The sequence below is a fragment of the Lissotriton helveticus genome (genome assembly GCF_964261635.1).
Source record: "Lissotriton helveticus chromosome 1_1 unlocalized genomic scaffold, aLisHel1.1 SUPER_1_unloc_7, whole genome shotgun sequence".
Lineage (NCBI taxonomy): Eukaryota > Metazoa > Chordata > Amphibia > Caudata > Salamandridae > Lissotriton > Lissotriton helveticus.
This window is the reverse complement of record NW_027611714.1, coordinates 4,267,153-4,389,048: the sequence shown is the minus strand read 5'-3', so window position 1 is coordinate 4,389,048 and position 121,896 is coordinate 4,267,153. Positions and strand designations below refer to the sequence as shown.

The window sequence follows — 121,896 nt, the reverse complement described above, 5'->3', positions numbered from 1 at the left end:
ATCAGCCTCTGCATTACATGGTTTTGCGAAGAAATTGGGAGCTAGGCCAATAGCAGCTTTGATAAAAATCTACAAAGCAAAATGTCTTGCTGTGGCCACCTATGGGAGCCCAATCTGGGGATATTGCTCTCCTGTCAATATCCAGATTACGGAGAACAAATTCCTAAGAGCTGTTCTCTCAGTCCCTCAGTCCACTCCGACATATACAGTTCATAACGAAATAGGAGTGGGACACATCACGGATCAGATAAAAATGGCAACCGTCTTGACTTGGCTAAAAACTTGGCTGAATCAAGAAATTACTCTAAACCACAGTATTTTAAAAGACTGCCTGCAGTTAGACAGAGTTAACAAAATTCCTTGGTTAACCTACATAAAAGACAGCTTCGTAAAGCTGGGGCGTCCAGAGCTCTTTTCTTCACCGGACTCCATAACCACTAGGGACATTGGGTTGCTAAAGGGTATGATGGGTGACCAGTTAAGATTGGAGAGGGAACAAATGGAACTTGAGAAACCTACGGTGAGGGCAAGCATTATTTTGTGCACACAGGCCGGCCCAGAGTTGTATTTAACAACGGTAAACAATTCTTATCACCGATTTCTTTTAACGCGTTTTCGCCTTAATTTAATCCATTTGACCCTTGGTCACTTTCCAACCTGGAGCACCCCAGATAACGCAGGGCCATGTAGTTGTGATAATTTCTCGATCCAAAACACATTACATTTCTTAATGTTCTGTGAACACTACACTGCAGCAAGAAGAAAATATCTGATCCCTATTTTAAAGGAGGCAGGGTTCATTCAGGTTAAACCAGCACTTATGTTCCTACAGCTACTACAGACCCCAAGGACTATGTTCCACGTCGCTAATTTTTTAGTGGGTGCTGTTAGGAAAAAGAAGAGGTTTTTGTTAAATAACCCAACTGTCATAGCATCACAATGAATGACTAAAGGCACCAACCTTCTGCATTGAAAATCTTATTTAACGACTCACCTGATGTTTTTGTAAATATGAAAGGATTGTGACGACTGATCTAAAATAACCTCTTTTATGATATTTTATGAAATTTTTATCTTGAACCTTTTAACCATTTTTAACATATGAAATATTTTTGTACTTATTGTGTAAATATATTGGATTGTTGATGATATGTGATTTTTAACTTGTATATAACAATTATGTTAGTAAGCACACTCTACTTTTTGTAATGTTTTTGTGGTGATCTATGTTTTGTGCAATTGTCTTTACATGATATTAATTTATCGAATAAAGTATTTGACTGACTGACTGAACTCTGCCGCTTCAAAGCTGCACCTAACTTTGAAACGGAGGACCCTAAGTGTAACGAGGAGGCCACGACCCCAGATTCTCTGTTAAGAACGAGCCCAGGCCTGAATCTCTTGGAGGAGGTCCGCAGTCATCCATCAGTTACAGCCCAAGATGGATCACTAAAGGGACCATTACAAGACCAGTTTGTGTGAAGGAACTTGATTTACCACCCGAGGATTTGAACATACTTGCCCCGGTGACAGAACAAAGTATCTTGTTTTGAACATCATGGGGTTGTGACATGATTCTCCCTAATCCACTCACCTGAAAATCAGATCAAAAGTGTTGTCCTGATGAAGGTGGCAGCTACTTAATTCCACCAAAGCGTGCGTTGACCAACCTGCCAGGAACATTAACAAAACAACACCAAAGCGTTTGCAAATTGCAATTTACTCAGCCCGCTATCCCTGTGTCATTGGTGTATGTTAAAAAAATACTCCAGTTCCCCCACATTATTTTGATGTGTGAATCTTGAGATTGCTTTTCGTTGAATGATGAGGAGCAGATTCATGTGTCTACTGATGTATTTTATTTGTATTTTATTTGTAAATATCATTATTTGTAGATGTGTCCTACATATGATAACGAACGATTTTCTCAACATGTTTGTGCTGTTATTTGTACCAGCATATATGCTATAATGATTGTTAATTTTCAAAAAAAGATGATGAATAAAATAATATATTTTTGCACATATGACTATGATGAGATTGATTTGTGAGGACTGCCCATTTTGAGCCTTTAGCTGGCCACTAGTCAAATTAATATAGGTCTGACCAGAGCATATATTTATGTGATTTAACAAGGCTTTTCTCCCCCTGACTCCTGGACCTTAAAGTATGTTGAGGGGGTAATCTTTTTCGGATAATTCAGGATTGGGGCACTTGGCCACCCTCCCCAAGACACCGGGGACCCTATCCCTCCCCCGCCCAGCACATTTTAAGTAACCCTGGGCACATTTTTAGTAACCCTGGGCATAATACTACGCTACCCTAACGGAGCATTCAAAGTTTGTACTAACAAATTGCACGTAGTACAGTACCAAAACTGTGCTTAATCGCATAGCGTAGCAGGTAAATCAACAACATCCTCGGATGCTTTGAAAATCTGGCATGCTTAAAAGCATATAACCAATTCACAAAAGTTAACTTTTACAATAAAAACATTAGGCAATAAGAGAGCTGATGATTTTGGTGTCCCCCCTAACCTAGGGGAAGGACCAAGCAGATGCCTTGAACACAAAGAACATAAACAAAAAGCACATTTTGTTGAACTTCAGTGGTGGTCCCATCCTCTTAGGACCACCCTAAGCAGTTAAAAAAACAATTCCAACCAAAGGCCCTGCAAGCATTATGCGACAAGATTAGCAGTGGGCAGTGAATTTTATAGTATCCAATATCAAAATAATTCTACAAAGAGCTGCAGTTCACCTAGTCGTTACTAGATGTCCCTCACGAGTCAAATGCAAAGCATTGAAATTATTCTTGCATCAAGCTGCAGTTCCACTGGTCGTTACTAGATGTCCCTCACGAGTCAAATGCAAAACCATTGAAACCCTTTCATCAAGCATTTGCATTTGACTTGTGAGGGACATCTAGTAACCACCAGTTGAACTGCAGCTCTTTGTAGAATTATTTTGATATTGGATACTATATGATATTCACTGCCCACTGCTAATCTTATCCAATAATGCTTTGCAGGGCCTTTGGTTGGGAATGTTTTTTTGCCAATAACTGTGCTTGGGGTGGTCCTAAGAGGATGGTACCACCACCAAATCGTTCAATAAGATGTGCTTTTTTGTTTTCAAGGCATCTGTTTGATACTCCCCCTAGGTTAGGGAGGATCCCAAAATCATTACCTCTCTCACTGCTTGCTAATCAATGTAATTTTATCAGCGTGTTGCCCCTCCACCTAGTCAGCCTCTTCTTGAAGATAAAACTCATACATCGCTGGCGTGTTGATCATACCGTGGCATCTTCGAAGGCACTCCTTTCAGAAGCTTTCCATTGTTCTCTGTTGGTGGTCTTGCAGAGTTGAGCAGTAGACAAAGGATACATTTCTGCCCTGTCCAGCATGCCTCATGCAATCTACAATCATAGATGTTTGAAGGGACTGGCACATATATTTGCACCTAGTCCCTTTCTTATGCATCAATTGACTTGTTTTAACATTTCTGAGCCCCTCCACAATTACCAGCGATGGTTACTGATATTGTACACTGTTTTTGTTGTAATTATTTTGATGATATACAGCAAACAACAAAGAACTAAGACAGTTTACAAACCACAGGATGAAATTGAGTGTCCCCAGCTCCTGTAAGTCACTCGAGGAGTAGAGTCATACGTCTTCACTTTGTCTCGATGCACCCCTCACTTCTTTAATCACATGAGCACCTGTTCACTTCTTGAGCACTTAACATCATGATTATTGCTGATTTCATTTGCTAAATTCTGTGAATGGATTGAATCAAGTGTGATTGTTCTATTGTTGCTTTTCAACTGTATTTTCCACATTATCCAAGTCATGTCATCAAATGTTAAAACTGTACATTTCTGGTAAATGGACCGCTCGTGTAGAGCGGCGGCATCCACACAGTCATCGAGTTGGTATTTTTCAGAAATCCGTCTACAGCGAAGCAGTGTTGCTTGTTAGACGCTATTCACCCAGGTTCCTGGTCTAGCAGTTTGGGCATACCTTTGTTCTCTTTACAGTATTACTTTGTTGATCCGCATCAGGCCCTGAACGTGCGGCTGCCCTTCACATGCGTCTTCCTTGAGGAATTATTCCTCAGAACTACATCGCCTCTCCTTCCCAAGATGGTGACCTCTTTCCCTCTGAGGCGAATTGTCACCCTTCCCACCTTCTACCCCCAAAGGAGGTGAGATCACATCAGTAAGAGCCCCAAAACGAAGTCTATTTTTAGGTCTCACCGAGCGTTGCAGAGCATGCACTGCTCGCTTTGCAAGGCATGCAGTATACACTATAGTGTGGAAGCGTCATGGAGCCCGCCTACTCTCCACCCATCTTTTTGATTGGCTTAGATCCTAAATACTGCCTTCTGATTGGTTTTAGACTTGTTAGTCCCTCCTACTGACGACCATGTTGTTATATGTATCCTTCCCTGGCTATTGGCCCCTTTACTCCAATACTATTTTCTTTCCTGTGTACCCCCTAGCTCCCTTCCACAGTTCGTGACTTCTCACCCCCCTCATTCCCTCACTCCTGTCTGCATTCTTGGACACCCGCACCCTTGTTTTCAATGCAATAGGTCACACGTAAATAAAAGTCCTATTACATTGAAATGCTTGTTTGTTGTGGGAGTGGCTGGGTGAATTTGTACTCTTTTTTTGTCTCGCGCTGCTGATGGCTTATTTTACCTGACCAAATGATGGCAGTCTCCAGAACACATGGGCAATACAAGCATGCAATTTTTTCTGCTGCTGCCTGAAAGCAGCTATTAATATCGAAACCGTCTGTTACTGGCAATGAGTGCCGTATCCCTACCGCTTTCTCCACATCAAAGGCCGTTCTACCCAACCCAACCCGTGCTTTGCACCACCACTCCTCCCGATCATTTGCCAAAACTGTCATACCGAAAGGCAGAGCCACTCCTGGTATGTTTTCAGTGACGGACACATTAAAATAAAGGAATATGTTACTTTTTTTAGATTTGTACCAAGGGGAGAAGATAACGGGTAAAACCACCTATTTCATATAAAATCGTTCACACAAGAAATCATGTCTTGCCTAGCCATAACAGGATCGCTGGCTTTGACCCTGCCGGGAGAAGGTTGGCCACCTGGTTTTAAAAGCACAGGGAAGTCTAGTCTACCAGTGGTTGAAGCTCGTCCCTTTTCCCGTATCCTGTCAATCAAATGGATTCTTAATTTTGAACAGGGTGCCATACTGCTCTTTCACTTTCACAGTAGCTGGACGCAAGGCGGCACTTTGTATTTCCACTCCCTCCCCCTCGTCCTGGCGCCTCCCCGTGCCCTCCGAGGGAGGTGTGTTGCAGACTCTTTCCCTGCCTGACTGCCCAGAGAGTAAGAGGGGTCGCCAAGGTCACCATCACTGTGTTTATCAGGGTTCACATTCTCTACAGCTCCGGAGCAGAGCAGAGCAGTCAGCATCTTAGCGGCAGGAAGCCCTCTGCAGCAGTCATAAAGAGGTGTCGAAGGCCACTTGCCGGGCTCGTCAGTGACCAGCCTGGTGCCCCCCGTGGTTGGGTCACCAAGCCTGAACGGCTCAGGTTCTCCACTCTTAGGAAGCGGTCACAGATACAAGATCAGCCCTGTATCAGGAATCACAGGGAGCAAGTATGAGGTATATGTTGACATGTGATAATGTCTAGGCAGCAAAAGGTGAGAGTGCAGGGCCAGGCTTGTTTAAAGAATTGTGATCCCATCTGTACAAAGCGCCAGTCAGTGGTGGGGCGGTGAACCTGTCCGGCTCCGCTGCGGATGGTCAATGACCTCAGAAGCTGGTGCCCAGCTCCCCTTTATTACCTCTCCTACCAGCGCACAATATTCAGGCCAACTCGGCACTTGCAAAATGGCTTGCGCCTCCTCTCGGGCTACCTGCAGTGTTTACTCGGTGGTACAGGGGGTGGTCTCGGCAGCTGAGCCTGGGACTGACGGCGGCATGGATACAAATGTAAAAACCGTTCCTCTAATACAATAAGAAAATACCTCATCAATACTAGTTGTAAACCTCTCAACCTCTCACCCCCACCCTTAACCTAATTGTATTGCCAATACTTTCCCCATTCAACAGCTCATACCTTCAATAACCCATAGTTGTTCATTATTCATGCATCCATCCATACAAGTAATTTGAGCATCTTTTAACCTTTTACCACTGTGTTTTCAATATAGTAACACAGCAGCAGCTCACTAATATTACAGCAAATAATCTCTGTGACACCCCCCACGTTCTCCTATACAAAGTCCGGATTTGATCTAAAAGAAACTAATTTATAGAAGTTGCATGAAACATAAACAGAACATTTCTCTGCAGATGTGTGCAATACACTCTCGCTCATCCCCCACATTAGTTAAAAACGTATAAGGTCCCAAAGGCGAGACCGATTGCATTGCAAATGCTTGTTTTTCTATATTAACCCTAGGTGTGGACTATAGAGGCTGCAAGAAGGGCACCTCTGCCTAGAAAAGGACCATGTCTCATTTCATCATCTTGTGCATCACCAAGGAACTGACTGAGGGAATGTGCGCTCAGTCCCCGAGAGCAGAGTCCTCTGCATCAGCACTTGTCAGGGGTGTTCCTGTGGCTGAGATTTACTGTGCGGTGAAATGTGCTTTGCTCCACACCTTCGCGAAGCGTTATTGCATGGATTCAGAGGAGAGGAAGGATGGCCAGCTCAGATGTTCAGTGCTTCATGGTCTTTAACAGCGTTATTTAACACGCCGCTCGAGACTTAATTGCGGACACTAGTGAAAACCCTTCTTCGTGTGGAGTGGCTGGAGGTCCCTGTTCCCTTGGGATTCTGTTGCTGATTTGAGAGCCTGTGCTGCGTGGCTTGGGAGGAAAGAGGAGCGGAGACCGGGACTGCGAGGACCAGCATCCAGCAGAACACCCACAGCTGGTTCCTCTTCCCGGCCGTGCCGCGCCCCCTCTCAGTGCCACGCCCCCTCCCAGTGTCTTTTAACCTCTCGCGGCCCCCGTTTCGCGGGCGTCGCTCGAGACTTAATTGCGGACACTAGTGAAAACCCTTCTTCGTGTGGAGTGGCTGGAGATCCCTGTTCCCTTGGGATTCTGTTGCTGATTTGAGAGCCTGTGCTGCGTGGCTTGGGAGGAGAGAAGAGCGGAGACCGGGACTGCGAGGACCAGCATCCAGCAGAACACCCACAACTGGTTCCTCTTCCCGGCCGTGCCGCCCCCCCTCTCAGTGCCACGCCCCCTCCCAGTGCCTTTTAACCTCTCGCGGCTCCCGCTTCGCGGGCGCCGCTCGAGACTTAATTGGGGAAACTAGTGAAAACCCTTCTTTCTGTGGAGTGGCTGGAGGTCCCTGTTCCCTTGGGATTCTGTTGCTGATTTGAGAGCCTGTGCTGCGTGGCTTGGGAGGAGAGAGGAGCGGAGACCGGGACTGCGAGGACCAGCATCCAGCAGAACACCCACAGCTGGTTCCTCTTCCCGGCCTTGCCGCGCCCCCTCTCAGTGCCACGCCCCCTATTACGTATAAGTTTGACTGGCTTCCGCGTATCGCGGGACGCGCGCGGGACTCAGCCCGGGGCTAAGCCCGGGCAAAGGGCGGGCCGTTTGAGGCCGTTAGAGAACGGTAGAGACCGGACCGGGCCATTCCCCTTGGCTCTACCATTGTTTGCGCAATCCTCGTTTCTTGTTCGTATCATTCCTTGAGGAACCCAAGGTATAGACGCAATGTCCGTGCGCGAGTGTAGAAACAGGGCAGCTAAAGGGAAGAAGCTGAATGGGACTCTTGATGATTTTATAACTAGAACTAATACTGCCATTGATGTGGAAATCAATAAAATGCAGCAGAGAGTCTCTATGGACCTTGATGCAGCTAGAAGAATATCCCAGGAGCTGTCCCGAGCGAGGAAATCATCCTTAGGCCATCTTGCCACAGTCAAAACTCCCGAGCGCCGGGTAGGTACTGCTCCTATTCTGACGCAGGCAGTTGTTCACCAGATGCCGGTCTCCCCACTCCCAGCCCCTATGGGGGGGCTGCCCCTTCCACCAACTACCATTCATACCCCTTCTTTGGGTGGGGTGGAGCCGGCAAAGGGGGTCCCAATAGAGTCATCACCTAACCCCAAGGGGGAGGCCGGGAGGAATCCTTTCACATTCAAAGAGGGTACTATCCAAAAGCGCAAGCGTCACACGACATCTGCCTTCTCTAGGAAGAAGGGGAAGGTTGAAAAGGCCCAGATCCTCACGGGTCCTAATCCTCTAGTAGGGGGGTGTCCATTATACCGCCCCATTCTTCTCCCCAAGTATTACCACCTACGGGACATTCCAACACAATTACTGCAGAAACTAGTCGAGCAGCTTCAGAGGGGGAGCAGGATTTAGTAATAGAGGATGAGAATGGTGGGGTGCCAGTGTGTGTGATAGAGGGAAGAGATGTGGAATTCTTAACGATTGTCTGGGAAACACTTAAGAAACTTCTAACCCCCCTGGAAGTCAGACTATCCCGCATAGAAAATCAGCTGCTTGAGACAGAAAAGAGCATTCTAACCATAGCAACTCTTAGCATAGCTGATAACAAACTGAATAGCACACCTGGCCCAATCCACCCAACACCAACAACCACAGTCATCCCACCTGTGGCTCCTGTGACCAAACCTATTCCTAAACCTCGAAACAAGGCAGTAACAAGCAACACCATTAATGTGGCAACGGAGTTACCCAAGCAACCGCTTGCACAACCCGTCCCAGCCACGAAGGCCGTAGTAGCCACTAGGGCTAAAGTACAGAATTCCTACTACCCTAACACACAGGGGGTGAAACATAGGGAGAAACAACGCGGGGGATATATCGACCTCCCCCCGGATGTTAGGCCTTATGTAGTGGTGCTAACAGGAGTCCCGGAAATTGCATATCACCAGCAGGAAAACTTTGTGTCACTGAGAAACACGGTAACATACTGGCTAAATGAAAACAGGCCGCTACCCGTCCACCTGAGAAGTAAAATTCTCATGGTGCGAAGGGTACCATGGATAGGCACCTCGCACAAATCTATCCCAGGTGACTGTATAATTGTTTCTTTTGATGACCCCAATACAGCACATCACATATCCACATGGAACGATTACGGGGGGAACTCGACTATAGTAGCTAGACCCCTAACCTACTTTTATCCCCCGCTTTCACGTTCCAAAAACGGGGGGAATTGGCCTTTGTCTAGAAACCACGCATGGGGTGACCCGGTAGATAGTTGGCAGGGCACACAAGGGAGTTGGAATGGGGCACCTACCTATAATAGATTTGGTTGCCTTGAAGATGTTGATTGACTCACTGGCAAGGTGTTTTGCACAACCTATTCTGAGGACTTACCTTCACCCCCACCGCGCTCTGTCGATGTGCTATCTTCAAGTATGCCAGAAAACTATAACTTACCAGAAAATAGGGCCTTGCCCAACGAGGGTAGAGTTGTTAAATCTCGACTATCTGATATAGACCTTGAATCCCTTAATAATAAGGTAGGTCTGGTAGTCCCAGCTCATCATAATGTCAAGGGTAACTTCCTCCCTGGGGAGTCGTTTGGAGCAGGGAGGCTACAGATAGAGGGATTGATGCCTCAAGATCTACCCCTACCGAAGTGGCCGACAGATGTGGGGGAACTCAGGCCAGCTGCCATATTTCATCGCTCCCGTCGTTTAAGGGGGGGAGCTACCATGCCCCCTGGTGGTGGTGCCTGGAAATGAGATTGTTTCCCTGACCACGGTTGAGTCCCCTAGTATTATCCCCAGTACTATCCCTAGTATTGTCTTTGCCCATCCCACAAACGATCAGGTGCGGGGCCCAGAGGGAACTGGTGTGGAGGGTCTGAAGGTGCTCAGCTGGAACATAGCAGGTCTTGCGCTGAACATAGACATACCCGACTGGAATTCATTTATTGAACCATTCGGGTTGTGCCTATTCAAGGAAACCTGGTGCCTGGAACCATGTCATAAGGTGGGTTTCACCACCTACTTTGTTCCAGCGACACAAGCCCAGGGAGGGAAAGGCCGTCCTTCCGGTGGCCTACTTATTTGGGCAAGTATCTCGCTGGGTCTTACTATTAGGCACATTGTCAATAAATCACCGGACCTACAGAGAATTTCAGCTAGAGGGCCACATGGGGGGAATAGGTTTGAAATTTTTAACATCTATGTTAGAGGGGCGAGGGCCGGATCCTCCACACTGTCTCTTACGGGTATTGAGGAGGGTCTTAGTTCTTGTGCGCCCGACGCTCTAGTGATACTAGCAGGGGACTTCAACTGTACGTTTGAACCCCTGGCTGGTGAAGATATATTGGACACCTGGAAAGACGATGCCAGGAGAGGCATTCCACCCCTCTCACTGGCCCCTATTAGAAGCTGGTCCCAAAATGCCATCGACCTTAATGCCCTCTGCCTGGAACATGGCCTTAGGGCCACCAATGGCAGAACTAAATCGGACCAGTCAGGAGCTCACACGTTTAATAGAGTGGGTCACTCTTCGCGAATTGACTTCATTCTATTGAACTACAGTCTCTGGGCACATCTAATCGATATGGAGGTTGTCGAGTCTTCTGCTAGCGACCACAACCCCCTATTCCTGTCCTTGTCTTCCTTCATGAGGGGTTTGTCTCCAGCCCCAGCCCCTCATGCTTGGAAAGCAACACATGAAGTAATTCCATCTAATTGTGGCAGACGCTTAAAATGGAACACCTTCGCGGCAAAAGAGTTTAAGATCCGGGAGGACAAATCTATAATGACCAATATCGCGATGAGGTTAGACTCCTTAGGACCCAACGATTGAGATCATGAGGTTCCTAACTTGTTCCCTGAAGCTACTATTGCGCTGGAGAACTTTTTGTGGCTTGCCCTTTAGGCTCAAGAGGCAGCGGAAATGGTAGACCCATGCGCAATCCGGGTTGGTTCTCACACGCCTGCAGTGTCGCCAAAAAGGAGCTGATCAGGGCGGTAAAAGCCAAGGATGGGGCCCAGATTAGCTCCGCTAGGCGTAACTATAGAAAGACTTTAGCAAAGGCAAGGGCTGAGTATGAGAACTCGTTTTGGCAGGACCTACTGGCAGCTAGTCTCAGGAAGGACTCTAAAGGCTTCTGGGATCTAATAAGAACAAAGGACAAACCCACGGACTCGCTCATAACATGCAATATAACCGAGGGAGCATGGTTTGACCACTTCTCCAAGCTTTATGCAGCGACCGAGGGCCCCGTGTCCATCGAGGTGTGACAGCATGCCTTGGGTAAATTGGAGCCGAGTGAGGAATTCCAATTTACTTGCAAAGAAGTTGAAGGGGCGATTAAGTGCCAGGTCCCCAACAAGGCGGCGGGCCTGGACGGCCTCCCAGGGGATCTACTTCGTGTTAATTTAGCCGATTGGGGGAGACTTATTGCCTCCGTAATGAATGCTGGCTTGGCTGGTGTGGCCTTACCAGATTCATGGAGGGGTGCAGAGGTCGGCCCTATCTTTAAGAAAGGGAACCGGGACGACCCTGCAAATTACCGCCCTATAAGCCTCCTGGATTCTTCGCAGAAGGTGGCAGGCAAAGTCCTCTTAGGAAGAATCACGCAGTGGGTCGAAGAAAACAATATTCTGTCAGACTTCCAAGCCGGTTTCAGAACTGGCACGGGTACGATCGAGCAAGCATTTCGGTTGCTGATGCTCTACTGGAAAGTGGTTGTACTGGGCAAAGGCTGCCTGTATTTGGCATTTATAGATCTAAGGACAGCCTTTGACCTGGTCCCACGCAACCAGCTCTGGAGTGTTCTCGATGCACTAGGCATTCCCCCTTACCTTTTGGACATGCTGATAAGATTCCACGCAGACAACTTTGCACAGATCAGGTGGGGAGTTCAGGGACAAAAAACAGCGCGAATTCCTGTAAATAGAGGTGTCCGCCAGGGCTGTGTTTTGGCCCCCACTCTGTTCTCATTATATGTTAACGGAGTGGTGGAGCATCTGCTACAACATCCAGCAGACGCACCATCCCTGGCGGGCAAGAAAATACCTACACTCTTATTTGCAGACGACACCCTCCTGATCTCTAAGTCACCAGTGGGCCTGCAGAGTCTTTTAAACAGCTTTAAGACCTTCTGCGACTCAAGAGGCCTAGTCATAAACACGGGGAAAACGAAGTTCCTGGTCTTAAATGCCCCGAAGAAGTCTGTCAATTCACCTACACTTGACTTAGTCCCACTCGAGAGGGTTAGGGAGTTCGATTATCTTGGTATCCGCCTCTGCGACTCCATGAGTTGGAAATCCCATCTTCAAAAGATGTTGTTGTCCCACAAGAGATTGACAGGTGCCCTTCTTAAGAAACATCGTGGCTCCTCCTATAAACCAATTGCACCGGCCCTTGATATCTACAGGGCACGGGGTGTTAGTGCAGCTCTCTATGGGGCAGAATTATGGGGTGTGCAGAATGTGGACCAGCTGACCCGTTCTGAAAATAAATTTCTTAAAGATCTAATGGCCCTTCCTCATAGTACCCCAACCCTCCCTCTCCTTCTAGATACGGGCACTCGCCCTATTAGCGATCAAGCGAGGCTTCGTCCGCTCCTCCTATGGGCCTGTATCTGGAGAGCCCCTGAACTGTCCAGCTACGCAGATGGCCTTAAGGAGATTCTTGCATCGTCTGGCTGGGCTAAGATCCAATGGCTAAGGGAAGTTAAACACCTTCTAATAGACCTGGGTCTTGAGGATGATTGGGCCAATAGGTCGGCCCGCCTAAGTCAACTTAAAAGAAGCTATTTTGGTCCTGGGTGGCTGAGGGCAGAAATAGGGATGTTAATTTGTGAAGGTCATCGACAGAATTCCTTTTGGTAAAAGATGTGCATTTTTGTGAGCCATATATGGATTTCATTACAGCTCCTTGGGATAGGGCCCTCTACTTTAAGTTTAGGGTAGGTGTTCTTCCAGTGGGAACAGTGACTGCCAACTGGAAGGTCCCGGCACAGACCTCCCCCTTCTGTCCTTGTTGTACACACAGATTAGAGACAGTTCCCCATCTACTGTTTGAATGTCTGGCCTATGCAGTCCCCCGCAGCAGATGGCTGAAGCCACTCTGTAGAGAACTTGGGACTAGGTCACATAGGGAGGCCTTAGGAATTCTTAGATCAGACCCCGTCCCTTGTTCGCCACTGGAATGGCTAAATTTTTAGGCTGGGCATGGCGCATTAGATTTAACAGATTAGCCTACCTTGCTTGGGAGCACTTTATATTGTTTTATGAAGTCAAGTAAGTAAAGTGTTGTACAGAGGTTATGTTATTTAATGTCTGCTGTTTTTTAAAACTGTTTTTTAAATGTATATGTAATGCTTTTTATGATATTAATTATATATCGAAATAAAGCTAAACTTCAATTTAACACCGTAATGCCTCTTGGTGTGGTTCCAGAATCATGGAAGTCTTCCATAACTGTGGTGATTCACAAGAAAGGGGGAGAGAGATGACCCCTCCAACTATCGGCTAATTTCCCTACTAGACAACATCTGGAAAATCTTTGGGAAACACTTACAGTGACAACATAAGACCTGGACAGAGGAGAACAATATTCTCTCTAACCTTCAGGCAGGATCCTGAAAAGGCCAAAGCAGAATCGACCCGGCTCTGAGGTTGTACATGATCTGTATGAAGTACGTGTCCCTGGAAACTCCCCGCTCTACTTGGTCGTCTGAGACCTAAAAACAGCATTCGATTCTGTCGCCGCTCCGTCCTTCAGAGTCTTCTTGAGGCTGGAGGTTTCCAAGCAACTATTTGAGTATCCGAAAGGATCTGCACCGGAACAATCATTCCAGAGTAAGTTTAGTGTAAAAGGAGAATGCACGTTTGAAATAAACAGTGGCGTTGGGCAGGGTTGCGTACTTGCCCCAGCTCTATTCAACATTCACATCAATGGAACTGATTCTCTCAGGAATCTTCGTCTTGATGTTCCGATATTGGAGAAGGAGAATATTCCGATGCAGATGATACAGTATTATTAGCACCTACTGAAAAATCAATGCATCGACTTTTGGAGGGCTTCAAGCTATTCTGTAAGGAACGGAAGTTAATAATCAATAGAGAGGAAAATATATGATAATTAATCTTAAATCAAAGTTATTGTTGACAATCAGGATTTATGGTAAACCAACTAAGCAAGTTAAAACATGACTACCTAGGCATATGAATGGATGACCAATTACATTGGAAAGCTCATGTGGCAAATTCGGAAACAAACTTAATGCCACTATTCTAAATCTTGCTAACTCAAGCAGCAAGAGACCAATAAAACTAGCACTGATGCATTCAAGACAAATGCACGGGTGGCCTGCTCTTATGGTGCTAACTGTGGGATTTTACAAAAGTTCTGGCCCTTCATAAACTGTGAAACATCTTCTTGTGACATGTACTAAACCTGGGTCCTGGCACCCCAATGACAGTATTAACAGCTGAGCTGGGGTTCACCGGAGGATCTCATCCCGTAAGACACCTGGTGCGAGTGTGGTCGACTCCAGCTCTTCCCTCATATAGAATGGTCCTGAAGGAACTGCGACGATGCAGGATTACAATAGTTTACCCTTGTTCGAGCACGTAAAGAACATTCTAACATACACAAGTTGAGTAGAGCAATAGAATAATCTGGAACTAATGAATAAGGCAACCCTAGAACTGGTTAAAAATAAATATTGGGCATTCATGTGGCGCAAGCAAGAAGCAAGGAAAGGCATCCTTCCGACTAATTACCAGAAAGAAAAATGTGAACCGCGCTGGGAGCAGTTCATGGACTTGCTGTTCCCTGCTGAGAAAATGGCTTTATATCTCATGTTCAGATTAGGAACTCTTCAGGTGCCGACCTTAACTAAATCATGGGTAAAGCCCCTGGAGGTGGATCTGACACATGTCCCCGTACATAAGAGGGCCCAAATCATTTATGTGTGCTATGCTGCTGTGTGATATGTCGCTTAAAATCCAAAGGTACTACTTACGTCCACTTTTTCTAAAATGTAACCTGATATGCTGCAGGGAAGCACTTTTCTTATGTTATAGAACTGATCGTATGGAGATTTGCCAGGCAGTTGCTTCGTATATGCAGACCTGCCATAGACAGCAGCGAAGGAAGTGGGTTCAAACCATAAACCAACAGTAGTGATGGTTTTGAAATTTTCCGTTTACCTCTGGGGGCTTTGCTCGTCCTTTGACATATTTGCCCTCATAAATTGGAGCGTAGCTCGACTCCAACAGGAAAGGCACTGGAGAACCTTATGGACTGGACAGAGCATCGAGAGGTATTGTTGCACTTTTCTACTTGTACCTGCACTTTATAAAATGCTCGCTTAGGTGTTGGCCGTCTATTGGCCCATATCTGAGGGTTTAATTTCCGCCCGGCTGTCAGCAAAACTAACTATTTGGACAATCCTCGTTTTTTTAACACACTAGGTAACGTCTGCGCAGCAGGCTTGTGCTCTTCTTTTATTTCTGATGTTTATAAGACAGCTGTCAGGCTTGCTAGGGGTTTACTTGCTCTGAGTAGGCAACAAGCAGACGGAGACGCCGGTATCTGTACCTATGTACGTGCTTGTTAGCTGGTACGCTTTGTAAGATCTAATGACCGCTCTATCTAATTGATTGGTTTTAAAAGTGATGTACGTCATCTATTTGCACTAGCATTTTACGTCAGATCATGGATTATGCGCAAAGTGTAGTATTTGTATGAACTGTGCTTAAGTCGTTTTAAATCGACAAGAATTGTGATTGTTTTATTATCTGCTGTAAATAATGCTGACAATAAACCTTTGCTATCAAGTACCACACCTGCAGGAATGCTCAGTGGGTTGTGCGAAGCTAGATTTAACATGGTCATCTGTGGAAGTGTGTCCCTCCAAAAATCAGAGTAGATCATACGGTGGGGGTCAAGAAAGGTTTATCAGCACGGCACAAGTCGGGGGTAGCCACAGTTTGAAGGGGTCCCCCACTATTATCTAAAAACTTGACTCAGTTCCATCTAGCTCCTTAGCCTGCGACTGTTTGTTTGTGTGAGTGGCGCAAGAGAGGAACAGAGAACTTGACAAAATTAGCCCTTCTTTGCTTAATACACAGTAAATGTGAACCACTTTGGGGCTTAGGGGCTGGATAAAGAATAACATCAGGAAACAAACGCAAATTAAAAGCACATTTTATTTATTTGCTGAAAATTGTTTAAAAATGTAATTTCAAAGTTCCACATATCTGTTTAAAAATATTTACACTTTCAGTCATTTCCGAGTTTAGTTACAAACTAAAAGTGGGAAAAACATATGATGTATAAAAACTGAAACCAAAAACGTATTTTTACATTATTTTATGTTTCTTGTTTTTTGTTTTTAAAACAGGCCGTCAACCTTTCACATACAAATTATTATAAGGACCTGACATCACTTCTTGTGATGTCACTACATGTGACGTCACTGTAATTTGCATATGATAATGGGCTCCATACTATTTTCCTTACTTGTGCCCTGTTTATTGGCATGACATGGGTCTATAGGTATTAAAAATAAACATATAAATCCACAGGTGTTCAGCCCGTTTCTCTGGTGATGTCACTCATTGACATGTATTCGGCTGCTTCTTCTATTTTTAGGTGAGTACATATAACGTGCCGTTCCCCCTCCTTCCATTTCTCTCTATTTCTCGCCCCTTTCTTTGTCTCTCTCGCTCTCTTTATCTCTCACCCTCTCTATCTCCCACACACTCCTGTTAGCGTTAGCTTCATGAATGTCACTGCCACTTCTGGCATTCATACGACAAATCCTTTAGAACGTTTGAGGACAGGGGACAATCAAGTGTGGGAGACGAGTTGCTGGGAGTGCAACTGATTGTCCTGGCACATATATGCTTTTCATGTGGGATTTCGCTATTTCACCACATTCTTCAAACAGAGTCGGCTGCTTACAATGGCTCAATTCTGGTAAAAAGAAAGAGTTTGGCAAGTCACAAACTGAATAGGGAGAGCCATGTCGGAAGGAGCCACGGGTCACACTTAGTTATAAGGCCCGAGGCACGAGCTGATCCAGCAACCGATAACAGTGTGTAAAAGATGCAGCAAACATTACTTAAAAACAAGGTATGTGCTCTTTTATATCTAAAAACAGGTTATTTCTTGAACACCTGTGCTTCGTTTTAGTTCATTACATATACTGCAGTGGCATTTGTTAATAGCAATACATACATTTTACCAATGAAGCTTCCATCTCCAGAGCCCTGACAACATGTCCACTCTGGGTGTGTTTGGTTTATAGGTTTTATCACTAAGCCGACAAGTTATCTGAAAATACCACTGTTAGTCCCAGTATTGTTCAGTGTTGCTTTTAAAGGAAGTGTGGTCAGGTCACGGTGCGATTGAATGTTTTCCTTTGTATCTCTTCTTCACCAAATAAAAATCAACAATTTTTCTTTTCTTTTAGTCCACATTGTGCTAGCCTCCCACTGTGTATCCTGGTACATCATGCTGCTTTGCTATGTGTACGGAAGTGAACAATCACTGGAAACAAACACTTTTATAACTCTGCAAATACTGTTATCTGTTTTCCTTCTTTACTGCTAGTCCGGTCTTCTATCATCTGGCATTTCAATGTCCCACATAATTTGAATTTAATTTTTTTCCGTAATTCATTCCTCTCACAATAACTGCACTGTTCTGCTCTTGTCTTTGTCTCTAAGGGGTCAATATTATTTTTGATGTTCTTAAGTTCTTTCCAGAGTCTCTGTGTTCGCTGATGTGTTTGGAGGTTTGATAAGTTACTAAAGCTTTTCCTATATTCACTGCCGTTGAATAGTTTTTCCCAAGTGTGTTTTTGCTGATAACTTTGAAGGTGTGATAACTGACTAAAGCATTTTGCACATTCACAGCACTTGAATGGTTTTTCTCCTGTGTGTGTTCGCTGATGAATCCTTAATGCTGAAGAGCCGCGAAAAGTACTGTCACATTCATTACAATGTTAGGGTTTTTCCAGTGTGTGTTCGCTGATGATTTTGTAGAACTGATAATTGACTAACGCTCTTTAGACATTAATTACACTTGAATGGTTTTTCTCCTGCGTGAGTTAGCTGATGATACCTTAATGCTGAAGAGCTGCGAAAACTACTGTCACATTCACTACAATGATAGGGTTTTTCCCCTGTGTGTGTTCGCTGATGACTTTGTAGATGTGACAATCGGCTAAAGCTCTTTGCACATTCACTGCACTTTAATGTTTCTTTTCCTGTGTGTGTTCGCTGATGATACCTTAGTGCTGAAGAGCCATGAAAACTACTGTCACATTCACTACAATGATAGGGTTTCTCCCCTGTGTGTGTTCGCTGATGTGTTTGAAGGTTTGATAAGAGACTAAAACGCTTCCCACATTCATTGCACTTGAATGGTTTTTCTCCTGTGTGAGTTTGCTGGTGACGCCTTAATCCTGAAGAGCCGCAAAAACTACTGTCACATTTACTACAATGATAGGGTTTTTTCCCTGTGTGTGTTCGCTGATGTGTTTGGAGGTTTGATAAGTGATTAAAGCTCTTCCCACATTCAGTGCAGTTGAATGGTTTCTCCCCTGTGTGTGTTCGCTCATGACCTTGTAGTACTGATAATTTACTAAAGCTCTTTAGACATGCACTGCACTTGAATGGTTTTTCTCCTGTGTGAGTTCGCTCATGATACCTTAATGCTGAAGAGCTGCGATAACTACTGTCACATTCACTACAATGATAGGGTTTTTCCCCCGTGTGTGTTCGCTGATGACTTTTTAGGTATGATAACCGACCAAAGCACTTTGCACATTCACTGCAGTTGAATGGTTTTTCCCCTGTGTGTGTTCGCTGATGTCTTTGTAGCACTGATAATTGACTAAAGCTCTTGACACATTCATTGCACTTGAATGGTTTTTCTCCTGTGTGAGTTCGCTCATGATACCTAAATGCTGAAGAGCTGCGATAACTACTGTCACATTCACTACAATGATAGGGTTTTTCCCCCGTGTGTGTTCGCTGATGACTTTTTAGGTATGATAACTGACCAAAGCACTTTGCACATTCACTGCAGTTGAATGGTTTTTCCCCTGTGTGTGTTCGCTGATGTCTTTGAAGCACTGATAATTGACTAAAGCTCTTGACACATTCATTGCACTTGAATGGTTTTTCTCCTGTGTGAGTTCGCTGATGATACCTTAATGCTGAAGAGCTGCGATAACTACTGTCACATTCACTACAATGAAAGGGTTTTTCCCCTGTGTGTGTTCGCTGATGAATTTGTAGGACTGATAATTTACTAAAGCTCTTCCCACATTCACTGCAGTTGAATGGTTTCTCCCCTGTGTGTGTTCGCTGATGACCTTGTAGTACTGATAATTTACTAAAGCTCTTGACACATTCATTGCACTTGAATGTTTTTTCTCCTGTGTGAGTTCGCTGATGATACCTTAATGCTGAAGAGCTGTGAAAACTACTGTCACATTCACTACAATGAAAGGGTTTTTCCCCCGTGTGTGTTCGCTGATGACTTTTTAGGTCTGATAACCGACTAAAGCACTTTGCACATTCACTGCACTTGAATGGTTTTTCCCCTGTGTGTGTTTGCTGATGAATCCTTAATGTTGAGTAACGACTAAAAATGCTTTCACATTCATTGCAATGGTATGGTTTTTCCCCTGTGTGTGTTCGCTGATGTGTTTGTAGATTTTCTAATCGATTACAGCTCTTCCCACATTCACTGCACTGGTATGGTTTTTCCTCCGAGTGTGTTCGCTGATGTCTGTGTAGGTGATGTAACTGACTAAAGCTCTTGCCACATTCACTGCATTTAAAGAGCTTTTCTCCTGTGTGTGTTCGCAGATGAATTTGTAGGTGTGATGACTTACTGAAGCACTTTGCACATTCACTGCACTTGAATTTTTTTTCTCCTATGTGGTTAGACAGATGGCTTTGTAGGTGTGACGAGAAAGTAAAACACTTTGCATATTCACTGCACTTGAATGGTTTTTCCCTTGTGTGTGTTTGTTGATGTCTTCGTAGGTTTGATAATCGACTAAAGCTCTTCTCACATTCACTGCATTTGAATGGTTTTTCTCCTGTGTGTGTTTGATTGTGTCTTTGAAGGTGTGATAACTGACTAAAGCACTTTACACATTCACTGCACTTGAATGGTTTTTGTCCTGTGTACGTGTGCTGATGAAGCTTGAGTAGTGATGACAAACTAAAGCTCTTGCTGTATGTGTATGATTCTTCTTTCTTGGTTAGTGTCTGTGGGTCGGGTATATAATGGTCTATATCCCTTGACTGTAGTTCCTGATGGGCCAACATGGCTGATAAAGCACTTGTGATTTCTCACACACTTTAAATGTGTGCAGTATTTTGCACGTTTGATTTCTGTTTTAACAATAAAATACAATAGCCACCAAATATTTGCCACACTCCTAATACGTAGAATGTGTCTTTGTAGGGGATTGTGCCTTTAGATTGGATTATGGCTGTGGACGTTTGCAGGTAAAGATGTATCTTCCTTCTGGCTGGTGCAAATTGGGACAGTCTGTTGTATTGTAGATAGAAGAGCTCCTCTTTCCTTTACCCGTCAGTTGTCTGGCTCCGCTCTGTTGTGCTTTTCGCTTGTTACTGTGGTTTGGCCAGAAAGAGTTTACAATTCACCTAGAGCACGGAATGATGGCTTGTCTTCATTTTAGAAAATAGAGCACTGCGGTAATCACATCATACCGATACATTGATCAAAGTTAGTATTTGACACTTGTTTATTCAGGAGGTGGTTTGTTATTGTTGTTGCCTTAATTTTCCTAAGGTCATTTCTTCGTCTTGTGGCGTGGAGGTGCACAGCTCAGACTCTTACAATCACTGAACTGCCCTTGATGCTTCATCCGGGATCTGTCAGTTTGTGTGCAGGTTCCTCTGTCGCCGACTGCGCTGATGTTTTCCTGAATACTGTAGCTCAATATTTCTGCTATTATTGAAGATTTACAGCATTCGCGTTATTATTGATGGTCAATTCATACATTCAAGGCTTGTTATCTGTAGGATGTAAAGATATTTAAAATTACTAAATTGAAACAAAATAGAATGAGAAATCACAATATTTATCTGGTTGTAAAAGACATTTCAGGGGAGATTTACCAAATCTCCACGCAATGTGGCGCAGGCCTCCCCCTGCGAGGCTGCACTGCATGACAGGGAGGGAGCAGGAGAGCACCATATTTTCAAAGATATGGCTCTCTCCTTCCCTTTCCCTTGCGCCGGCACTGATTACAGCAGCCCTGCGCCATGCACACACCTTAGCACCTGAGCGCTAGCGTGTGTGTGTGAGCCCAGCATTGGTTTTCTACAGGAAGGACACCCTTCCTGTACAAAATACTATGCCTAGACATGAGGGAAACCTTTTCCAACCTTGTATGCATGTTGCACAGTGCAGCACGCATGCAAATTCAGAAAAGGAAGGAGAAATTAAAGCATTTCTCCTTCCAAGCGCCTAGTTTAAAAGGGCGCAGTTTTCTCACGCTAAACCCAATCTACTGTATTTGGTAAATTGAGTTTAGCGTGAGAAACAATGGGGCAGATTTATTTCAGACTTGCGCCACGTTTACGCTGCCGTTGCGTCACGCAATGGCACGGAAACGTGGCGCATCCCTGCAACCTATTTACAACGTGACACCGTTAGCTGCGGTCGTCAAACAGTGGGGTTTGGTGATGACCTCATATGCAGACGACACGCAGCTGGCGGTGACACTTAGTGGAGACCCTGAGGTGGAGGCTCCCAGATTCCGTGCGGGACTTGTGGCAGTAGCAAGCTGGCTTCGCACAAATTGCCTACAGTTGAATGCCACCAAAACTGAGGTGTTGGTGTTGGGGAAGCACGCTGAGCTATGGGGAAAGCAGTGGTGGCCACCAGAGTTGGGCGTCACTCCAATTCCAGCGTCCGGAGTAAAAAATCTAGGCATCTGGTTGGACCCCGCGCTCTCCTTTATGGACCACACCAAAAAGACAGGTGCCACGTGCTACGGCATCCTGCGGGGTATAAGGCCGATCCTGAAGTATTTTGATCCCCCCACCAGACAGCTTGTGGTCCACGCGTCGATTCTATCCCGACTGGACTACGGTAGCTCGCTGATGTTGAGGGTGAATCAGGCGGAGGCCTCTAGGCTCCAAAGGGTACAAAATGCCGCGGCGCGAGCCATTGTGGGCCTCCCTAGACATTGTTCGGTGTCAGGTACCATCTCGGCCCTGCATTGGCTTCCGGTCAGACAGCGGATCAAGTTTAAGGCGCTGTGAATGGCCTTTAAAATTTTGAAATCTTCTTCGCCGCTGGCACTTGCCAATCTACTTACCCCCTACATCCCTCTGAGATCATTAAGATCAGAGGCCCTCCACTTGGCAGTCTGTCCCGCTTCAAATTGAGCAGAATGGGCGGCCGCTCATTCCGGGTGCTCGCAGCAGGGCTATGGAATTCGCTCCCGGTATCCATCCGAGCCCTTAATGGCCTGTTCGCCTTTAGGCAGGCGATTAAAACCTTCCCTTTTTAATATAATATGTGTTATGTTACAGTGCCTGTCAAAAGCGCCAGGACGCCCCTTTGCTGGGGCAGCTGTGCGCGTTAGAAATTTAAATAACATAACATAACATAACATAACGCATCTAGGCAGATGCGTCACGTTGTAAAGCCCTGCGCCACATGAAACCTGCGTCAGGTTTCATGTGGGCGTTCTGTCGCAGGTTGGGCGTTCCCTCGTAGGAAAGCCCCATAAAACTGATGTAGTGAAATCTATAAGATTTCACTGAGTCAGTTTTACGACGCTGTTGGGTCAAATCCTTACGCCTGCTTGAAGCAGGCGTAAGGAGTGACGCACCACGTTATGTATGGGTGGCCTCTGTACATTGCAGGAGTTGCGTCGCACTTGCGACGCTACTCCAGCAATGCGCCTCCCGTACACCACAAGATGCGTCACGCATCTGCCCTTCCTTGCACCATGGTGCGCCGCAATGTAAATGCGACGCATCTGTGGTGCCGCAAGGAGGGAATTGCGTGACGCATCAGTTCTGGCGCATCCCTGCTGATTTGCAGAGATGCGCCAGAACTCATAAATCTGCCCCAATGGGTGGTTGCACGGGAACGCCCATGCTCCACCATTGGCAGGCCCCAAGGTGCAAAGTAACGCGAAGCAGTGCAGTGCGATGCTTCACATTACTTTTACGTTATTTGCTGGAAAGAAAATTAGGAAAAAAAGATTTTGCACTCTTTTGTGCCACTTTTGTGACGCAAACACGACGCAAAATCTTAGTAAATCGCCCCTTCTTCTTTACTGCCTTTGAACTTAGTAGGGAATATTTCATAATACACAAATATTTAACTAAATGTTCTGCTGATCAGGTGACATCTTATTAATGTCTGAAAACTAGGTGATTTAACAGTGTTCACTGAGTAACTTAGCAAAGTAAGGGTGCTCGGAGCTCCCAAGTGCTTAAGGTTTTGCTTAAGATAGATGCATACGGTCAAGATTTCATTCAAACAACAATAGAGTTTAGAAAAAGAGATGGACCAGGCGGGGCTGCAAAATTTCCAGTAACTCTTTACGAAGTATACAACGAAAGTAACTCCATTCACACACTTCTCATTTCTTTCCTATTCACTTAAGATTATCTCAAATACCAACTCCTGTCTTTACCTTGCTGTTCATAGGTCACCTTTGACACTTTCAACAGCTCCCTTTGTTCAAGCCTTTTTGGTTTCGTCTAACCTGGAAGAGTGGAACATTATTGTGGTTTGTCGGGGTTTCCTATCGCCATAACATCTGTCTATCTCCCTGAAACTAGTGCAGCTTACAGCACCCGGTTCTGGCCCAGAAAGTCTGGATTTTCTGAGCTCCGTAGAACATTAAGACAGTTCTTCCGCATCTAACACATACTACAAGACTCCAAGAGTCCACGCTACAAGTGCTGCTGCAAGGTTTAATTAACCCACTGTATCTGAACATCCCCTGGCAAATGCCAACTAGAGAATAAACATCCTGCCTGCACCAGCAGAGTGCAGAAAGCTTTTCAAGCTCCTCGAGATACATGGACTTTCTCTATCTGTCGTAACTGAAGATGTTAATCCTTGGCAACATCTATCGCCTTTGGACAAGGTCCTCCATTTTACTATCAGAATGTAACTCATCCTGCGCAGACACAAACCCTCAAGTCTGTATTGCATGAAGCTGGGTGGTTCTCACGCAAAAGAGGGCCCTCCACAAATTGCTGACATTTTCTTACACCCCCTGGACAGCCGTGGCAACACACAGACCACCCACACCCCCTCAGGGATCACCATTCCATATTCCAGGATGAAGACTCAGATCTTTCAACCTTCTCTGTTACCGTCTTTGGAACGGCCTGTCTCCGGGATTCGTGGAAGCTCCACACTCAGTGAGCTCAGAGTTGGCTTGCAAAACCATCTCATGAGAGTGGAAGAAAAGAACATTAAGTGACACGCACTGCACAGAAGTGTAAATATATCTACCATTATTGTTCCATGTACTATTGTCCTAATGCTGATGTTTTGACATGAATTTTTTGCCGTCTATCACAGCAGCTTCTTCGTTTAAAATGTTACCCAATAGTTTGTTTTCCATCATACCTACTTACCTATGTACTGTTTCTGACCCTACAGCATCTCTGGCAGACATGTTGTGCTGTCTGTTGCCAAATAAATAGGAAGTAGATTGTTACTGCAGGAAGTGTCCTTGCAGTCACATGCACTTGATTGGGATAAAAGGTACCATGTTTGTTAGAAAAGCAGCAACTATTGGAATAATAACATACCAAAAGCCGCACATACAGTGCAATAACACAGACCAGGTACTAGAAAAAAGTGATGCAAACAATGCAATAACACAGGCCAGGCATTGCAAGAATATGACACAATCAGTGCAATAACACAGGCCAGGTACTAGGAAAACGGGACTCAAACAATGCAATATCACAGGCCAGGCATTAGGAGAATCCGACGCAAACAATGCAATAACACAGGCCAGGCACAAGGAGAATCTGATACAAACAATATAATAACACAGGCTGGGCACTAGGAGATTCTGATGCAAACAATGCAATAACACAAGCCAGGCACTAGGTGAATCCGAGGCAAACAATGCAATAACACAGGCCAGGCTCGAGGAGAATCTGATGCAAACAATGCAATATCACAGGCCAGGCATTAGGAGAATTCGAGGCAAACAATGTAATAACACAAGCCAGGCACTAGGTGAATCTGATACAAACAATGCAATAGCACAGGCCAGGCACTAGGGGAGCAAGCTATCTTATCACCAGCAAGGGACACCACAAGCTCTGCGCAGCACCCTGGTGGCACAGGAGTTCCAGGGTCCACGTCGGAAACGCCGCTAGTGCCATCAGCCTACCAAGGCGCTCAACCTCAGTGTGAGGACTGCCTGCCCCAGCATACCTTGATGTCACCGCGCTTATACCGCTGCCTCCCCCCCCCGCAGTGCGGTACGCGTGCGGACGAAGCCTGGGCCAAGGGCTGTCCCGTCCTTGCCCTCATTGCCAGGAAGAGGCAGGGCAGGGCTACCCCCCTTTCCACTGGCATTAGGCATTTTGCCAACTCAGATTCGCTGGGCATTCAAGAACTGTCGTGGACAAGTCAAGGTACTGTTAACGCGGTTATCTCCCAGCATTGCCCAAACTACTCTTTGATTCTAAATAATTACGCTCTCTCTCCTGAGGGGTTTGTGGGGCCGGTATACGGGTGGCCTGCGGGTTCTCATTGTCCACGGGGCCAAGAGGCCTGTTCATTGCTGATTGTGTAGACAGGTTGCTTTAGACTTAACTTGCACTATAGAGGTAGCACGGGGAAAGGGAAAACTATGGAGGGCAGTGGGGGAGGGGCGGGAGGGATAGTAAAGGGAAAAAGGCTAGGAAGATACAGAAACATGCAGGGAGTAACTGTGTACTGGATAGGATAGACACCCGCATTAGCGAGTGCGAGGACATATTAGTGACAGATACAACCACCCATGTAGCAAATACTAAATCCCCACAACGCTCTACCCAACCAGCTAGTTTAAACAACCCTACTACGGCCCGCCAATTAGCTATTCCAGCTATGTTTCATAACCCCCTAAAACAAGCGTTGTCATAGCCAATGGGTCTCGTCTTTGGGACCTTATGTGTTTAGCCAGAACTTTTGGCTATGTTGTAGAGCGTTATGGCTGCTGTGAATTTTGTTGAAAAGTTATAATAAAAAGTGTTAAGCATTTTTTTTAAGTTTATACAAACGAAGACAACATTATATACAACTGAAAAACCTGATAAAAAAAGATTTTAACATAAAAATTGTCTTCTAGTTTTTTTGTACTTGCACGGCTGGCAACTTTTTCCTGCCTGTTCTCATGCTTGTTTGTTATAATTTTTTTATTATGGGAAAGCAGGACATAAATAACGGGGGAGTGCAGGTTGGAAAACAGTAATTTAATTAGAACACGAGCAGCGGACGGACACTAGGGGAGAATCAACAGATTCCAGGGCAGACTGACGTGATGATTAGGTGATGCACTGATACAAAATGGTGGTGGTGAAGGATGACTAGTGCTCAGGTGGTGACAATATATGGTGTGGATTGGAGGTATGTTGTGGATTGTGGAGTTGAAACATGTTCTTTGGTGTGTAATTAAGCAGTGTGTTTTGGAAATGTGGAGTTTAAATGTGTGGCCTGGAACTGTGGTGTTGAGTGAAATTATGCTTAGGAAAATTGTGTCATGGTGTGGAGTGCATTTATGCTAATTGGTGGTATGTGGTATAGAGTGCATTTATGTGGAGTGTATTTATGATGCATTGAGTACAGTGCAATTATATGGCGTGTAGTTATCTGGCACTGAGTGGTATTATATGGAATGTATTTATGTTGCATTGAGTAGAGTGTTATTATGTTGGTTAATTATGTGGCACTGAGTGGTATTATATGGAGTGTATTTATGTTGCATTGAGTAGAGTGTTATTATGTGGTGTTTAATTATGTGGCACTGAGTGGTAATATGTGGAGTGTATTTATGTTGCATTGAGTAGAGTGCAATTATGTGGCTTGTAATTATGTGGTACTGAGTGGTATGTGGAGTGTATTTATGTTGCATTGAGTAGTGTAATTATGGGCGTGTAATTATGTGGCACTGAGTGGTATTATGGGGAGTGTATGTTGTATTCAGTGGAGTGTAATTTTGTGGCATTAATTGGAGTGTATGTTGCATTGAGTGCAGTGTAATTATGTAGCATATAATTATGTGGCACTGAGTGGTATTGTTTGGAGGGCATGTTGCATTCAGTAGTGTAATTATGTGGTGTATAATTATGTGGCACTGAGTGGTATTATTTGAAGCATATGTTGCACTGAGTGAAATTTAATGTGTAGCATATAAGTATGTGGCACTGTGTGGTATTATGTGGAGTGTATTAATGTTGCATAGAGTAGAGTGTAATTAAGTGGCGTGTAATTATGTGGCACTGAGTGGTATTATGGGGAGTGTATGTTTTATTCAGTAGAGTAATTATGTGGCACCGAGTGGTATTATTTGGAGTATATGTTGCATTGAGTGCAGTGTAATTATGTATCAAATAATTATGTGGCACTGTGTGGTATTATGTGGAGTGTATTTATGTTGCATTGAGTGGAGTGTAAGTATGTTGTGCGTAATTAAGTGGCACTGAATGGTATTATTTGGAGTGTATGTTGCATTGAGTGAAGTGTTATTATGTAGCATATAATTATGTGGCACTGAGTGGTATTGTGTGGAGTGTATGTTGCATTCAGTAGAGTGTGATTATGTGGTGTGTAATTATGTGGCACTGAGTGGTATTTGGAGTGTATGTTGCATTTAGTGCAATGTAATTATGTAGCATATAATTATGTGGCACTGAGTGGTATTGTGTGGAGTGTGTTTTATTCAGTAGAGTGTAATTATGTGGCGTGTATTTATGTGGCATGTAATCATGTTGCACTAAGTGCTATTATTTGGAGTGTATGTTGCATTTAGTGCAATGTAATTATGTGGTATCTATCGTGATACCCCAAAGCGGACTCCATCTATGCATGCACCCAGGATCTGGGGACAACACCCTTAATTCTGCTCGAGTTTAGCATAGTGCAGAACACAAGTCACCTTAAAAAATAACACTACATCACAATGCAATAACAATAGACTTCTGTTCTGTTCCCTGAACCCAGACACCCCTCCGATCACTCATGGATTTTCCTTTACCTTTGCCCGTGTATAGTGCTCAGCTGCCTTTAGGGTAGGTTTGCGCTCTACAGATACCACATAAGTACATAAATATTGAACCAAAGCCAATCAGGGAGGTTCAGTGCTAAATATGTCAGACAATGAGTGCATTTCACTTGTGCGAGCATTGTGCGCAGCCTCTCGTCTGTTGGATGGGGTGACCAATTCTCTGTGTTGTTGGGTTTATTTCATTTACTGAACTGACTGTGTTCTTACAGAATACTAACTCTGGTGTGTGACTCCTTCTGTGACTGAATCGAATCATTTGACTCGATTTACAGTGAATTAAAACCAAATGCGTCTAATTAGTAAACGTGAGAACTAGAGAGAGGGGGGGCTTAGTTCGAATAAAGGACAAGAGATGGGAAGAGATAATAGAACATTATAAGGAACACAGAAGAGCAGGTTTAAGGAACAGGGTGGAAGAAAGGGTGAAACCAGGGTAAGAAAGATTGCCCCTTGAGCATCAGTTTCAGGAGCAAACTCAGAACTTTTAGAAGCTGCAGCGTCCCGCGAGTGGTGCGTGCACTCGTGTGAAATCTGACACAAAACAGATGGCACACTGCGCGCCGCTGCTCGTAACCGCAAGCCGTAGGCCTTTTCACACGCTTCCAGAGCGATTCCACGAGGTCATTTTCCTAGAGCAGCGCATGCGTACATGGTTTCAAAGGTCAACGCACATCCACTGGTTAATGGTTGACAGGGTACCAGTGGATTGTTTAAAAACCAACAGCGTCGAGGAGGAGCTACGCAACGATCCAAGATGGCCGCATAAGCTCCCGGCTCCGTCGACCTCCGCCGGCGGCTCGTATATCCTGCTATTCATCCTGTACCACCACCGGGAGCCTGGGTGTGTGAAGTCTGCCTGACACCGTAAGTGCAAACCCGGTCTTCCTAACTGCTTGGGTGACAGAGTTCTGTCGTGTTTTGTTCTTGGCCTATTCCAGGGCTGCCGCCGGGACCTCGATTTCCGGCCCACCCGGGTTGCAGTAGATCGACAGCGGCTGTGAGTCCGGGGTCTAGTCCGGTCCTCCGACTTCGGATTTTGAGACTTTGCATCGCAATCCAGTCTTTAATAGGCGACGAAGATATGTTATCGTGACGGACGGCGATCATCCTGAACCGCGGTCCGGGGACGCCGCCCGGAGACCTTGCTGGGGAGACGGGGTCGAAGGGCTGTCCCCCGCGGCCGAAGAGGGTGTAGTGTTTGCCGGTGGTGAGAGCGCCCGCAGTTTACATCTGCTCTGTGTGTGCCTAGAGCCTCCGAAGTGAGTCCGGGGCTCGAGTCCTGCTTCGTCCCTGTGGCCCGGGGGATGGAGGGGACGGATGGCGCACCATTGTTGGGGTCCATCATGGCCGCCATAGGGGCGCTCCATATCCAGCTTACCGTCACGTATTTCCGCCTCGCGGTAAAGCTGGAAAACATTTGCCTGGGACCGGACGACGACCCTGTGACATGTGACCTGCATCCGTTGATACCGGTGGAGGACTTGACCCATCGTTCTGAGGTTCCCGAGCGGCGGCCTGCCTTGGCTCATTTAAGATTCTTTTGGCCCGATTTATGCTACACCCGCAACTACCGATGGTTTTCCCTACGTGCTCCCTGCCCGGCGGACCTTCGCTGCCTATGGTCCTGATCGCAGTAAAAAGTCCTTCCGAGACTATTTGAGAAGTCGGCATTTCCTTTCCGTTTTGCCCTGCTGGCTCTGTGGACTCCGCCATTTTGTATCTTAATTAACAAAATAAGGAGTACCACCAGAAAAGGTGCTCAAAGAGCGATTCCGGCGGGATGATTCAATATCAAAAAGAAGAAAAGTCCTTCTTTGGTTATTAATAACCCCTCACTCACCGACCTGGTCGGTGACATGCTTCATCATCGGGGCCACCTCGATGACCGAGTGCCATCAAGGTGTGCTACAACACCTGAACTACAGTGGAGCTGGTATGTGAGTGATGGGTGTGAAAAAGAAAAAAGTAGGTGAGTTAAAAATTGTCCTGGTATGACTTATTGGAAAAAACTTTATTCTTAAGACTACTGGACAATAATAAAATGTGGGTGTAGATACAATAACAGGTATGTTTATGACCAAATGTATCTGGAGAATATGTGGTGGGTCTACATGTTTCAAACCGTAATGGGAATTACCGTTTTTTCTTCAGGACCAAATCAAAGAAACGGGTGGTCAGGGTACACTAACACCCTGCCGTGCCGACATTCCTTTGTGCCTAGGTAACAAAATTCGTGGTACCAGGCAGAAAAAACAAACAAATAAAGGTATAACCCGGTGGTGGTTATCCTAAAAAGACCTGTGGAGAGAGAAAGGTAATAATCACAATAAAACTCGTTACAAGCCTGCAACGTAGTGAAGTGACGGAGTCTCCTGTCTTTGTGCTTCATGAATCATCCCATACTGAGTTCATGCGGACTATTATAGTGCATTATTCCTGGGGTGCACAGTGCAGCTCAAAAAATATCGTAATCAATTATTGGCGCAGAAAAGCCTCAATGTCTTCCTAACACACCTATCAATCGTAGTGTGCTTTGTGGTAGTAATCTGAGATTAATTAGTCATTCACATGCATCCGAAATCTATAGGTGCGTGACTATGCAACAATCATGTCATTATAGGTGAAGGACATAGCGAAGTGTGATAATTGTCTCTTGATTCAACACATGACAATACCGAACAAACACAACATCAAACACAAAGTAGAAAGGCTTACTCCTAATGAGGGGTCATTGGGCAGCACGGGATAAGGGAGGGAAGGCCTGTATTTGAAGACATATTCTGCAAGATAAGGCGTAGAAAAATGCTGAGTGCCTGATCAAGGGATTAAAGGCACTCGAAAAACTCGAGTCAAGAGGCATAGGGTTTCATGTTGCCTGGAGGTGCGGAGGGTCTCTACTTACAGTTTCCGCAGGTCTAACAAGGCAATGCACCTATGGAGTCCCTCCACGCGCCCGTAATAGGACTGAAGACGGGGCCGGTGATAAGGCGGCCGCCATCGAGGATGTGATGGGCGTGGCCGGCCTGGCGTGATGACGCCACGCCGAAGCTCAGGCGTTTACTACGGAAGCCTCGCGGGTGCAGAATTTTGAGTTGCCATAGTTACGTCACCAGGAGGACGCTCGTACTCCGGTGTATGCATTAGTATAGGGGGAGTAGCGCCACAAGTAAATGATTCCGAGGAGATCTAGGGGGTGACGTTTGTACTCCGATGTATGCGTTGGATTGAATTTAGTACAGGGGGAAGTAGCGCCACAAGTAAATGATTCAGAGGCGATCTGGGGGGGTGATGCTTATTACTTCTGAGAGACTCTCATTTGAGGAGGCACAGTCAATAAAGCACATGACGTGTCTCAGTTCAAGATAGTAAAGCTTTTCGCAAGTTTTTCATGTGAGGAAACAGACGTAGCAGAACAAAAGCCTATATCAGACAAGGGAAGTTAATAAGCGGCTGCTAAGAGGGATAAGAATTAACAGTCCTGAAGTGCCTGGAGTGTAAAGGCATGTTGTAAACATCTGGGAAGGGAGTGTTTTACAGGACATTAGCCCATTGTATGTTATCGTTGAGACCATTGATATGTGTGGACAGTCTGTACACCCATCTTTGTTCTTTTTCATACAGACGTTTCTGTAGGTTTGGCCCAGTAGGTAATTGTTCAATGATAGTCCATATCATGTCGTTTGGCGTGTGATTTTTCTCATGAAAGTGGTCAGTCAGTCTGGTTGCACTTTTTTTTACAGCGAATGGTGCTGCGGTGTTCGCAGATTCGTTGCTTGATCTTGCGGGTGGTCATTCCTACATATTGTTTTTTGCAGGTGCATTCAATTAAGTAAACAACATTGCTGCTGTTGCAATTTGTGTGTGCAATTTGTCTCCATTCTTTCCCTTCTTCCAGGTTCAGTGTCTTTGTATTCCTCCGCCATTTTGTGCCTGGTCTTTGTTCGGATTTAGCTGCCCCGCACCTCCGCAGACATTTTGACTGTCTCCTGCCTATAGTGATTCGGAGAACATGGGGCTCTATGCGGAGTCGCACTGGCCAGGGCTGACTTCATCTGGTATCCTGCTTTGACACGTCACCATTGCTTCGAACGGACTGTTGTATTTTTTCCCTCGTAATTGCTGTCACTTGGGCGATATGTGTCTTAATGCGGATTTGAACTCGCCTGGGCTTCACCGGGAGATGGGTGGTCTTGGCTGATGTCCTCCCCAGTTGGACACTTGTTTCTTGCTTCTAATGGTTGGTTGATATGCTTTGGGGAGGTCGCCAATGGTGGAGGGTATGGGTGTCCGGGAGTGTGTTTGTCGCTCTCCTCCTCCATTTTATATTTTTCCCTTCTGTGGGGCAGTTTCTGGGCGACAGGCACGCTGTTAGTGGGGTTGGCCGTAGCCATTACATGTGTGCAGGGTGGTGGGTGTGGGGGGGGGTTTGTTGTTTTAGTTTGTTTTGTTCTATGGTCCTTTTTAGGTCTCGCCTGGAAATCGCATCCGAAGGATGCGTCCAGGCTGGAGACTTATAGCGAGCTGACACGGGGGAATGACGGACAAAAAACTGTCACGCGCTTCTCCCCGGCTGGATTCAGCTGCTTGCACGCGCACCAACATTCACGCATGCGCACATCACAGCCACACGCATACACAGCACTCACGCATGCGCACATACACAGGCACACCCCCCGTCGCCGCCGCCGCACCTACACGCATACACAGAGACCCCTCCACACACACCAGCCCCTCTCCTCCCGGCTCCACTCACCGGTGTCTGGCGGGCGCTCCCCGGGTCTCCAGGCTCCTTCCCTTCCTCCGCAGCTGCAGGCTCTCTCTCCACATCGGAGCCCCGCCTCCTCAGTGCACCCGCTTCGCCCCGCGGGTCTTCACCCGGTCCCCCATCTCGGGACCGGGACTTTAAGGGAAACAGTATCCAGGGCTCCTTCCTGGTCACGGGAGCCCCGGGGCCGCAAAGCTCACGCCACTTCCTGCTGCCGGCTCCTCTTCCTGCACGTCAGGTCCCGGGCCAGCAGCCAATCAGAGCGCGGCCCGGGAATGACGTCACAGAGGTGTCCCGCAGTACCGCCCCCGGCCTGCCTGACTTCCTGGTCGCAGGACAATTCTACTGCTGAACTGGGTGACGAGCCCACAATCACACACCTCTCTGAGCGCTTCGCGCACAGCAGTCACGAACTGGAGCCTGGAGGTCCGATGATTAATGGGCCTGCCTCTGCGCAGGCCGCAGGCACATGATTACCCCGCCCACCCCTCGAGCTGAAAGCAGCCAGGTCTGTACCATCTCTGTGTGGCACGCATCCATCACTGATTGTGGCCTGCCAATGTGGGGGGACCAGGGGGGCTGCCCGTGATTCATGTAGCATGCATCTCAGGAGCGGCAAGCAAAGAACTGGTCGGTGCCCGATCGTGCAGCCTGCTTCTGTTGCGGAGGTTCTTCAGGTGCCAGTGTATTCAGGTATGATTAATTTCATTTTGAAGTCCGCTTTTCCTCATCTGCCGTTGTCAGCTGCCCCGTCTCTTTCTGTCTCTCTCGCTGAAACGGTGCTTCGTTCCCTTGTGAAATGGATCCAAAAAAGAGAGAAAAACGAAAAACTTTTGTTGGAAGTGTTTCTGACATTTTCCAAAGTGCAGCCTCGGGCCTCCTGCTCCTTGATGACCTTACTTTGGTTGAGGCCACATTTCTTACACAAGTTTGCACCACAGGCAGACAACAGATGGAACAGATGAAGTAGCTAGGAAAAAAGTCTATACATGTATTCCACTGCCTGACATCCACCCATCTGTACCCATATGTTTCAACCTCTGTCCTTCTGATCATCTTATTTGCACTCTCAGGGTTCAAAATACAATAAATAAATAACTAAAGCATTACAGATCGTTCACAAAGTGGCCAGATTAGTTTTATTAACACCCAAACACAGTAGTGCCACTTTACAGGGTTTGCCAGCGAAGCACTGCTTTTTGTTTTCTCCTCTTTCTTTGAACAGCATTGTTTTCCCTGGGTGATGAGATGCACCATTCCTGGAGGTACTGCAATACCTGGTTGATGGGTGGAGTGGAAACCGATTAATGTGATCCTTATCCGCTTTTTTCCTTATTTTAGTTTATAAAATGCGTACCACGGCTCAGTGTTTTTAGGAATGTAGTCTTTGTAAACCATACTGCTCACGGTTAATAGGATATAATCCATGGACCATGATACTGGTCCCTCCCGAGATCTGTAGTGGTGCTTAAAGTTTCAGTAAAAAAACCTCTTGATTTCTGGATAATTAGTATAAAAGTGTTAAGGTAGCCATGTTGTTCTACTTACATTTCACATGCTTTACTTAATCTTGCATCCATATGAGGGTTTGCTTTTTCCAGGAAGGTACTTTTTTTTCCAGGCAGCATATCACTCTTGTGCATAATTTGAATTGAGCTGCATCCAGGTATATATAGCCGGGCACAACTGGGTTGTAGCTGAAGGCAGTGTGGGTGTCTCAGTGGGATAGTATGGTGTGAAACAAATGTAAAGGGTGTATTTTTATTGTTCCTCTTGTTGAGTGCTTCATTAATATTTTAATGTAGCAAATTAAAAACACAACCGCTAAATTCAAGAAATTCAGACGGACGGAAAAGATCTCCAGGTGTTTTCAGGTTTGCAGCCGGCATGTAGAAGCAGCAATTACTGAGCAAGGAGCAGTAGAAATCTGGTTAGAGCCACTTCAGTCTGCCCTGGCCGGGGGGACCAGTTACACAGAAAATACCACTTTGTTTAGGATCAGTGCGAGCTCGCCAATAACAGCGGCTTTCCAGTAAGAACTGGACGCCGTGGGAAGCTTCTTGAATCCACCACGGTGACGCAGGCACATAAGTGACTGTGGTCTCCTTTCGTGTGCTAGAAATTAAAAAGATTTACTAAGGGATACCACAAATTGCCCGGAGTTCCACTGGGAAGGGCGTGAGGACAGGGGTCATAGGTGCAAAAGGGGGTGGGGCCAAATAGAGTCAGCCTGTTGTTCGCTGTTAAATTGCAAGTATGTTGTTTTGGAAAAAGTGTCCACAAATAATTTGAAACATGAAAAAATATGATTGTTAGGATGTTCTGGCCCGAGGCCCTCCTTCAGTTTTCAGACCCCCCCCCCCCCCCCCACCCCATCCGTTTGCAAATAGAATGTACATATAAAAATTATTTGGGCACATCATTAAAATGTTTAACTTTTCTACAAGAAAGATTGTATATGTACTTTTTTATGCAAAGAAAATGTAAATACTGCATAAATGACTTTTCTACAACACATATTTTATATGTACCTTTTTATGCAAAGAAAATTAAAATAGCGCATAAATAAAAATAAAAACATTGCCATTTACAGTACTAGTAGCTCAAACTTAAATAATGCGAGACCTATTGCATTGCAAATGCTTGTTTCTTTTCTGTCTGTTCTTGGGAGGGTACTCTGTCTCTCCAGTAGGGTTGGCGGTTTCTTTTACCTCCTCTCCTTTTTCTATCAGGCGTCTCCACTTGCCTATGCCTTTCTGTCATTAGAGGGTGGGTTTATGGGATGGTGCTCTGCTACATTGCTTGCTGCCGTAATGCCTGTTGCCCTGTGGCTGCCTCGGCGACCGTATTGTTCGCATGGCTGTGTGGGTTCTCACCTGATTTTGATTGCTTTGCGGGGTATGTCCCCCTCATCTCTTCTTTCTCAAACTGAATGGTGTGATGCCTTTGAGATAGCCGCCGCTACTTCTTCTTTATAATTAAAAAAAGAAAACCTAATGTATCCTGTTGCCCTGAGGTGCCCATGACCACGTGTGGTAGTCGTACTGCTTATCCTTTTTTAATTGATTTTTGTCCGAATCCTGGTTTCTTTGATTCGTTTGCAGCCGGCCCCTGTGGTTGTGGGCCTGCGCATGTAACAACTTGCATATCTCAATAAAGGTTTTAAAAAAAACAAAACAAAAAAAAAAACAACAGCGTCCGTCCCAAAACCGGGGTGACCCAGTAAGATAACTCCAACATTTATTACCCTTTGCCCATCACTGTTTGATACTTTAATTTAAGTAGGGAACAACATGAGATATCCCTGAAAATAATGGTGCATATTACTCTGATGATCAAACAAGCTGTGAAGGCGTGCTTGAAGCAACATTTTCTGTCACACTCTACTGACTTTGAAAATAGTGAATAAGAAACACCTTAAGTCAAACTCTAGGACGAAAACAAAGGGTGTGACTGGCACCAGAATTTTAGCTAAAAAGAGAAAGGAATAAAGCACATTGGCTGCCACCAGGGCCTGATCTCATTCCATGCTCTTGGCTTATGGGCAACATCAGAGGAAGAAGCTCCCAAAATACTTGATGGCCTAATGATGCCCGGACAATCACTTCCAAGTTTGTCAATCCAGCAAGCAGGACAGGAGGAAAGGGCAAGCAAAAATCACCCTCCACCAGCCAAAGTGATAAGGGAAAATTAGTAAAAGAATGATTGGCCACCAGAGGATGAACGCCGACTCACTGTCCTGCCCCATTTCCATTGACAGAAGGCTATGGATAGCCTCTTCCACATCAGCACTTCAGACACTGTCCCGTTGTGTTTGTTTTCTTACGAGACTCTGGCTTAGGTTGCCCTTTTAGTGAATTACATTTCAAAAGGTTCAGCTATTTATTTAGTACGGAATAAAAACCCACTAATAAAGTAAAAATCGGTATCAACCAAATACTCCCTTACAATGTATCCCTACACTTCAAATATACAATTTTAATGGATTTAAAGTACAGAAAAGTGAAAGTTGTAGATGTTTGAAGTGGGGCACTTTCCTTTTTAGGTCTCACTTACCAGACATTGCTGGTGCGAGTCTATTGCGAGTGGTGCGCGTGCGCTGGTGTGAAAAGTGACACAAAACAGATGGCACACTGCGTGCCGCCGCTCGTGACCGAAAGCCGTAGGCCTTTTCTCACGCACAAGGGCGAGAAAAGTCCACAGCAATTCCAAAATGTCGTTTTCCTAGAGCAGCGCATGGGCTGCTCTAGGCTTGACCTAAAAAGGGTGCCCAGACATAGGCTGTGAGGGAAACCTAGATGCTGGAAGTGATAGCCAATCCTCAAATAAGTCATCTGGGAGTGACCTACAGAAGACAGAGTTGGAAATCCCGTACCCTAATAGGTTTCTACCACTGGTTGAGTTGCTGGAGGAGGACACCGAAACGGGGCCTAGGTGTCAACCACCTCATCAAACACAGCATCCCGAGACATGTATCCTAGAACCAGATTGTAGATCTACCAATGTTCCCCAAGAAATACACCTCATTAATACTCTCAGACTAGAGGTCAAGGATATGAGAACCATAATTAAGGGTCTTACTTCCCTGGTAAATCAGATATTGAATAAGGACCCTTCCCCACTGACTCTACATCTCATCAGGTGGTTTATCCAGAGCGGGAGATACCCACTGTAGGTAAAGCTCCCAAGTTGGCATCTTTTTGCAAGCTAGCCCCCGCAGCCATGCCACGTATAGTGGTTCCAGCACCCTCCAGGACCGAGCGCCCCATAGCCCCTAGTCATGCCCAATACATGCAAATTGCAGTAGTGTACCCCCAAAGTTGGCACACCCACTGGTCACTGGACCCACCGAACCACCCCCATCACAGCGCTTTACACAAAACCATAACGCACGACTACCTGCGCTGTCTAATATCCATTTTCCTCCCAAAATTTACATGATTAACGTACCCAAATATGACCCAAGCAAGGGCCATGAAAATAATCATTCCCTGACCAGCAAGGTCATACACTGGATACGCCATGTTAGAGGCTGTCGCTCTGTAATTCGCGAAGACATCTCAAGGGCTTCCAGGTTTACCTCCCGAACCTAATCACTAGATTGTATCGAGCTTACACTGAATGAGATTAATGTTGCATAAAATCTTCTTTCCCTGGAATATCGTACTTTCCCCCAGATTGTTCCTTGATCCCATTCAGACGGTTCTTACAGAACAAGTACGTGCCACTAAACACTAGAAAATACACTTTCGAGGTTAAGAGTTTTTTTCTTTCTTGAGGCTAATGATTGACTGCTTTGTAATACCCAGAACAAACTAGATGGTCTTTTTGCTCCCCATATGATTATGGAATCCCCTCTCTTACCCTTAGCTGGTACTCAACTCCCTTGTCTTCATCCAGGAAGGGAGGCTACTGCCTCTCGGGAAGCGCCCTCCTAACCTGTAAGAGTATCGGGCCCAAATGATGTACTTATTGATGTTACAAGCGGACAGCGGCTACGTTCACCTGCTACCCATGGGACATCCATGTTATCCTGGAATGTAGCAGGATTGAAGACGAAGACCGTCTCCCCTGATTGGTTTGCTTTTATTGATCAGTTTGATGTCTGTTGTTTTCAAGAAACCTGGGAAATAGACCCCCTATACTGCTTAGGTTGCTTAAATTACTATACCCCTGCAACATGTGGGGGTAAGGGTCGACCCTCAGGTGAATTGGTTATCTGGGTGCGCCAAGCTGGCGGTTTTAATATTGGGGCCTTGAAACACAGAGTAATGATATTGTTGCGATCAGGTTGAAGTGGGGCCAACAAGGGGCTGTGGACGTTTCTAACGTTTATGCCAGGGGCTCAAAGGGGAAGAAGTCTAAAGTTATAGCGGCTTTAGACAACTTATTAGATCTACCGTGGTTCAAACATTCTGATTGCGGGGGATTTTATTGTGACTTTTGAGCCCCTCACTCTTGAACATTATTGTAGGAAGGTGTCATCTGACTGCATGGTTGCCCCCACTTTTTTCCTGGTGTTTTGCTGGTTTTCGACTTAGTTTGGCTGTGATCCTGCTATTCAGGACCCCAGCCTATCTGCCTTCTCCCTAAAATTGATTCCATGTACTATGGATATACTCCAGTTTGGTTACTGGGATACCCTTTTGAGTCCCTAGTACATGGTACACTAGGTACTAAGGGCATAGGTACCCCAGAGGCCTACCAGGGGCTGCAGCATGTATTATGCCACCCCTCGGAAGCCTTCCAAAATGACATGCACCCCTTACTGAGATATAGGTTACGTATATCTACTTTAAATCACTACACATAGAGACCTATCAGTCACCCCTATGGCAGGCCTTATCAATCTTGAAGGCAGGGTGCTTGGTTTCATGTGAGAGGGTGCCCATGCATGAGCAGAGCCCCTCTGCAGCTTTCGGAACCATTCTCTGGGGCTGCCCTGAGATGCAGCCTGACCATATACTCTGCATTATATCCTCGCAGTAAATGCTAACTTTGGGATGGCTGCACGGAAACATGTTGTGTTTGGTGTCAAACACTTTGGAATCTTACTCCCCGCCAGTCCTGGCGGCGGGGGTAGAATTCCACCCTTCTTGAGGGAGAGACATTTACACACCGGTCTACCCGGTAACCAGTTTAAAGAGCTATGGCATCACAAAATGGATGCTGCAGCCACAGACACAAGTCTGGCCTACTGCTGCTGACCGAAACTCCGGCAGGGGAGGCCTGGACAATAGGTTTCCTGTCACAGGGAGGCGTAACCACCTCCCAGACAGGCCTTGGTGGATTAGGGCTGGGTGGTTACACTCCCGGAGTGCTTGAAGTCTGCACGGGGGGCACATTTGGTGTCCCTGTGCATAGTCCAGCTCAAGCCAGTTGCAGGGGCTACCAGCCCCTGCTCTGGCACGAAACTGGACAAAGCAAATGGGTGTAGCCATCCCTCTTTCCAAACCCTCCCATAGGTGGGTCCCCAGAGTTAGTCCAACCCCATTCTTAGGTATAAGTAAGGAACCCCTGGCAACAGGACTTTAGATATCCCTGGAGGAAACTCTGCAACTGAATCCTGGAACTTTGACGCTCTACTCAAGACTAGAGGACTAAAGAAATCTCCCTTGGGGTCAAGGAGTAACTCCTCTGCTTGGCAGGCACCAACAAAGCATTTGCCGGTCTATATCTCCCAAGCTCCAGACGGACTCTGAAGTATCTGCAGCCCAGGAAGAGGATTTCCAGACTTCTCAGAGGCTGACCCGAGTCCCCAGCAAAGCTGAAACCCACAGCCCTCGTGAGTGATGTGGAACTAGAACTCCTGGACACCCTGCACATTTGCAAGTGCATTGACTTCTCGACACCTCTTGCTTTAGATGTGCCCTGACTCCCCACCAAGTGGTGAGTCCCTCGGACCTTGCTGGCCCACACTGAAGCATCTTTCTCTTTTCTGCGTGGGTTGCTGTTGCCAAGGCTTGTTGGGTCCAATCCAGGCACCGATACTGCAGCACTCTACATACTTCGTGGGTCAGCTCGTATCTAGCTCCTGGTTGTCGTCGACGCCTCCTGGTCCTTGTGGCTGAAGAGTCAATCTTCACCTCCTTCACCTGAAATCACCCGACATCGGTGGGCATCTGCCTATCGTGTCCCTGGTCACTGGCAAGTGACCCAGACTCTGTCCCCTCTTCTTTCAGGTTCTTCTCATCTTCGATCCAGACTTGGATCACTGTGGACACTTTCCACTCTGACAGCAGTAGCACTTTGCAGCAGATCGCCATTGGAAACAGCGACGATTCCCAACACCAAAAGACACCTATGCACCCGGCTTCCCTGGGTGAGGTAACTCGAGTACTATATTGCTCCTGTGGGTGTTGGCTCTAGAACCCCTTAAGTCTAAAGGGGTTTGCTCAAAGTCCTCCTCTAAGTGTCCATTTTCTTTAAATTTCCAACCGCGACATTCCCATTTGAAGTTTAACGGTGATCAGACTTATTTGCCTGCTACGCGCCGCTATTACCTGCTGTTTTAAATATTTTAAATAACTTGTTAGGCTTAAATCTGTTTTTGCACTATTTTGTTTCGTGCTTGCGCTGTTAGCGCTAGAACGCCGTTGCTCTCTTCTTGTGTGTGGGGCTCTTCAGCTAGGACTTACCCGCATATTAATTGTTTGGCACCCGCACTTGCTGGGATAGAGGGATAGCTGGGGGGCTCATCAGGAACTCGCCGCTTTTGGCCGCCATATTGGGTTGGGCTCACGAAGGTCAATACCATCTTTAGGCGCCTTCTTGTGTGAGGGGCCAGTGGCTTGCCCTCACAGGACTTTTGTATTGGAGGAGGAGCCTACTTAAGCGAGCCGCCTCCCCGTAGTCAGGTAGACTTATTTGCCTGCTACGCGACGCGCGACGCACGCCGCTATTACCTGCTGTTTTAAATATTTTAAATAACTTGTTAGGCTTAAATCTGTTTTTGCACTATTTTGTTTCGCGCTTGCGCTGTTAGCGCTAGAACGTTGTTGCTCTCTTCTTGTGTGTGGGGCTCTTCAGCTAGGACTTACCCGCATATTAACTGTTTGGCACCCTTGCTGGGATAGAGGGATAGCTGGGGGCTCATCAGGAACTCGCCGCTTTTGGCCGCCATATTGGGTTGGGCTCACGAAGGTCAATACCATCTTTAGGCGCCATCTTGTGTGAGGGGCCAGTGGCTAGCCCTCACAGGACTTTTGTATTGGAGGAGGAGCCTACTTAAGCGAGCCGCCTCCCCGTAGTCAGGTAGACTTATTTGCCTGCTACGCGACACGCGACGCACGCCGCTATTACCTGCTGTTTTAAATATTTTAAATAACTTGTTAGGCTTAAATCTGTTTTTGCACTATTTTGTTCCGCGCTTGCGCTGTTCGCGCTAGAACGCCGTCGCTCTCTTCTTGTGTGTGTGGCTCTTCAGCTAGGACTTACCCGCATATTAATTATTTGGCACCCTTGCTGGGATAGAGGGATAGCTGGGGGCTCATCAGGAACTCGCCGCTTTTGGCCGCCATATTGGGTTGGGTTCACGAAGGTCAATACCATCTTTAGGCGCCATCTTGAGTGAGGGGCCAGTGGCTTGCCCTCACAGGAATTTTGCGATACTTCGGTACATAAGATGGCCACCCCCTTAGCGCGCAGCGTTGGCGCGCAGCGGGCGCGACGTAGGCGCGCCGGAGGTGCGCCAGAGGTAAGCCCGTTTGCGCCTGTTCGCGCTACGGGCGCGCGTAGGGTCGAACACTCTGTCTCTTCGACTAGCCCACGCATAGTATTCTCCAAGACAGATCTTTTGCAGCTTAGACCCCAGCAGGCTGCTCCTTCGGTCAAACCAGAGCAGCTGTTATGTGGACTACTTAACGTCCGGTCCCTCTGTAAGCACCATATGGAGATTGTTTTTCTTATTGAGTCCTGTGGACTCGATGTGCTTTTCCTCACGGAAACATGGACTCGGGCGGACTGTGAGGTAGAATTGGGTCTGGCGTGCCCCCAGGGCTATACAATCAGGCACACTCCTCTCTTGAAGAACAGAGGTGGTGGTATAGGCTTCATTTTTCGGGAAACTCTAGCTCTTTCGCAGCTACAGATCAAGGAGGTGCTGGGCTTTGAGCTTATGGGCTTCTCCCTTAAAGGGCAGGAGAAAACGCTATATTCAGGGGTGCTTTGCTATAGACCACCAGGCAATGCCCCTTCTACTCTACCGGATTTTATTGATCTTATTTATGATCTTTCTAACTCCCACAATAGACTGCTAGTTCTGGGAGATTTTAACCTATGGCCAAACGGGCCTTTAGACTCTGCCGACCATGACCTCTGCCAGGCCTGTAATAATATTCAGCTGCAGCAGCTGGTTCTCTCTGCGACCCACCACCAGGAAGGCCATGCTCTGGACCTGGTGTTTGCTGACGCCCAGCATGTAGTGGTGAATGACATCATGCCTCAATGCAACAGGTTCCCCGCAGAAGCTGGAACAAGATCACAGCCGACCAGCTCGCGACTTCCCTGAGCAAGAAGCCTCCCACCAGCACAACGAACCCCAGCCAAGCGGCCACCAACCTCACGAAATGGATCAGCGACTGCGCAGACGACCTCGCCCCTCTGAAGACCCCACCGAGCAGACCCGGCAGCAAGAAAGCCCCATGGTTTAACGACGAACTCAAGAGCTCCAAGAAGAACTGCAGAGCACTCGAGAAAACCTGGCGCAGAGACCCAACACCGGACAACATGACTGCCCTCAAGCTCGCCACCCGAAAACACCACCAACTGATCCACGCCACCAAGAAAACCGCATTCAAGGAACGACTAGACAACAACGCACACAACAGCAAGGAACTCTTCAACATCGTGAAAGAGCTCTCCAACCCCAACGCCGGAAACAACGACATCACCCCTTCGCAAGATCTCTGCAACTCCCTCGCCTCCTACTTCCACAACAAGATCGCGGACATCCACAACAGCTTCAGCACTCAACCGACGCACGCAACGACAGAACCACCGTCCCCCACCACCACCCTCCGCGCCTGGACCCCGATCAGCATCGAAGACACCACCCGCACGATGAACTCCATCCACTCCGGATCTCCGACAGACCCCTGCCCTCACCACGTCTTCAACAAGGCCGACACTGTCATCGCACCCCACCTGCGGGACGTCATCAACACCTCCTTCGACACCGCCACCTTCCCGGAGAGCTGGAAGCATGCCGAACTCAGCGCTCTACTCAAGAAACCATCAGCCGACCCCACCGACCTTAAGAACTACCGCCCCATCTCGCTGCTCCCGTTTCTGGCTAAAGTCATAGAGAAGACCGTCAACAAGCAACTGGCCGCCTTCCTCGAGACGAACGGTTCCCTCGACCTCTCGCAGTCTGGCTTCCGGGCCAACCACAGCACCGAGACCGCCCTGATCGCAGCTACCGATGACATCCGAGCCCTGCTCGACAACGGAGAAACGGCGGCCCTCATCCTCCTGGACCTCTCCGCGGCCTTCGACACCGTCTGCCACCGTACCCTAGTACAGCGCCTCAGCAACGTCGGAATCCAGGAGAAGGCACCGGAGTGGATCATCTCCTTCCTCGCCGGAAGGACACAGAGAGTCCGCCTCCCCCCGTTCAGATCGGAGGCCACTGAAGTCATCTGCGGCGTTCCTCAAGGCTCCTCGCTCAGCCCAACACTCTTCAACGTCTACATGAGCCCCCTCGCAGCCATCGCACGCCAGCACAACCTCAACATCATCTCCTACACCGACGACACCCAGCTGACCTCTCCCTCACCAACGACCCCACCACCGCCAGAGCCAACCTGCACGAAGGGATGACAGACGTAGCCAAATGGATGTCGAACAGCCGCCTGAAACTGAACTCGGACAAGACGGAAGTCCTCATCCTAAGATCCTCACCCTCCGCCTGGGACGACTCCTGGTGGCCCCCCGCCCTGGGCAGCGCACCCAAACCAACAGACCACGCACGCAACCTGGGCTTCATCCTGGACTCCTCCCTCTCCATGAGCAGACAAGTCAACGCCGTCTCCTCGTCGTGCTTCAACATCCTGCGCATGCTACGCAAGAACTTCCGATGGATCCCTTCCGAGACCAGGAAGACAGTCACCCAGGCCCTCGTCACCAGCCGTCTGGACTACGGCAACTCCCTCTACGCCGGAACCACCGCCAAACTCCAGAAGAGACTCCAGCGGATCCAGAACACCTCAGCACGACTCATCCTGGACATCCCCCGCCGCAGCCACATCTCCGGACACCTGAGAGACCTGCACTGGCTCCCGGTCAACAAGAGAATCACCTTCCGGCTCCTCACCCACGCACACAAAGCCCTACACAACCAAGGCCCAGGATACCTCAACAGCCGCCTCAACTTCTACGCTCCCAAACGCCAGCTTCAATCGACCAGCCACGCCCTCGCCGCCGTCCCCCGCATCCGAAGAGCCACCACAGGAGGAAGGTCCTACCTGGCCGCCAAGACTTGGAACTCCCTTCCGACCCGCCTCCGCCTCCGCCTGACCCAAGACCACCTCGCCTTCAGGAAGCAGCTCAAGACCTGGCTGTTCGAGCAGTAGCGGACCCCCCCCGCCGCGCCTTGAGACCCTCCGGGTGAGTAGCGCGCTATATAAATGCTCTGATTGATTGATTGATTGATTGAATGCTGGACGGATCATGCGCTTGTTTCATTCCATCTTTGCCTACCTGCAGTCCGAGTGATACAGGGCAGAGCAATATCAAAATGGGTAGATCTTGGTCTAGACTTTTAAAATCTTCAGTCCTGCCCACCCTTCTCCCTGAAGGTTTTGCACTTGGAAACAATGTCGATGAAAGCTACGCCAGTTTATGTCGGCAGATTTCCGACTCCCTGGATAAGGTGGCCCCATTGCGCTGCTCAAGGAATAGACAGAACCGCGCCATGCCTTGGTTCACTCCTGACCTCTTGCAGCTGAGGTTGAGATGCAGGCGGGCAGAAAGGGTGTGGAGGAGGCACTATCTGGAGGCTGCAATAACTACTTTTAGATTGACACTACAGGAATACAAAGCACAGATTAAGTGTGCCAAAGCAGTATATTTGGAGGATACGTTAAACCAGGTGACTAATAAGTCTCAGTCCCTATTTAAGATTGTGAATGATCTTTCCCATCCGGCTGGTGCCATGAATACTATTCCAATCTCACAGGCCTTGTGTGATTCCCTGGCAGCCGCCTTTGAGGATAAGATCGCCACGATTCTGAGTGGACTTGCTGGGGAGGCTTTGTCTCTGTTGACCCCTTTGGACAGTCTACCTAGTCAGTCTACCTTGGGAGTTCCGGAAGAACCTTCCAGTCGACCCCGGCCTAGTCGCTTGCATTCCGGCCTGGGAGCTCCGGAAGAATCCTCCAGTCGACCCCGGCCGAGCTGCTTGCACCTCGGCCTGGGAGCTCCGGAGGAGTCCTCCAGTCGACCCCGGCCGAGCCGCTTGCACCTCGGCCTGGGAGCTCCTCCAGCCGACCCCAGCTGAGCCATCCCTCTTTTAGTCCGGGAGCTCCGGACGAATCTTCCAGTCGACCCCCGCCGAGCTGTTTTTCTCTCGGTGTAGGAGCTCCGGAAGAGCCTTCCAGTCGACCCTGACAGAGCTGTTGGCCTCTCAGCCTGGGAGCTCCGGAGGAGCCTTTCAGCTCTTTCCAACTGAATGATTTTCCTCCTGGCCCAGCTGCGCCGGGAGTACCATCCAATGGTCTCCTGCTGAGTTGCCCTCCCTCTAGTTGGGAGGTCTCGGAGGAATCTCCCAGCCATCCCCGGCGGAACTGTCTTCCTCTCAGTCTGGGAACCCTGGACGAACCTCCCAATCATCCTCAGCTGAGTTGTTTCTCTTTGCCATCTTTTAAGGAGTTCTGTAAACTGGCACAGACTGTATCATCAGGCTCGCCGCTGGATCCTCTTCCGCATAAATTCTGGAAATTATTCCAGGACGAACTCTTCCACCCTCTGTACTCCAACTGTCAGCAGTCGCTTGCTACTGCGACTGTCCCGGAGAGCTGGAAGCTGGCGGTGGTTTCCCCCCTCCTGAAAAAACCCACACTTGACCCGACCTGTTTGTCAAATTATAGGCCTATTTCCCTGCTTCCTTTTCCGGTTAAGATCTTGGAGAAGTTGATTACCCGCTCTCTATCCAGTTTCCTAGAGGATGACACCTGGCTGGATGTGGCCCAGTTTGGGTTTCGGCCAGCGCACAGGACGGAATCGGCGCTGGTGGCCGTGTTAGACAATCTTCGTTCGCGGGTCGACACAGGACGGGCAGCCTTTTTAGTGCTGGTCGACATGTCGGCCGCGTTCGACACGGTCAGCCACTCCACCCTCATTAAGAGACTGGAGGAGATCAGAGTTACGGGGTTGGCAAGGGACTGGTTAGTCTCTTACCTTAACAACAGACAGCAGGTAGTGGCTTTGCCACCTTTTAAGTCGGACGTGCGGAAAGTTGGGCAGGGGGTACCGCGGGGCTCGGCCATCAGCCCCATATTATTCAATCTATACCTCCATCCTTTGATCCAATTGATAAAATCTTTCGGTATCTCGGTGTTTAATTACGCCGGCGATACCCAACTGGTCTTTTCCTTGGAGGGCAAAGACGCTGTCTCTTTAGAGACTTTCCACCGCTGCCTGACTGCCACATCGAACTGGTTGTGTTCCAACCCCCTCCAGTTTAATGGATCTAAGACGGAGGTACTCTACTGCTCCAAAGACCGTGTACCGCGTGCTCTTCCGGATGATTTCTGGCCTCCTTCTTTTTCTGGGACAGTGACTGCTGCACCTGGACCTTTTCGTTAACAAAACCGTAGCCACTTGTATGATGTTGCTTCGGATGTTGCGGAAGGTCCTACCACTACTCCCAGCACAGGCTAGGCCAGAGGTAGGGCGGGGTTTGATCCTAAGCAGATTGGACTACTGCAAAGCACTGCTCCTGGAGGCGCCTAGAACGCTGGTGGGCAGGCTGCAGCGGGTCCAGAATATGGCAGCCAAGCTGGCACTTTCTCGACTGCGCACTGCCTCATCTACCTTGGCACTACAGGATTTACACTAGCTGCCGGTTCATCAGCGGATCCTTTTTAAAGCATCCTGTCTGGTTTTCAGAGCTATACATGGGCAGGGCCCAGTTTTGTTACAGAATCTTTTCTCCTGGTACTCTACATCTCGGAGCCTTCGCTCCTCTTCTGCGTGTCTGGTGTCGGTCCCCAGAGTCCAGAGGGTAAGGATGGGAGGGCGGTCGTTTAGTTTTGCGGCCGCCAAACTCTGGAACTTTCTCCCGCTCTTGTTAAGGAGTCAGGGTGAATTCCCAGCTTTTAAAAAAGGGCTGAAAACTCATTTGTTCCCTAGAGTAGCCTAAGCTCCGCATTGGTGGTTCGGCCTACTGAGTCAAAGCGCCAGGATGCCCTCTGGGTGACAGAACAGCGCTATATAAGTATGCAAAATAAATAAATAAATAAATAAATCCGCGGCTGTGTTCAGACACTTGGGTGGTTCCTGGTGGCCCCAGCACTTCTACAGGCTCTAGTCCTTGTGTCTATCAAAGTCGTGGTTCTTATACGACTTTATTGATATATGGTTTGGTACGCCCCTAGGGCTCAGCATATATTGTGGTAATTTACTGTGTGCTATTACGTTTTCTGTATGTACTTTTGCCTCTAGCCTCATAAAGGGACTAGAGAGATGTGTTAAGAATAAATACATATATTTTATATATATTCCTTGAGTGGTTCTCCTTTCATTTGGTCATTCACGAGATTATAGACTGGTAAAACAAGCTGCTTCACATTCCTCCAATACATAGCCTGAAGGCTGCTCCATAGTTACCACAAGGATAGCTTTCAATAAAGGTTGCATGGAACCTATCATCAATAAGGGTTGTTTGGACTGGTGCAAGGTGCCCACTAGAATAGTGGACAGCATATGCCAGGCCAACTTCTCAAATATTAATTCAAGTCTTACTAAAGCAGGCACGACAAAGTGCACAGCATTGGCGCCCTTCTTCTTTGTATTTGCAGCAGCGTGCCATGCGCCCTTCCACTTTAATAACGCCTGTCGCTTATTTGAAATGCAGCCCACACAGCATTCGTGAGACGCTGCTCGTTTGTATTTGCAGCGCCATGCAGGATCTCACTTTGGGAGCGGCTGCCGCCCCACACAGCATGCGTGTCCTGCAAGTGCTGTGTGGGGCGGGGGCTGTTCTTGCAGTGGGAGCGTGCAGGGCCCGCTGCAAATGCAAACAAGCGGGCACCATTGCCCAATTAATGGATAACTTATCCTATGGCTTCATCAGGACCTTAAGTATTGCTACTGCTCTCCGTCAGTACCTCTGGCGGTTCCAAAAGCCGTCTGGGGCTTTTGGAACCGCCAGAGATACTGACGGAGAGAGCGGTGCCTCCTATGTCCTATCAGTGGCCAGGTGAGGAGAGGTCTTATCCTCTCAAAAAACGGGAAATCGTCATTTACAGAGGAACTGTTATCCTTATTTACAGATAAAGAGGTTGTATCAGTTCCAACTCTTTACACACATTATATATTGTGTATTTATAACACTCACTTGCAGTAGCAATACTTAAGGTCCTGACGAAGGCATAGGACACGTTATCCATTAATTGCTGAAACATGTTGACCCTTCACATCTAGACAGTTACTTGTTTAAGACTGCCGTTTTGCACTGTTTTTATGTCTTGATCTCTGAGAGGCACGAATAAATAATTTTGCTTCCCATTGGTAATTTTAACTCACATCACATACACACTACTGCACTGCATTCACGATTCCCACATAATCGAGTACTCGCATCTAGAGGTCCAAATACAGCGTGTTTTATCAAAATAGGTCAAAACATCTACGAGCTCCCCTTTCCTGAAGCAAGGGTTGCAGCCCTTAGTGCCACTAGTGTGGCATTAGAAGGAGACACAGATGATGAAGCATGTCACCACTAGTGAGTTATGGGAATCCGTACTTTTAATAGAATTTTCCTTCACTGAGTTGTAGAAACCAGATTAGTCCTGTTGCTAGTTTCTTACATTTATCTTGCTTATCAGACCCATGGATATTTGTGTTGTTTAGACAACAACCCTAGGCCAGACAATGGAAGAAGCATGGTCTCTGAAAGGGGGGCGAACAATAGAGCACAGGGTCTGCATATGATTTTAAACCAGCCGAGACTGATTATTAATAACAACAACAAAAACACCCACCCTGCAAACAGCCTCCTCTAACAGGCACCTTCCATTCATTTGATAATTAAAACAACATATAATGCACATGTGTTTAGGTGTTTCCCTTTCTTTATTTCATAATAATACTGAATGGGATTTCTTTTCAATTGGACTTGGGAGTGCAGTGTATTTGTCTCTTGGCTTGGGGAGTCAAGTTAAATAAATAATACCATGGTTATGATTTTTACATTCATTTATTTTGATTTTTTTCCTCCATTTTTTGTGATCACTCTGATCACATACAGGATATGTACACAGTATTTTTGAGTATGCTTAGTTATGCATAAGGTCGTTTATTTGCCTTAATCTTAATAATTTAGAATTCAAGATATTCCCAACGGAGCATATAAATATTTAAAAACAGAAGGTGGAATAATTGCGGTCTTCGTTGAGTTTAGTTCAATAAACACACATTGTCTATACTCTTTATCTGAAATTGCACATGTAATACTAGTTGCCTGGATTTTTGTTATGAGTAAAATAAGTCAGAACAATTTACTAATAGATAAATTTATGCATTGCAGGGTCACGGTACGTAAGCACTGTTTAAAAAGTGATAGATTATACACATCGATGAGACATAGAAACTCGACCGGATAAACGTGTAATATTTCCGGTGTAAACAATAAACTAAGGCGCGTTTTTGTTAATATTATTCTAAAAGTGAATGGTCAAGACACGACAGTTGTTTTAACCAATATCTGATTACTTGAGACAAACCGGATATATCTTAAAGATTTCCGTTTGTCTATGCCATGGTTTCAGTAAGTATTTCCTGCCATATCGACGTGCGGACCTATGAGGGAACATGGATCAAAAATAGAGGCTGTAGTTGGCGCGCATGCTCATGTGCAGGAACGAACAGTGAATAGTCAACTTACGATATCATGTTTCGGTTCACTAACAATGATTGGCCAATAGACGATTTGCATTTGAACCAATCCCTGAAAATTTTAGACTAACCGGAAACACTTCATCAATTTCCGTTTGTGCATACCTTGACCCGTACAGACGCAATACAGATTGAAATAATGGGCTTTATATAACATTTCCGGTTACACCGGTGAGCGGACGTATTAGGGAACACAGACCCTATAATAGAGGCGGTTGTTGGCACGTTTTTTAAACATTCCGATTGGATAATAGAGCATTTAAATAGAGGCAGGAACTAACTAGGAATTGTCGACTCTTTACCAAGCGAGTCGTCGAGGATGTAAGATGCGGGAGAAGCTGATCATTATTGACGGAGGTAGGTGTATGGCCGACTCGAGCCTTACATGGCAGATATTTTTGCGTAGAATAGAGACGACATGGTTATTTGAAAGGGGACAATTAATTTACTTTGTCTCCTTGTTTGCCTTTGTGATTCTTTTCTTAGGAATTTTTGGAATTGTGAAATATCGTATGGAAGATAACTTTTTGGCATATTGACCGAACAGACAGTACGAGCACGATTCGAAGGGTAGGAGCCATTTAAACTTGAGTTTTTGGTAGAATAGACATAGTGTTTCATAAAGATCCTAGGATTCGTTACCCTGTACTGGATCTTAGGTGACTGTACATTTTCTTTAGGTAGTGATACCATACCTGTATTAAATAGAGCTTGGTGAATTTAAAGGGATTGAGAATAATTCTCTTTTTCCCAAACATGGACTTTTGAGAAGATCAGGACGTATTCTATTTTCAAATATATACAATTTCTTTTCTTATACTAGTGGACCATAAGAGATACCGTGTTCTTAAAATTGGAGACTTCTCAACCGCTTCTGTGAAAACTACTTGATTTAAACGGAAGCATTTTCCTGTTTTCTTTATAAATCTAGGTGAGAAATCATTTACCATTGACTTGTTTACAAGCAGGGGATAATTGTAATTTAAATGGTGCACATAGATACGAAATGAATCATTCTGTTTTAAAATGTTTTTGTCTCGGAAAAATCTTAAAAAGAAGGGTTAAAGGTTTCATATATTGGTCACACTCAGGAGGAGTTGTTCTGTTTAAAATTCTCAATTAAATGACATTATTTGGCAGAATGTTAAATAGGCAGGCATTGTTTTAAATTGTTTTAGATTGTTATATAGGCAGAATCAAGAGGAATTATTAGTAAATGAACTATGGAATGCAAGATCGATAACGAAAGTATATATGAATGGTTAGTTATATTTTTTCTTTTTTTCTTTACTTCTACAGCCCTGATGATGTCCCTTTGAGGACGAAACGCGTAGGCTGTATTTTGATGTATTTGATCATCAATTGAACTGGATGTATTTGATCATCATTTATTTTGAAGCATCTTTGAAAAATAACACTTAAAGTGGAAAAAGAAAAAGAAAAAACGAAAAGAAGCAAGCCTGCTGTAAAGAGTTTCTATTACTGTTGAATTAATTATGTCTACATATGACTTTTGATAGATTTCATTTTCAATACAAGATACTCCGTGGTTTTGTATATAATTTCTAGTTGCAGTGGCCTTTGTGGTGGGCCATTCCAAGTTGAGTGTCTAAAACAATTACAATTTGATTGGGTTAAGAATTGGATTTCTCGAAGTGCATTAAATAGGCAACTCTCACCGCATAGTATTGTTGTTTTAAATAAATAATGTAATTCATTCAACGGCTTGTGTTTTGCTTCAGATGAGTAATCAACAGATTGTGCGTTTCCGATACCCCAAAACAAAGTATATTTATCACATAAAAGTTATACCCTCTTATATTAGGGCACAGAATACAAGTTCCCGAATAAAAAAGGCAGGATTTCGTTTTGTTTGGAAGCTACGTCATGAAATCAACAGGTCTGTTTTATTTAGCTGTCAGATGCGTTCTCCCAGTACTTCATTATCCGTGGACATGACCATACTGTATAGACGAACATAGCCCATGCCAATGCATGATTTCGCCACATGTTTGTCTTTCCTGGGTCAGTCCTGTGTATCATTTTGAGTGTGCCATTAATGCAGTGAAATCATAACATGTTTGAGGGCAGTGTCCCACTTGTATATGTGAATTACAACTATAGTCCCTTCCTCATTTCTGCCTCACCATCAAAATATTTTTTGGCATGTCATCTTGTAGTGTTCTTTAGTGTCTTGTGACCGATCCGCTCGACTAAGGCAGATCCAGCATGTCTGTGAGGGTGCTTGTGAACCAGGTGTCCCTCAATGCTTGTGGTTTTTCCTGCCTGTGACTGGAAGCATTTAACCTGTTGAATTGTGGGATTTGCAGTCCAAACTCTGTAGTTTTTCCCTTCATTCCCCGTGACTATCAGTTTTACCCTCCAAATGTCTCCTTTGCTCTGTGCTAAGACCTGTATGTTAAGCAGTGCACCCCCAGTGACCATTTTGTGATAACAAGTAAGTGAAACCAGCCCCCCTTCCCCCTGAGACAGCAATCATCTGTTGTAAGCTGTTTAAACTGTGTTTAATAGGGACTGTTCACTTCGTTTTTTGGCCAGGAGAGGGAGTAAAGTTTTATACAAATAGTGTTGTTAGAGGACACGTTTGTTAGGGCCTTACCTGCAGAAGTACAAAGTGTGGATTGAGCCTGTCTGTCTCCTTGGAGATTTCTGAATAGAGGAGCAGCTTCTAACTCCCTGGTCAGCAAACCTTGTCTGAGGTATCTGGGACCTAATATAGTAATGTTTGATACATGTGTACACTGATTGGTGGTTGTATCTGATGTTTCTATTGGATTAGGGTTAGTGTCTTCATTGGTTGGGTATTTGAGGGTTCTGATTGGTTTCTGGGTCTGTGATTCAATCAATGTAGGGTTGGGGCTAGGGTTAGGATTTCTATTGGAAGTAGGGACTAGGGCTGAAGGGGTCACCTGACTACTAGGGCCATAAACAGCCAAGGCTTAGGGCATCTCCGCTTGGGAGTCGGAGCTAAGGGTGGAGAGGACATGGGTGAGTGCCTGTTTAAACGTGTTGGAGACTGGCCGGGACCAGTGCCAGGAATGCTGGCCATTCATTAATACCCACCCTACGTATTTGTCACTCTGTACATATACATTTATTTTCACTATAGATATGGGCCTATCTTTGTGTATTGCTTTGTATAAACATGTACAATACTTATGTTATAAAACAACAAAAAAGACAAAAATCATCTTTGGTCTACATGTATTTGCTTCCATTGTGCATCTATGTACCGCCATGTACTTGGATCTATGTGTCTGTTACTTTTCTCCTTAAAAAGCATATCCAATGCACTATCCTATTTCTCATCCTATACCTCTATCAATATCTTTAATCTGCATATACTTACCTCCTTTATGCATCTATATACTTTCAATTTACTTATGTATCTATATATTTATCACTTTCTTCTAATTTAGCATTTTCAATGCACTACCCTATTTCTCAGCTTATACTTCTCTCAATATATCTTCTAGCCCAACTTTCTGACTCATTTCAAACTTCTTTCTACTACTCTTTCCAATTCACTACCCTATGTCTCACCCTATATATCTATCAATATATCCTCTACACCCACTCTCTTTTATCCCAAACCCCATACCACTATGTTTCACAAAATAATCCTCTCTCCTACTCTGTCCCACCTTCTATCAACAGACATCTCTTTTACTATACCGATCCCCCTAAAGAAACCTTTTTAAACTCTCCCCTCTGACTCTTCCCCTCCAAAAACACTTTTTACTCATCCAAAAGCCTCCTCCTACTGCTATGACCTAAAAAAAGAAATCCTTCACTTTTCTATCCCTCCACTATCCTTTTCAATCAAAATAACAGACTAACATGTTCATTTCTCTAATTCCATATTCCACCATATTAATTCACCACTAATCCTTTATGGGTTCCAGAGTAGCGTGCTACTGGCCATTAAAGCGTTTCAACACCTCATCAGGCTTACAAGCGCTATATAAATGCAAACCTTTTTTCCTTTTTTACCTCTCCCCAACCCTTCTCAATCCAAATAACTGACTAACATATCCACCACTCAAATTACTTCATATTTCACTATACTAATTTTCAACACTAATCCTTTATGGGTTCCTAAGTAGCCTGCTACTCGCCAGAAAAGCGCTTTAACACCCCATCAGGGGTAACAGGCACTATATGAATGCAACCCTTTCTTTCCCTTCTATCCCTCCGCTATCCTTCACACTCCAAATAACAGACTAATATCCACCACTCAAATTACTTCCATGTTTCACCATACTAATTCACCACTAATCCTTTATGGGTTTCCGGAATACCATGCTACCCGCCAAAAAAAGCGCTTCAACACCCCCATCAGGGGTTAGAAGCGCTATATAAATACAAACCTTCTTTCCTCTTCTATCCTTCTGCTATCCTTCGGAATCCAAATAACTGACTAACATATCCACCACTTAAAAGTTACTTGCATGTTTTACTATACTAATTCAAAACTAATCCTCAATAGGTCCCGGAGTAGCTTGCTACTCGCCGAAAAAGCGCTTCAACGCCTCGTCAGGGGTAGTAAGCGCTATACAAATGCAATTACAATACAATACAATATTGTGATTTTATTGCAGATGCTGATGAGCAATGGGGGATCTTAAAGTAAGAACTGCCACCAATTAAAAAATGGTCTGACGTGGCAATCCAAATCAATGCCACTTATCTAGAGAAGGGACCACGGGCGGCGAATGTCAGATCCACATCCGATAGGCATGGAGCAAATACTTTCAACAATGGCAATTGTGCTAGTCGCATAGACTACTTATTAATCAATCTGCGACTGTGGCATCCCTTAAGGGATATGGTAGTAAGAGAGCGGCCAGAGAGTGACCACAACCCCCTGTGTGCAACTCTTGATTTGTTACCACAACGGGAACACACGCGATCAGAGAGTAATTTGCTCACAAGGATGTGGTTCCATCAAACGACATGAGACGCCTAAAATGGGCAAATATACTCAAGCACCCCGAAGCTTTAGCTTCAATATCACTAGATGTTGAAGGGGCGAGTTCAGAGTTGGAAGTATGCATGCTAAACTCAGCTGCTCTTGACCCGGTGATCGGTACCCATGTTAGCTTTTTTGCCAAGCTACGCACTTATTTTAATAGATGCCATTATGCCAAGGGAGTCTATCCTAGGAAAGGCCCACAGTGGTTCAATATGGAATGTAAAGAGGTGCGTAGAAAACTAGGAGCTGCAATTAAAGAGTGAAATCCCAGTGCTGTACGGCAACTAAGGTATAATTACCGAAGAGCACAAGTTAGATAGATGGCAGGAACTCAAATTAGCATGCGAAAACAAAAATCCCAAACAGTTTTGGAACATAGCTAAGTGGGACAGGGGTGGTCTGCCAACCCAGCCGCAAAACCACGTTTCACAGGAGCATTGGGTCACTCACTTTAAGCCTCAATATGCACGTAGCTCAGGGGAAGGGACGGAAGAGAAGCCCCCGTGCCGGTACTAAACAGGCACAGTTTTTGAAGATGCTGAAGTTAGTCTGGCCCATTACCAGTGGCAGTGATGAACTCAAACGCTCCACCCATCATTTTCCGTATTCATAAATATGCCAGGTGTGCCCAGATGTGGGTCCCGTGCTCGCTGCAATGCTGGAATCAAGCCGCACCCTACAGTCAGGACCCAGATGTGGGTCCTGTGCTCGCTGCACCACTGGAATGAAGCCGCACCCTACAATCAGGACCCAGATGTGGGTTCAGTGCTCGCTGCACCGCTGGAATCAAGCCGCACCATACAGTCAAGGCCCAGATAGGCTGAAACCGGTCTTGGTTTGGTTGAGTTCCGGCTCAGAAAAGATCTGCATTGGCTCTTCAGGCTGGATTGCTTCTATTGGAAGGAGTCTAAAGCTGATTTGAATATGGTGCTTCCTGTTTGAGGTGGCATTGTGGGCCAACAACCAATTGATCTCCCTCTTCTGCTTGGCCTGGGGAGGACCTGGACGTAAGCCGGAGTCTATTGAGGATGAGGATGTGATAAATGCCTGGTATGGACCAGGACATGAGCCGGGGCTTGTGAGGCTCAGGATGTGAGCCAGGGCATTGTGAGGACCACAACCTGAGCTGGGCCTTGTGAGGACCAGGACGTGAGCTGGGGCCTTGTGAGGACCAGGACGTGAGCTGGGGCCTTGTGAGGACCAGGACGTGAGCTCGGGCCTTGTGAGGACCAGGACGTGAGCCAGGGCCTTGTGGAGACCAGGACGTGAGCCAGGGGCTTGTGAGGCTCAGGATGTGAGCCAGGGCATTGTGAGGACCAGAACATGAGCTGGGCCTTGTGAGGACCAGGACGTGAGCTGGGGCCTTGTAAAGACGAAGACATGAGCTGGGCCCTTGTGAGGACCAGGACGTGAGCTGGGCCTTGTGAGGACCAGGACGTGAGCTGGGGCCTTGTGAAGACGAGGACTTGAGCTGGGGCCTTGTAAAGACGAGGACGTGAGCTGGGGCCTTGTGAGGACCAGGACGTGAGCCAGGGCCTTGTGCGGACCAGGACGTGAGCCAGGGCCTTGTGGGGACCAGGACGTGAGCCAGGGCCTGGTGAGGACCAGGATGTGAGCCTGGGTCTAGTGAGGACCAGGACGTGAGCCAGGGCCTTGTGAGGACCAGGACGTGAGTCAGGGTCTTGTGAGGACCAGGACGTGAATCTGGGCCTTGTGAGGACCAGGACGTGAGCCGGGTCCTGGTGGGGACCAGGATGTGAGCCAGGGCCTTGTCTGGACCTAGACATGAGCCGGGGCCTTGTGAGGACCTAGATATTAGCTGGGGTCTTATGAGGAACAGGACGTGAGCCAGGGCCTTGTGAGGACCAGGACTTGAGCCGGGCCTGGTGGACCAGGTCGTGAGCCGGGCCTGGTGGACCAGGACATGACCTGGGGCCTGGTGGACCAGGGCCTTGTGAGGACCAGGATGTGAACCGTGGCCTGGTGAGGACCTGTTATGTTCCATATAGGTACCCATATATAGGTCTGGGTAATATCATATACTTTCACCTTTTAGGATTGAACCTTTACCTAGTTCAAGTCCTGGGTGCAGCAGAAGGGTTTTTCCCTGAACAATAGCCTCCTATAACTTCATCAATGGACTAATACAGTATGAATGAATATTCATGAGGGTTCTTGGAAACTAGGTAGAAGCTACACCACCTGCATAATATCTATGTACAAGGTTCATCCCCTAGGTCATGCTCAAATCCAAAAATGGCTAATACAAGGGACAAGGGACAAAGAAACACTAGATAATTTTTGTATAAACACGGCACATCTTACTGAGTTCAGGGGGCGTGGCTTGGGTGCCGATGGTGAGTCGGCGTGAGCAGCTAGCTCCGTGCCCGACCCCGCCAATTATCCTGTTAAACCGCGGCTGGTGCGGCAGTATTTACAAAATCAAGCACCGGAACGATTGAGGAGGCCGGCCGGCACGGAGCGGTGCTCGTAGGGAGCTCTGAGCTGCTTCTGTGGCAGGCGGAATTCGTCTGCGGAGCTGTGGGCGAGGAGTAGGCAAAATGGCGGCGGTGCTCGTCAACTGCGAGCGGACGGCGGAGCCCAGGGAACTCTGAGTCGGTACACCTCCGCATGACGATCATATGCTCAGCATACACTGCGGACTATAGCCGCCCCTGAGTGGTACCTCAAGTGAGTAGCAGCCACTTTTGCCTGCTCAGGAATCGACAGGCGGAAGTTCCGACTGGGGCTCCTAAAATGGCGCCAGGAGAGACGGCGGATCGGGGCAGCCGATAGCAGTGGCGAAATGCAGCGGGTGTCCCCCAACGGCCAGCGGCCTGGTGATGTGCTGCCGCTAATGTTGAGAGCCTGATATATGGACCTGATTCTGGTGCTCTGTAAGCTCCGGTCAGACTCAGAGGCAGCTGCGAGCACAGCATACGGAGCGCACCACCGGGAGAGCAGGCTTGTAGGCCCCCATACGTCCAGGGCTGTTGGGAGGAGTGGCGAACACGACGTATACAGTACGAAGTGCCGGTGGAGGTGAGGAGTGCGGTGGGATCGCCCCCTGGCCCGGAGGTGAGGAGTGCTGCGGGAGTAATACTGACGCAGTGGGAGTGCGGACGGAAACAGGTCAGCGGTGCCACACATCCGAGGTACATAGACATGGAAGCGGCATTGCCAGGCTACAGGAGATGCCTGAATATTGCACACCACGGTGCGCCTAAGTGGTACCTAGACGGAATCGCCGCGTCAAAGTGGGATTGAAAGAGGGCAACACTGGGCACGGTGTACACCTGGAGAAACCTGGCCCGCTGCTGATTGGAATGCGGCGAGGGGCGTAGGGGTGTGAGAACATTGTTGGGCCCCAGTACGGTGATTGTGATATTTCGGGGTAACTGTCCCAAAAAGAAGTACTGACAGTGGCATAAAGGCTGGAGTGGAATCTGAATGCGGCAAGGTCTTTGGACCCTGGGGCGGCATTGTAGTGGGGGTTGAACGTTTTGTGTCGCTGAAAGAGCCTCGCAGTTGGAGCTGAAGCTGGAAATATTTGTGACTGGAGGTCACTATTGAGAAGACGACCCCTGGCGGAAGGTGGACATCGGGGATACTCAGCCTGACGATATCTGGTGTCAACTGGCGGTGCGCTGCGGAAGTGATATTCAGGAGCGGTGATGGCAGTGTTGCCTACCCGCTGAAGGAGTCTCGCCGGCGGATTACTGGGTCACACCGTTACATGAAATGAAACCGAAGCCTAGAAAGGAAAACACAATGATGCATGACGACGTCCGTGCTGAGGAGGGAGAAGCTGCAGGTACGAGCTCAGAACAGAGGTTGACCAAGCGCCTGGATAAAATCTTGGAAGCCATTGCCGCCACAAAGGACTCTCCACATCAAGATATAACCCAAGTGGCAACCGGACTAGGACTACTGAGAGCGGACCACGCAAAATTGGCAGACAAGGTTAAAGATCATGAAGTGGCCCTCCAGGATTTGAAACCTGCGGTGGTGACGGTGGAACGCAAGTTAGAAAATGCATTGCAACGCCTAGCGACACTAGAAAAGAGGGCTGAAGATTCCGAAAGTCGCAATAGGTGGAATAATGTACGGATAGTGGGCCTGCCGGAAATAATAGAAGGCACGGACATGGTGGCCTATTTGGAGAACTGGTTCAAAATGCAGGTGGCCCCGGAGGGTCTAACTTCTTTCTTTATGCTTGAAAGAGTGCACCAGGTCCCCGCCAAGCCGCCGTTGCCGGGCCGCCCCCCCCAGGCCTGTGATGGCCAGAGTTCCCCACTATAAGGATAGAGACCTGTTGATTCAAAATGCGCGCTCAGGGGGGCCTTTCACGGTGGAGAACAGCGCGGTCACAATTTTCCCAGACTACACTCAGGATGTACAGAGGCGCAGGGCCTCGTATCTAGCTGTCAAGAAGGAGCTTCGATATGAGGGGATCCAATACTCGCTGCTGTTCCCGGCCAAGCTGAGGGTGATCCTGGATGGTTCGACGCAGTTTTTCTTGACACCAGAGGATGCTTGGTCCTGGCTTGAATCCTATAGAGCTGGTACTGACCGTAGACACAAGGGAGAACACGAACAGCCGAAACCACCACGGATGCGCCAATCCCAACGTGGGGAGCTCTGGAGGCGGCAGCGGCGGCGGCAATAACGGGCTCGCAAAAGGGAGACTCGACCAGGGGATGTAACATACATCAATCTCCTGGCGCCGCACTTAGTGGAGGATGTACAATGAGGCAGTAGAGCTTGGCCGCCTGCCGGAATCCATGAGAGAGGCGCTGATTGTCCCCTTATTGAAACCTGGGAGGGAGAGTAGTGATGTGACCGCCTGTAGACCCCTATCTATGGTAACGGTGGACTATAAAACCTTGAGCCGCATACTGGCCACGAGACTGCTGCCCCACATGACCACTCTAATCCACAAAGATCAGGCAAGATTTATCCCGACCAGAAATACCTCGAGCAATATCCGACGCCTCGTACGAGTGTTGGGGAGTGCATGGGATGAGGATATGATACCGGCCGTGTTGTTTGTAGACATAGAAAAAGCTTTTGACAGCCTGGAGTGGGATTACCTGGATAAGGTATTGGGGAATTTTGGCTTAGGTGAGCGTTTTCGCAGTTGGACGAGGGTCCTGTACTCCTTTGCTACTGCTAGGGTGCAATTGGGGTCTATGATATCTGCAGGATACCCGGTGCGGAGAGGAACGAGACAGGGGTGCTCACTCTCGCCCCTGCTGTTTGCATTGGCAATCGAACCTTTAGCAACAAGAGCGCGAACGGGGACGGCATACAGAGACCTCATGTATGGCGGCACTCCGCATTACATTTCATTGTATGCAGATGATCTGTTGTTGTTTTTGGAGGACGCAACAGTAGCGCTGCAAGGAGCAATGGACTTGCTATCGGAATTTGGAAGGCTGTCAGGTCTTAGGGTGAACTGGACCAAAAAAAAGGGACGGGAGTGCAGAGGCATGTCCTCTCGTATATCGTCATGCAGCAAAGGTTAGTATTGCGGGATTTAACCCTAGAGGAGAAGACCTTGAGGATGTGCTGGAATAAGAGCCAAAAGAGGGCGGGAGTGGTACACCCGTATGCGCCTGAAATTCCGCTGGGCATGCTAACAGCATTACCGCACGGAGGGGACTGGTCCCCGCTAATGGAGTGGGAAGAGTTGGGGCTTCTTATGGTGGGCGACCTCTACGCCGAGTTAATACCCTTTCGGGGCTGCAGGACCAATTTGGCCTCCCCGATGGCAGTTTCCTCTTGCACATGGCTATCACAACGGCGATTAAGAAACATTGGAAGACTGGGCAGGCAGAACCAAAGACCATGATGGCTTGCCAATACGTGGCGATGGCAGCGGGAATGTTTAAGGCGGTCATGTGCTTGCATTCTCAGATGTTAAAAAAGGGTATGGCACCGCTGACGGTCCTGAAGCAAAAATGGGAGGCAAGTGTGGGGAAACCCATACCGGATACAACATGGGGTCATATCCTGAGACGGACGTGGAAGGGGTGTAGGAATGCCAGATTCCAGCAAGTACATTTTTTTGTAGTGCACAGAGCTTACCTTACACCAGGGAAGATACGAAGGGTTTCCAGGTGCAGGACGCAGCGTGTCCTATATGCTCGATGCCTGCCGTGGAACTAGATCACATGTTGTGGGAGTGTCCGAAGCTAGGGCTCTATTGGTCTGAGGGAGCACTTCTTAACACTATCACTGACCGGCAGGTGGATTTTGATAAGGCAATTTGTTTACTGCTTTGGTTTCCTCACACGAAAATGAACAAAATCACTAGCAAATTCATTGATTTGGGTCTCATTTTAGCCCAGAGGGAAATAACCTGGCACTGGAAATCAAAGGGGGGTCCTTCTTACAGACGATGGGCGAGCGACTTGCTTAAATGGGCCCATGGGGAGGGCACTGTTATGCTCAGACAAGCAGCCCGCACAGCTAATGTGAAAAGTCTGGAGATGGCACGAGCATGGGAAGTATTAGTATGTACATTGCGCAATTATCAAGAAGCTGAAGTGGATTCGGAAGGGGAGGTCTTAACTGAAGTTCCAGGTGATACAATATTAGAAGTGCAGTGATCCTACAGGTCTCTTTCATTTAGGAGTGGACATAATGACACTGGGCCCACACCAGCAGTAATTGGGGGGGAGGGTATGGGTGGTGTTATCAGGGCCCTAATGCTGACATATGGGAGCACAACAAGGTGAAGGTTGCAGATGTGACATTCAAGTCAGTTGACTGGTTAAGGTGCTTCCCTGCTTAGTGGTTGTTATATTGAGGGGTGTTAACGTGAGTCGGATGTACAGGGTACCGGAAGGCGGGAGGCGGACCTCCTACTTATAAAAGCGCTACTTATTTTATTGTTTGGTCATTAGGGCCAGTTATTTGTTGGGTCAGGGAAAGGGGGAAAACGGAAAAAGCAGATACTAGATTGTTTAGCTGAGCAGATGTCATTGTTTCCTTAAGTGTTTCCTAATCCGGCATTCATTAGCTATTGCCGCCCGGCCCCCGGGATGGGGGCTAAACGGCTGTGTGCAGCTTATATTGCAGCTGGGGTGGGACACTGCTGGATAACGTGACACCCGAAACAAATGCTGGTATGTTTTCGAAATATCTGCAATAAAAAAAATTTCAAACAATCTTACTGAGTTAAGAGAGAGGAGATCAGGACTCCCATGCCGACACACTAACGTGAGACGCTGAAGTTCCTGCATTCAGACACTCCAGCTCGCAGTGGTGTTAACATCCCTTGCGGGTTGTCCAGTTCGAGACCAGAACGGGGGTCCCACACTCTCTCAATTCAGGTAATGGGGTTTGACTTATCCTAGGAGGATTCTTGGCTTAACACCTACATACATGCTTGGTACACTTAGGTACATCTAGCTAGGATTACATCGTAGGAGTACGCATTTTACTGTAATGTATTTTATATGCTGGTATGCATTCATTATTTTAGCAGAATGGTAGAAATTTATCATCCTTTTACGTTTCTAGTGCTTCTAGTTATGTATATCCTCTACTGTCTATTGATTGTCTCAGCACATCTATTTTACACTAGAATAACGACTGTTCATAAAATACATATTGAAAACATCCCAACCGTTTATTCTGTTTATCTATCTGAGAGGATCAGAGTTGTCATGTTTGATAGTTGCCAGAAACTCTTCCCTCCTTGGTAAGAGGAGTTTCCATTGGTACTGTGAGCTGGCTGCTATACAGGCCAACATACCAGATAGAGGTGTCCAGAATCAGTCTGACACCAATCCTATAGTCTATGTTGTCTAAACGCACAGAACCCATGTGACAAGCCAGGACATGCCTCTATGCCTACACCCCTGGACAGACCTCACCTCCTCTGCACCCCTGGACAGGCCTCCCCTCCTCTGCACCACTGGCCAGGCGTCACCTCCTCTCCTCCCCCTGGACAAGCCTCGCCTCCTCTGCACCCCTGGACAGGCCTCACCTCCTCTGCACCCCTGGACAGGCCTCTCCTCTGCACCCCTGGATAGGCCTCTCCTCCTCTGCACCCCTGGACAGGCCTCATCTCCTCTGCACCCCTGGACAGACCTCACCTCCTCTGCAACCCTGGACAAGCCTCACCTCCTCGGCACCCCTCGACAGGCCTCACCTCCTCTCCTCCCCATGGACAAGCCTCACCTCCTCTGCACCCCTGGACAGACCTCTCCTCCTCTGCACCCCTGGACAGGCCTCACCTCCTCTGCACCCCTGGACAGACCTCATCTCCTCTGCACCCCTGGACAGGCCTCACCTCCTCTGCACCCCTGGACAGGCCTCACCTCCTCTCCTCCCCCTGGACAAGCCTCGCCTCCTCTGCACCCCTGGACAGGCCTCTCCTCCTCTGCCCCCTGGACAGGCCTCACCTCCTCTGAACCCTGGACAGGTCTCACCTCCTCTGCACCCTTGGACAGGCCTCTCGGTGAAGGATTCTAATTAAGGACAGAGGAGCCCAGAGTTCATTCCACCCCATACAGCGCCTCTGACTTCACTCTGAGCCTCGGGGCGCTATGCACAGGCCCCAGAGAGACACTGCTTCCACGGACAGGCCTCACCTCCTCTGCACCCCTGGACAGGCCTCACCTCCTCTGAACCCCTGTACAGGCCTCTCCTCCTCTGCACCCCTGGACAGGCCTCCCCTCCTCTGCACCTTTGGACAGGCCTCTCCTCCTCTGCACCCCTGGACAGGCCTCTCCTCCTCTGACCTCTGGGCAGGCCTCTCCTCCTCTGCACCCCTGGACAGTTCTCTGTACAGGCCTCACCTCCTCTGCACCCCTGGACAGGCCTCTCTTCCTCTGCACTCCTGGACAGGCCTCCCCATCTCTGCACCTTTGAACAGGCCTCTCCTCCTCTGCACCCCTGGATAGGCCTCTCCTCCTCTGACCCCTGGACAGGCCTCTCCACCTCTGCAGCCCTGGACAGGCTTCACCTCCTTTGCACCCCTGGACAGGCCTCACCTCCTCTGCAACCCTGGACAGTCCTCTCCTCCTCTGCACCCCTGGACAGGCCTCTCTTCCTCTGCACCCCTGGACAGGCCTCACCTCCTTTGCACCCCTGGACAGGCCTCACCTCCTCTGCACCCCTGGACAGGCCTCAGCTCCTCTGTACCCCTGGACAGGCCTCACCTCCTCTGCACCCCTGGACAGGCCTCAGCTCCTCTGTACCCCTGGACAGGTCTCTCCTCCTCTGCAGCCCTGGACAGGCCTCTCCTCCTCTGCAGCCCTGGACAGGCCTCAACTCCTTTGCACCCCTGGACAGGCCTCCCCTCCTCTGCACCACTGGACAGGCGTCACCTCCTCTCCTCCCCCTGGACAAGCCTCGCCTCCTCTGCACCCCTGGACAGGCCTCACCTCCTCTGCACCTCTGGACAGGCCTCTCCTCTGCACCCCTGGATAGGCCTCTCCTCCTCTGCACCCCTGGACAGGCCTCACCTCCTCTGCACCCCTGGACAGACCTCACCTCCTCTGCAACCCTGGACAAGCCTCACCTCCTCGGCACCCCTCGACAGGCCTCACCTCCTCTCCTCCCCATGGACAAGCCTCACCTCCTCTGCACCCCTGGACAGACCTCTCCTCCTCTGCACCCCTGGACAGGCCTCACCTCCTCTGCACCCCTGGACAGACCTCATCTCCTCTGCACCCCTGGACAGGCCTCACCTCCTCTGCACCCCTGGACGGGCCTCACCTCCTCTCCTCCCCCTGGACAAGCCTTGCCTCCTCTGCAACCCTGGACAGGCCTCTCCTCCTCCGCCCCCTGGACAGGCCTCACCTCCTCTGAACCCTGGACAGGTCTCACCTCCTCTGCACCCTTGGACAGGCCTCTCGGTGAAGGATTCTCATTAAGGACAGAGGAGCCCAGAGTTCATTCCACCCCATACAGCGCCTCTGACTCCACTCTGAGCCTCGGGCGCTATGCACAGGCCCCAGAGAGACACTGCTTCCACGGACAGACCTCACCTCCTCTGCACCCCTGGACAGGCCTCACCTCCTCTGAACCCCTGTACAGGCCTCTCCTCATCTGCACCCCTGGACAGGCCTCCCCTCCTCTGCACCTTTGGACAGGCCTCTCCTCCTCTGCACCCCTGGACAGGCCTCTCCTCCTCTGACCTCTGGGCAGGCCTCTCCTCCTCTGCACCCCTGGACAGTTCTCTGGACAGGCCTCACCTCCTCTGCACCCCTGGATAGGCCTCTCTTCCTCTGCACTCCTGGACAGGCCTCCCCATCTCTGCACCTTTGAACAGGCCTCTCCTCCTCTGCACCCCTTGATAGGCCTCTCCTCCTCTGACGCCTGGACAGGCCTCTCCCCCTCTGCAGCCCTGGACAGGCTTCACCTCCTTTGCACCCCTGGACAGGCCTCACCTCCTCTGCACCCCTGGACAGGCCTCTCCTCCTCTGCACCCCTGGACAGGCCTCTCTTCCTCTGCACCCCTGGACAGGCCTCACCTCCTTTGCACCACTGGACAGGCCTCACCTCCTCTGCACCCCTGGACTGGCCTCAGCTCCTCTGTACCCCTGGACAGGCCTCACCTCCTCTGCACCCCTGGACAGGCCTCAGCTCCTCTGTACCCCTGGACAGGCCTCTCCTCCTCTGCAGCCCTGGACAGGCCTCATCTCCTTTGCACCCCTGGACAGGCCTCTCCTCCTCTGCACCCCTGGACAGGCCTCAGCTCCTCCACATCCCCTGGACAGGCCTCACCTCCTCTGCCCCCTGGACAGGCCTCACCTCCTCTGCTCCTCCCTGGACAAGCCTCACCTCCTCTGCACCCCTGGACAGGCCTCTCTTCCTCTTCTTCCCCTCGACAGGCCTCTCCGCCTCTGCTCCTCCTCTGGACAGGCCTCTCGGTGAAGGATTCTCATTAAGGACAGAGGAGCCCAGAGTTCCTTCCACCCCGTACAGCGCCTCTGACTCCGCCCTGAGCATCAGGTGCTATGCACAGGCCCCGTAGAGAGACACTGCTCCCCTGGACAGGCCTCACCTCCTCTGCTCCCCTGGACAGGCCTCTCCTCCTCTGCCCCTCCTCTGGACAGGCCTCGCCTCCTCTGCTCCCCCTGGACAGGCATCTCCCCTGCACCCCTCAGGACAGGCCTCACATCCTCTGCACCCCGGGACAGGCCTCACCTCCGCTGCATGCACCGGGACAGGCCTCACCTCCTCTGCACGCCCAGGACAGGCCTCACTTCTTCTGCTCCCCCTGGACAGGCTTCTCCTCTGCACCCCTCAGGACAGGCATCACCTCCTCTGCACCCCTGGACAGGCCACACCTCCTCTGCACTCCCGCGGAACAGGCCCGAACTCTTCTGCATCAGCTTCGTAGGCCTCATCACCTCTGCACCCCTGGACAGGCCTCACCTCCTATCCTCCCCCTGGGGAGGCTTCACCTCCACTGCACCTCTTGGACAGGCGTCACCTTCTTTGCAACCCCCCCTAAAAAGGACATGCCTCACCTCCTTTGCACCCTTTGGACAAGCCTCACCTCCGCAGTACCCCCCAGGACAGGCCTCTCCTCCTCTGCACCCCTGGACAGACTGCGCCTCCTCTGCACCCCTGGACAGGCCTCTCCTCCTCCATATCCCCTGGACAGGCCTCACCTCCTCTATACCCCTGGGCAGGCCTCTCCTCCTCTGCACCCCGGGACAGGCCTCACCTCCTCTGCACCCCTGGGGAGGCTTCACCTCCACTGCACCTCTTGGACAGGCGTCACCTTCTTTGCAACCCCCCTAAAAAGGACATGCCTCTCCTCCTCTGCATCCCTGGACAGGCCTCTCCTCCTCTGCCCCCTGGACAGGCCTCTCCTCCTCTGCACCTCTGGACAGGCGTCACCTCCTCTGCTTCCCCTGGACAGGCCTCTCCTCCTCTGCACCCCTGGACAGGCCTCATCTCCTCTGCCCCTCCCCTGGACAGGCCTCTCCTCCTCTGCCCCCTGGATAGGCCTCTCCTCCTCTGCCCCCTGGACAGGCCTCTCCTCCTCTGCCCCCTGGACAGGTCTCTCCACCTCCACATCCCCTGGACAGGCCTCTCCTCCTCTGCACCCCCCCCTCTCTCCCCTGGACAGGCCTCTCCTCCTCCGCTCCGGGGGTGGAATCTGATACAGGAATTCATAAATTGCAGCCAAGTGAGTTGGCAGCTCTCCTACCTGAGCAGAAACCTGTCCGGGCTCTCTCCTCCTCCTGGGGGGGAGGGGCAGATCTGGGGTCTGTGAGGGTCTGAAGATGAAGGTCGCTGCACAGACAGACAGGGCTCCTTCCTCCTCTGCTGCAGGCTGCACACACCAGTAGAGGCCGGAAGTGATGTCACCCCCGCTGCTGGTGCTGTCTCTGCCACCGCTGACCCAGAAGAGGAAACTCTTCTCCTTACATCCAATGTGCAGATCAGTGGTTTCAGCAGCAGGCGAGGAGCGCCCTCAGGTGGCCGCGGACGGAACCGCCGCCTCCAGGCTCCAGCAGGGAAACAAGCATTGGTGACTGTAAAGACCTGGGTTTTTAAATGTCACAGAGGTGTGGACACTCACAGTCCATGACAGGGTCTTGTATTGGAAACCAGCATTGGCGCCTGCAAAGGATCAGACATGACATTCAGGAGTGAATTTAAATGAGGACTTGTATTTCAAGTGTGCAATGTAGACACAGCTGCTGCAATGAGGCTGAGCAGCGTTTCTAATGTTCCTGGGGGTGATTGTTTATATTGTACAGGGCCATGAATTCCTCAAACCATAGCTGCCAAGGTTTCAGATTGCTATGTGTGAAATTTTCATAATTTCAGTGAAATTATGAGTGACATTTCAATGACTATGAGTGACACTGACTTGTGGCGGGCAAAATCAAGTAATAAAGATTAGGGAAACATAAATATCGGAAATTACCCCCATTTCAGCAACAAGAAACTCTAACAAGGTCTTAAAATTGCATCAAAGCATCAGAAATGGAAGGAAGGGCACTAACCGGAGACAGCAGCATGACTGCAGCTCTCAGTGACAGAGACATTTTCCCCCTGAAATAAAACCAAACACATAAATCCATGGAAAAAGCGAAATATCAGAAATTACTACGCCCTTTAAAACAGTAATAAGCTTTGGAAAGACGTTCAAGTTTCTACATAGCCCCTGAATTGCAAACTTACAAACCGACAGCCCCTTTCTAAGATGAATGTCACTGGAAGGGGGCCTGCTAGCAAAAGGCATGTGTTTTAAAACTCACTATTCACAAGGGAGAGGGTCAAAGAGTACACGTGTAACAACACGAGACAGAAAAAAGAAATCTGTTTTGAAAACTGCCCTCACCCACACACAAAAGCGTGTGACATGCTTCATCATCGGGTCTGCTTACAAAACGCCCTGGTGTAGCCACACTCAGGGCGGAGCATAAGGGAAGGGGAAAAACTAATAATGTTTTGAGAACCTAGTGTTCTCTTCTAACACGACCCATCCTCATTCTTTTTAATCCTGGTTGTGGAACCTATAAATAAAGGTTTCATTGGTATCCACAAACCACTTTTAAAGCACTTTCCCATTAGCTGCACTTTGTCTTATCACCATTCCCAGTCACAGGGTGATATTCACTGTTCTATCACTTGGTTTGTTACATTTGTGTTGTGTCCTATCATTTCTCAATATTTTATTATTTTTTCCCCTTCCCTTATGCTCCGCCCTGAGTGTGGCTACACCAGGGCGTTTTGTAAGCATATGTTTTAAAACTTCATGGGATATAAATTGCACACAGATGATCAATCATGGTAATTAAGAAATCATTTTTAGAAGCATTATATGTGAACTGTAACTCGTCCAAGCATGTTTTTTTTTTAAGGGACAAACTTCTCCCTTTTCCGTCTTCATACTGCTGTTCAAAAAAGGTTTTTGTTTTGGCGTTTATAAAAACAGAAGAGCTCAGGTCTTACAAGCAATATTCTGCTTAGGCCGCATGTGGAGAGCAGGGCACGTGCACAATCCAGTACGGATGACAGCACTAGGTCAGGTGTAACATGAAAACGAAGTACAGAACTCCCATGATCGCTTTTAGGTGACCTCGAGACGCCACAATGTACTAAAGAAACAGCCCATGGAAAATAAAATGCAATCGTTTATACAAAAACGCAGTCATGTAGATAAGAACCGGAGTATGTGAAAAACAAGAGAGGTTCGGGATTAAATACACTCATATCACTGCTAAACAATTCCCAAGCAGGCCTCTGCAACAGGTTATGAAATAATTGCATAACATTATGATGTGAATGCAGAGTCCGTACACTGCCCAGATGAACAGAAGGGCCCTGCACACGTTTGTTTTCAGAAGTTGCTGTCACGGAGAGCTACCACATAGATACTGAGCACGTGAGCTGTGCTGAATAAAGTTCACTAGAAGAAACCAAGAGAACCTGTTTACTAAATAGATTAATTCAGTCTAAAAACAAAGCTACATTGGCACAACTTAGCTGAATAGCTGAGACAATTGAGACAAACGATGCCTCTGTCTACGCTAGTTACATGATGACAGAGAGCGCACAACGGGAACGTTGTACCACACATAAATCAAGGACAATTTGCAATTAAAGAAATGTTTACTTTTTAAGGAACGCTACAAATTGAAGATATTTTCCATTCTTATTGAACGATGCCCTCTAAGAAGCAAAAACATAGCCGGGACTGCGTAGAAGAGGGTTTCGCTGCAAATAAGCAGCACAACCTTTTACTATTTAATACAAACAACTTGGGTCACAAACTGGCACTGAAAGTATTAGGAACGGCAGCACTGGCAGCGCGCTAGCGCTACTAATAAAATATAAAGTACACTTTGAAGAAAACGGATACCTCTCGAGGAGCAGCAATTGTACGGTCCGGACCTCGCCGCAATGACTACATCCGACAATCAACTCTCTCCCGCTGCTTTGCACCACATAAGGGTTTGCATTTCTCTGCTGCTTTCTTGTCCACCTCCCGCTTCAGGAGCTCATTCATAAAACAAGGAAAGAAGCAGGTTGTAGTCACAATAAAGTCATGAGACAGAACCATCAGGTGTGACCCACACAGGGGTCTCTCACTCAGTGGATGGGGTCTGATGGAGGGAGTATTTCACCCAGACAGAGGTCTCTCACTCAGTGGATGGGGTCTGAGGACGGAGGGGGTGTTTCACCCACACAGGGGTCTCTCACTCAGTGGACGGGGTCTGAGGACGGAGGGGGTATTTCACCCACACAGGGGTCTCTCACTCAGTGGATGGGGTCTGATGGACGGAGGGGGTATTTCACCCACACAGGGGTCTCTCACTCAGTGGATGGGGTCTGACGGAGGGGGTATTTCACCCACACAGTCCTAGATCTACTCCTGAGGCGGAAGCCGGGAGCTGTGTTTCGTGGATTTGTACTCTGTACTTTTTAATACTTGAATTATCATTTAGCAATTTGCTCACATTTTAAGATCCTTCGCCGCAATCACCCCTCAGCCGAGTAGGTGCTGAGTTGACATATGCACCCGGAGGCTGCCGGACAAAACCAGCGGCCATCTTGGCCAGGTACGCTGGGTGGCGGTCTAGTCTTTTCTGACACGATCTGCAACAGCTTAAAAGCAGACGGGCATGCCTCTGCGCAGCGGACGCGAGCAGCAGGCACGCTTACAACACGCCGAAGGAAAGCCCGTCTGCGCCCGTCCGCGCCCGCACAAGCCCAGAGACCTTGACCCCTGCCCAAAATCAGGTAACACCTATTTCTCTCCCTCGGATTTCATACTCATCTGATATCTTACATACTATCAGAGCCACACAAACTCTCACTAAATGACCTAGCGCTAGCTGTATAAATATTTTTCCTGACTTATTGGAAGGTCCGGTAGCTTGCAGACATTGTTCCTTCCAGAGAAATCTGTATATATCTTTCGTATCACCAGCCCGACTTCAAAGATTCTTTTCTCCTGAGGGCACCTCTTTCATCCTATGCAACGTGCGCTCCTTAGCCAAACACCCATATGAAATCTGGGACACGATCACCTCTCACTCACCAGAGATATGGTTTTTTACGGAAACTTGGCTAAATCCCTCAAACCACCCCACTATAAACATTGCCATTCCAGAGAACTACAAATGTATCCATCTGGATCGGACAGGGAAAGTAGGCGAGGGGATAGCCATTGATTTCAAAAATCATCTCAAAATATCCTGGATTTCCACTATGATAGATGAGAGCCTAGAAATAGGCATTTTTAAGGTCACTAAATCCCCTACGGAAAGTTGGCTTGGAGCATTAGTCTACCGACCTCCTGGCCCAAAAACAGACTTTGCGGCTACCGTAATAGACTACATAGCCATCCATGTCTTTGCGTCAAATAAATTCCTGATGCTGGGTGATTTTAATCTTCACTGTGAGGCTCACATAACTCAAGAGATCAGTAATTTCCTCGGTGATCTAGAACAGTTAGGGCTTACACAAAGAGTAATAGGTCCTACCCACCAGGCGGGCCACACCTCGGACCTAATTTTTTCAATATAGATCAAATCAAATGCGATCCTCCGTGGCCTCTTACGTGGACCGATCACTCTATGATCAAGTTTGCAATGCCCAACATCGCCCTTAAATCTCCAACACAGTTGGCGCTCAGAAAACCATCATCCCGTAGGCCCTGACATAAACTAACAACCTCAGCTTTCAATATAACTTTTCAGGCCGAGCAACAAATACGAAACCATGATCAAGATTCATCTGCTATGCTGACATCTTTTAATAAGGCTCTTGAAAATTCTTTAGACAAAATTATTCCGACAAGTAAAAAGTCCAGACCAATCCCTTGTCGAACCTCAGCCCAATGGTACTCCTTAGCACTAAGACAGAAAAAAATCCTCCTGCAAACAACTAGAGAGACACTGGTGAGCGACCAAGTGTTTTCAAAGTAGACAGAAATTTAAACTAGCTCTAACTAGTTACCATCGAAATCTAAAGACGGCCAGACGCCTTTTTTATTCTGAATCAAATTGAGAATGCCAGTAACTCCTCCAAAGCCCTCTTTGGCATTGTTAGAGAATGTATGTCACCTGAAGTGTGCAAACAATTGCCTGTGGAATCCCAGGAATTCTGTGATTCCCTAACCGCCTTCTTTCAGAAGAAAATCTCAATTATCTACTCCAATTTTCCTTCACAGGATAACATTCCCCCTTCAATCCTGTCCAGCCTAAAAAGTCCCACTAGCAGCTTAACCTGTTCTCTGGACAGTTTTGTTCCTGCCACACTTGAAGAAGTGATTAAAGCACTAAATGTGGCCAAATCAGGCTCCCCTGCTGACCTTTGCCCCACTAAAATTATGTCTATTTTATCCCACAGCTATGCACCAACCATTCAAACAATTTTCAACCACTCTATTCAATCGGGCACTATCCCTATTTCCTGGAAGGAAGCGTTTGTTCGTCCCATCCTAAATAACCTCTGGCTAACCCGCAGGAGCTCAGCAATTACCGCACCATTTCACTGCTCCCCCTGCTGGCCAAAAGGATGGAAAGCATTGTAAATAGACAACTAAACAGTTATCTTGAAACCAACAACATCATAGCCCCCTCGCAATCAGGGTTTCGCCCAGGTTTTAGAACAGAGACCGCCCTGTTAGCCATTACGGACTCTTTGAGGCTGACTGTGGATGCTGGAGGATCTGCCATACTGATTCTCCTTGACCTCTCCGCGGCCTTCGATACCGTCTCCCACACCAGGCTCGCGGAGAGGTTAATATCCTCTGGCATCCAGGGTCTAGCCCTTAAATGGCTTCAAAACTTCCTAACGGACAGAGCCCAAACGGTTATCATGGGTCCTTTCCACTCAGATAAAACAACGCTGGACAAGGGTGTCCCACAAGGCTCCTGCCTCAGCCCTACCCTTTTTAACATTTATCTGGCTCCGTTGGCTGAGGCAGTAGAAGCATTAGGTTTCGAAACAATCTCCTATGCGCATGACACCCAGCTACTGTTCACCCTCGGCCCAAACCCAGAGGCTGACAGGCTCCGGTTAACCAAGGGCAAACATGCAATATCCAACTGGATGACCGACAACTGTCTCCAATTGAACCCTGGTAAAATGGAAGTTATGCTGCTGGGAAAGGCCGCTACCATCTGGACAAACAAATGGTGGCCTTTACAACAGGGTATTCCCCCTGCTCCAAAACAGAGTGTAAAAAACCTGGGTGTGAAACTAGATCGCCTACTGTCAATGAAGGATCATGTAGCAGCCACTATTGGTTCCTGCTACCACAGCCTTCGCCTACTTCGGAAAATGTTCCCATATATCTCAACTGACAACCGTAGAACGCTGATCCAAGTGATGGTGATCAGCCATTTGGACTACGGGAACGCCTTACTGGCTGAGGTTGGGACCACACTTCTAAACAAACTTCAAGTAATCCAAAATACAGCTGCAAGAATGATCCTAAACATGCCTGCTAGTTCTCCGTCATTGCCTTTGTTAAAATCTCTACACTGGCTGCCGGTAAAAAAAAGATCCATCTTCAAAATCTGCTGCTTGTCTTTTAATGCTTTAAATGGCCGAGGCCCTCAATATTTACAAAAGAAATTGAACAGATACACCCTTGGTCGTTTGCTGAGATCGGGCTCGGCGAGGCTGCTTCATATTCCTCGCATCCGTCTCAAGCGTACAGGTGGTATGGCTTTCTCCTATGCGCCCCCAAATACTGGAATAGTCTTCCCAAATTTCTTAGAGATATTCCCCTGTATACATCCTTCAGGAAACATCTAAAAGCCTTTCTGTACTAAATTCCAACTCAGCCCCGATGTTGCTATCAACGGACTAATACAGGCCCCCCAGGTGTGTGTTTCCTGTAGGAAGGCCACAGAGATCCCACCGCCTCAGATACAAATACACAAGCCCCTTAGTGTGCTGCCCTAGTCCATGCACGTTCAATGTTAGGAACCTCTATGTCTGATCCATCTTAAGTGCCATGTCCCTTATCGATTTCACCCTCCCCCTGCTCTCTCACTCCCCACATCCACTCCAGACTTGCATTCACCATCCATTTTAGAGTACTGTAGAGCGACCCTAAAACACTACACCCCAGCTTAAACATCAAAATGATTTTTTTTGTGAATATATTCCCACCCACAGGCAGTGTGCCCAAACAACTCTAGCCCATAACAGCTGGGCCAACATTCAGCAACCACTGCCCCATCCCTCCCTCGGAGGCCAGAGTCTCAACCTCCTCAATTGCATCATGCTGAGGGCCCAGCAACTCACTGCTGGTGCAGCAAGGCCAATGCCACTCAAACCGCACCAATGGGACCGCGGCCCTCCGTAGGCTCCCACCGACCTACATCAAAAGCTATGCAATCATATTGAACTAGATAATACCACATAGGAAGCATTCTACCCACATAGTAACTTTGACACATAATAGACAACTCTCCCCACCAATGCAACAGTATATCCAGTGTCTGCGGTCTTAATTATACATCACATTAGTACCCAGTGTAGCAGCGGATCTGCAGTCTATTGAAATCTGCACCAGCCTCGAGTCTTTGTATGTAGCATCTCTGTTTGGCAACCCCCAGTGCAGGGACATGGCCCCATAGTCCAGGGCAGATCACCCCACACCAAAGCATCCCAGCCTCATCCACTGCTCTCGCTAGCCCAGGGCTGTGCTATTGCTCAGGTAGCCACAATCTCCCCTTTGGGGCTTGCATGATTCCCAAGTGTCCAGCACACAGTTTGAGTCCTCTAATGTCCGTACGGGCAGTCCAGGATCTTCCTTGTTTGTAGAGCCTCAGTCCGGGTCCTCCGTTCCCGAAGAGTGTCTGCATGAACATGATGACTGGTGGCTGACACCACTTCTATCAGTTCTGCGGCTCGAGGGTGGATTCCGTTTTTACTCCTTCCTGAGTGTCTAGTCAGTCATTTGCCTCTCCAGGGGTAACACATAAGAAAACCTTTTTTTCATTGTGCTGCAAGGAACATTAGGCTGTACTGGAGGTCTGGCTCCCACAGTCTCTTTTTGGTCTGTAAAAATTTCCGGCATAGTTCCTGCACCTTACGGGTGTAATCCGGAAAGACCATGACATTCCTCCTACCCAGACATGCTGCAATAGTACGTCTCGGACTCTGAAGTTAAAAAGCTGGGCAATAATGGCGCTGGGCGGTGCTCTGGCCTTGGGCAAAGGCACCACTGCCAGGTGGGCACACTTTTTTCATGAAGAAATTGAGGAATTTTCTTGGTTTCAGGACATTTGTGATCCAGTTCTCCAGGAACAACTCTAAGGGTTGTCCATCTACACACTCTGGGAAGCCCACAGATCTTAGGTTGTTCCTTTGAGAGTGCCCCTCCACGTCCTCAAAACATTCCTCCATTCGGGCGGAGAGCAACTGGAGTGGGGTTACCATCTTTTTAGGGCCACCAATTCCTGTTGAAATTCTGACATGCCCTTGAGCCTCAGCGATCCCCTTCAACATGTTCCGAAAGTGTGCACGGAGAAGCCCACCTCAATAGCCAAGGTGTTCATTTTTACCAGCATGGCCTCCAGCGAGCCTTTATTTCCACCATGATGTAAGCCATAGTTGGAGCCCTGGCGCCGCAAACAAAGCTTGTTTGGCCTGCTCCTCCACTGTACCCTCATTGAACACTGGATGGATATAATTTTATCAGCCTCCATGTCCTTAGTAGGCTTGTCTTTCACCATCGCATATGTTCAGTGGGATCGTAGCAGTCTGGTGTCCCTTAGGCCCAGGCACTCTCCACTTGCTGATGTCCGGCTCCGGGTCCAGGCACTTACAACCTAGCCTTCGTACGTTCCAGAGGGCCCAGTTTTTCTGGGTATTTCGCCCTGACCCAATTTGTCTGAGTGAGGGCGGTAGAGTGCTAGAGTGAGGGCGGTAGAATGATGGCGGTAGAGTGGTAGAGGGAAGGCGATAGAGTGGTAGAGTGAGGGCAATAGAGTGAGGGCACGACACCATCCCCATATAGTATGAGGACTCCAACAGAGCATATTGTCTTCATGGCGGAAGGCCTATAGTAGAAGACACCGAAAATCATGCAACGAAAGACAGCAACACAAACGCGGTGGCATCAATCACTGTACAGTTACTGCCGCATCATTTACCAAACCAATTGTGCATTCAGCGTTGTCAAGGCAGATCCTGTAACGCATTAGTGCAGCACGTGCGATATCGTGACGAAAATAGCTCTCAGGCAGGGCACCTCGCTTGTATGAAGAGGGGCTTTTACTAATTAATTATTCTGCAGTTATTCCTTTAAACACATGTCTAAACCACTCTAGGAGTGCAAGACTCTTAAACTCTCACATTGCAGGCACAATAAACTATGAGTTTGCAGCGGCTCTTACTTTTTATTAAGCATTGCTATGTTTTAAATTTGAATGTTCTGATTTTCAAGAAGTTCATTGACCCACCGCACAGTCTGATTTAATGTCTCCCAATTATTTTCTGTGTTATGGTTATAAATGCATTAGTTTGGTAAATGCCGAATCTAATCAGCCTCTTAAAATACCTAAATTCAAATATGTGGGAGGAATGGTTTCACATATTTCTGACACTTAGCTTGCCAAGTACTGAATACAAAAGTGTGCAGCAAATAAAGAAGGAATGGGCAAGTACGAACAGTTTCCTGCCCGGTCACCTTCTAACACTGTAAAGAAGACTGTTTTCCAGCAAGTGAACATAGTCAGTTAGAAGCAAGCCACAAGACCATGCTCTTCATTCAGTTAAGAATGCATAACCCATGAAAATACACTGCGGCGGGTTCTCACCTATGGTGAAGTGCAAAGTTTTTTCTCGAGGCCATGGAAGAGTGGTTTTAGCCTTAAACCATGCAATGAATGACCCCAGTAACACGACTAGCAGAGGGAACTGATAAAAAAAGAGGATGGTGAGCGTGTTGGAATTAGGTTAACAAGCTCTCGGCATTGCTGTGGCGGGGGAGCGCATTCCTTTCAAGTCTGATAGGGGGGGCGGACACCAAAAGGGTTTCAATTCACATGGCACGCTTTCAGTTCAGGGGCACGCTTTCAGTTCAGAAGTGACAATGTTGATCTGGGAGGTCAAAACAGAGATGTGCACGCTTTTAAGGCATAAATTCGACTATGTATAGGAGCATAGCAAAATAGCAGAGCACAGAGAGCGAGGCTGCTCATACCCAGTGGATTTAGGAATCCGTTCCATAAAAAAGAAAACAAGTGTGAGAGAGCAGAAAGGAGTGGGGCTAGGCTGCAGCCTCAACAACCTCTCGGCATTGCTGTGGCGGGGGCGGGGGGCGCATTCCTTGGAAGTCTGATGGGGGGGTAGGGGAGTGGCTTGGGAGCGGCTTCCTTTGAAGTCTGATGCCGAGGCTTAGACAAATGGTGTATGGTGTGCGACGTGCGATGTGGCAGGTAATGTGCACGCGCCTGGTTCACATGAACTGCACCTAATCCGCAGTTTGGGTAGACTTTTGAAATCCTTCTACTATAATCTCGCCGAACAATGCTTGCACATTGGTTCAGCGAGACGTAAAAAGGAGCTACATTTGATGTATATGTGTTGCAATGTGTAGCACTCGCTAAGATGCTTTAACTGTGAGAGGAGGATTTCCTCTCGAGTTGTACCTGTAAAGGAAGGTAGACAGTACAAACACGTAAGCACACACATATGGCTAAGGCTTGTATACAGTGAAATTATCAGTAGTGCCTTGGTAAAAAGCGTAAAAAACGGCAGTGTTTGTGCGGTTCGGGTCGGTATTGTGATTAAATAGCGGACTGAGTAGTATATTCGCTATTATTGCTATTCCTAGAGGAGGTTTAAACAACATTTGTGGCCAAGGTGGTAGCTATGACAACTGTATGTGCGCTGCTTACTCTCAGGATTTCGAAAGTAAACTCCATGAGTTCCGAGAGGGGGTCCGAGTAGTAATAGTGCTTCGGTGCTATCTCGTGACCCGCTGCTTCACCTGTTGTGTGCCACTGCAAGTATTTTATCACAGGTACCTGTGATGCTAAGAATTGCCCTCAGAATGCCAGCGTCAGTATTGCACTGGTGCCCCTCTAAGTCAAGTTTTGCCTTCGACATGCGAGAACCAAAGGCCATCTTGAAAGCAGAACACTACAGGCCCAATTCACAGAACTAACTTAAGACAAAATCCTAAACTTACTACTTTTGGTATTCACAGAAGGCATTTTGTAGTAGTGAAGTTAGGATTTTGTCTTAAATCTGTCTGTCTTAAGTCTGTTCTAAGTTTGTCTTAAGTTTGTCTTAAGTCTGTCTTAAGTCTTCTTAAGTCTGTCTTATGTCAAACTTAAGACAAAATCCTAACTTTACTACTACTAAATGCCTTCTGTGAATACCAAAAGTAGTAGGACAGACTTAAGACAGACTTAAGACAGACTTAGGACAGACTTAGGACAGACTTAGGACAGACTTAAGACAGACTTAGGACGGACTTAGGACGGACTGAGGACAGACTTAGGACAGACTTAAGACAGACTTAAGACAGACTTAGGACAGACTTAGGACAGACTTAGGACAGACTTAAGACAGACTTAGGACAGACTTAAGACAAACTTAAGACAAACTTAAGACAAACTTAAGACAAACTTAGGACAGTCCTAAGACAGACTTAAGACAAAATCCTAACTTTACTACTAAAAGTTGTAAGTTTAGGATTTTGTCTTAAGTTAGTTCTGTGAATCGGCCCTACAGTTCCACTCACACTCACTACCATTAACATTAACATTACCTTGCTCAATAATTATCGCCCACTGACACTCACTCATTCATTCTCACTCTCTTGCACTCACTCTTACTGACATGCCCACCCATTATCACTTCGCTCACTCTTTTTTCTTAGACTTACTCATACTTTCTGAGGCACACCCACTCTCACTCCCTTAGTCTACTTCTCTTAATCTCATTCACCATACCTTTCTAATTGTTATTCATCGGTTCACTCTCACTCACACTCACTCCTACTCATTCTACGATCTCACGCACTGTCACTCACATGCTAAAACTTCCATTCTTATTCATTCTCGCTCTCGCTAATTCACTCATATGCATTTGCAAGCATTCAATCAATCAATCAATGGTTTGTAGAGCACGGCTACTCACCCTCAAGGGTCTTAAGGCGCTGGTGGGTGTGGGGGCTGCTGATCTATCTCGGTGTGGAGGTTCAGTCGCAAAGCCAGGTCTTGAGGTCCTTCCTGATCTGTGTCAACAATGGGATTGCCTGAGGTGGAGGGGCAGGGTGTTCCGGGTCTTGGCAGCGAGGTAGGAGAAGGATCTTCCTCCGATTCTCATTTTGTGGATCCGTGGGACGGAGGCCAGAGCGAGTTGGGTAGAGCAGAATTGTCTGGTTGGTGTGTAGAAGGCGAGGCAGTGGTTCAAATATTCTGGTTCTGCATTGTGGAGAGCTTTATAGGCATGTGTGAGGAGCTTGAAGGTGATTCTCTTGTTGATAGGGAGCAAATGGAGTTGCCAGAGGTGTTGTGGCATGTGGTTGCGGCAGGCGATGCCAAGGATCAGTCTCGCTGCAGCGTTTTGGACTATCTGTAGTTTCCTGAGACGTTTCCAGGTGAGGCCGGCATAGAGTGCGTTGCTGTAGTCTGCTCGTGACGAGTGCGTGGGTGACCGCTTTCTGGATTCTGTGGGGAGCCATCTGAAAGTCTTTCAAAGTAGGTGGAGAGTGTGAAAACAGGATGATGCGTTGATTTGGTGGTTCATTGAGAGCGAGGAGTCCAGTATGATGCCAAAGTTGCATGTGTGGTCCGGTGTGGTGGGTTCCTAGCACGGTGGGCCGTCAGGAGTCATTCCAGGCTGAGGTGGTAGGTCGCCGGATGAGTACTTTGGTTTTGTCCGAGTTGAGCATGAGGCAGCTGTCTTGCATCCAGATAGCAACTGCCTTCATTCCGAAGTGAAAGTTGGTTCTGGCAGTTGTGGTTTTGTTGGTGAAGGAGATGATCTGCTGGGTGTCGTCGGCGTAGGGGATGATGCTGAGTCCGTGGCTTCTGATGATGGCTGTGAGGGGGGCCGTGCAGATGTTGAAGAGGGTGAGGCTCAGGGAGCAGCGAGGGAGTTCTCCACATTTGATCTCTGTAGATTCTGAGAGGAACGGGGGCCGTCTGACTCGCTGTATATGGTCGGTCAGTAAGGAGTGGGTCCAGTTCAGTGCCTTGTTGCAGATGCTGGTGTCGTAGAGTCTCGTAATTAGGGTGCAGTGGGAGATGGTGTTGAATGCGGCCGAGAGGTCAATTAGGATGAGGGCTGTGGTTTCCCCCTGGTAAAGAAGAAAGCAGATATCGTTGGTGGCAGTGAGGAGTGACTCATTCTCACTAACGACTTGTCACTGACTCTCACCCCCTCACTTTCATTCACATACACTCTCACACAAACACAATCCCTCATCTATGCACACAACCTACATTTAAAAGCATTTTTTTTATTACCTCAGCTACCAGTGAAGGTCCCATTCCAGCTCCTGGGGCTCCATGTTTTTTTATTACACTAATGCTGAAAAATGGACTATTATTTTTCACTTATATTAGAATAAAAAAAGAGTTCGAAAACTAGAATGATGAGCCCTGAGCTGTCCCTGTGTTTTTTGGCACATATGTTGCCACCCTTGATGCCAGATTGAGGAAAAACAGCCCAAATTATAACCGATGCCCAGGCTGCTGGCACAAGACGTCTCTTAGTTCCCATTTTGAACAGTTACCAAATAAAGAGACGGGCGCTGGAAGCGGGAATGCAAGAACAGATTTTTATTTCTCATGAGGAGAGCCTGTCATTTCGGACACGCGCACAATGTCTTCAAGAGGTGCTCTAACAAGTTTCTCTGAGGCTCCGTCTTTTATACACAGGTTTATGATGCACAAACATTCCTTATTGCAATAAAGAAACTTTGAAGTACGAAAAGACATCCCCGGAATCCCCGCTTCAGGCCCATTCCCACACATATCTACAGCAGAGGTCCCCACCCCACATACAATAGGAGATGGCTATCACACAGCTGGACATGACGCCGATTCTCAGAATGTGTGCGCCTGATCGGATCTCAAGGGGGGGGGGGCCATGATCAATCGTAGCTCCTTTGAAGAGGGGCGATTCCATACAGTAAGGGGCAATAAACTGTATCCTCAGGCTAAGTAATGGCCTGGGATCCGTGCGGACAATCAGGCTCAGAGGAAAGGGCCATCAAAGGAGAGGTATTCATGAAAGGAAGGGAGGTGTTGGTCAGGCGCGGGGTGTGATTCCCAGGGGCAGAGTCGCGCAGAAGGAGAGGTCTTATGACCCGTGCATGAGAGAGCGGGGGTGTTCAACGGGGGGGGGGGGGCGTGCTGGGGATTTAACAAACGGGCAGAGAGGCCTTGGTGCCTAAGATGGCTGTCGTGTACGTGCGTGCATGGGCCTATGCTGGCGGGATGCTGCGGTCAATGCTTCGCGGTATTCGTTCTGCTTACAGCGAGGGGTATGGTGTTGAACACAAATGAACGCCGCTTATGTACATATACATTGTCATTTTCTACAGTCGCCGCTTTTTAACATAAGTTAGTTCATTTCCGTGTTTATCATAACTGACGGGGTGTACATATAGCCATGTGTGGTCAATGAAATAGCGTTTGTCAATACTGGCGGATTGCATATAACCATGTGCAGTCGATGCGATAGACGAGGTGCAATACTTATGAATTTACATTTGTCGTGTTATATATACGAGTCTAGAGATCGGTATACTACTCAGTCGGAGTCAATCAAGGAAATGTTCCGACACATTATGGGACCATGTTCTGACTCTCTCTCCGGCGGTATCAATGTACAGTTAAAAGTGACCGATGAAACATTTTGAAAGCAATACAAAGTGGTTGAGGGAGGAATTCAGTTCAATACAAGCAATTAGTCAGGGGGGGGTAGAAAGTTCAAAAAGGGGGGGGTCTTCGCCACAGTGTCTTTTTAGCAGCGAGCCATCACTGGTAGGCTCTAGTAGTTCGTTTTCTTCCGTTTGCGCTGTTGAGCACCGGCGGTGGAGCTATAGGTCCAGCTCGGATCCATCCTTACACGTCGCAGGGTGCGATCTGTCCTCTGCTGTTAGACCACAGTCCTGTTTCCTAACTAATCTTTTTGAGGGTGCCTCATGCTGGGCACCTGTATTTCTTTCTCCTTCCATGGCAAACCCTATTCTACCTAAATACTGTTCTTCTTCTCTGAGTCAAAATCCATGTGAAAAAAGGGGGGGTTGTCGGATAATCGAGGGAAGAGAGGGCGGAGTGGGATCAGATCTTTGAGACAAACCAAGGGAGCAAAGGATAACGAGCAGGGAGGCCCATCAATCGGGCTCAAAGGGGCGGGGACTTCTGGCACGCGTTGGTCAGCAAGCAGAGGGCTTCAAGGCAGCCCTCCATCCTTTCATTTTCCGTGTTTGAGAGTGGTGCCTCGTCCCGCGTCTCGTTGCTCTGCGGCTCCACCTTTGGTCGAGGTCACATGTGCTTCATGATCTGCGGCCAGGCTGTGCGTCACGTCCGGCCCCTCTCCTCCGGTGATTGTGTATCTTTGAATGGGTACAAAACAAGCTTTAGAGAACTGGCAGGAGAAGACATTTATACATTTCAATTCCGCCCCCAATCTTAAGTAGTTGGGGATACGTTCATCGGTCACGGTCAGAAGTTATCACTATGGAGTATGTATGCGGGCATTTCTACTGAGTTTGTACTAAGTCTATTTGGCGTTCATTCATGACGTATATGGAGAGAAGTCAGACTCCTATCAACTGCGTATTCCATCAAACTCGAAATCGGATCCTTCGGTAGAGACTCGTCTTTCTAACCCAAGCCCTGGCAGTCTTCTATCATCATGAGAGAGGGACAGAGGCTAAACATTCTTAACTCGGGGAGCAACGGTTAATCAGGGTCATCAGTTATACTTCGGGATATGGAGCTGGGGTCAATCGGGAGAAACGAGGACGCTTTGGACATCCGTACTTGGGTGCAGAGAGGTGGGGCAATCTGGGCATTGGGGATTGTGTTTCTAACGAACTGAGAACAGAAGGCCACTGACATATAGTCCCCCTATAAAAAAAGGGCCAGATTAGGGGACATCAGTCGTCTTACCTGTCCTTTCCTTCTTAGCCAATTCAAGGAGAGGTAGTAATATGGCAAATTACAATTGTTTTAGTTTCTGTCAATTTTGCCGAACACCTTTGTGTTAAAAAACCAATTAGGCTTGTGCCGGCGGGGCACAACGTTACCACACAAAGGAAGAGGGAACAGGGGGACCCTCAGAGAGAGAGTCGTCCACATTTTAAACGAACTATTCGGTACACGTACGACATGGAGAGAGAGAGAAAGAGAGAGAGAGAAACGTGTACAATAATAGGCCATTTAGTGCGCACACAACACAGAACAGCAGGGGTCAAGTTATATAGAAACACAGGGTGTGGGACGACGTAGATCCATACATTACGTACACATAAATTCAGGCGGGGGGGGGGAATAGTACATGTATTATATACAAAAATCCAAGACAAAACATAGAACAGTACTTGGCCAAAAAGATTTCTTCCTGCATGCTGCGCATCCTTAGTATCCTACTTAATTCATCTGGCTGCCTTTGCTGGTGGCCTTGGTTGCAAATACTTACACCTTTGTCAATTGTTCGGGAACTAACCTGGTCGGGCTAATACTCACAGTGGGATCTTCGAATCATTTTTAGCGAATGGGTATCCAGGCTGAGGCAACGGATTGTGTCAGTCGGGAGAACAATGGGGCAGCTTTGAGTTTCAAGTCTATGAGGGTGCAAGAAGGAGGTGGTAAATCTTAAACATTGACAATATTCCTAGTCTTCCAGGAGGAGGGTACTTGGGTAAACCTCACCCCGGAATATTCCTGAACCTTTCCCTATTGAGTTACCGTATGAATTTACTCATGGGTGCACGTCATTCTTGGTTGCATTATTTGGGGTGCCGGTTGGAATCATATCTTGTCATACTGCAATAACCCGCCAAGTTTCTGCTTCAGGCCACCCTCCCAGTCGCTGGGTTCAGAGAGAGAGAGACAGTCGTTTCTAAGTAAGGGAGTGCTATATCTTTGTTTGTTCGTCGTGTATAGGCACCATGTTCAGACCCCTTTTCCCCATTCCATCGGTCGTTCGATCATCACTTAAGTCATACATAAAACATTTCTCTTATCAATCCAAACGTGTGCAACGTGTATCCAGTCGAGCTATACACATCAGGGCATACACGCGTGCATTCATATCACACAAATTCGTCACGTTCTCAGGGGCAGTCCCCATAGATAATATACAATTTTCCCGTGCGTAACCATGGCGTGTTGCTTAGGTCTTCTCCATACTTTAGTCGACGTTCCGATGTGACCTGCAGAAAGAAGGAAAAAAGAAGGGGTGGGGGCAGCGTTTTAAAACACATCAGCACGCATAAACCCGAAAATGCTTTTACTTACCACATACTCGACCTATCTCCGCGGGATGCAGTCCCTTTCATCTCGGCGTTTAAGCCCAGAGGGACCGGTAGTGCGGGAGAGATAATCATTGATGGACTGTGTATTGCATAGATCGCCCAAGTGTGGTATTACTGGTCGTGTGTAGGGAAGGGTCAAAACAAAGGGCATTCAGTGTAAAGTGGGGGAGTGAACTCGTGCTCTCCTTCGAGGAGGAGGGATGGTCTACAGTGGTACAGGGTCGTTTTTGTTCATCAGGCACGGAAACTAGAGGGGCTAGGTGGCATTCCTTCGGAGTAGCTTAGGGGCATCTGAAACAACTTCCCTGATACATGTGGCATATAAAGTAAAGGCTAAAAACCGGGATCTTTATCGATTGCTTTACGTTGCACAGAAATAAAAAAATAAAAAACACACACACAACAAACCTGGACCATTCACATTTGCAATATTTCTGTGTACTTTGCTTTTTAACCTTTAAGTAATCGAGTTGCTTCATTTCACCTGTATTTTACTTATATCGGAAACAGTGGCCATTTATTCGAAACTTACCAATCTAAGCGCTACAACTATGTTTGTTTTCAAAAAACCCTTTATTTAAAAATGTTGGCGCACAAATACGGGCCTACAACCACGTGGGCCGGCCACGGAGCAGACTGGAACTGTACATGAGGGGATATTTATTTGAGGAAAACGTAACGGAGTCGGTGGTCGTTGATTTCATAAAGGTGCGACAAGTGCAATAAAATCATATCGAAAATTCATTGTGGGCAAGTACCATAAGTGTCGAAAATTCGAACTTTCAATAATACGGTAATCAATGACGCGTCAGAACTTAATATCAATTCATTGTCCGAATGTTCAATCAGTACCCATCCCCTCCCGCCATGCGCTTAAAAAAAAACTGCATACATATCTCACGATATCAAGGCTGAGCAACCGGAACACAACAGGGAGTTGCGAGTTTCATTCGTACCAGCGCCATTTTGGGTGAGGTCAGGCAGGTCCAAGTATAGTCAAAATGTCTCCACCAACTCGTGGTTGGACCAGAGCCTCTTTCGGCCGTCCAAAAGTTTCGTTAAAGGGCAACAGAAGGGGCCGGCGATATGAACCATCAGTCAAAGGGGGGAGGGAGGCAACAATCTTTCCTACCGGGTCATACTGGTGTTCCACCGGAACTGATCAAATTGGTAGTCTGCAGGATTTTGGTCATTCAAACTGAGGCTGGCGCCAGCATGAGAGCGCCAACGTCTCGTGGCTATGTCTTGGTCGTTCTGCGGGCAATCATGGCAGTCATTCCCCATCGGGGGGGGCCCGCGGGGGTCGGGGGCCCCTGCAGTTCTCGTAGAATCTTCAAAGCTGAGGAGAACGCTTCTGGACGAGGGACTCATTTTCTAGCTGACAAGCGACCAGGCCATCTTTGCACGCCAGGCCCAATCCTGCAGAGTTGACCGCCATTTTATGAGTTCCGCGGCAACCGGCAGTCACTGGCTCGCAAGAGCAGACGGACTCCAGCCTGTCGGGCGTGGCGTTGCACCGCAAGAGGGGTGGGCGCAACTCAGCTTGGTGAGTGAGGCGCAGGGGTGCAGCGCTGTGTCCCAAGAGTGGGAGGAACTCAGCTGGTTCGGGCGAAGCGCCGTTGTATCGCAACAGTGGACGAGACCCCGCTGGGTGAGTGGAGCGTTGCTGCACCGCAAGAGTGGACGAACCCTTGTCGGGTGAGTGGAGCGTTGGGGGTGCAGCTGAGGGGCCTCCACCTGGGGAGGTGGGAGAGGCTCGTCCGCACCGCCTCTCCCTCCCAGTGCACCCCACGCCGTTTCCTGGCGCTGACATTCGTGATGGCTGGACCAGGCGATGAGAGGGGGGGGTCGGAGGCATAAGCAAGACATCCCCCCCGTGGCCTGCAAGGCGCCAGAAGAGAATGGGAGGACCAGTACATTCCGGGCCATCCACCCCACGACCTCTCCGGCCGATGGCGGCCAGCCGGGCCCCGCCCTGCACGTGTCGAGGCCTCGTCTTCCGGATGGGCGTAACCGTGGACCTGTTGCACTTCGGGAGCTTCCGGAATGGGGGTAGGTATCTGCTGACTTGTATCTATCTTATGTTACCGTTATTGGGCGTGGCGGGCGGTGGGACAGACATGTTTGGAGCAGTGAGGGGCGGTGGAGCCTAGCTACCTCGTGGCTGCCGTGATGTCAAGCTTGGCTTCTCTCACCACTTTCATGTTTCTTATTGCGGGCTATTTCTAACGTTTCTTATTTCTAGCGAAGTCAAAAAAAAACTCATTAGTGGCCTACTGATTTTGCTCGATTTCTTTTTCCTTCCTTTTCTAGTGTGTTTCGTGCTAAAGTTTCTGTTAACAGGATACGGTGATTACTTCGTATTTTACATATGTCCTTTTTATTAGGGGCGCCCTCCGGTTGAGCCAGATGATCTACCTCTAATAAATGGTCCGGGTGGAACTAGTTTACCTATCAGTGGGGAGTAGATAGGCATGACAGATTACAACGGGGGACAAAGGTCCGCATTACCTACCCTTCACTACTTGCAAGGACTAGACAGAATATTTCTATTCCACGTTATTTGCAAACAGAGAATACCTCAAAAGAACTATTCCTTGAACAATAAATGTCCAGACAATCAATCAATCAGTGGGGAGAAAGATAGGCATGACGGATTACAATGGGGGACAAAAGTCTGCATTACCTACCCTTCACTATCTGCAAAGGGAGACAGAATATTCCTATTCTTCCCCGTTTGTAGACAGCGAATGTCTCAAAGAGCAACAGAGCAACCAATCAATCAGTGCGGAGAAAAATAGGCATGACGGATTACAACGGGGGACAAAAGTCCGCATTACCTATCCTTCACTATTTGCAAAGAGAGAGGAACGTTCCTATTTGTCGCTGTTTGCAAACAGAAAATTTCTCAAAGAGAACCAATACTTCAAGTAGCAACCAAGGCTAAATGAACCAATCAATGAACAATACCAGTATTTAAATACCGATTCCAATATAAACAATCAATCAATCAATCAGATGGATAAAGCCATCCTATCAATCAGACGTAAAGACGTCCTATTTAACCTTACCCGGACCGGACCGTGTGGACAGTTCTTCGCCTTCCCTTTCCAGCGCCCGATCGTTCTCTTACTCCATGTTTTTACCGCAGCATTCCTGTGTGATCCCAGTCAGGACAGTAGGTCGCTTGACAGAGGTCCGTTCGGAATCGGTGAAGTTCATTCAATCGGCAGCCGGACGAGGGCCCTCTCAAGGCAGGTATACTCCAATCGTTCAGATGTTCACCCCATCGTCTGGACCTCTCTTACCGGATCTTATGTCGCTGATGGGCCCCGCGTTGGGACGCCAATTGAGGAAAAACAGCCCAAATTATAACCGATGCCCAGGCTGCTGGCACAAGACGCTTCTTAGTTCCCATTTTGAACAGTTGATAATGATAATCTTTATTCGGTTTTTACAATTCGAAAAGCCATAAAAGACAACAAATACATTTAAAAGACATTGAGTTTAAAAAAGGTGAATTATACATTTGATTTCTTAGCTCGGCCAAATTATTTTTGAGGCAGTTTAGAAAAGCTATCAGAAGATGGTAGGTTACAGTATTACAGATTGTTTCTGTGTCTCATGATGCATTTTAAAAAATTTAATACATGATATACCGTACATTCTGAGTCCAAAAATTGAAGTGATAACAACGCTGGGCGGCATTGTCTGTGTCCCCATTTTTTCAATAGGGGAATAAGCCAAGTTTTTCGGTGCGGTTGGTAAAACTTACAAAAAAGTATGGTATGGATAGTGGACTGTTGAGAATGTTCGTCACAAGGACACAGTACCATATCAGTACTCCAATTGTTCTTTTCGGGGAAGGTCACCAGTCTGAAAAATAAGTTCAACCTGAACCTTGTTAGGAGCATCTTCTCGTAAGTGGAAATCCCTAAGGTGAGATATAGCTGAATTTTCGTAGTCTGCTGAATAGTAATTGCATGCATGACAGATTTTTTTGTAGTCAGCGTTGTTAGTCTCAGGGAATCCAAGTGACTCAATGCTACCTGTTTTAGATCTTTTTTGGAGATTTCTTTCATTAGATCTGGGTTATAATAGTATTTTTCAAATCCCAGATCTTGTAGAAAATTTCTGATGTAAGAAATCCAAGGAATTTTTTTAGCATGGTCCAACTCCATAACATCTTGGATAATGTTTTTTGTCAGGTTATTTTCATCAGATAACCAAACTCTTCTCCAAAGCATTAGAGGTTGGATTTTTATCAGGTCTTCGATAAATGGGATTCCCAATTCTATATGCGAGGCATAGATGGAAGTGCCTCGTGGTGTTGACAGAAGGAATCTCGTGAAGATATTTTCCTCTTTTTGGATTGGGACAGTGTTTGTATAGCCCCAGATCCCGGCACCATATAATGCTGTGGATTGGCACTTCGCCGCATATATTTGCAACAGTTCCACTGGTGGTTTTTTCCCTAGTTTGTTGGAAAATTTCATTAGGGCCATATTCGCTCTTTTAAAAAGGTGCCTCCTGGCTTCTACCGCCGGTTTCCAATTTTGGGCATCATCAATCATGATACCCAAGTAGGGATATTGCGAGGTTCTCTCAATTTTTTGGTCTTTTAAAAAGATGGATTTTGCGGGTTTTTTTGAGCCACCAACTACCATAGAAAAGGTTTTTTTAACATTAATATGCAGATCCAGAGCTGCCATGAAATCTGCGTATTTAGTCAAAGATTTCTGTAATTCAATTGGAGTTCGGGCTAAAATGACAGCGTCGTCCGCGTAGAGCAGGGCGGGGATTAGGCGATCTTTTACTTTTGGGAGGTCTCTTCCCCCCTTCAACATACACTCTTCCAGACCGTTGGTGTATAAAGAAAAAAGAAAGGGGGCGAGGACGCAGCCTTGCCTCACTCCCCGCTCTACCCTAAATGGTGCTGTCAGTTCTCCTCCTGTCCCGAACCGCACTCTCGCTGTGGCCCCGCTGTAGAGTTCTCTTAAAAAGTCAAGGAGAGGAGGATCTACTCCCATCTTGCTTAGTAATGACCAGAGCTTGGTATGTGAGACACAGTCAAATGCAGAGGAGAGATCCACATATGTCATAAAGATAGAACCTGATTTTGCCAGTGTGTACTTAGAAATGAGCAAAGAAAGATTTAAGGCTTGCTCAATGGTTCCAAAACCCTCCCTGAAGCCGAACTGTAGGTCTGAGAGGATGTTTTCGTCAGCCACCCACTGTTGCAGCTTGCCAAGGAGGACTCTACCAACTACTTTGCCCAAAGAATCAAGAAGGGAGATTGGGCGGTAGCACTTAACATCTTGCCTGTCCCCCTTCTTGAAGATGGGGACCATTATTGACGAAGACCATGAGTCCAGCAGTCCAAGTTCCATGGTTGCAAAACAGACCCTCGTGATTATTGGAATCCACAAGTCGGGAAGGAATTTGAATAGGTCGACGGGGACCCCGTCAGGGCCAGGGGCTTTTCCGGGTCTACTTAAGGATAACGCCTCTTCGAAATCTTGAAGGTCAATTTCCAGATGAATAGGGAAGGTGACTGGATTGCAGCTAGGCTGATGCAAACCTCTATTAGATGAAGTTTGGAAGATTTTCGAAAAATGGCTTGTCCATGTAGCCTCGTCTATGGCCACGTCTATTTTTGGTCCAATTGAGTTGGAAAGAAAAGGTGATTTAACTATTTTCCAGAAAGCCTGGGAGTTCTTCGAGAGAGCACTCTCATGTAAGGCCTTCCACAAGGATGATTTTAGGTCCTTTTTCCTCATCTTTCTAATGGTAGAGTATTCTCTTCTGAGATTTTGAATCTTTATTGCATCTCTGTTGGGTTCCCTAAGAGCTTTCCTCAGATTTGACTGTGCTTTCGTGCAGTCTCGACTAAACCAGCCTATGGTCTTCCTATTGTTTTGTTTGAAAGTTCTGGTTAATAGGCTTTTGACAAGTTCTATAATGGCGTTGAAGTTTTCCAGTATTTGCTTAGCCTCTGCTTGGGGATCAAGACAGATCTCAATGTTTTTGTAAGCAAGAGTAACTAGTTTCTTCGTTAGAATATTGGGATCCACTTTCTCCCATTTGATTGTAAAGCCATTGGTTTTGTTCAGCGCAAGCCTATTCTGAGATAGAGTGTTGGCTATGGTTACCATCGGGGAAGTCGAGAAATGTATTTGAAAGTTTAGACTTAGCGCTGAATGATCACTGAGACAATTTTCTAAAATTTTAAATGGTCCGAGTTGCGGTTTTAAAACTTCTGTAACTAATATATAATCCACTGTTGTTTCATAGCCCCTACCTCTATATGTAGGCTCTAACATGTCAGTTGATTGTAGTGTGGGATTCAGAATTTGCAGGTCCAGGTCTGCAATTACTTTGTTCATCGCGGATCCTGCTTCTGAATGGATAAAGTGCGTTAAAGGGCTGTCGGAGTCGTCTACTATTCCACAGGTTTCGATAATGGGGCAGGGGTGCAAATTGAAGTCACCGCCCCAAATTATGTGAGCAGTATCCCCTTTCTGTTTATAGTGAATGTGTTCCGTTATTTTGTTTTGAATTTGGTCAAGAACGTTCACAAAATTTTCTAGATCCAGGTTATTGTATATGTTTACTGCAGTAACATTGATTTTTTTCCCTACAGAGAAGGTAAGAATTTGAAAATTCGGATGAAGGTCTGTCTTGATGATCATTAAGTCTGCAATGGTGTTTGCCATGTAAGTTACCAGACCTCCCTTCGGTCTGCCTGAAGTGCTAGGAAGGGCAGGAGATGTGAAAGTCCTATATCCCAGTAAGTGGAGCGCTGCCGTTGACCATGTTTCCTGGAGAAAAATGAATTGAAAGCCCTTCAGAAAAACCGCTGCCGATCCGTCTTCGATCTTATTACGAAGACCGGCAACGTTCCAGAAAACCATGGGAAGCTGAGTGGGTCCGCAATCATGTACATCCTTATGCTTATGTGGTGTAAATGGGGTGGACGTTGAATTTAGATGTGAGGATGCCGCCGTAGTTAGCAAGGGTTCTGGGGGTAAAGCTGTTTGTCAATCGACCATTTCCAAGCCGCTGAACCTGTTCGTGGTCGGGAAACCTAACCAGTGTTGCCCATTATTAGTGACCTCATAGTTAGGATCAAGCGTTTGGTAGGATGGTCTCTCCCAGTGCTCCCAACTTCGAAATCTATTTTGGGGGCCCACAATCTGCCAAGGGACTTCTCTTTGATGGAAGCTCCGATTAGGTGGATACCGAAAGTTGGTAGGTTCGGTGGATCGCATTAGATTATTATTGGCCGCTGATTCTAGCTCCCATGGTTGGGGAATTGGCCTCTTCCAAAAGTTGTCAAACTTACGTTGGTGGCTATTATTGTTATACCTTTTCGGGTAGAAGTAAGACAGGGGTCTTGTTACAATACCTCCGGGAAAGTTGTTACATTCCCAGGAGCATATATATTCAGCTATGGTGGGGTCCTCAAATGTAATAACTATACAGTCTCCTCGTATTGTTTTTTTTCTATATCCCACCCACGGGGTCCTGGACACTGAGGCTATTTTACTTTTCCAAAGCGGCGGAACGGGACGGTTTGTACTCAGCCAAAACTGGACCTTATTCATTAACGACCAGTTTGGTTCGGTTCCCTCGCCAGTGAGTTCGGGAACCCCCGTCATAACCACCACGTAAGGAGTAGCCTCAGGTGGTAAATTAAAGGTGGGTGGTTGGTCAGTTGTCCCCCTCGGGGTATTTTTTGTTTGGGGTGGCTTGGTGCTTATTGTTGTAGGTGTCTTTAAAGCAGGGGTTTTCGGGGGAATAGAGTTTGCAGTTGATATTGATTGGGAGCCAGCTTGTGAGGGAATTACCGTGGGCGTGGAAGCTACGTTTTGTGGAATGGGATTATTTGTCGGAAGGTTTAGTGTGAGTTGCTTTGTGGGCTTTGGGGGAGGTACAGTAACAGTTTTTTTGGATGTGGGAAGAATAGGCTCTGGGTTTGACGGAGGCTTAGTGTGGGATTGTAGAGGTGTGGTTTGTAAGAAACCAATGATTTTAGTTAACTGCCTCTCTATATTACTGAGTCTTGATTCTAGAGGGCGAATATGAGAATTTAGGAGAAAAGCTACCTCTGTGATTAGTCTTGCTGATTCTCTTTGACTGCCAGGATTTAATGTGGCTATTGGATCAGGCATTAAGGTATCACAGAGGTCACGCGGTACGTGATGGATTGTTACCACGTTATTAATTGGGGGAGCGGGGTGGTTAGAAGTCACCAACTCGTTTGGGCTAGGGACCGTTGTCGGAGGATTGGACGATACAGAGGTTATAGTATGATTTAAATTACTCTTTGCAATCCTTTTTTTTACCGCCCCCTCCCGTTTTCCTCTCATTTGTCTGGTTTCTTCAGGTGTTATGTCGGGAAATATATCGGGGGTATTCTCCAGGTCAGATTCTGAGAGGGTTACAGAAATTTGAGATGCTGACAAATCAACGTTATTGGGTAGACTAAGTCTATTCGTAGTCGCCGCCGTTAGCGTTGAGGTTGGCTGTGTTTCAGGAGTTTTTGCTGTAGCAATTAGTCCCAATGATGAACGACGTGCAATCGCCAAATCGGTGGAGACTCTACCTTCGATTAAACTAATACTCTGGTCTATAAACGTATTAGCTTTGGAGAGAAAATCGTCCATAGGACCTAGAAGTTGTTCGGCTATACCGGTTTTTTTTGTTTTTTTCTGCCTTGTAGCTCTAGTATTCATTTTACAGTGAATAACTGGCTAAATAAAAGATTAGTACGGTGACGGAATAACAGGGGAAACGGACTGGTTATAGATACCTGTGTTGGAGAGGCCGGAGTGTAGGTATTAGAGGAAGGGGCCGGACCGGACTCTTCCGTACTCTAACGTCCTCAAACGGCCCTGTCTTTGCCCAGTCTTAGCCCGGGCTGCGTCCCGCGCTGCGGGAGTGAATGGCCTTTATGTAGGAAGCTGCACCTGGGCGGGGGGGCGGGCCAGCAGGGAGAGCGGACCGGAAGCTCTTCCTTGGTCTTGCAGGGACTTCTGGGAGTTGAAGTCCCCGCACGCTCGCAGCCCTGCTGGTCTCTCGCGCCCCTTACCGCCTTGCCGCTGTAGGTCCTGCGTGTTCTCCACAAGGCTGCTGACGATGTTGTAATGCTGCGATGCGGCACCCGCGGAGCGGGTGCGGCGAGGAGTTGGCAGGAGACCTCGTGTGGCGATGCGCTAGGTGCCCTGGTGCACTTTGGAAATCCGCCTTGCTGGGTCAGTGTCCTCCGTTTGTAGAAGCTGGAAAGTAAGTGTCCCGCTGATGGCGGGAACGGAAACGCTTTTTAAACACCTTTGTTGGGCGGGGGGCGGGCCAGCAGGGAGAGCGGACCGGAAGCTCTTCCTTGGTCTTGCAGGGACTTCTGGGAGTTGAAGTCCCCGCACGCTCGCAGCCCTGCTGGTCTCTCGCGCCCCTTACCGCCTTGCCGCTGTAGGTCCTGCGTGTTCTCCACAAGGCTGCTGACGATGTTGTAATGCTGCGATGCGGCACCCGCGGAGCGGGTGCGGCGAGGAGTTGGCAGGAGACCTCGTGTGGCGATGCGCTAGGTGCCCTGGTGCACTTTGGAAATCCGCCTTGCTGGGTCAGTGTCCTCCGTTTGTAGAAGCTGGAAAGTAAGTGTCCCGCTGATGGCGGGAACGGAAACGCTTTTTAAACACCTTTGTTGGGCGGGGGGCGGGCCAGCAGGGAGAGCGGACCGGAAGCTCTTCCTTGGTCTTGCAGGGACTTCTGGGAGTTGAAGTCCCCGCACGCTCGCAGCCCTGCTGGTCTCTCGCGCCCCTTACCGCCTTGCCGCTGTAGGTCCTGCGTGTTCTCCACAAGGCTGCTGACGATGTTGTAATGCTGCGATGCGGCACCCGCGGAGCGGGTGCGGCGAGGAGTTGGCAGGAGACCTCGTGTGGCGATGCGCTAGGTGCCCTGGTGCACTTTGGAAATCCGCCTTGCTGGGTCAGTGTCCTCCGTTTGTAGAAGCTGGAAAGTAAGTTACCAAATAAAGAGACGGGCGCTGGAAGCGGGAATGCAAGAACAGATTTTTATTTCTCATGAGGAGAGCCTGTCATTTCGGACACGCGCACAATGTCTTCAAGAGGTGCTCTAACAAGTTTCTCTGAGGCTCCGTCTTTTATACACAGGTTTATGATGCACAAACATTCCTTATTGCAATAAAGAAACTTTGAAGTACGAAAAGACATCCCCGGAATCCCCGCTTCAGGCCCATTCCCACACATATCTACAGCAGAGGTCCCCACCCCACATACAATAGGAGATGGCTATCACACAGCTGGACATTCCGCCGATTCTCAGAATGTGTGCGCCTGATCGGATCTCAAGGGGGGGGGGCCATGATCAATCGTAGCTCCTTTGAAGAGGGGCGATTCCATACAGTAAGGGGCAATAAACTGTATCCTCAGGCTAAGTGATGGCCTGGGATCCGTGCGGACAATCAGGCTCAGAGGAAAGGGTCATCAAAGGAGAGGTATTCATGAAAGGAAGGGAGGTGTTGGTCAGGCGCGGGGTGTGATTCCCAGGGGCAGAGTCGCGCAGAAGGAGAGGTCTTATGACCCGTGCATGAGAGAGCGGGGGTGTTCAACGGGGGGGGGGCGTGCTGGGGATTTAACAAATGGGCAGAGAGGCCTTGGTGCCTAAAATGGCTGTCGTGTACGTGCGTGCATGGGCCTATGCTGGCGGGATGCTGCGGTCAATGCTTCGCGGTATTCGTTCTGCTTACAGCGAGGGGTATGGTGAACACAAATGAACGCCGCTTATGTACATATACATTGTCATTTTCCACAAGGGGTTGCACAGGCAGTGCCAGGGAGCACAAGGGATAATAAGCTGGGGGAGTCATAGCTGCGAACTCTGACAACCCTTAAATGACATCTATGCAGAGAGCAGCCCCCTGCTACTCCACTGTCCCCTTCACGAGTGCTTCTACTGACATCTCCCTATAAATACTAGTCCTTGTCAAAATACCTCAATGCCCTCACACAGCGCCCTCTTTATTTACAACCCAGGCAAGGAATTCTTGGTTCCTACCTCACCTACCCTGTACCACAACGTGTAACAGCATCCTAAGTTGGCAACTGCACATTTAAATCCTCAAATAGCTCTGTGTATAATTCCACTGTGTTACATGCATGCCCACAGTTGTGCCTTTCCTCACAATATCAATCTGCATGCATTTTCAATACAGAATCCTGACTTAAGTAATTTAAACTCATACTCAATGTTTCAGCACCCCCACCTCCCCAAAAATCTCATCAAATGTGTCAGTAGACTTATAATTGTGGCTTGGACGGCATTCTTTTAGGTTTTGCCTATACAGCACTTGCAAAGTCTTTTGGCCCTCATTTATGAGGCCGCGTGTCATTTTTACGCCGCCAGTGCGTCACTTTTTGTGACGCACCAGTGGCGTAAAAAATGCGCCTTGTTGTGCCATATTTACAAAGTGACGCATCTAGGTAGATGCGTAACTTTGTAAATCACTGCGCCACATTATACCTGCGCCAGGTATAATGTATGCAAGGGGGGCGTTTCGACACAAGAAAGGGTCATGGAAGTGACGCAGTGAAATCTATAGGATTTCACTGCACCATTTCTTGGCCGCTAATACGTCAAAATCTTACGCCTGCCTCATGGCAGGTGTAAGACTGACGCAGGCACTAACAACATGGGGCTTGCCCCATGTGAAAGTACACATTGCTGGAGTTGCGTCACTTTTGTGACACACTCCAGCAATGCGTCACTTTTGCGCCTACAGATACGTCAGAAATACTGACGTATCTGTAACTCCTTGCGCCATGATACGTCATATTATAAATATGATGCATCAAACATGACACAAGGAGGGCGCACTGAGAAGTGACGCATCGCTGCTTTCACGCTGCGATGCGTCATTTCTCATAAATGAGGCCCTTTGGGCCTCATTTATGAAAAGTAATGCATCGCTGCGTGAAAACAGCGATGCGTCCTTTTTCACTGCGCCCTCCTTGCGACACCAATGATGCGTCATATTTACAGTATGACGCATCGTGTTCTCAAGAATTTTTGGCACCGCATGATATTTGTGTAGCTCTGCCTTTGAACTTTTTCTCTTTTTTTTTAAGTCCTTGTTTTACTTTTGCCCCTACACTCCATTTGAGAGTATGTGTTTGTATAGCACGAAGTCCGCCAAAGTAATCGGTGCGCTTTACTTTGGAGTGCGTAACATGAGCACCAGTTGCATTACAGCCTCCCACTGAGACTCAAACCCGGTTCTCCAGATTCAAAGTCTTCAATGTCAGTGCTCTAGCTGTTACGCCATATCCTTTCTTGTTCTTACTTCATTGCCCCATTCTGCTCCCTCCCTCCTCGCGGTCCACTCTTAACCCTCGTTTCCTTTCAACCCTGGAAAAAAGAGTGGTGTTTGTTCATGGCTGCTCAGCATGCCCTTCTGATTAATACTATAGCCAGTCACTGATTTCCCCTTGTTAATGATTGGCTAGCCTTTAGGGTTAACCCACACACACTACTGACAAAGATCCACTGCAGATTTCCACAAGCACTTCTCCCTCACATCTCTCAATTCCTGCTTCTTCTCCTCTCTCATCTTCATCATGCCAAGTCTATTATTCTGGGATGAAGGCAGCCAGCTGCCTGAGCCCACCCTTTTTATGCTGCTGTAAAGGCAAAATATTTGTTATCATACTCCACACACACTCATAAAACTTGAAGCCATGGGAAACTGGACTGAGGAGAGACAGACACAGATACCTTTGCTCGGTAAACACCCATTACGACGCAGTAATGACACCACAGTGCCATTACAACGGAGGTTTTATAACGCAAGTCAATACCATGACTTGCGCTGGAGGGCGCTCTAGACTAAGGAATAGTAGATTTACTATTCCAACACCTTCCCTACTGTACGTAGGCTGGTGTTGGAATAGTAAATCTTACTATTCCTAAGTCCAGCACCAACAGCGCAAGTCGTGGTAACGACTTGCGTTGAAAAACCTGCGTTGTGATGGTACTGCAGTGTTTTCTACCGCGTTGTACCATCATACATCCCCTTTGCTCTCATATGAATGGATGACATCCTATTGCATGTTTTCAAGTTGTCACAAAAGGGAAAGCACCTGAGTACACCGCACAGGACAGCACCTGACATCCACATGGTGTCTGCCACAAAGATAGCCTGAGGAGTTTTTATGTGGAAGCCTACCAGACGTAGTTTAAGAAAACAAGGGTACCCCATAAAGTGAACCTGGGGTTGTGATGTATTTAAGGAAAACAATGGTTCAAGGGTGGCCTAATTAGGTCCTAAAAAGCGAAAGGAGTTACTTAAATTTGATATTAAATCAGTCTGGGAGCAGAACATGTAGGGCAACATGTGAAACTTTAATCATTTCATATTTTCAACATGTAGATATACCTTCAGGTGCTCACATGAGTGACGGAGTGCATATCGTGACTTGAGTGAAAAAGTGAAAATAGACGAAATGTCACACAGACAACAAGGGGTAATCCACAGAAATATATACAATGGGGGGAGGGGAATTTTCCTCGGGGGTGGGTTCGACGAGGTATCGATCTTTAGGTAGTCAACATCATCCTCAGGACAGGGTGAGCATCCTGAAACTGGAGTAAGATAAATTAAATTAGCACTTAGCCTTATTTAATGTATTCTTAACATAGTGACTTAGTGCTCCCAGTGGCATGATGGGCATAGTTTGCATGCACATTGGTCACATATTTAATTTACATGATAACCTGGCAATCATGTTTGGGGCGCGCAGGGTGCCATCTCAAAGCTAGGTACTGTGAGTAGAGGGGTGCACTTTTAGAGTACATAGATGTTGTAGAACTTACTCTTGTAGAAGCCTACCAGACAACACAGCTGTCTGGTTGTGAAAATACTTCTTGGGGACATTCTTAAAGTTTCACTGGAAATGCATTCAGCCCGTTGCTTATCATCGGCTTTGTGGTTTGCAGCTCACATTTTCTTGCTTTCCATTGTAGTGTAGTTCCTATCATCCCAATAGGCTCTGCGCATTGGAATAATACCTACAGCAGTAAAGGCCTAGACCAGACGTTAACTAGGTCTACTACTGTCGATACTAGACTTAAAGTTTTGGGTTTGCCAGCTTAGCTCAGAGTTCACTAGAAACTTTCTCGAATGTTGTGAGAAGTTGGCCTGATAGGTGATGTTTCCAATTCTGGAACCACCTATTATCAGACCAAACAGTCCCTTATGGTGTCTGGTTGTAAGTCAACCTTATTAGACAAGCTATCCTAGGGGTAGCATGGACGAAGCAGCCTAAAGGCTTAACTTAAGAGGTCGTGTTAAGCGAGCTGTTTTACCACATACAATCCTGTAATATCAAATGAAAGGACACCACACAAGTATATATTATAAAAATATATGTGTTTATTACTAAAAACAATCCCCAGTATTCTTTATGAATAAAGGGGCACAAGCGTTAAATCAAAAGCACTGTTTAAACATACAAGTTGCACAATTATGGATGAGGGCGGGTGGCCACTCAAACCATATACTAAACAAGTGGTATAAGAGATGCCACTCGAGCAGTGGTTAGGCCTAGGGCCTAGGGAATCGCTGGGAGCAGTCAGGACAAGCAATGCTGAAGTCGGGAATGGCCCTCGGGATTCGGGAGATGTGCGGAAAGCGCACGCATGCACCAATGTTAACCAATGGTGCGTAAAAGTCATAAAGTTAAAGTTTAAGGACACTTCCGCTGGACCTAGAGGAACAAAACTTAACACACAGACCCTAGAGATGTGCACCAGTGTGGGAACACCGGCGGAGCAAAGTTACCTCACCCACAGGAAGTGGGTGCACAGGGTCGAAGTGGCGTCGGGTTTTGACCCGCAGGCTCTTGGTGCTTGGAGCTGAAAGGGCTGCAGGCAGGTTGAAGATGAAGTGTCCGGTGGAGTCCAAGGGTGGACTCAAGTTGTAGAGTACCTGAAAGCAGAGGGGACAGAGTCTGGGTCACTCAGCAGTGACCAGGGTGGAACCAGGACGGAACCAGGCAATGTCGGGCGCAATCAGGTGGTCTTAGAGGAGCTTCTCTCCGCTGTCACGTGGGCTCTGGGGCATCTGCGACGTCCAGGAGCAGGTCACGATCTGTCCCACGCAGGCTCTCACTGTCGGTGCAGTCGGCTTCAAGTTTGGAGCAAACAAGCCTTGGCAAGAGCAATCCACGCGGGATCGGAAGATTGCTTCTCACTCGGACCAGGAAGGTCAGAGTCGGGGCTCCTTTTCAGGGGAGCTGGTGTGGATCTGGAGCAACCAGATTCACGAGTCTTCTTAGGTAGTTCGTCGGCACAGGGACCACTAGCCAGCTGGCAAGTGACCGGGCCAATGCGTTGAGCCAAATAGAGCCAAAGGGCCCCACGCAGCACTCGTCGAGTGTGGAGGGCTGAACTTCGGCTCAGGAGCAGCTCAGGGTGGGGGCTTCTCAAACCCCGGTGCACAGCTTCGAGGGTCACTCGTGGGCTGCACGGTCAGCATCTCGTGGTCAATTCAAGATGGCGTGCCCCACGCTTCCGGTCGCCTCCACGGGTCTCAGCTCTGCAGGGACTGTGGATCGGGCTGTTGGAAGGCAGGCAAGCTTGATCTCGTCGATCTCAGTCGCTCGAGTTCCGGCGGGAACTGCAACTAAGTAGACGTCGAGGGCTGGATGGTGCCTGCTGCTGCAGGGTGGTCACTCCTTGACCACAAGGGAGATTCTTCGGGCTTCCACGTTGAGATGGAGGTCCAAGGGTCCAGAGTTTCGTTTCTAATGTTTCTTCCAGGAAATCTGATGTGCATTGGCACTGCTCCCACTCTTATTCCAATCTGGGGGGCGTGATTACCTGCTAGGTCCCTCCCTATGGGTGGGACCCAGGAAGGGGGTGGATACACCCCTTTCCTTTGATCCAGGCTGCCCTGGCACGAGGGCTGGAGTGCCCCAGAACCTGTTTGGCCGGATTATGCAAGGGGCAGCCTTGTGCGCCACAGGCAGTGTCTGGTTTCTTTCAAACCTCCCTGCTACAATCCACTATCTCCTGTCTGGAGGGTGGTGACACCCTCCTGTGACAGGAAACCCTTTGTCCAGGCCCCATCTGCTGAGTTTCGGTCAACTGCAGGGGTCCAGACATTTGTCTGTGGCAGAGGCATCCATTTTGTGGATCTTAAGGTCTTTGGAGAAATTAACCGCATTTAGTAAAGGAACATGTCTTACCCCTCTAGAGGGGTGGAATGCCATCCCCGTCGCCAGAACTGGCGAGGGGATGGTATTCCAAATCGTATGACACCTTACACGACATGTTTTGATAAAGCCAAACCAAAGTTGCTATTTAACCGCGAGGATTATAAGGCACTTAAGAGTATATGGTATGGCATTATCCTGAAACAGCTTAGGGAGTTGTTCCCGACAGCTGCAGACAGGCTCAGCTCATGCTAGAGCTCCATCTCACATAAAACCACGCACCCTGCCTCCAGGATTGATGAGGCCTTCCATAGGAGTGGCTCACAGGTTTACATGTGTCCAGATATAGGTTTAGATATAGGTATACTATACCTAAGCAAGGGGTGATTACACCACCTTACCCCAGCTGAGTGATCAGCCAGTTGTGTCAATTTAAGAACCAGCCAGGGGTGGCAAAAGATATGCTGCAGCCCCTGGTAGGCCTTGGTGGCCCCTATGCCCTGGGCACCTATAGTGCATTATACAGGGGCTGACAAGGAGTCCATTTCCAATTGGTATGTGCCTATAGCACATGTGTCATTAATTTAGTGAGAGAACAGCAGGCTGGGGGTCTGATCAGCAGGCCCACAGCCTCAGTAGTCGAAAACCAGTGAAGCAAAAAGCAAAAATTTGGGGTGACCATAGGATAGCAGACCCTACTCTCCTACACAACCCCCCCCCCCCAAACGCAGGGACATTGAACTAACCTTGACCAGATAAGTCTTCATGTTCTAAGTGGAAGTACCTGGAGAGACCATCTGCATTACCATGGTCAGTCCCTGGGCGGTGCTCCACTGTAAAGTCCATCCCCTGTAGGGAAATGGACCACCTGAGCAGTTTGGGATTTTCACCCTTCATCTGATTAAGCCATAAGAGGGGCTTATGGTCTGTCTGCACCAGGAAGTGAGTTCCAAACAAGTAGGACCTCAACTTCTTTAATGCCCAAACCACAGCAAAGGCCTCCCTCTCAATGGCTGACCAACGTTTCTCTCTGGGAGTCAGCCTCCTGCTAATGAAAGCAATAGGCTGGTCTTGACCATCTTGATTAAGTTGTGAGAGCACAGCTCCCACCCCCAACTCAGAAGCATCTGTCTGAACAATGAACTGTTTGGAGTAGTCAGGACTCTTCAGGATAGGTGCAGAGCACATGGCCTTCTTCAGGTCATCAAATGCCTTCTGACAGCTAACTGTCCACTGAACCTTTTTTGGCATCTTCTTGGATGTCAAGTCATTTAATGGTGTCACTATAGACCCATAGTTTTTCACAAACTTTCTGTAATACCCAGTCAGGCCCAAGAAGGCTCTGACTTGTGTCTGGGTAACTGGAGGAGCCCAGTCCTGTATGGCCTGGATTTTGCTTTCCAGTGGCTGAACCTGGCCTCCACCTACTAGGTGGCCCAGGTATACAACCTTACTCTGCCCTATCTGGCACTTTGTGGCCTTGATAGTTAGGCCTGCCTTTTGCAGGGCCTCCAAAACTTTCTTCAGGTGGATCAGGTGATCCTCCCAGGTGGAGCTAAAGACAGCAATATCATCTAGATAAGCTGCACAAAAGTCATCCAACCCAGTAAGGACTTGGTTCACCAACCTTTGGAAAGTGGCAGGTGCATTCTTCAAACCAAAGGGCATTACCACAAACTGATAATGTCCACTAGGGGTAGAGAATGCTGTTTTGGCTTTTGACTCCTCAGCTAGTCTGATTTGCCAGTAGCCAGCTGTCAGATCAAATGTGCTCAGAAACTTGGCAGAAGCCAATCTGTCAATGAGCTCATCTGCTCTTGGAATGGGGTGAGCATCTGTCCTAGTGACAGCATTGAGACCCCTGTAGTCCACGCAAAATCTCATTTCTCTCTTTCCATCTTGGGTATGAGGTTTTGGCACAAGGACTACTGGGCTGGCCCATGGGCTCTCTGATGGCTCAATCACTCCAAGCTCTAACATCTTTTGCACCTCAGCCTTGATGCAATCCCTGACATGGTCAGGTTGCCTGTAGATCTTATTCTTCACAGGCAGACTGTCACCAGTGTCCACTACATGGGTACACCAGTCAGTCTGGCTGGGTGTAAGTGAAAACAAATGCCTGTGGGCCTGCAAAACTTGTCTGCAGTCCATCTGTTGCTGGTCAGTGAGGCTGCCTGCCAAGGCTACTCCATCAACTGAACCATCATCAGGGTTCTGAGAAAGCAGGTCTGGGAGAGGGTCACTCTCTTCCTCCTGTTCCCCATCTGTGGCCATGAGCAAGCTCATGTCCTCCCTGTCCACAAATGCTTTCAAGCGATTCACATGGATTACCCTGTGAGGGCTCCTGGGTGTTCCAAAGTCTACCAAGTAGGTGACTTCCCCCTTCTTCTCAATAATAGGATAGGGTCCACTCCATTTGTCTTGGAATGCTGCTGGAGCCACTGGCTCCAGTACCCATACCTTCTGTCCTGGTTGGAACTCTACCAGCACAGCCTTTTGGTCATGCCAAGCTTTCTGTAATTCTTGGCTGGCCTCCAGGTTTTTGGATGCTCTTTCCATGTACTCAGCCATCCTGGAGCGGAGACCAAGTACATAGTCCACTATGTCTAGTTTGGGCTTTTTGAGAGGTAACTCCCATCCTTCCTTCACCAAACACAATGGACCTCTCACAGGGTGGCCAAACAAAAGTTCAAAAGGGCTGTAGCCAACCCCCTTCTGTGGGACCTCTCTGTAAGCAAAGAGCAGGCAGGGTAAAAGAATGTCCCATTTCCGCCTGAGCTTCTCTGGTAATCCTTTTATCATGCCTTTAAGGGTCTTGTTAAATCTCTCCACAAGCCCATTGCATTGTGGATGATATGGGGTGGTAAACTTATAGTTTACTCCACATTCCTTCCACATTGCTTTCAGATAGCTGGACATAAAATTGGTGCCCCTATCTGATAACACCTCCTTTGGGAAGCCCACTCTTGAGAAAACTGCAATGAGGGCTTTTGCCACCTCAGGTGCTGTGGTGGTCCTCAGGGGAATAGCCTCTGGATACCTGGTGGCATGATCCACTACCACCAGTATAAACCTGTTCCCAGATGCTGTTTGGGGGTCCATTGGACCCACAATATCAATTCCAACTCTTTCAAAGGGGACCCCCACCACAGGTAGTGGTATTAGGGGGGCCTTTGTTGTGCCACCTGACTTACCACTGGCTTGGCAAGTGACACAGGAGCGACAAAACTCCTTGACATCCTCTGACATGTGAGGCCAGTGAAAGTGTGAAACAAGCCTGTCCCACGTCTTGTTCTGGCCTAAGTGTCCTGCAAGGGGAATATCATGGGCCAAGGTAAGAAGGAACCCCCTAAACTGCAGAGGTATGACCAACCTCCTGGTCATGCCAGGCTTGGGGTCTCTAGCCTCTGAGTAAAGGAGTCCATCATCCCAATACACAGTATGGGTACCTTGGGCATCCCCAGCAGCCTCAGCAGCAGCCTGCTGTCTGAGGGGTTCAAGGGAAGGGCAATCTAATTGAGCCTGCCTCAGGTCTGCCCTTGAGGGTCCCCCTGTCCCCAGAAACTCAACCTGGTCAGGTTCAAGCTCCTCAGAGACAGTCTCCTCTTGGACTGCAGAATCAGTTTCCTCTGAAACTTGATCTTCAACCTGGGGCAAGGTGGAAGGCTGAGCCTTTCCTCTCTTGCTCCTTCTCTTGGGTTGTGGCTGGTCTATTGTTTCAAGATCCACCACTGGTTCAGGAAGGCACTTCTTAGCCTGAGCCCTTGTCATGGCAAGGACATGCTCTGAAATCCCTAGCATTTCTGCATGAGTCCTGTACTCTACTTCTGACCATGCTGAGCTTTCAAGGTCATTGCCTAACAGACAGTCTACTGGTAGGTCTGCACTCACCACAACTTTCTTTAGGCCATCAACCCCTCCCCAGGAGAAGTTCACAACTGCCACACTATGGGAGGTAGTGGAGTTGCTGGCGTTGGTCACTAGGTAGCTCTCACCTAGTACAATCTGTCCAGGGTCCACAAAGTCAGGTGTCACCATTGTGACACTGGCACATGTGTCCCTGTATGCTTGAGCCAGTTTCTCATTAATTAAGGGAGTCTGCCTGTATTTGCCCAGGTTAGTGGGGCTTACTGCAGTGGGCAACTCAATGTCCACATCATACAGGAGAACTGCCTGTGTAGGGATTCTGACTAGGCCAGATCCTACTTCAATACCCAGGGTCAACCCAGCTACACCCTTGGACTGTGTTCCACCACTGCTTACTGTACTTGGGGTTGCAGTTGCTTTAGGAGCTGTAGTGGTGGGAACTGGATTTGCCTTGGTGCACTCACTGCCCCAGTGTGAAACTGATTTGCAGGTATTACACCAAGGTGTCTTTGGACCTTTGTTCTTCTTCTTCTTGTTACCATTTTGGGAACCACCCTCCTTACTATTAGTTTGGGGGCCTGAAGACTTCTGGTCTTTTTCTTTATCTTTCTGATTCTGGTTACCACCCTTCTGGTCTGTTTTCTTCTGGTCACCACCTTGGTTCTGGGGTTTCTGCTTAATCCTTGTTCTGACCCATTTGTCTGCCTTCTTTCCCAATTCTCGGGGAGAGGTCAGATCAGAGTCAATAAGGTATTGATGCAACAGCTGGTTTGTGCAGTTATTAAGGATCTGTTCTCTCATCATAAGATTGTACAATACTGTATAGTCTGAAACTTTACTTCCCTGCAACCAACCCTCCAAAGCCTTAGTGGCACACTCAACAAAATCAGTCCAGTCTTGAGTCTGTGCTTTTTGGGTGTCTCTGAACAACAACCTGTATTGCTCAGTGGTTAGGCCATACCCTTCAATAAGAGCACTCTTCAAAACAGAGTAGTTTTTGGCATCCTCAGGTCTAACTGTGAGGAGCCTGTCCCTCCCTTTCTCAGAAAAGGAGTACCACAAAATTGCAGCCCACTGATTCTCAGGAACCTGCTGTACCATGCAGGCTCTCTCAAGAGCAGTCATCCATTTGTGGATGTCATCCCCTTCTTTAAAGGGGGGCACAATTTTGGTCAGGTTTCTATTGTCATAGGCCCTGTCTTTTTCTCTTGGAAAATTGCTGCCACCAGTGACATCTAAGCCACTTAATTTCTGCTCTCTTGCCAAGGCAAGTCTAGCTTGAGCCAAGGCTACCTCCTCCCTCTCTATATGGAGTTTGACAGCCCTCATTCTGGCCCTATGCTCTAGCTTTTGAGAAGCACTCATGCCTCTCTGTGATTCTCTGGAGGCACTAGAAACATGAGAGTCCCCTGAGGGAGATCTCACTCTTCTGTTGCCTGGGAGAATAACATGTTGGGTTCTGGGGAGGTGCTGGCCCTCTCCATTCCCCAGTAGGTCCAAGTTGGCCTGGCTAAGCCTGGCAACTGGAACCTGGCTACCCTGATCCTGAACTCCTAAGTCCTCAATGTCTGAGTCCTCATCTAAGTCATCATCATCCTCCTCCTCCTGAGGGGGATCAGTTTCAGGGGGGTTCCCTCCATTTCCTGTGTCTAGGGAAGCTTCCTTTGCCTTCTCTAAGTCATCCTGTTCTAGGATTTCTACCAGGATTTGGCAGGTGGGGCTTCTGCCCCTTTTTAACCCTCTTGCTTTGCACAAGGCAATCAAGTCTCTACGGGTTAACTTGTCATATCCAAAAGTTGCCTGGGTAGGGTCAACTGTCACAGGATTAGACCCTGAGGCTTTTCCTGTGTCAGACATGGTTACTAGTGAGGTGTAAGTGGTGCACTTACCTACACTAAGTGTTTTCCTACTGTACCTTGCTAGTGAGTTGTAGTCAGGGTGTGCTAATCCCTTTTATCTACAACTACTAAGTTCAGTAGAACTTAATATGCTAAGCTTTTGATTTATATGTACCTAGAGGTACTTGATGTGATCTTTCAATTTGATAAAAGGATTGCAATGGTAAAACAACAGCAAGCTCAAATCCGCACCGCTGCTCACCAATGTGAGAAGTTGGCCTGATAGGTGATGTTTCCAATTCTGGAACCACCTATTATCAGACCAAACAGTCCCTTATGGTGTCTGGTTGTAAGTCAACCTTATTAGACAAGCTATCCTAGGGGTAGCATGGACGAAGCAGCCTAAAGGCTTAACTTAAGAGGTCGTGTTAAGCGAGCTGTTTTACCACATACAATCCTGTAATATCAAATGAAAGGACACCACACAAGTATATATTATAAAAATATATGTGTTTATTACTAAAAACAATCCCCAGTATTCTTTATGAATAAAGGGGCACAAGTGTTGAATCAAAAGCACTGTTTAAACATACAAGTTGCACAATTATGGATGAGGGCGGGTGGCCACTCAAACCATATACTAAACAAGTGGTATAAGAGATGCCACTCGAGCAGTGGTTAGGCCTAGGGCCTAGGGAATCGCTGGGAGCAGTCAGGACAAGCAATGCTGAAGTCGGGAATGGCCCTCGGGATTCGGGAGATGTGCGGAAAGCGCACGCATGCACCAATGTTAACCAATGGTGCGTAAAAGTCATAAAGTTAAAGTTTAAGGACACTTCCGCTGGACCTAGAGGAACAAAACTTAACACACAGACCCTAGAGATGTGCACCAGTGTGGGAACACCGGCGGAGCAAAGTTACCTCACCCACAGGAAGTGGGTGCACAGGGTCGAAGTGGCGTCGGGTTTTGACACGCAGGCTCTTGGTGCTTGGAGCTGAAAGGGCTGCAGGCAGGTTGAAGATGAAGTGTCCGGTGGAGTCCAAGGGTGGACTCAAGTTGTAGAGTACCTGAAAGCAGAGGGGACAGAGTCTGGGTCACTCAGCAGTGACCAGGGTGGAACCAGGACGGAACCAGGCAATGTCGGGCGCAATCAGGTGGTCGTTGAGGAGCTTCTCTCCGCTGTCACGTGGGCTCTGGGGCATCTGCGACGTCCAGGAGCAGGTCACGATCTGTCCCACGCATGCTCTCACTGTCGGTGCAGTCGGCTTCAAGTTTGGAGCAAACAAGCCTTGGCAAGAGCAATCCACGCGGGATCGGAAGATTGCTTCTCACTCGGACCAGGAAGGTCAGAGTCGGGGCTCCTTTTCAGGGGAGCTGGTGTGGATCTGGAGCAACCAGATTCATGAGTCTTCTTAGGTAGTTCGTCGGCACAGGGACCACTAGCCAGCTGGCAAGTGACCGGGCCAACGCGTTTAGCCAAATAGAGCCAAAGGGCCCCACGCAGCACTCGTCGAGTGTGGAGGGCTGAACTTCGGCTCAGGAGCAGCTCAGGGTGGGGGCTTCTCAAACCCCGGTGCACAGCTTCGAGGGTCACTCGTGGGCTGCACGGTCAGCGTCTCGTGGTCAATTCAAGATGGCGTGCCCCACGCTTCCGGTCGCCTCCACGGGTCTCAGCTCTGCAGGGACTGTGGATCGGGCTGTTGGAAGGCAGGCAAGCTTGATCTCGTCGATCTCAGTCGCTCGAGTTCCGGCAGGAACTGCAACTAAGTAGACGTCGAGGGCTGGATGGTGCCTGCTGCTGCAGGGTGGTCACTCCTTGACCACAAGGGAGATTCTACGGGCTTCCACGTTGAGATGGAGGTCCAAGGGTCCAGAGTTTCGTTTCTAATGTTTCTTCCAGGAAATCTGATGTGCATTGGCACTGCTCCCACTCTTATTCCAATCTGGGGGGCGTGATTACCTGCTAGGTCCCTCCCTATGGGTGGGACCCAGGAAGGGGGTGGATACACCCCTTTCCTTTGATCCAGGCCGCCCTGGTACGAGGGCTGGAGTGCCCCAGAACCGGTTTGGCCGGATTATGCAAGGGGCAGCCTTGTGCGCCCCAGGCAGTGTCTGGTTTCTTTCAAACCTCCCTGCTACAATCCACTATCTCCTGTCTGGAGGGTGGTGACACCCTCCTGTGACAGGAAACCCTTTGTCCAGGCCCCATCTGCTGAGTTTCGGTCAACTGCAGGGGTTCAGACATTTGTCTGTGGCAGAGGCATCCATTTTGTGGATCTTAAGGTCTTTGGAGAAATTAACCGCACTTAGTAAAGGAACATGTCTTACCCCTCTAGAGGGGTGGAATGCCATCCCCGTCGCCAGAACTGGCGAGGGGATGGTATTCCAAATCGTATGACACCTTACACGACATGTTTTGATAAAGCCAAACCAAAGTTGCTATTTAACCGCGAGGATTATAAGGCACTTAAGAGTATATGGTATGGCATTATCCTGAAACAGCTTAGGGAGTTGTTCCCGACAGCTGCAGACAGGCTCAGCTCATGCTAGAGCTCCATCTCACATAAAACCACGCACCCTGCCTCCAGGATTGATGAGGCCTTCCATAGGAGTGGCTCACAGGTTTACATGTGTCCAGATATAGGTTTAGATATAGGTATACTATACCTAAGCAAGGGGTGATTACACCACCTTACCCCAGCTGAGTGATCAGCCAGTTGTGTCAATTTAAGAACCAGCCAGGGGTGGCAAAAGATATGCTGCAGCCCCTGGTAGGCCTTGGTGGCCCCTATGCCCTGGGCACCTATAGTGCATTATACAGGGGCTGACAAGGAGTCCATTTCCAATTGGTATGTGCCTATAGCACATGTGTCATTAATTTAGTGAGAGAACAGCAGGCTGGGGGTCTGATCAGCAGGCCCACAGCCTCAGTAGTCGAAAACCAGTGAAGCAAAAAGCAAAAATTTGGGGTGACCATAGGATAGCAGACCCTACTCTCCTACAAATGTTCATGAAGGACTTAACTTCCCTGATTAGACAAGAAGGGATTTAGTTTCTGACAACCATAGAACATGACAACTTTGCTCTCCCCTAATCAAGAGTATATCTCGAGAGTCGTGTGAACAAAAGGCAATTTATTTTACTCAGTCAGTACGTGCATTCTTAGTCTCATCAGATTGTAGAGAAAAGGAAGAGACGGGCGTGTTCAATAAAAAGGTGTTATTTATTGATCAGTCTCTTTTCTCATACAAGAGAAATGGATCGATATTATTGCAATACTTATAGCTAAGTAAAGTGCATACATTAAAAGCAATAGTATAAAATAATACTGTAAAAACATTGATATGGTTTCTAAGCCATAAGATGTTTTAAAATGAATAAAATATATTACATACACATATACATTTGACTAAACGTACTCAACTGGTGTTTCTAAATACGCCTACCCCGTGTACCTGACCTAAGCCTAATACGTGGGCGGGAATAGAAAGTTACAGTTTAAGTTAAGTTTGTTTTTGCCAATTGAATAACTAAAGAATTCTCTGTGAGGGGTTATTCAGTTCTGTACCTGAAATCTAGGTTGAATGAGGGATGGTATCTCTCGTCTCTGGTCTCGATATTCCAGGCTGCCTGCGAGGGCTACCCAGAAACGCCGGTGCTGGATTTCTCGGCAGGAGAAAGCAGCTTCTCTCAGCGCGTCAGGAAGGCGGGGCTGCGCCAGCGGGGTCTGCTCTGCTCTGGGCTTCGGCAAGTATGGCTGCTCCGTCTCGTCACCACCGCGTGTGTTTGCATAGGGCAATATCGGTAATATTTATACCTTTAAGGTGCCGAGATTGACGTAAGGATGGACATAGATACGTCAATAAGGATGTCATTCGACTTGCTCGTTAGCACATTCTTTTGCTGAAGTTCTCGGTGAAATCAAAACAATGGCCGCAGGGTTTTGCCCAGGTTGTCATAGGTTTGATTTGTTATGAGAACTCCGTATGCCTTATCAGGGGCTGGAGGAATATCACTTGTCTAATTAGATCGCAAGCGTTGTGACCTAATCAGATAACACGTTCCTATGCCGTAGTGTGACTGCGTCAGATAACGGTATCTGCATCATGGGGGTTTTCTGCCTCATGGGCTGACTGTTAGTTAACTTGTTGGTTTGTTTAACCAGAATAGGGTCAGGAATAGGGGGATCGATTCAGAACCTATAGGAATACATCACACCCACTCCACGCTAACTATGGTCATATTTACTAATCTATGCATAGTAAAACATAGTACAACATACTATAGAGTATTGTGTATACCTTACCACCCCAAAATACATAAATGCATTTTGAAATTTTCAAATATACTGAAAAATTGCAGACATATGTATTGTATGCACTCAAGCTGTATAATAATGCCAAAGTAATCGCATTTGTATACATTATTGCTATTTGGTATATGAGAATTTACACATGAAATGGCTCTTAATACAGAAAAAAAGTTCGAGACCATTCCATCACAGAATAAAATATTTATGAACATACCAGCGGGCAGCTAATGTCTATAAGCTATCAAAAATTTAGAAACCTTAGTTCTTTAAGAATAGTTCTTACTTTAAGCAGAAGATAGTGTCCCGAAAAATATGAAAAAATATTTTGGGGCTGCTGAAAAATTGCTGTCCGTGAACTGGAGGAAAGATTGTTCATGTGACTTTATTTTTAAAGTTGAAGGCCGAATTCAGGGAACGCCGTGTGCGAGCTTGTTCAAAAGTCTCTATTTCTGCTCTGGTGAGAACATCATATCATTTAGGCTTTCGAAAAAACTGTCAACAGCTTCCTGGGAAAGTTCCACTAACTCGGAAATAGGTGTAATCATGCATTCGTGCGCATGATTGTTTCCATTGACATTCTGATTTGCATTGCTGACAGAAGGTCGTACCTGATCGATGCTGCTTTCATCTTGAACTTCACTACCCATCAATCGTAGTGGTGAAGCTTCCACGAATGCCGTCATCAGGATTGGTAGCCTTTGAGGGCAGCACAAAGCATGAACCTTGATCGGGCTCAACAATGTTTCTGCATCCATTGGCGCATCCGATTGTAGCGTCAGACAGGTGTCTAACACGCATTCTTCTCCGCATAGCAGACACCTTAATACAGGTAAAACACATCTTTGCCACATTGGTCGAAATGATAGAAACCAAGTCATGTTCAGGTCTCTAAGCCGGGAGAGTCCCAGGATTTTTGATATCCGGTCCCGGTATCCAATGGCTAGGATTGTTTCTTCCCTTGTCGCAAGAGTTTTGTCTGTGACATGGGTTGCCATACCGAAAAATAAGGACCAAGAATAGTATTCCTGCAATTAGTCCCAAGATCAGTGGAAGTCCGCCAAAAATCGAATGGACGAAATCTGGAAAAATACCCAGTATGGCTTTGAATGGTGTTAATGCCATCGAAAATACTGTCTTAAATACCTTTGAGACCCCATTGGTATCAGAAATATTTAAGATTTCATTCCGGATTTCTGCGAAATGTATGGGGGAATTAGTTGATAACAATGAATGTATCTCTGCAGTCGTCCTTGCGACTTGTAGATCATACGTTTCTTTTGATGACGTGAGCCTTGTAGGCGTCTGAAGAAGCACTGTTTTCATTCTGCTTAAAGTATCTATTCGAATAGAAGTAATTTTCAAATTGGGCCATGCCCTTGCCTCCCTGTCTGGAAAGGAGCTGGGGAACAATGAGCGTCCACAGCACTTGACCTTCGCAGTCGTAGTTACGAGATAAGGAGTCCCGGGCATAAGACTACAACATCTGCGATCTACAATTAGAATGTAACTCCCATTATAGAGTCTTTGAAAGAATTGTTCTATTTCTGTTGCAGGTGCGCCTTGCTGGTGACATGAAAGGTTGTATGAATTCCCTTCACAGGCTCCATGCAAACTAATTCCGTTACACAGAAGCGTGCCGCTTAGTGACATCGCACAATTATTGCCACTAAGAAACACTTTCTGTCCTTTATTACTGACACATGCATGTGAATAGGGCAGGTTCCATGTTGTTTTAATGTACCCCTTTCCAAATTTCTCGTACATGCCAGCCTGTATATATTTTTGGCAGTATTGAAACCTGAAGGTTGAGATTGGAATATTTATTATCCCATGTATTATCCATTCACTGACAGGTCGTTCTGACATTGTCACTGGTAATCTTTCAAGTTTTTCAATGCTCAAGATTGTATAATCAGCACCCTTTTGTGCCATACTGATTTGTCTATCAGTAAGGTTAAAGATTTGGAATAGTGACGTTGTGTTGATTAAACGCCAAGGCACATAGCCTGAACGCAGATTTTGTAACGTCCAGCCAAGCTGTACAATAGATCACAATTGGGACTGACCGTGTTGTAATAACAGTAAGTCTTGCGTCAATATGTCGATTGCTGAAGACACAATGCTGTCCAAAGAAAAAATTCTGGAGGACAGAGTCATTAACCCATTGTCCAGTACAGAAAGTGATTTTTCCAAATTAATACGGTCAATTTCCCGTATTCTCTCTGCTGTTTCAATTTGAGTAACCTTCCAGGCCTCATTGTATGCTGCATATACAGAGGCTGCTATGAAACGTTTTTGACGCTGTTTGCGCGGTCCCATAATGAAATCACGCAAGTCAGCACCATCAGTAAGTAAAGTTAGGTGTTGTTTAATTTCTGCCAGTGTGGAAGTTTGTAGCCATTGAAGGCATAATTTGCCCACACTGTAGGTGGTTATTATCCCTGGGTGATGTCTTTGGGGATATCTAGGGTCTGGCCTGGTCATTTTGAACCCCTGTGTTTTGTTCAGGAATCTATCTTGACAGTTATTTGTATCTGTGGGCCAGATCAACCACTGTTTCCAATCAGGATGTGTTCTGTTTTGGTTTAATACATAATTTACGTCTATCTCTTCATCTGTAGAGCTATTGCTGAACCTTGTTGGCTTTGGAATAGACGGTTTATTTAAGTCTTTGATTTTGGCTAGGCCAAGACAGGTGGTTTGTTGAACAGTGTCATTTAAAAATATCATTTGTTCTGGGATCATGCAGGCTCTAAACATAGATTCTATACCCTGCACTTGCCATTCTTTTGTACCCCAAACACTTTTCAATTCAACATTCTTGTCCCAATAATCAAAACCAAAAGTATTCATTTTTTCAAAGAATGAGTCTGAATATATCAATTTTGTGTTGGTTATCATGGTCTTTGTCCCTGTTTTGTTTGACAATTTAAAATAGAATGCTTCAGCATTACTTGTGTTAAAACCTGAAAAGTATGAATATTTGTCATAGACTGTTCTTGAGCTTCCTTTTTGAGGGGTTGCACAGTGTTCCCATTGATTATAATTTAAAACATTTCTAGGTTGTGCAGATCTATGTAAAAAATGGTCACCATAGTGGTTATAACAGTACATACTATCATAATTTGTAGAACCCTGCAAATAATCATGTTTGGTAAATTTAGCAGACATTACTAAGTCAGACATCATATTATTAATGCTTTCGAAGTCCCAATCATCAGCAAATGAGCTTGGTTTTGCAAAGTCACTCAAAGAGATCTTAATTTGGTGTGGATATTTCAGGATTTCGACCGGACCATAAATTTCATAGTCAGTGTTGTCCCAGGCTACCCCACCAGGTATCGGATTGGCTGTGAAGTTGACTGAAGAAAGTTCTCTTTTCTCGATGTGTGAAGATGTGTGTGGTTTGAGGATCAAGTTGATTTTCTGACTTGCTGTGTCCATTTTTGCATATTTTCCCTCAATGAAGCGTCCCAAAGTTAGTATCATGATGAGCCAAAGTATGAGGATAAATGCACCAAAACCCACCCAAAATTCAATCCATGGAGAAATCAGATATGTTTCTTTCAGTTGTTTCAAAAGTTATTTAGCTTTATCTTTAAAGGTTTTTGATGATGGCTGTGTCTTTGATTCACTGAAGCCTTCAGAGGAATCATCGAAGTTTATGAAGTAGCCGGATGCAGTTCTGTCAATTGTTCCAATTGGTTCAGGATTTCTGTTTCTTGCATTTTCACTTGGTACTTCATTATAGATTGGTGTGTCTCTGCTAAAAAATTTTATTTGGGTTTTCAGAGGTCTGAGTTCTATTGCATTGTTGCATAGTCCTTGTTGTTCTTCTGTAGGCGTTTCGAATGTGATGAGCCTCTGCGTTAGGACCTCTGTACTGGTAGCAAACCTTGGTGTTCTGCTACTTATTGGGAGTCCACTTGGCCTACTGTTTGTTATCGGCCACATGATTGTGGTTTTACCAGGTCGATGGATACAACTCTGTTCTCCTTTTTTCCAGCAAGTGGCGGTAGTACAACTGATCTTGTCCCGTTGATAGACAAGACAGGAACTGCTTTTCTGTAAGAAGGCCCAAATTCCTTCTTTACCGCAATCTTTTCCCTGACTAGATCCCCGACTTTTGGAATCCAGACAGGTCTTGCTGGGACAGGTGGTGGTTCTTCAGTGGTTGTTGGCTGTTGTTTCAATTTTATGTTGCTCAGGTCTTTTCTTGTTTTGTTTAAGTCCTGCAAAATAGCCAAACGGTCTTTGATATCAAAGCTTTTTTCTTTCACCACTGAAGTCTGACTATCAATGTCAGAGATCAACATCCTAGTTCCAAATAATAATTCGTACGCACTGAATCCCTTCAGAGAATTTCTTGGCAAGTTATTTAGACTACGTTGGACACTTATTAGATGTTTGACCCACCCAGCTCCCGAACCTAATATCTTTTCCGTTATAGATTGCTTTATGCCTTGGTTTTTTCTTTACACCATCCCGTATCCCTCAGGAAGGAAGTGAGAAGATTCTATGCTGGGCTGTGCTCATTTGGTCATGTTTCCCCTCAGGCTGGAGGGCTAGAGTGAAAACAATGGTCAAACGTAGCATGCTCTTAGCGTATATGCCATTTAGACTCGCAAATCTTTGTACAACAGTCCAGACGTCAGCCGAGTGCTGGTGATCTACATTATAAGTGGAAACAAGCCTGTATATGTTAATCGCAAGCCTTCCTTTATACTCTTGATTTTTCTTGAGTAAAACGACGAGGTATTAAACTGTTTCTTTCCCCACTGCGATCTCTGTTGCAGTTTGGGCAGTTTTTTACAAACATGGTGTGACGCAGGCTCATGCCTGGCCACCAGTACCGTGATTGTAATTCTTCCAGAGAATCTTTTAGTTTTAGGTGTCTGAGACCCTCGCCCATATGTGCGTCTGCGATTAACAAGTTTCTCATGTCCATGTTTGGAATCACTCTATCCCCCACTCCAGGGATTCGAGCAAAAGGGACGGAGTTTGCATCGATTATGTATGTATAATTGAGTGGATAATTGATCGGTAGCGCTGAGCAGTCGCCTTTTGATGACGTTTTCACCGCCAGCACTGTTTCACCGTCAATGTATTTTAATGTACGCTTTTTTCGAACTACGGGAGCCGATTTAGTGGCTGCCGCTGCGGCTGTGTCAGCCAATGAATTCCCTGCAACGTGAACGCCATCACGCTGATGACTCAGTGAGTGTGTCACGTGAGTCTTTGGTAGCTCTTTTTGTAAAAGAGCTATTTGTTCCCAGAGCAGTTTCTGCTTTATTTGTGCATCTGTGTCATCTTTGTAACCGTTTTGAATCCATGTCTGCAAATCTTTGTTATATGATTTGACGCAGTAATAGGAATCTGACACTATAAGTGTCGGGAATTCGCGATCCGCATTATCTTGCGCCATTTTCAATGCCATTATTTCAGTCTGTTGTTCTGAATTAGTTTCTACTGAGTGTGTTTTTGTTAATAGAGGTTTTAGTTTACCTCCGCGCCACACTTCTTTTGTAATCCCACATGTGGGGTTGTATGCCTGTTCTCCCCAAACGGGGGGTTGAGCATGTCCGTCTGTATAAATTACACAGGCGTAATGTCGTAAAGGCAGAATGTCGATTGGCAGAGGATATTTTTCTTCATATTCTAGACTTTTTAATTCTTCTAGGTGCTTGGAGTATGGCACAATATTCTAGAAAATTGTCAGCCAGGCTATACTTGATAATTCATATCCTAAGAACAGGACTGTCAGATGGGCAATTCTGGATTTTTTAAAGTTGAATTTGTAACCCTCTGCTGCGAACCCAAGTATTATGGTGTTCACTCTTTTCAAGTGAGTCTCCAAGTCATCATCTGTTAAGTATATGTCATCGACATAAGATAATGCTTCATCATCATATATTTGTAGTAATTCTGTTACTCTCGCTGAGAATACCCCCGGGCTGTTCTTGTACCCCTGGGCTAACCGACAGAATTGTTTTTGAGTGCCATTTATTGAGAATGCAGTTAAATATCTGCTCTCTGGTGCTATGTTTTGACAAAAGAATCCATTAGAGATGTCTAATGTTGTTTTGTATTTTTTGCGCACTATGTTATTCATTAGTGCAGCACTATGTGAGTTTTGCACTGCAAAAGTTTTGCAACATGTGTTAAGGTGTCGGTAATCCAAAACTAGACAATATGAATTGTCTGGTTTGGAGACCGGAAACAAAGGGTTGTTCATTTGTGAGGTGCAAGTTTCAATCACCCCCTGGTATTCTAGCTGATCTAGTATTTCTTTTACCTGTTTTTTAGCTTCTTACTTAATTGGGTACTGCCTTTGTGCAGTTGGTTGTGATTTTAACTGGATTTTGTGAGGAGGAGAGTCCTCATCCCATCCCACGTGATTTTTATATAAAGCAGGAGCTAGAGCCACTGCCCACTTTCTAGCAAGTGTGCATTTTTTATGAATTGGAATTTGATTTGAGAAGGCAGGCATAATTATTTCTTCGCCATGAGGGCACTCCCTGACAAACTCTGGTGGCCAGTCTTTTTCAGCTAGAAGGATATCATAGCCCTTGGAGAGATTATCCCAAAATAGTCCCCTTATTTTTCTAGTCTTATCCCCCTCTATACGCAATGTTATTTCGTATATTTTGTGAGGTTTGCTAACTCTGGTGTCCGCAGTTTCCACTTGAAGATATTCATTCGTGTCCACTGTCTCCAGATGATTCATAAGGACTTTGCGAGCTATGCTCACTTCTGCTGCGCTGTCTAGCATTGTCTGAGCCCATTCTCCGTTTTTCAGTTGTGTCCTCAGTATTCTCGGCATTGTTAACTACCTTGATACTGGCTACCTTCTTTTTTGGAAATTGTAATTTCTTTTTTAGCTGAGCAGGTTCCTTGTCTTTGGACTTGGCGTGCTCTTCTCTTTGTTCTGATCGTCCTCTTCTTTCCGATTTCTGCGAGGAAGTCTGAAAAGATTGAGAGGGACGTGTATCAATGTCTTGATATCTATCCGGTTTTTTAATATTATCCCTATTTCTAAGGTTATATCTTTTCCCAGAGGGGTCACTCTGAGGTGACCTGTGTCTTTGGTTCGGAGATTTTTCTCTTCGCCTAGGAGACCTTCCTCGGGACTGGAATTTCTTTTCTTTAGGATTGGATTGTTTGTTTCCATCCCAGTTCTTTTTTGGTGATGTAGAATTATTATTAAAAAATATTTTTTCAGGACTTTCAATTAGTTGTGGTTTTACTGGTATTCCACCTAAACTATCTCTACCTAGTTCCTCATAGGATTTTTCTATGATTCTGGCAATTTCAGCTGGTTGGTCTGCTATAGCTGTCTCTTTTAACCTCTGGCGGATCGCCACGTTTGCTGCTTCACCTTTTATGTTGGCTAATAATATAGCCGAGACCTGCTTGAAGTCTTTCAGTAATTTCATACCAAGAGTTAAAGCGGGTTCTGGACCGTATTCGTCTTGAATTTGTTTTAGCACATCTGGTATTACCGAAATGGATGGAACACCGTGCGTTTTTGTGTAGATGGAAGCAAAGACTGTACCCCAAGTGTCACAGTCCTCAATGTGTGGTGCGATTCCCATTGGAAGACAGATAGTCAGAATCCTGTGCTTTTCTAGCGGGGTGGTGTCTGGAAACACCGCCTCTATTTGGGTGATTTTCTGCGCTAGCCAGAATGGTATTTGTTCCCGTTTAGCCGGTACTTTACCTAGGCAGGACTGGATGTTCTGTGGTGTAATTTTATTTGTGTTCCCCTGGTGAGGGGTCAGCTGTGGGAGTTTAATCGCTGGCTGAATTGTTGAAGTCTGCATCACATACTGGACTAATTGTCTATGTATTTTTATTAATTGTTTTAGCTGTGTTAACAGGTTAGCTGCAGACATCCCGTCGATGTCTGGATGTGGTGTGTATCCGGCTAGGACCGGCCACGTTGCTCCTGGTCTACCTAAAGGACCGAGCCTGGTGATGTGATTATTATGTTTTAGGGCGCCATCAAATAAGAGCAAATGCTCTTGAAATTTGAGTGGTACTTCCACCTCCTCGAAAGGAGTGTACGTTTCAGGAGGTTCCTCTATTTTGTAATAGTGGAAGTACTTTGTTACAGGATTTGCTGCTGGAAAATTTATCCATGAATAGTATACCTCTATCTGCCGATATTCGTGTGCCTCAATTACGAATATGACTGTACCACCTCTAGGTGTCAGTCCATTTTCTATAAGTTTTATGGTTATAGATTTCCTTTTGATGACCGGGATGAGTATTATATCCGGGTCTGCGTCTTGCATGGTAGCATCAGCTGCTGCGAGTTCAGTTGCTAATCTAACTGCCTCTCTTTCTTCTTCACTCTCTGACATTGTACTGTCCAGAAGGTTATTTTGTTTGTTTGCAGATCAGGTTTCTTATGGAAACAAAGATTAGATGCACAATATTTTGGAACAGCGTATCCTTCAACGTTGACTTATACCAAGAACCATACATAGGAGTTCCCTTCTGCGAGGTCTGGCGGATATAACCTTTCACCCACTCCAGACGTCTTTGGAGTATTATGGGAAAAGGGGTCTGAGTGAGAAAGCACGACTGAGTTACTCTAAATGTCTTACGTTAGTTTTATTGCCCTTTCCAAACGCGTTGGGCGCCATGTAGTGTAGTTCCTATCATCCCAATAGGCTCTGCGCATTGGAATAATACCTACAGCAGTAAAGGCCTAGACCAGACGTTAACTAGGTCTACTACTGTCGATACTAGACTTAAAGTTTTGGGTTTGCCAGCTTAGCTCAGAGTTCACTAGAAACTTTCTCGAATGTTCATGAAGGACTTAACTTCCCTGATTAGACAAGAAGGGATTTAGTTTCTGACAACCATAGAACATGACAACTTTGCTCTCCCCTAATCAAGAGTATATCTCGAGAGTCGTGTGAACAAAAGGCAATTTATTTTACTCAGTCAGTACGTGCATTCTTAGTCTCATCAGATTGTAGAGAAAAGGAAGAGACGGGCGTGTTCAATAAAAAGGTGTTATTTATTGATCAGTCTCTTTTCTCATACAAGAGAAATGGATCGATATTATTGCAATACTTATAGCTAAGTAAAGTGCATACATTAAAAGCAATAGTATAAAATAATACTGTAAAAACATTGATATGGTTTCTAAGCCATAAGATGTTTTAAAATGAATAAAATATATTACATACACATATACATTTGACTAAACGTACTCAACTGGTGTTTCTAAATACGCCTACCCCGTGTACCTGACCTAAGCCTAATACGTGGGCGGGAATAGAAAGTTACAGTTTAAGTTAAGTTTGTTTTTGCCAAGTGAATAACTAAAGAATTCTCTGTGAGGGGTTATTCAGTTCTGTACCTGGAATCTAGGTTGAATGAGGGATGGTATCTCTCGTCTCTGGTCTCGATATTCCAGGCTGCCTGCGAGGGCTACCCAGAAACGCCGGTGCTGGATTTCTCGGCAGGAGAAAGCAGCTTCTCTCAGCGCGTCAGAAAGGCGGGGCTGCGCCAGCGGGGTCTGCTCTGCTCTGGGCTTCGGCAAGTATGGCTGCTCCGTCTCGTCACCACCGCGTGTGTTTGCATAGGGCAATATCGGTAATATTTATACCTTTAAGGTGCCGAGATTGACGTAAGGATGGACATAGATACGTCAATAAGGATGTCATACGACTTGCTCGTTAGCACATTCTTTTGCTGAAGTTCTCGGTGAAATCAAAACAATGGCCGCAGGGTTTTGCCCAGGTTGTCATAGGTTTGATTTGTTATGAGAACTCCGTATGCCTTATCAGGGGCTGGAGGAATATCGCTTGTCTAATTAGATCGCAAGCGTTATGACCTAATCAGATAACACGTTCCTGTGCCGTAGTGTGACTGCGTCAGATAACGGTATCTGCATCATGGGGGTTTTCTGCCTCATGGGCTGACTGTTAGTTAACTTGTTGGTTTGTTTAACCAGAATAGGGTCAGGAATAGGGGGATCGATTCAGAACCTATAGGAATACATCACACCATTTGCTGGCTTTGCTTGTTTTAGTCTGTTCAGTGTGCTTTTGTCCTTCCTGTGGAGCATAGCCTGTTTACCACCTCACTCCTTTTATTTTTCCACAAATGCTCGCTTTCTGTAAAGAGACCCTTACATTTAATTCTTCTCCTGTCACCTTTGCTATGCATTCAAATACAGAGGTCCAATGTCAGGCCCTGTCTTTAGAGGGTGCTTGGTGTTTACGTTTCTTTCTTTAACTTCAAAGTGAGAGAATTTAAGTGACAATCATGCTGGATACTGGGGACGGGAAGGGCGCAGCGTGTTCTAGTCATTTAGTCCTTTTTAGTTCGAAGCATACTTGACAGCACAGCAGTCAGGTTACTAAATACTTCTTTGGGACTTTCTGCAAGCTGACCTAAGAATGCATTCTGCCCATTCCTTACCAGCTGTTTAAGTTTTGTTCTGATCTTGTCCCATTTACTGTACATTTAAAGACAGAGGTCA

The 121,896-nt window shown here is 47.2% G+C and overlaps 1 protein-coding gene across 1 annotated transcript; it reads right to left on the bottom strand.

Annotated features, from left to right (window-relative positions):
* Nucleotides 1–16,158: 16,158 nt before the first annotated feature.
* Nucleotides 16,159–67,975, bottom strand: LOC144806393 (uncharacterized). Its single transcript, XM_078672757.1, has 2 exons — nt 67,857–67,975; nt 16,159–21,039 (listed from the first exon to the last, which is right to left on the bottom strand). The coding sequence occupies exon 2, from the start codon at nt 20,320–20,322 to the stop codon at nt 18,049–18,051; it is 2,274 nt and encodes a 757-aa protein (XP_078528883.1). The 5' UTR covers nt 20,323–21,039; nt 67,857–67,975; the 3' UTR covers nt 16,159–18,048.
* Between the last annotated feature and the right edge of the window lie 53,921 nt (nt 67,976–121,896).

Coding starts and splice junctions, on each gene's coding strand:
- LOC144806393 (XM_078672757.1), bottom strand. CDS start 20,322: ATGTTGGCCCATCAGGAACTACAGTCAAGGGATATAGACCATTATATA.